Here is a 143,704-nt window from a genome sequence, read left to right on the forward strand (position 1 = left end):
GAGAAAGCTGCTTTTCGAAGTAGAAAAGCTAAAATACAAGCAGACTTCCGAACGAAAATGGGACTGATAGTTGACCCACCAAGATGTGGAGGAAGTGGGAATTAGGAATTCCAAAAAAACTTCAAAATTCGAAAGATGTTTTTTATACCCTTGCAGAGGGTATTATAAAATTGGTCAGATGTTTGTAACGCACAGAAGGAGACGTATCCGACCTCTTAAAGTATATACAGGGGTGGTCAACATTTATTTTCTAAGTTATTTTGTTGTTGTAGGTAAACTACAACAAGAAAACATTCTAAGCTTTGAAGCTTGATTATTCAAGAATACAAAAAAAAAAAAGAAAAATGAAAAAATAACGGTATGTAGAGCAAGTCAAAAGCAAATGAACGAATGATATACAGTTGTCAAAAGTATTTACACAGTTATTGTTTGCGACAAAAGTATTTTCATAATAAAAATGTACTCTTATTCCTTGACTTCAGTTTCTAAAAATAAGTTGGTTTTGCTTTCATTGGGACTAAAAAAGCTTCAATTAAAATATTAAGATTGATAATATAACCAAATATTAAAATGGTGAAAACACGAGAGTTTAACATCGAAATACGCTCTGAGAGCAAAGATTAGAATGTTTTCTTGTTGTAATTTACTTACAACAACAACAAAATAACTTTGTAATTAAAGTTGCAGAGCAAAGTTCATTGTGTAAATACTTTTGACCACCCCTGTATATTATTGATCAGCATGAGAAGCTGAGTCGATATAGCCATGTCCGTCTGTCCATCCGTCGGTGCGTATGCGTTTTACTCAGCCATTTTAAGAGCTATCGCAATTTTCATAAAAATTGGAGTATCGCCATGAAATTTACTACGATGATAGTATTGGATATAAAAACTCAGATTCCAAGTTCAATCCGATCAGATAAATAGAACACAAGTTACAGTCAATATAAATCGGTTCTACTACGTCATCAACAGCGCACATGCATACACACACAGACGCAACGCTACATGAACTGTATGTGTATGCGTGCGTTGTTTTGCTTAGGGAATGAGGGAAGAAGAAAAAAAATTGTGGTCAAAAGAGTAAAATTGTTTTGTTTGTATATTGATGAATTGAGTTGCAGAAAACAAATTTTGAACATGTAAAATTATTATTGTCAGGGACTGTAAGGGTATAAAAACTTCGGCATAGCCGAATTTAACTTCTTGATATTTTTTGTTGCTCTTGTCATGCATTTAACGATTGTCATGTTTCTTTTATATTGTTTCTTGTTTCTTTAATTACATGAAAATCCCATAATGAGTGCAAACATATGTAGTTCATTGTGAGTATAAGCTTTTTCTTATTGACAGTAAATATATCTACATAATTTGGATTCTGATGATTTAAAAATTAAATTAAAAAACAATAAAAGGAGAATAATTTGTCAACAAAACAGACACCAAATACTATTTCTGGGGAAATTTATAAAGTGGTCATTGATATATTTTAGGAACACGATTTACTGGACATAAAGCAGTATATTGAGGATTCTGAATTAAGTGAAAGTAGCAAGAGTTCCGAGGGTTACGTTCCAAAACTTAAGGCGTCCAAGCAACGAGAGTACATTCCGCTGGATTACAAAGTCTCGGTAATTAACATGACCACATTGCACCCACCCATCGTGGAGTCTTGGAACTATTCAAAAGAGAGAAAGAAAGCCGTCTAAAACGAATGGCAGACTTATGTACATATATCGATGGGAAGAGGATGTGAAGAATGGTGGATCAGTTAATGACAAATATGATGTAATCAATAAGTGGACACTAAATCGGTTTAGAGAAGCCAGAGATCACCTTCAGCTAGTGACGTCAAGAAATTTGAATGAGTGGGGGTTGGCTGCCTCTAAGCAATTTGCCAATTTTCAGTTTAACGCTTCCATTTCTTGGCTGCACTGAACACTAAATTTTTTTTTCTTTTTTTTTTTTTTTTTTTTTTTGTTTTTTTGCTTAAATTGTGTTTTGTGTTAAAAACATTCCCATATTGCATATTGATACCTCTCATACTTTTGTGTAATTGAATTTTTTGTAAACCTTTGCAAAACGACACCTGAGACTATATGGTTTCCTTAAGGTAGCAAATCGCATTCGGCAAAGAAAAATAGCAAGATTGGTGTCGGCAAAAGAGACTTCTTCGATGGACGATATTTTGGCATCGGCGAATAATTTTCGGAATTAATGCCGTGAACTTATCAGCAATTATTCAAAAGAAATGGTCTTGAATACTGACCAAACCGAATGCAGCTATCAGTCGATATATAATAGAAGTTTGGCTAAAAAAAGGTACGAAAGCAGAATGAACAAAGTGACATATTTTAACTGCACAATATGCGATGACATTAGACGGAAGCTTAAGCTGCAGGAGCCAAATAATGCTATCGGCCCTAACGTCCACTGCAAATAAACCGCTTCAAAGAAAAATATTCCAATGTTATTGTGTCATGCTCGATGTCTGGAAAATTGACCACGGATATTTTAAGACATTCTTAAAAGATGCGTTTTGCCTCACGTGTAGAAGGAAAAGTTTCTTTTAAATATTGATTCCTGGGGAGGCCAAACCAATTTGTCAATATGTGATGAATTTTTCGTAGACACAAACGATTTGCCAACTTGTGCACTTAAGGTAATACCCCCAAATGCACGCCTTTGTGTCAACCATGCGACGGTTATTTTTTTATAAAAGTTAAAAAAACAAATGAAAAAAGCGGTTCTAAAATTCCACAACGCTGATAGAAGAAAAACGAAAAATTTCAAGAGGAGACTGCATAAAAAATGCAATCCCTTGTACATTTCCAGTTGTCGTCCCCGATTTTTCGGAGTATGCATGGTTTGAATCAAAGTTGACTGACGAGAGAGAGGTTTTCAAAAATGTTAATTTTATTTGTTTCTCTCAAATTGATTTAAAGGCGTAAAGGCATGTATTTGCACAAAAGCATCTTTATTAACATGTTCATTGTGTAGGAAAAATTTACATATGTATGTATGTTTTGTAACGCACAGAAAGAGACGTTTCCGACCCCATAAACTTAATGTAACCAACGAAATGTGGGACGGCGAGGCACATCGTACTCGTTGATACCAAATGTTTCCACCTTTTTTTCAATAATTTTTTTTCTGCGACCACCGCCTGACGCTTTTTTATTCTAACATTTTATTATATTTTATGCCCTGAAAAAGGGCGCTTGAGCTTTGTCTTTTAAATGCTTTGTTTTAGTTGCGGCGGTAGAGATTTTCCTTGTACACTTGTGACCTTTTGAGCAAAATAACCACGTGCATTACAGATGGAAAGTATCGATAGTGCCGACCATCGATGGTTTATCCTATCGATAATTTTAACTACCGATAGGTAGGTCGAAACTTTTAACCAGTCATCGATAGTGCCCACCATCGATTGTTTCTCCTATCGATTGTTTTAACTACCGATAGGTAGGTCGAAACTTTTTAACAATACAATCGATTTGTAAAAACTGTATGTAGGGGCAATTGTTGTGGATGTTCAGTTTGGTTTTTTATTAAAGGAATGTGCCCCTCGCAGGCTATAAATTAAATGACAAGGAATAAAGCCAACCACGAAAATAAATATCGTGCTTGCCAGCTGCCATTTTGTTTGTATACACATACATATGTATGTGTCGGGGCGTAGCCTGTTTTATTTAAATCACTCAATGTCTTTTTCACTTTTTTACTTGTATGTTGAATTGTAGGGCTAGTTCCCGGGGAGGTTGTACATTGAGCACTCTAGCCCGAGGCCCTCTTTATATAGAACCTGACCTGAAGACAGCTCTCAACATTAGTTGCTAAGGTTGCTTAGATGCTCAACCAGGGCTACAACTGACGCACCTGTCAATACATTGGAACTAACTAATAGGCTTTGACTTACATATTAGTCAGGTGTCAGTCTGCAAACGCTGCACGGCAGTGTTGTAAACTACACAATGCGGTGACACCTGACAATTCTCAAAGCACCATAGTAGGCTTTGATTCATTGACACCTGATAAAACAACATAGTAGGCTTTGATTCATTCTCCGACATATGTATGTACATATATAACAGCTTTTTTTTGACTAGACCTGGAATATCCATCGATGGCGATTTGTTTAAAAAAAATTTTTCAATGGATTGAAGAACAGTTTGGATGTATTTTATTTGCGTGGTTCAACAATTTTTGCACCGAATAAGGCCCGATTCCACTAGGTGTGTGTACATATACATAGACATACATACATAGTATGTACAGTGGCTCACAGCTTATTGCATGTGTCATAACTCAAAAGCCTTAAAGAATATCGAAAATCTTTATATGCCACATTAAAGAGGACAACTTCAAGTTTTCAAAAACAAAAACATTTAATTCAAAATATAGCTGTTCAACAGCAAAAACAAAACCAAGCAAAATAACTCCAAAACTTTGCTCACAGCTTATTTGATACAGTGTTAGTAAAATGCTTAAATTTAATGTTAGTGCTTATTTTAATATTTGGTGTATGTATGCATGTGTGTACATATATGGGCATGGGCCTACCAGATAAATGTATCGGCGTGGCTTATTAAAAGTCTTCAAATATGCAAAATTATATAAATTACTAGCTTAAATATAAAATATTGTTTTTTTTTAAGTTACAACAGTTGCAGAAATCATAAAAATTTAATTCTACACTTTGCCTATGGCAGGTGTTAAGAGATGGTGCTGCTGTTTCACATCCACCTTGATTCCCAAGCATTCCTCAGAGATGGATCGAGTGGGAATCGGGGCTAACCGTTTAAATTTCCGATGGAGTTATCGATAGTGTAATCGGTAATCGATATTTTATCTATACAAAATCTATCGAGTGGAGAGACTATCGATGGACTCCCAGCTCTAAAGGTGACTAGTCATGTCCCACTTGTTACAGAATTTTCGTACAGTCAACATATCAAATTTATCCGCCACCTTGATTTTTTTTTTTTTTTTTTTTTGTATGTTTTAGGTTTACATTGCATTAATCCCCCGTACTATTAGCCAGGCAACTTAAAAACAAATAAAACTTTTGTAGTTCAAATGAATGAATAATGATGGATGGTGGCAGTGGGAATCGGACTTAAAGCGTTTAATTCACATTTAAATTAAGGATTAAACGAATTGCAGTCACCGCTGCCCACATGCTTTTTAATCCAAGCGGACATCTAGCAAGGCTGCAGTTACAACCGCTGACATTCTCTTAAAGCAAGAAATGTTTATATACTTATAGTCTTGCAAAGAAATGTATGGATGGGGTTGTGTTAATTAAAATATAATTTTTTTTAACTTCACGTTCATTTTGCACAGATTATTAATTGTTAACAATTAATAAGACTTATGTAGGCTTAAATGTGCCAGTATTTGTTGGCTTCACAACAGCTACTTGAATATTTTTTCACACATTTTACCTTACTTTTACTTTGATTAGTTTATTAGTTGTTAACAAATAATGTCTTAAATACCCAATTGTATCGATAGTATTGAATTTCTCGCACTTCGAAATTGTGCCAGGATCTGGTGGCTAATTCAAAATACAGTTGAAGCCACGTCACTTAAGAAATGGTCTTTTAGCCTCGTCCGTTTCGTTAAAAGAAATTGAAGGCTGGGCATGGTATAGTGATTCTAGTTCCATGTCAGCTTCAACTCCAGTTCTTCCGGGCTACATTGTCGCGACCAAGTACGTCACTAGGCTTGCAAGTATGTCAGGCCGCTCAATGTCTCCATGATCTTTTTGTTCGCCATGTTGCGGAATTCATCTCCTTAAACCTTAACACAAGAATCTGCAAGTTTGCCAATAAGAAAGGCATTCACATTTTACTATAACCAAGACGGAGCCTCTTTAAGGAAATTTTGCTGTGTCAAACTTTTTGTTTTACCACAAACTTTGCACTTGTGACCCTTTATCTAGTCAAAGTCCTGTTACTATTAATAATAGATGAAAAATTTATTTAATTATTTACATTTTTAACACGGCAAATTACCATACAAATTAGTGGCACATAATTCCATTCGATGCCATTGCCCAAACCTTGTAAAACAAAAATTTTTATTAGTAATATTTAAATTTAAAAAAAATAAGAAAATCTCGAAAAGATCCATATTACAAGCAAACTAATACTCGTTTAGTAAACTACAATTATTTTACAATGTTCCGTTTTGTTTGATTTGTTGATTTGAAATGAGATTACAAATCTATCCTACTCCTGACATTGACTTTTGTTTTGTTGGCTTCAGTCGTGTTAGGATTCGGGTTTCCTTCTACTACAGCTTCTGATTTTATAGCAATAATGCCTCGCTATTATTATACATTGTTGTTCAATGGAATCTTGCTGTCACACCTCGGGTCAGGTTGTATCAGAGCATAATGCTATCTCATTTGCTCTCAGTGAGTCATTAATACACAGACAACAATCTTAACAGGCGTAACTTCTTTCCTTTGACCTCAGTCAAACTTGGTACAGTCATGTACGCCACTTAGAACCTATCCTAACATTTGAATGGTCACTTTGACTTTTCACTCTGTTGAAGTCGTCCATAACTCAAACCCGACAAATACATACATAGATAATACATATTTCTAATTGTTTTTTTTCCAATGGGGTTCTTCTATTTGCAATCTTTCCGGGGCAATCAGCAATTTATACAAATGTAAATCATGGAGAATTGTTGGGAGCGTGTTTTTTTTCCACCTTTCTCAAAAACATTGGCATTTGATAACGGGAAATGTTAAGGGCCAATTAATGTTAGAAAAACAACAAATTATTTATTGGTAAGGGGGGGAGAGGTTTGTTCATTAGTCGACTCCGTGCGGCAGGTCGGGAACGTGGTGTCTTCTTAGGCGCCTAGTGGGTACGCTATTGTCCAGCAGGTTGAAGTCCAGTGGATTTAAATGACTGCCGAGACAAACTGATGACCTCAGCCTGGATATTTTTTGTCCGATACCCATGGAGAAGGATTTCAACATTTGACGCCAGGATATTAGCGTCGGAAATGACTCTTAGGGCCTTGTTCTTGAACCTTTTCTGTCAACAGAGAACAATATTCTGTTGCTATGCAGCGTCAGCACTTATTTGTCGTTTGGGTTTAATTAATTGTTAATGTTTGTCTAGACTTCATAGGCAGCACATAAGGTGAGCATCTGTATAGCTATTTCAAGGATTTCATAATTTATATAACATTTTGGGCACACGACAACAATATCAAAAATTAATAAAGGCCTTTTATTATTTAATGCAGAATCTTCAGTAACTTAACAACCTGTCTAACCATATTCATCTCAAAACCCTTGCAGGGGGTGTTATAAAATTGGTCGGAGAAGGAGAGCTTTCCGACCCCATTAAGTATACATATATGAATGTTCTTGATCAGCATGAGAAGTTGAGTCCGTGCGTATGCGTTTTACTCAGCCATCTTAAAAGCTACATATTTAACGTATGAAAAGTATTGTTGGAGTATTGCTATGAAATTGACTTATGTGATAATATTGGATATAAAACCTCAGATCCCAAAAATTTGAATCCGATCAGATAAATAGAACACAAGTTACAGTCAATATAAATCGGCTCTGCTCCCAGCTCTCCTGGCAGCGCTGCCTGCTGCATACTACGTCATCAAATCAACAGAGCACATGCATACACACACAGACGCAACGTCACATAAATTGTATATGTATGCGTGCGTTGCTTTGCTTAGGGACAGTGATGTAATTAAATTTTTTTTGAGCAAAAAAAGCTGGAACAGCGAAAAAAAAAGCTGAAAAAAGCTGCTTTCAAGAAAAAAAAGTTGAAAAAAAAGCGGATTTAATTTTATATACATATACCATACATTCGGTATGTTTATTAAACATAAATGATATTGTTTTTTACATTATATTAAGCAAATCGTCAATGGACTCCTCTTCCACATTGTTTGGGTAGAAATCCCTTACTTTTAATGATGTAAGGCAGCTACTTGGTAGCTCATAGCCGAAGCAGCACTTATTGTTTCGGTGCAGTCCATATCTAAAATGGAAAAAACTGGCTGAAACCCCGCTCCACTTCGGCATTGGACCGAGGCAGTGAAAGCATTTTAAGCGCAACCGCAGACAATTCATGAAACTGATAGTTTCCGCCTGAATCTCGATATTTTAACACTTCACTCCAAAATTTGGACGTATCATCCGAATTTTCCCATTTTACTAGTGAAATGCGATTGTATTGCCTTTTAATTGGCGTTTTGTGATCACGACGGTCTAGCTCACTTCACAAATTCTGGATGCGGTTGAGTTCCGGTGATTGGGGCATTAATTGCTGGATTTTCTGTCCTTTCAAAGATTTAAGACATTTGTATTGGCTTTCACGAAAAGAAATTTTAAATTTTCACATCAATTGATTCCTTCGGAACTACCATTTGGGCACTTAAGAAGTTTTCATAATTATTGTCTTTTAAGTCCGTCTCTAGTGAGTTTTTTAAAGTTCTTGAATGTTGTGTCCGTGAGTTGTAATTTGTACCCACAATGTCTCCAAAAAATGTATGGTTTTTCTTTTGTTTAAGTTCAATTAAATTATGAAATCTTGGGTCCAAGTAAAGGCAAGCGACAAAGCCCACGGTCTTGGTACTTGCATTAATAAATTCATTCAGCTTCTTTACAATAACATAAATAATTGAATCTTTATTCCCAGAATAAGTTGTCAAAATATGGTTAGTGGCTGGTTTGCATATAAGCCATAAAACTGTTCTTCTTGGAATTGTACTGTAATTTTTTGTAGTGGATCGATACACGTTATATAGGACTCTATAAAGTCTCACAAAGCGTCATTTGCCTCAAAATAGTCCTTTGTTTTGTCTTTTATCGTTTTAACAAGACTCAAAATACATTTAGCTCTATTTAGTTGGTCAATCATTTTATATGTTGATCCCCATCTTGTAGGACAATGCAATTGGCAACGTTCATTATTCGAACAAATCTCGATTACCGTTTGAAGGTATCTTTTATTTACATGTTTTTCTAGGTCAAAAGTACAAAGCTGCGCAAATACATGTAGTGGCTGAGTGCATTGAACCAAAATAAATATTCTTGTCACCGCTTCACTTTAAAGTATCTTCGATTTTCATATTTACTTATTAACAAAAGAAAAGAACCGATTTTAACAACTTACTTTTAGAAAGACCAACACAACCTTTTCGTCCAGCAACTCACCATTGTTCACCTATCGATGTAACTATTTAAAACGAATACCGGCATTCTTTTTTCATTAGGGGTTCTCTCGAAATCTTACATACATATTTTCTATATTTTCAATGTGGTCAATTTAAATAACATTGAGTAGTTCTTTTGTTTAATACCCGCTTCGACAAAATTGTTATCGCATTTGTACATTTGTGATAAAATCTTTGAAGCTTTTATCATATTGGCATTATTATCAGAATTTCTTTAGCGAGATTTTTAGATTTGCTGGACTCAGCACCTTTAACTTCCACCATTCCAAAAACTCGCGATTCATTTTTGAAGATTGCAGTAGATTTTTGGTTTTATCTTTTATGTCCGCTACGAGTTTCAGCACTTTCTTGCACTTATTTCCGTTCAATGAAAAGCCGCTTCAACATTTTTCTTGTATGCCTTCACAAATAGGGCGCATATTGGCCAACTTTAGCACATGGAAAGGGACGTTATCATCAGTTACTAGGCCAAAATAACACCTAATCAAAATGTTTATATTAATTTTAACCTTAATGCGTTTCTGCCTAATAGTTTTTGAAGCTAGATGGCAAAAGTTATCATTTTCCTTGTTAGTTGAATGCTTCATTAAGTACATTTTACGCACTTTACGTGGTTTTCATCACTTACTTGGACAAAATAGACAACTTTCGCATCTTACTTTAGTTCCTAGAAGCCCATTGTTTCTATGATTTAATTAACTGATGAGATTTATATACCCAGAATAAATAAGTAAAATGCAATTCTTTATTTATCACCATCCCATAACTGACCTCTATCTGGTGTCTTTTGGTTCATAGACAGTACACATGCGAAAGGAACTTCGTTTCTAACGCCTGTCCGAAGACATACTTCCTTTTTTTGCGGGCAATAAAGTATTGTTTACAAAGCATTTCAGTATTATTAAAGATGAGCGAAAAAAGTGTACTGTAAACAATGGAGAGAACACATAAAGCAAGATCCACCAATATTAGAAAGCCACAAATTAAAAAACAAGGAAGAATGCCGCAAGCTAGACATACCAGGATTAATAGAAGAGATGCAAAACTGGTCGAAGCATCGGTCACTCTACAACTGCTTGCAAAACTTGGCCAAAACGGTTTCACCTTAGCATTGTCAAAAGCTTCTTGACCTACTGTTAAAATAATTATACATAAGCAGATTAAAACGTTTGTTTAATAAGCCTAAATTTTGCGAAAGAACGGCCTACAATCTTAGCATAGGAAATAACTAAGATATTGATCAAAGTCACTGTTTTCCACCGATCGTTCCTATGGGAGCTTTATGATATAGTCACCCGGTCATCATCAAATTTGGCACAGTCGTTTGTAGGCATAATAAGCTCTCTAATATTAAGTTTCACGACAATAAAATAACGAAGTTGTTGAGAAAAGTCACTGTTCGTGCCGTTGACGTTTGTATGGCAGCTATATGATATAGTGGTCCGATCCGGCTGAATCCGAGATATACAGCTGTGTTCACGAAAATAGCAGTGCAGTACATGCTAAGAAAGATTTCAAAATTTTTCACATTTTCCCTTTCAAAGTTTCAGTTTTTTGACTTTGTTCTTGTTAAATGGAATATAGAGATGAAAAACACAAAAAAGTGTCATGAATTGCACTATTTTTAGTGCATTTTACGTGGTTTTGCGATGTTGCACACTAATTTCCCTGTTCACTAAAATAGCAGTGTCACGTTTAGTTGCGGAAAAAGTCTAGTTCCATACTTATGAAAAGTTTCTAAATTCGTCAATAGTAAGTTTAATTTATTAGATAATTAATCTTAAATGTTATTTGCATTAGTATACACTAATTTAATGCTATAATTTTCATGTTAGTGGGTAGAGGCACGCATTGCTCTAGTGAGAAGAGGGAGTGGATCCAAAACCTTAGGAAACAAGGTAAAACCTATAAAGAAATCCAAAATTCAGTTGGATGTTCAGCAAAGATGATCTCTAATGCCCTAAACTACCAATTGAAACCCGAAAATCGCGGAGGGAAACGTGCAACAACGTCCTCAGATGATCGGCGCATTGCTCGATACAGCAGATGCAATCCGTTTGCATCGTCTAAACCTATCAGTAAGCCATGTCACTGTTCGGCGTAGACTCATGGAGCAAAAGTTAACCGCGCGAAGTCCAAGAAAAGTCCCACTGTTGACTTCCAAGCATGTCAAAGCACGTCTGGATTTCGCCAAAACCCATATAAATTGGCCCATTACAAAGTGGCGTAATATTCTATGGACAGATGAGACAGATGATAAAATAGTCCTGTTTGGTGGAGCAGGGTCTAGACAGTATGTACGTCTCCCCGAAAATACGGAATACCACCCAAACCATACGTTAAGCATGGTGGCTTAAAAATCATGATTTGGGCCTGTTTTTTATATAGCGGAGTTGGTCCAATCCATAAGATTGATGGCATTATGGATATGCCTATTATATGGACGTACCAGCAAGATAACGATCCAAAACACACGAGCAAGCTCGCTAAGGACTGGTTTCAATCAGAAGGGGTCGACGTAATGCCATGGCCAGCTCAGTCGCCGGACTTGAACCCAATTGAAAACTTGTGGGGAGACATTAAGCGAAGTGTCGCAAAAAAAAAAACCGTCCAATGCAGCTCAACTTTGGGAAGTTATTCAGGAAGCATGGCAGCACATCCCAGTTAAGCGTTGTCAAGACTTGGTGGAATCGATGCCGCGCCGGTGCCAAGCCGTTATGGCCAATAAGGGATTTACAACTAAGTATTAGTTCCATACTTATGAAAAATTTGCCAAGCTTGAAGTTTTACATAATTTGGAATGGACATATTTTAATGCTTAATTGACACTGCTATTTTTATGAACAGTACAAAAAGTTCCTTTTTCACTTCCTTGCTAATTTTTGAAAATGCGGGAGTTCTTTTTCAACCCAAAATGGTATTAATTTTGTGATACATAAATATAAATTGTAAATTTATAAAAGAATGGTGCATTTACGATCTTTTTAATATGATTGATCAACTTTGAAGTCAAAGCTAAAGGGCACTGCTATTTTCGTGAACACAGCTGTACAATCTGTGCAGTATATACAAGCCCACATTCAAAATTTCTGTGTAGCTCTTACGGTCTAGGAGGAGTTTGCGTTGATCCAGACGGACATGGCTATTTCAACTCGTCTCGTCGTGCTGATCAAGAATATATATACTTTATATGGTCGGAGATGCTTCCTTCTATGCGTTGCTTCTGACCAAAATTAATATATTCTTTTTGCAAGGGTATAACAATAGCACACAATATGTAAGTATTGGTAAGATGTTAGTGACGCATACTTGGGTAAGATAAAGTATGATAGTCGTCCGGATCGGACGATTATATCATTTAGCCTATATGAAAATCGGTGAAGGAGTCGGATTACCAGTATGAAATTTACTTATGTGATCCAAACAAGATCAGATACATCTAATATAAATCGGCTCTGCTTAAACGATGTGAGGAGCTTACCACGTCATCGCTCGAAATCAGAAGAGCACAGACACACACACACATACAGGTTCACATACAAAGGGGATGGGGGAAGAGCAGAAAAGAAATAAAAAGGGACAAAGTAAAAGCTAAAAGCTTTGTCCGTTCATTGATGAATTGAGTTAAAGAAAAAGAATTTGGATCTAAACTGCAAGGTTAAAATACTTCGGCTAGCTTCTATGATAATTTTATACCGGGCACCCACAAGTTGAAATTGAAAATTACAGTCCCCCGATGCTTGTAACAGACAGGGAGAAGCTTTTCCGACCCCATAAAGTAAATGTGTACATATGTATGTATGTATATTCTTGACCAGCATTAACAGCCGAGTCAATCTAGCCATGTCCGTCTGTATGAACACCTAGATCTCGGAGACCATTAGACCAAATATAGGATGGAGACTCGTAAAGTATATACAATAATCACTTCCACCCCGAAAATTAGATAAAACAGATGTTCTCAAAGACTATTCTAGTTAGAGCCATTGAATTTGGTACTAAAACGCGCGCATATTCTGGTTATGAAAATAAGATGGTGGATGGTGTCCGGAAATCTACCAAATCTATGCCCCATAAGTGTTCATACAAACTATCATATTAGTGATTTTACCCAGGGTTTTTTACTAGTTTACCAAAATTTCAAGCTGATCCGATAAATAAAACACAAGTTACAGTATATATATGTATGTAAATCTGTTCTGCTCAAACGCTGCTAGCAGCCTTCTTCGACATCGCTCGACACCAACAGAACAGACACACATACAGACGCAACGTTACCCTCAAGTACCAAATGTCCCCGGTCGACAATGTCGCCGCATCGTCGACTATACCGAAGTCGGCAGAATTAAATTCTGCCGGCGTCGACATGCAAAGACCAGCCGACGGTGCCCGAACTATCCAATGTCGTCATCGAAACACTTCGGCTACCGAAAAGAATTGAGCAAACAAAATTTTTTGAAAAAAATTGCCACAAAAAAAAAAGGCAAGAATAGGAAAAATGCAGCATAAAATAATATTTATTTTCATGACGTCTTTTCCATACCCTTGTTACTTATGGATGAGGGAAAAATTTGAACATTTTTACCATATACATATTATTTTTATATATACATAATTTGTCAATAACTTGTTACTTATACATAAATTGATCATTAAATAAGCATGTTTTTTTGATGTGAAACATATGTAAATTTCACATAATTTTACATGCATCGTCGGTTATGGCCAAGCATACTCTGTGTTTTCGGCACGCGACAAAAAGGAAGACAAAAAGAACAAAGTTCAAACGGGACATTGCATTGTTGTTTTTATTTACCATTTCGGCACGCGTCGCTTTGTAATTTTCGTTTCTTTTTGCATTTGATTTAAATTTGCGTACAAGATAGTTGTCAAAGATTCCAGTGTGAAAGATTACAGTGAAAATATTAAAATTATTAAAAATTTATAAAGGTAAGTTTGCATGCATTTCAAAATAATTCAAATAAAGTTTCTAAATTTTAAAAATAGAAGTGACAAATTTTAATTTTTTATGTTGCAGATGTCTCAAGGAGTACAGCCGGCGGCATTAGAAAATACATAATTTATTGTTTATGTTTATTGTTACATAAATAAAAATTTAATAAATGAATAAATTAATAAAAAGAAAATTTTGTATTTTGTATTTTATTTTTGTATTTTAATTTTGTATTAAAATGAAGCGACTCGTCGACTTGGGTATACCATACACCTCGTGAAACAAATATTTCAAATTTCGAAGACCAAATGTATGTCTATTAAATTGTTTTTACATGTCTTATACTATGTGCTATCTCGCTCACTCTACAAACACACGAGCACACTAGCGCCGCTACTAGCCAACGTCCAATTCTGGCCTTGTGGACCGCGTAGTAAAATACGTTCATACGCATATTTTTCATGTTTCTAGTCCGATTTCAATAAAATTTGGTAGTTTTGTAGAAATAGATAAGATTAATTAGTGTGCCGAATTTGAATGCAATAGTCAAAAAAATACAGGAGGAAATCGGTTTTTTCTAAATTATGGAGGCGGAAGTGGGCGTGGCAAAATGTGAAAATATCTAAATTCTCCGCACATACTATGCAAGTATACATACTAAATTTGGTGACTTTAGCTTTGTTAGTTTTTGATAAAATCAGTTCTGTTTAAATGTTTAAATAGCCAATATCTGCGCGTCTATTAAGCTAGTCTACATACCAAATTTAATGTCGGTAGCTATCATAGTTTTTAAGGAAATCAGTTTTATGTAAATTCCGGGGGCGGAAGGGGGCGTGGCAAAAAGTTTGAACAGTTAATTTCTGCGCACTAACTAATCGGGTATACAAACTAAATTTGATGTCTCTAGCTGTCATACTTTTTAAGAAAAACAGTTTAATGTGATTCCTGGCGGCGTAAGGGGACGTGGCCGAAATTCCAATTAACTCTAAACATGTGCATTCTACACGAGTATACATACCAAATTTGGTGGCTCTAGCTCTTATAGTCTCCGAGATCTGCGTGTTCATACAGACGGACGGACAGACGGACATGGCTAGATCTACTCGGCTGTTGATCCTGATCAAGAATATATATACTTTATAGGGTCGGAGAAGCTTCCTTCTGCCTGTTACATACATTTTGGCGACTTTAATATACCATTTCACCCTATGGGTGTATGGTATAAAAAGTACCACCGACCAACGGTCGACATTTAACGCAATTGTCGATGGAACGTCCTCTGACGCGCATGCAAAGAAGATCCGTCGATCAACAGTCGACATTCAAAGCAAATGTCGATGAAATGTCCTCTGACACGAACGCAAAGAAGACCTGCCGACATACCGTCGACGTTCAGAGGAAATTTCTTTGCAAATGTCCCTCAATACATTTTCGAAAAACCATCCGCGGACATACCGTCGACTATGTCGCTCAGTTGTCCCGATTGTCCTTATTGCTAGGCCATCTAATGTTAAATGTCGCCGCAACTTAAATGAGCGTGTCGCCGCTATGTCCCCCAAGACAGCGGACATGTCCCCGGAAACTCGACGGAGAGTCTCCGCAGACACGTACTGCAGGGTACCTAAACTGTATGTGAATGCGTGTAACCATCCAACGAGCTTGCAACGGCGATTGGAAAGGGCGGGTATAGCAAAATTTAAAGGGTTTGAGTGAGAGATTGAATTGCCTTGGAACACAGAAAGAGTTTAAAACGTTTAAAATATTTTTGCCAACGACTTCGATGGTATATTCACTTCGTCATTGTCTATGTTAGCTTCTTTAATATTTTTGTCTAGGGATACTCCAATTTCTTCATATATTTTTCTTATATAATTATATAATATAGTGTTTCGATCCCTACAATTATAATACTTTATCTGCTTCGGGCTATAAGTAGCTCAAATATTAAGTTTCATCCCGATAGCTTCTAAGATGGCAGCGTGAAGTTGATTTGCACAGACGGATGGACAGATTTACATGGCTTTATCGACTCAGCTTCGCGTGCTGATCAAGAATATGTATACTTTATGGGATCGGAAACGTCTCCTTCTGTGCGTTACAAAATCAGAACAATTTTATAATACCCTCTGCAGTAGAGGTGGAGAATAATCGACGGCAATATCGAGCCACAATCGATAGTGCCCCATCCACTATCGAAGGTGCCATCTACAGTAGGCGTCTCACATCGCTGATAAATTTGTTTTACTTTGGTGAATCATGGATCGTTTTTTAAAAATGAGTATGTTTAATGTATTATACATAAGTATTTGACAACATATATGTGGGAGCGTCCTACAAACCAAGCTGCAAATTCACGAGTGGATGCTTTTATAACGAAAAGGCAATATCTGTAGAGGACAATTGGCAACCAAGATACGGACCCTTTGTTATGGATAAAGGGATGCCAAAAAAATGTTATAAGTTCTATATAATTAAATATACTAATTTTTTTCCAAGTGAATTAAACTGATTTTCCCACCATCAAAAGCCTTTTCGGAAAGTACCTCTGCGTTCCCGCTACAATTCCCGCAAGCAATTCAGATAATTATTCGTTTTCGAACGTAAAACAAATATGTACATACATATAGTTTTTGTTTGAGAGTTCGGTGCCGTCAAAAGTGTCATACAAACTCGATTGGCACTGGTCGCCAGTGGGAATCGGCCCTAACGGTGGATGTGACATTGTGATTCCCACTAGCCCCATCTATTATTCCTATCTCAGGACATTTTTATCGATACAACAAAAATTTCAATAAACGGAGGATCTTAATCGAACTTCATCCTTGAGAATCAATTCGAAAGTCGAGAACATTTATTGTCTATATATATGTATCATATTTCATAAATTGTGATGAAATAGAGATAGATAGCGAAACGTTCAAATAATTTCTAATTGCTTATAAGAACATCCGCATCTGCAGATCGGATTTGCTCAGGAACACCATTAAGGACATCTTTTGGTGCCAGTTTTCATTAATTGCTTTGAAGTGGTCAAGAGCATTTTTCATAACACGCCCGGTTTTTAAGAGATGGTAATTAATAATTTCCTGTCATTGTGTTTGCCTGTTTGGCATTCGTAATGGTTGGACACAATTCCGACAATTGGTTTGTGTGTTCCCTATTTGGGAACAGTTCTTACTTTACTGGCTGTCATGCTCTTAATGTCCAGCTATTACCCGATGTGACACCCAAAAACAGCTTAACATTTGGAAATACTTCATCCTCAGGAATAAGTTTACAAAAAAGAATTCTCACTGGAAATGTCTGATACACTTCACAGTTTTTGAGCACAGGCAATATTGCGAATAAATTTACGTGTGAATTTAATGCTAGGTATGCTTTGGATAAAGATCCATTTCTACATAAAATGTACGTATCCATTCAAATAATGACACAAGTCGCACAGCGTACGAATACGACCCTTTTTTTTTTAATGATTTTAATCCAGCTGATGTACTCTTGAAATATAATGAAATAATTGAAATTGAATTGTGCTATTTGCAATGTAAAACACTTTTTGAGATTCCATATTGCATGGTACCAATGCTCAAGGTCTGCAGCACATATATAAATGTGTTTTTGAAATGCATATGAGACCATCTTTGAAAAGTATTGCTGGGCTCTCAAAAAAGAATAATTATTCCTCATTATTATGAGAAACCCATAATAGAGTCATGCATTTGGGGCTCTGTGGTAAAAAGGGTCCAAACCATGCAGAAAAAAGCACTTCCTCGCATTACAGAATCAGAATGATAGGTGGGAAATTCAATTCTCCAGCACGACCTTGGCCTACCCACGATAGCTGAACTATCCGAATCCCTTGGCCAATGGAAATACGTCGTTAGTCCGTTGCACTCCTGGATTAGGTTTATGGAAGGTTTTTAAACATGTCATGTCGAATTGACATTAAAACGTGGCATGTAGAATGCGAGAATAAAAATAAAATGTTATCGCGGAAGAAGGAAATTCAGCTAAGAATATGGAAGGAAATGGGCAACAATGAAAATACGGCGAGGCGAATCTTTGCAAATACTTATCATATTGTTTGATGAGGTTATATTAAATTAATTTCACCACATATTAATAGCAATTTCGTCTGAATTTGCCATCAACACAGACAAATTTCGATGTTTTTGCAACGACACGTTCTCATTGTATATGCAGGCGTATCCATGGTACCCAAGATCCCCAACAGTTCACAATTATTACAGATTATCTGTAGAAGTTTCAGCAGAGCATGGATTTGCTACATGCAGCCAGAAAACTACCCTTAAAGTTATGAGATGTACTACAAAGAAAGACTTACATCTTTTATTGGAAAACAGTTTAAAAAAGTGACAATAATTCAAATAAACATTCGACAATTAATTAAAAACTGCAATTGCGACAAGGGAAAATGTAGACCTAAAGAAATGTTTATCACAGTAATCCAAAAAAGTTACAGTTACTTCAAAACTCCTCTAGTATTTGATAAGCCCTCAAACATCAGTGAAATTGAAAAGATTAATATTTCTAATAATGTTTTTATTAGATTTGTGATCAAAGCCTGTAGTCATGTGACAAGCACAAGTCAGAATCAACAGTCCCGTCCGATTCAAATTTTTTTATAGTCATCGCACAAACTGCAGCAGTTTAAAGAACTTCGTGCTTACTTCATATTTTGAAAAAAAAGTATTGGAAACTTTATACGCAATAACTGAACAATGCTTGTAAAGTGAACTTAAACAGTTCTTTATTCAGGGTATTGGATTTAAAAGGTTTATTATTTATTTGATGACAAACATCAATAGGCTTTCCTTTACGTCTATCTTTCCAGCTCGTCTGTCTGACTCTGTTTTCTTGATTTCAGTGTTAGTTAACGCGCGCAATGCAAAACAGCGTAGACAATTTAAGGAGACTTATTTAAACTAGTAATCGCAGAATGCCCCAATTGAACAAGTAGGTACGCTTTCTTTTTATTTTTTGAGGGGGAAATGTAGTGAAGGAGTAGGAAGGAATAGTCCGCTAGCTAGTCTTCTACTGTCCTACGTTCCACCGTAACATGACAGCTCTTATTTACAAGCATTTATCGAGTGTAGAAAAATAAAAGCGGAGGAAAATGTTCATAAAAACGATGAAAATATAGATGTGATAACTGATGTCCATGAAATGTTTGTCAATTATATTTAATTTTATCTACGAAATTAGAGTTGCTTCTTTAATTTGTAATACACATTCATGCGAATGAAGGTGAATTCACCGGACCAAATCCACAGAAAAATTAAGAAATGATAACCATTTTATTGTTTCATATCTTAAGAATGCCTTAAATTTAACTCCAAATTGCAATTTAAAAATGTTCGATTTTTAAAACGTATTAGTTTAGGTGTGTTTTAAACGTTTGGTTTGGACTGGGTTTTACTGTTGAAGAATTGACGTCTGATCTCTGCCACGGTCTCTGCTTAAATAATTTTTAAAAGTTCGGTCCGCATTCCTTGAACTGTATTCAGTTCCGTTGCTCGACAATGCGTCGCTCTCTGTCGCTGCCAGCAGCGCTACCCGACTCTCTGTCTCTTTCTCTCTGTCACCTCATGCTGTTCTGCTGTCAGACTCTGCAGCGCATGCTCTGCCAGCACTCTGCCTTCGTTCGGTGGCTTTCATTAGCCAATCGTAGCTTCGGTCGATGCTCACCTTGCGACAGCGCATGGGCAGCGGAGCTCTTCTGCGAGTATGTACATATGTGACTCAGAGGCGGGGAATCATCGATGTTTGCCACTATCGATGTTTTCGATGTTTTGACAAAAAAACAAAAAAAAAAAAACATGAAATATGCTTACTTCGGCTGTGCCAAAGTTTATATACCCTTGCAGTCCTTGGTCAAAATATTTTTTAAATATACATATGTATATTAGAATTTCATAGGGATACTCCAATTTCTTCACCTATTTTTCTTCTATATCTATATGATAGAGTGGTCCGATCCTGACAACCGGGTTATAATTAGCTCAAATACCAAGTTATGTGGTCGGAAATGTCTCCTGTGTCTTCTGTGCGTTACAAACATCTGACCAATTAATTTTTTTTTATTATACGTAAAAGGGATTCATTGACATATAAAAGGAGCTAACATAGGCTATGCCGAAGTGAATATACGCTTTGCATTGACTTATTCGTGTGACGCTCTCAAATGAGTGTCGCGTAAAGAATAATACGATTTTTGGTCACACAAAGAGTCTCAACAAAAGACAGTTTGACTAAAAAACTCAACAAATCTTTGCCAATCGTGTGCATGTAAATACATACATACATACATACTAGAGAGCTGCATGAATGTCAAAAAAGGCACATTCGAATTAACAACGCTCAAAATGAGTTGAATTGAATTGAATGCGAAACGTCATGAATTTGAGTGAGTAAAAGCGCTCGCGAAAGACTCGGTCGCACGACATTTAACTGACAATAGGCGAATTGAATGAGTGAGAATGCCGAAAAATTTTCAACGCCAAATGAATTCATTCGAATGCCAACAACATTTTTTTTTTGACTTTATCATGCTTGAAGCAAAAGAAGAAGGGAAAATGCAAAACAAAATTTATGTTTTTATATTTATTATTTTATTATATATATACATTATATTCTAATTATAATTAAATTAATGAATGTTAGAGTGTAAGAACATAATCTTATTAATGTTTTCTGGATTTGTGGTGATTAGTGAACGTTTATCTGTAATTAAATTTCTAGCTGCAGAAAATGCACGCTCAGATGCAGCGCTACTTGCTGGAATGCAAAATATTTTGCAGCTAGCCTTAAATAACAAAGGGAAAAATTGTTGGTTCGTAATACGAAATAGAATAATTCGAGTGTGTTCGGCATTTCCAAAGTTTTCACTCGGCTTTACGCTTCATTCTATCGAATTCACTCGAGTGAGTGACTTTGGTTATGAGTTCCAGCACACAACAACATTCATGCACATTTAATTCATTGTGTGCGCCTCACTCACTCAATTCAATTCAATTCGAATGAATTCATTTCAGCGTACGTTGTGAGTGAAGCCATGCAGCTCTTTAATACATATGTATGTACATATACATAAATGTAAATAAGAACGCATCAATCGTGTGTGTTTACCCATGCATACGCAAAAGACAATTTTCTTCATTTAACTCAAGCAAATGACTGTCTCGATCAGAGCGCGAGCGAGCTAAGTCAGTCGCGACAAGAACAGTTTCTGTCTGAGTCTTTATTATAGTGTCAGTCAAAGACACTTATTTGCAGACAATGGAAAAGTGTCAACAGTTATTTGCGAGCTATGCTTTATACACAACCAAACATCCGCGACCCGGTGGAGGTGTTTTATTTGCACAAGGTGCCAGCTATGCCCCGATTCACAGCCAATGTGGTCAGGGATGAGTTGCAAGCAATCCAAGTCTCAATTATATATGATTGAAAAGTAAAACGCGAAGAGAAGTGACAGAAAGATGAGAAAAGATACGGTGAGAAAGGTTGTTAAAAGATTGGCAAAGAACACGAACAGCTTCGTGAAGAGAGTAGTTAGTCAGACTAATAAACAGCCCGGCGACCAGAGGGACAAATGTCGCTCAATGGTCTTGTGAACGGGACGATTGAGCGACAATTGTCCCTCTAGTCGCCGGTACTGTGAAATTTTTCGCTCTGGTCGCCGGCGACTGGAGAGACAATGTCGCTAGGTTGTCTTACGGACCACAGGGACAATATCGATAGATTGTCGTAGGAACAATATCGATAGTTTGACCTAGGGACTAGAAGGACAATTTCCATAGTTTGTCCTAGAGACCAGAGGGACAATTTCCATGGATTGTCCTAGGGACCAGAGGGACAATTTCCCAAGATTGTCGTAGGGACTAGAGGGACAATTTCGATAGTTTGTCGTAGAGACTAGAGGGACAAATTCCCAAGATTGTCGTAGGGACTAGAGGGACAAATTCCCAAGATTGTCGTAGGGACTAGAGGGACAATTTCGATAGTTTGTCGTAGAGACTAGAGGGACAAATTCCCAAGATTGTCGTAGGGACTAGAGGAACAATTTCTATGGATTGTCCTAGCGACCAGAGGGGCAATTTCCCAACATTGTCCCATGGACTGGAGGGACAAAATCGCTTCAAATTAAAATTAAAATCTACAATTTGATTTAATTATTTTTTTTTTTTACTTTTTTAATTTTTCTTTTTATATACATTTCTTTCTCTAATTTTTAAATATATCAAATATTGGCTCCTCCCTTAGCTTCCGGTTTTTCGCCTTGTTGGCCGTATTTTTTGCGCAAGCCAGTGCACTCCGAAGCGCTCCTTCCGCTGGCTGCCCCGGATGTATCGTTCGAACCGCCTCTGGAATAAAAAAATTGAAAATATTATTAGTAATGAAAAAAAAAAAACAATGTTTACAATTATTGTACGTACCCATTATCACATTCAAAAACTTCGGGTATGCCCGAAGGCTCAACTTCCCGTTCTTGCCGTCCATATTGTGGCTCTCAATGACACCTTCGGAAAATATTTTTTTTATAGATTTAGTCAAAGCCGCTTGGCCGAGGAGGGCAGACACTTGGGAGGTCTGTAAAAATAATATAAACATTAAAATTCACTACTTTCTTTTTAGTATCAATGTACTTACATAATCTTTGCTCCTCTCCGGCGTAATCTGCTCCTCCAAATCTACGATCTCCAAGACCGACTCCAACGGGAAGCAAACCCGGCGCACCTCGTTTTTTTTTCTTCCCATGGCCATATGCTTGTGCTTCTATGCTACCTATCATATCTCCTACAGTCGCCACAGTTTCTTCCTCCACTGACATAAATTCCCTGCCTTCTTGAAACTGGCCACTTTCTTCAGCACGTTCAACAGTCCCTGATTCTAAAGAGGCACTTCTAGAATTCAAAGCGTCTCTTTCCCTCTTAACTAACCTACGCATTTGCCTACTGCTTAAAACTTTTCCCGATTTATTCATTATTTGCAATTTAAAAAAAAGCGTTTGGCTGTAAAAAAAAAAATATTTAAATATATATAGAGATGATTATAATTACAGTTACAGTGTTGGAAGAAATAATAAAGACGCTCCGTATATTGTCCTTGAAAAGCATTTTAAGTCTCCTAGATGTAATTTTTTTTTTTAATAATTAAAATTAAATTAATTAAAAGAAGATAAATTAAATTGCAATTGCAGAGATTGCGAAATTAATGAATTGTTGAAAAGTGAAATTTTAGAAAAGCAAGGTCTGAAACGCATCGGTCGGAGCATCTTCAAAATTAGTTAAATGACATTCTATTTATCGGATTAGCGCCAAAAATTTCGTCTCCCGTTTATTATGGGAAATTAAAAAAAATTTTTTTCTTTGGAACAAAAATCAAAAATTTAAGCTCACTCGGAATTGGGCCCATGTGTGCACAAACTAATAAAGGGCAATCCACCCATTATTAGTTTGTTAAAAATATCAAGTATTTTAATTAGAAAAAAAAGTGCTACATTTCACTAATTGTAAGATATACCTATATTTTTTCACCTACACTCATGATGACAATAATAGGTACACCCCTTAACATTTAATGTTATTGCTATAGCTTGGTCAATTAAAGTGTACATATTATTTTCATCATGAGTGTATCTCCGATTGCGCTAACCTGATTAACGAATTTTCAATTCCTTTTTTTCATAGAAAAATTATAATAAATTAATTTCATGATTTCCAATATTCAAATTTGTCTTTTTTGAAGAGAATCCACTAAATTATTTTGCAATAAATTTGAGTCAATCATTCCAAAGGGTTTGGAAAATTTTACGGTGAGTGTAAGGGGGGCGCTAACATGCCGCGCAGTGTATATGCGCTGCACACTTCTGACCAAAATTAATAAAAATTACAATTTATACCCTTTTTCCAAGGATAAAAACATACCAAACATTATTTTTCTTATTCTATCATTTGGATAATAAATCATTCGCTTAAAAAAAAAGGATTTTTTCAATGACAGACACAAAAGAAAATAAATTCTATACCGTTTCTATTATTTCTTTCAACACTGTAAATTTTATGATATAATTATATGCAATAAAATTGTTCTTTTCTTTTCCCAAAAAAAAAAAAATGTTGCCTTAACTAATATATTTATAAGTGACAAGACTTAGAAGAAAAATGCGGAGTACGCAAGCAACTCGGTAGTCTAGGGGCAGTGGTCGTGCTTGAAGTTGACGAGAACCTGATTCATTCCCCGACCGAAACTTTTTTTCCATTTTTAATAATAATTATTTAATATTTTTCTTAAGAATATTATTTTTTGAAAAATATTAAATAATTATCTTAAGAAAATTATTTTTTGAAAAATATTAAATAATTATCTTAAGAAAATTATTTTTTGAAAAATATTAAATAGTTATCTTATCTTAAGAAAATTATTTTTTGAAAAATATTAAATAATTATCTTATCTTAAGAAAACTATTTTTTGCAAAAAATATTAAATAATTATCTTAAGAAAATTATTTTTTGAAAAATATTAAATAATTATCTTAAGAAAATTAATTTTTTGAAAAATATTAAATAGTTATCTTATCTTAAGAAAATTATTTTTTGAAAAATATTAAATAATTATCTTAAGAAAATTATTTTTTGAAAAATATTAAATAATTATCTTAAGAAAAATATTAAATAATTATTATTAAAAATGAAAAAAAAAAGTTTCGGCCGGCGGTTGACCCAGGTTCTCGTCAACTTTAAGCACAAAAAACAAATTAATTTATGAAAAAACCAGAGGGCCGGGGCTAACTTTGACCGCGTCAAAGTTTGTATACCCTTGCAACTTTTTTGGTAACTCTTTCCTTACCTATTAGCCATCAATGTGGAAGAACGTTTTATCTAAAAAGGCTTATGTTTGCGAAAGAATGGCCTACAATCATACGAAATAACAAAGACATTGACCAAAGTCATTGTTTTCCACCGATCGTTCCTATGGGAGCTATATGATATAGTCACCCGATCTTTATCAAATTCGGCACAGTCATTAACAGATATACTAAACTAACAAATGTTTAATTTAAAAGCAATCGCGGTAAAAGTAACGAAGTTATTTACAAAAGTCATTGTTTTCGCCCGATCGTTCCTATGGGAGCTATATGATATAGTCACCCGATCTTTATCAAATTCGGCACAGTCATTAACAGATATACTAAACTAACAAATGTTTAATTTAAAAGCAATCGCGGTAAAAGTAACGAAATTATTTACAAAAGTCACTGTTTTCGACCGATCGTTCCTATGGGAGCTATATGATATAGTCATCCGATCTTGATCAAATTTGGCACAGTCGTTTATAAGCGTAATAAACTCTCTAATATTAAGTTTTACGATAATAACATAGAAAATAACGAAGTTATTAAGAAAAAAGTCACTGTTCGTGACTTTGGGGTTTGTATGGGAGCTATATGATATAGTGGTCCGATCCGGCTGAATCCGAGATATACAACGCCTGCAGTATATACAAGCCTAGGTGCAAAATTTGCTCTGTAGCTCTTACGGTCTAGGAGGAGTTTGCGTTGATCCAGACGGACGGACGGACGGACGGACGGACATGGCTATTTGAACTCGTCTCGTCGTGCTGATCAAGAATATATGTATATACTTTGTATGGTCGGAGATGCTTCGTTCTATGCGTTGTACACTTCTGACCAAAATTAATATACCCTTTTTGCAAGGGTATAAAAATTTTTTTATTGCATTGGCACGGCCCGGGATCGAACCTGGTACGTCTATGTGATTAATTTTATTGGTAAAATTAGTTTTTTGTTCCTTTAATGTTCTGGAACATTCCACTTACATACATACAAATGTATGTATGTTTTTTCTCACTGTTTTTTGTTTTTCTTTTTGCAATTATTACTCTTAATTTTTATGCAACTATAAATTACACTATTCATGTTATTTATTTTTTTTTTATATAAAGAAAAATACAAAATGTAGAAAAACAAATTTTGCCAACAAAATTCCTTTTTTATATATTTAAAATTATTTATATTTAAATAACACTTACCTTTATTTTATTTTGAAAACACAATTGATTTATTTATTTTTAATTACAACAGCAAAGCTAAGATACATCGAGGTACTGCATTTTTTCCATATTTCCCTCTACGAAAACTAAATTTTCGACTCCCGCTGCGGACATACAAGCCCAAACCATCACGTGGCCACCTCTATGTTTCACTGTAGCTTTTATGTTCTCCATTTGAAGCTCAGCGTTCGGCTTTCTCCACACATAAGTCATCCCGTCCGAGCCAAATATATTAAATTTGGACTCGTCCGAGAAAAATTACTGTGTTCCAAAATGAGCAATCCTTCAAAATCATCTCCTTGGCAAAAGAGAGTCGGCTTTGGACATTTTTTTTTTAAATGAATGGCTTCTTTCGAGTTACTCGACCGTTAAAATCATGGTCGCGCAGCACACGTCGCACAGTTTCTGCGCTCGACGCCTTGCCCAGTTCATCCTCCACCTCTGCAGCCAACTTTGGAGCGGATAGCTTGGGGTTAGCCCTTATTTTCCGGACTATATAGCGCTCGTCGGACTCATTAAAAATTTTATTTGGCGCTTTTCTGCCCTTGTTTTCGATCCGATTTTCGTGTTTGAAGCGCTCTATTATATGTTGGACTGTAGAGGCACTTAAGTCCACCAGCTCAGCAGTTTTCCGGACGCTCTCTCCTTTCTTAAAGTGATGGATGACCAGCTCACGCTTCTCGATAGTTGTTCGTTGGACCATTGTTAATCTCGTAGGTGAATTTTTTCCAAATCGCCAAAAAAAACTTTTTCTATATTGACTAAACATAGCAAAATGCTACTTAGATTGAAAAAACCTCAAATTTGTTAATTTTACTTACATCAAAGTGGCTGTATCAAATAAGCTGAGAGCACTAAATTTCACGTCTACCCGTAATTGTTGCCTTCCTCGCCAAAAACAGAAATTCCCGGGAAACCCATTACTTAGAAATAGTATTTTAAATACATACCTAGTCGAGTGCATTCTCAATTTATCGATAAACCTGCTACTTTCGATATTAAAGAGGTGTAAAGACAAAAAATTGCCCTGTATCAAATAAGCTGTGAGCCACTGTACCTGCTCGCACGAGAATTAATAGCAAATGCACAGAGAAACGAAAAAAGCAAAGCGGCGCGAGCATAAATCCGAAAGGGAAACAACAACAACAAAGCACAGATTTACGAAAATTCCGCTTAGCAACAACAACAATGTTGTGTTACTTTGTCGGTTGTTGCTTTCCGTTTTCCGCTTTGTCGCGTGCCGAAAACGCAGAGTATAAATGGGCACAACCGGTAATGGAAACCTGTTTGCCAACATAATATGAAATGTATCTATAAAAGGTACCAATTCATTGATTAAATAATCAATGTGTAATTAAAAAATGAATTATCTTAGAATATAAATTTTTTGTGTATAAAGAATTCAAGCGCCATCACGTTTATTTTCATTCATAGGTAAATAGGGTATACAAAAATCATCGAAACAAAAAATATTCTTGTCGATTGAGAAAATTTTTTTTCCAAACTTTTTTTCGGCAGCCGATTGGGTTTGGAGAAACGAAGTTATTTCGTTCGGGTGCCGTTGGCTAGCCTCAGTATAAAAAACGCCGGCAGAACTTTTCTCTGCCGACGTAGTTCGCTCGGACAATGCGTCGACATTGTCGGCGGCGACAATCTGGTACTGAAGGGTTGCTGCTGGCAGCGTTTGAGCAGAACTATTTATATTGACCATAACATGTGTTCAATTTTTAGGATACTTCCACTCCTTCATCGACATTTCGTTAGGCGCTTTATGATTTAGTGCTCCAATCAGGATGATTTTCATACTTTATCTGACTTGCGTACATTTAATTTTTAAAATGGCACATAATTGTTTTTCTTTTCTAGCAAAAAGCTTTTTAATAGGATTGAGATGCCGACTCCGTGTTGATCAATCACTTTGTGCAGTTTTACAACAGCCTAGTGCGAGACAAAAGCAATCTATGCTTCGCTTGTTTGATACATACTTCCATCTTTAAAATGTCCAAATTATACCCATTGGTCATTTTATCGTTAAAAATGCGCAGATCTCGAAAACCATCGTTGTAGAACATCATGACTTTAGTTTTGTCGCAGAAGATAAAGTCGAGACAGCTCCATAAAGCAGGCCCGCAAATAACAATTACAATACCCCTGATATATTAGGGTTAAGTAATTTTGGTCAGAAGTGTGCAACCAATACAAGGTAGCATCTCCGACCATAAAAATAATATACATATACACATATTCTTGATCAGTACACTGAGACGAGTTCAAATAGCCATGGCCTTTCGTCTTTTCAAATCAAATGTATGTACATCTCTCTCACTCTTACAAGCACATGAGCACTCTAGCTCCGCCATCGGCCAACATCGCTACTACGGCTTACATAACACATACCAAATTTGATGTGTTTTAAGTGACTAAGTTTTTAAGCAAATTAGTCTTGTTTAAACATTGGGATGGGAAGGGGCATGGCGAAAATTTGATATAATACAAAGTCTACGTATCAAATTTCGTGTCTATAGCTTCTATAGTTTCATACGGACAGACAGACGGACGGACATGGCTTGATCGACTGGACTGTCTTCTCCCTGTTACACACCTTTTGTCTAGTAGTTCTTCGAAAAAGATAATTAGTTTTGAGTAATTTTATAAAAAAAAAATGCATAAAAAATCTTTTTTGACAAAAAAAAATATAAAGTTTTTAAAAGCGTGCCAAATATTTTTTGAAAATACTGTAAAAGGAATTAAAAAAACAATTCAAGTCGTATAGCGTACGAATATGACCCATTTTTAATCAATTAAAACACGTCAATATTTTTGGCACATCCTTGAAAAGGAATTTAAAGAACATATTGAATCAAAAACTAAAAAATTCAAGACTTCTTCACAGCTTCAAGACTAACATACATATGCTAAAAATAATCCAATGGAATTTAAAGGATATATAAATAACTATAACCAGTTGCAGATTCTTTTCAAAAACCATAATCCAAAAATCATATCCCTACAAGATGCCCATATATCTTTTTAAATAAGCACGAAATTTCGGAAAGCTCAAGTGTAATCGAGCATTTTGGATCGATAAAGGCCGACAGAAGAATATGAGTTTAAAAACTACGGGTAGACGTGAAATTTAGTGCTCTCAGCTTATTTGATACAGCCACTTTGATGTAAGTAAAATTAACAAATTTGAGGTTTTTTCAATCTAAGTAGCATTTTGCAATGTTTAGTCAATATGGAAGACGTTTTTTTGGCGATTTGGAAAAAATTCACTCAAGAGATTAACAATGGGCCGACGAACAACCATCGAGAAGCGTGAGCTGGCCGCAATCGTTCAAACGTGGCTAATTTGGAATTCCCCCCATGTTATGAAACCACCGGCACAGTCTCCTGACATGAACGAAAATCTATGGGCAAAATTAGATGCGGAAGTCAGGAAACATAAGATTTCCAATAAGGAAGTCTAAAAAAAGCCTTGCTGGAGGAATGGGCCAAAATTACTCCTAGGTTCACCCAAAAGTTGGTGGATTCGATGCCAAGTAGACTGCAGGCTCTTATTAAGGCTAAAGGGATGCACACCAAATATTAAAATAAGCACTAACATTAAATTTAAGCATTTTACTAACACTGTATAAAATAAGCTGTGAGCAAAGTTTTGGAGTTATTTGGCTTTGTTTTTGTTTTTGCTGTTGAACAGCTATATTTTGAATTAAATGTTTTTGTTTTTGAAAACTTGAAGTTGTCCTCTTTAATGTGGCATATAAAGATTTTCGATATTCTTTAAGGCTTTTGAGTTATGACACAAGCAATTTAAAAAATTGCCCTGTATCAAATAAGCTGTGAGCCACTGTATATTATTATTATACATATTATACATGTATATAATCACATTCATTGCATGAATCACCTATCAGCATTAAGGGATATTTCATTGCAACAAAATTGTTAAAATTTTTTAAAAATCCGCTCTAAATCCCCGGCTTAATGTAACGCTCAAAAATTTCTGCCAGAAATACAGTCTACTACAATCTTTCTTCAATAGCACGAAATTGGGATAACATCGCTAAAAGAAAAAAATTGATTTTTTCAGGGCTCAGTTTAGTAAAGAATTGTCCGCGGTTTTATCCGAATCGTGCCGTAAACCGAAGTGCTTCGAAAAGCGCATAAAACAGTTGTCGAAACGCAATTCAATTTGTGTTTTGTTTTGTCACCTCCAAAGAAATCTCCCGCGGCTAAGGAAACCGATAAGAATGTGGTGCTGCGAGCCATCAAATATGAAAATGCAATCCGTAAAAGTGCGAGAAAGCATGGTATAAACGACAGGACCTTATCGCGATACGTACAGAAAACGAAAGATAATTTTGAAGATATTTCGAAATTGAAAGATAAGGATTTGTTGGAATTCGTTCATGGTGCTGGCACAAGAACTCCATCAAACATGTTTTGCTGTCCCGCTGAAGAGAAAGATCTCGTTGGATACATCCTGAAGTGTGTCAGTCACTACCATGGTTTGAGCATCAATGATTTGAAAGAGCTGGCGTACCAGTTAGCCAGGAAGCTGTCTATCTCACCTTAATGGAATAAGGATTGTAAAGCGCATCAGGATCAAACATCCATGAACCGAGTCAAAGCTTACTGCAAACAGATTTTTGCATCATTTGCCTAAAGCTGCTGCCGCAGAAATTGACCGCTGCCAACTCGATCGAATGTAATATATGCAAGCGTCCAGTTCATTAAAAATCGTTGTCATTGAAGGCCATTCTCTTTTATATTTTTAATTATTTTTGCCATTCATAATAAATAAATCATTAAATCACAACTATTGGTGTGACATTTCTTCGTATTCCCTGATTTTCAGTGAATTTCTTGAGGTGCGTCACAACAGGGCCACTTTTTTCAGCCTAACAAACATTATCCGGAATAAATTTGTTCCATAATTTTTTGAGTAACTCAAATAAACATATTTTCTTTGGAAAAAAATTGCGTTTGGTTAATATTTAAATGTTAAACTTCTTAATTTTTCACCGCAAATTTGTATGGCATGTCCCCTGAATGTCCGAGGCGACATCTGAGAAATCGCCTCGGACTTTCAGAGGAATTTGCGGCGACCGGTACTAAAGCGTCAGGTTAACTCGGCAGGTCTCAGTATATACATATGTATGTATTTTTCAAATGTAGTATACAGTTTACAAATTTGTACATGTATATTTGCATTTATTATGTTACACCTTGTTTTCCTTTCGTTTAGTCATTTCATTTTAACAACAAACTTAACATTTGTGCCATTTTTCCACCTTTGTTCTTTTTTTTCGTCTGCCGAATGGGTTTCAGTGCCGTCGGCTTACCTCAGCATGAAAAGCGCTGGCAGAATTTTTTTCTGCCGACGTCGGTGGCTCGGTCCATGGTGAAATAATAACTAGTGTTGCCAGACACTCCAGCCAACTTTTCGTGGCGTGAAAACGCTAAATCGGCCTTTGAAAAAAGCTAGAAATGTTTTTTTTCGTAGTGAGAAAAAAAAATTAGAATATACATACATTTTTTTTTTCAATATTTTGAATGTTTTTATTAATGACTTCATCTTTATCATCTTGGTTTATGTAGGTTTCATTGGTTGCTGATAATTTGTAATCATGGCAAATATGAAATATAATGTAATTAACAATTTTATAAAACAATGGCGTTAAAAGTTCTATTAGCCATACTACATATTTTTATTGCTTCGTTTTGACAATGTTCATTTTGCAAAAACACTCTTTTTACGTGTTGTGTCAAAATAGCACAATTTTCCCGCAATACCTTGTTGCAACCCACTAGATCTAGTGGGAAAAGAGCTAAATAGGCAGCACTGTTGCCAGTGTAGCAGTGTGAAATAAGTATAGGCTGGTCCCGTCGGCAGCAGCGCTGCTCACTGCGAGGCCTTATTTCACTTGTCGTTCGTCTTTGGACAAGTGAAGTTGTGAGCGCTTAAAGACCAAATGTTGTAAAGATACATAACCGCAAAAAATACTTAAAAACCGGCTTATTGGTGTGTTCTATAAAGACCCTTATCATTTATTGTTAGATGTAAATTATGTTGCATTATTAAATGATGTAGGGAAACTCATATGAAAAATCTCTATTTAATTGTGCAAAAGCATGAGACTTGATCATATAATCAAATAGTTTATCATAAATAATTTTATTTTAAGTAATTATTGTGTTACCGGTTCTAAAGCGTAATTCTTTAGTTCTATTCTATTGTTTTAATTTTTAAAATTTGTTAAAATTTTTATCACATTAAATTGAAAAAAAAAAAAAATCGTTGGTTGCAAGTCTTAAAGTTATTGTCATTAGATTTTGTTGAAGAGGTTTCAATATAATTGAAATTAAATAAAAATTATCTCTCCTTCCATTTACCATCTTCAAAAAATGTCAGACGATTTCAGGCACTTCCAACTCCTTCAATCCAAACTTTATTTAAAAAATTGTGTGTGTTTCTAGCAAACGGTATTTGTGCGAACGGCGTGAAACTGGAATTGATGGAAAGGATTTTTGATTTCTTCTTTAATTTTATGGGGTTCTAAATAGTCATGCATTTTTGTACGGCTCTCGCCGAGCTGGCTGTTCATTGCTGGTCCCGGTTTGATTCTCTTTACAGTTGGTGCATAGGACTTGCGTGCCTAGTTCTTCTTTAGCATGCGGAAGAGGACACTTTTTTCAAATCTGAAGAGGCTAAGTAGAGCCTACCTCCACTTTATAGTATAGATATGAAATTTCTGAGGGAAATAATACTCCCAAAATGTTTATTTTAACTGTGGACGTTAGTATAAAATTGATTTTTTGTCTCCAACGCACACACGAATAATTTCGTTATCGTTGAAGAGATACATACGCTTTAAGTTTAACGTTGGAGCATTTTGTGTTTGAATATCTTTAATTAGAGAAATTGTGGATTGGATTAAACTCAGCGAATTTCTTCACATATGCAAAAAGTGTCTTTTTTAACTGTTCCGTTCATTGCACCAAAAAAATTAAACTCTTGATGCTTGATGCAAGACATAGAATGCCGCTGTCATTTTTAAAGGCATTATTCGTCCGCGGAACAAAATTCCTTCTATCGAGGACTCTTCAAAAAAGAAATCGGGTTTGCGGTAGGCATGACAACGACAATGCGTTTGTTTCTATAACCATTTTCCTTCTGAAAACCTCAGATCCCAAAATGAATCTGATTGGATAAATAGAACACGAGTTACAGTCAATATAAATGCTGAAGATTAAACATTTAATTTTAAGAAATTTAACAAATTTCGCGCCACGCAAAACAGCTGTTCCGTTGGTTTCATTGGTGGTGGTTTTATAGTAGGCGACTCACATACGGCAATGGAAAGACAATCGACTAGATTTTTCCCACCACCATCAACCAAACAAAAACCAAACACACGCCTACACATAGAAAGTATTTTATTAGTTGCTAAAAAAAAAAAAAACATTTTTGAGAGAAAATGAATTCCAACATGAATATGATGTCCATGGGTGGGCCACCCATGATGCAAGTGATGCAATCATCTCCACAGCCAATGATGCCTTCGGGATCTGGTCCGGTCCCCGTCCAGCATCAGCAGCAGCAGCAGCAACAACAACAGGCTGAGAAACTTGACAACATATCAAAAGTTAAAAGTCTGTTAGCTCCCTTGCGGGAGTCGATGTTCTTGACAATTCGTTCAAGTGCCTTTAATCTGCAACAAAATAATCTGGCCGATAATTTAAAACGGGATACGACAGCTCACGGCCATCATAACCCGCGGTTCGATAAGCATTTGGAGGATTTCTATGCCTGCTGCGATCAGATTGAGTTGCACCTAAAAACGGCGATGCAATGCATGCAACAACAGAACTCTTCTAATCACTATCTACCTGGAATTGTGACACCTTTGCGCATCGAGAGCTTCATTACAGACAACGCCGGACCTATTCCTTATCCTACGTACTTGAACACGGTGCGAGTGCATGTTCAGTCAGCCAAGGATATACATGATACTCTAATAAGTGCAGCTCAAAATATTTCACAAGCTGATTGATAATGGCCCATTATCTAAGTTTAGGTTTCGTAATTAAAATTGTATTATAAATATTTGCATGCATAAAAAATTGTCAAATATGTTTTTAATACTACTTCCAAACTCCCAATAGGGATGGACAAAAAGTCGACGGCATACAACTGATATTTATCTTAATATTAAAAAAAAAAAACATGTAAAGTTAAAAGAATAAAGTATTGTTTATACATATATGGAATAAAATCTCATTTATTGGATTATATTTAAGAACATTTGAAACAGTTTTATAAACTCGAACACGTTGCGAGTGCATGTTCAGTCAGCTTTATAAACTGAACGAAAGAAAAAAACTATCGCAAGTGTATATCGATGTATAATTTTTATCGGGTGAAGGAGTTGTGCAACACTGTCTGCTTATTAAATTAGCAAACACTAGTTAAAACAAAAGGGAAAATGCGTAAACAAACAAAATAAATAAAAACAATTTGTCATTTACAAAAAATAAAACACAGCGCTTTTCCAAAAGGCGTCATTCAATGGAGGACAGAATTGAGCAAGGGTAAACTGAGATAATCATGCCATACCTATTATTCTATTATTGTATTCCTCTCTTCTATAGAGCTCCTGATTCTCGTTTAGCGTCGAAAACTTTAAAACCTCCTGTGTCTTTTGCCTTGTTTAGTAAATCAATTAGAAATCTACCCGATATAGCCTTTCAAATACAGTGCCAGGAGCTCCAGAAAGGAGTAACCAAATCGCTTGATGATTGCGCCAAATGGTATTACCGCGAGTTCTATTTTAATCCAGCCGTTCGCCAGGAATATGATTTTAAGCTAAACTCCATACCTTTAAATGTAAAGAACAAAATACTTTGTTCAGTAAAGAAACCAGACCAAAAAGTGGACAAGAAAAAGGAGCAACCGATTAACGAAGTTGATATAAACACGGAGACCTTTGGGTGAGTTTTTATATTCTGCTTTAAGATTGAAGACATTAAGGCTACAGAACCCTTTCTTATTCTTAATGATAAACAATACAAATCTCGGCATATCCATAAATAATTGAGAAATGTAAATGAAGTAACTGAGAGTTACGGTAGTTTCTTTATATACCTTACGTCATTTTTCGTTTTCTCCTGTAACTGTAAAAAGCAAATTTTTTAAACAGTGAGCTATAACTGTTGTGATAAATAGTTTTTAAATCAAATAGAAAACAGAAAGGTTTAACAAAATTATTCGCACTAAAAATGTATGTGGGCATTTTCCGGAAAGAGGTCAACCACAAGATCAAAATATAAAGTACCAAAGATCTGTCTGTTTTTCATTATATTTCAAATGTACACAATATTTGTACGAAAAGTTGAGTTTTTAGTAATTTGCTACTTCTTTAAATTATTTACGGCCTTAGAGGTTTTGTTACTGTAAAGGTTCTGCTCTTAAATGAAACTTAGATACGTGAACTAACCGTAAAAAATATAAAGAAAGCCGTAGTAGAAGGAGTTTACTTGTCAATTCATCTTTCTTTGTCGTGTGAGTGACCAAAAAACAGTTTAAGTTTTCTTAGCACTTAACATTTTTCCAGAAGAATAGATGAAAATATTTTTTGCGTCAAATTGGTTAATCATAAAACAAAAAAAAAAATTATTCTGTCAAATCATTTGTTGTTTTATTAACTACGAAAGTTTATCGAGTGCAAACCCTTATATGTATATGTACATATATTTTTGTTTGCAAAGTTTAGAAATTTGGATGGAGAAAGAAAATATAAATAAAAGAAGTGAAAATCAAAGGCGGTATATGTCAAAAATAAAAAGAGACCCACTAAAACTTGCGGAATACAAAGAAAAACAAAGACAATTTAAAAGGCAAAGAACCCAATTGAAGTCGAAAGTAGGTTTTTTTAACCTAAGGGAATATGACACCAAAAAAGAAAATCAAAGTGGGCCGAACTTCCTATTCCCAAAAATCCTACATAAATTAATATATATTTCTTGGGCACAATTTGAAAATAAATTTTCTTTCTCTAACATTAAATGAATAGAGTATTTATTAGTCGGTAACAACTCATAAATAATACCTTTCTTATTTCGGTTTGTATTAATAGCTGAAATACTAATAAAAATAACTAAAATTTTCTATGAAAATGCATTGAAAACTGTACTGGAAAAAATGTCGTGTGAGTGATGTCGTCGGAAATACGGGGGAAATATGGAAAAATCATAAGTCTACAAATAAAGCATAACATTTCTAATATTTATATTAAATATATTCTGAAACACGAATCTCATTTTCTTTTCAGTGAGTCGTCGATTGTTAGCTTTGAGATCTTTGAGAAATATGTGAAAAATTTATATGAAATAGTTTGCAAACTCAAACTATTGGATCCAGATTATGCCTGCAAGGGATACGACGATTGTGCTGAAGCCTTTTACTACGACTTCTATTTAAATCCAGCGATTCGTGAAGAGTATCCCATAGAGCTGAAGAATTGCCCACTTTTATTGAGAGATAAAATATTTTACATGCCCAGCATAGAAGAGGCTAACGAACTACAAAAGCAACGTAATGGTGAGCAACCTATCACGAAAAATATTCAGGATATAAACAGTATAGCAACGGAGAATTTGGAGAGAAACGTAGGATCCAATTACTCGGTAGAACTAAATTTCGGCAAGTAAGTTATTTCAGGGGAATACGAAAAAGTGGTAACAGCCTATTTATTTGAATTTTAATTTATTTTTCCAGGCTTGGCCGTTTTCTATTCCCTGTGTCGATTGATGTATTTAAAAGTTTTATAAACTATGACGATATTATTGAACCTTTGCTAAGGTTAAAGGGCATCAACGACAACTGCCAAGTGTCTCGTTTGAAAGCAAACAATCAGGATCCAATTTGCCAGCAAACTTTCAAACTTTATTACCATTCCTTCTATTTGTACGCCGAAAGCCGAGAATTGGTTCCATACAAATTTCTAAATGCAAGTGAGAACATGATGAAAATATTGCTCAGCTATGGTCAACCTCTCGATGCAGCAGCAGAGACAACTATGAAGAATTCACACTTTGCTATGTCAGTGCCTACAAAGAATATCCTCTATCCAATCAGCTTCACACAGTTTCAAAAATTAATAAAAAATCTGAATGAAATTGTTCAGCAAATGATGCACTGTGAGGAGTACAATTACCTACCAGCATCCGAAGAGTGTTACAGAAAAGAATACTACAAACTGTTTTATGCTTCGCCAAAAATACGAGGGAGATTCGCATATGAACTGGCACCTTGTCCTGCGCTACTTAGAAAAAAATTGCTTCGAATACCAACTATTTCGAAAGAAGTGAAGGAAAATCAAAAGCCTATTGATAATAATCAAGAGGCTAATGCTAGAAATCAAAAGTCAGTTGAGAAGAACCCAGAGGTGGTTGCTAAGAATCAACAGCCTGCTGTTAAGACTACGGAGTCTGTTGTTAAAAATCAAGCATCTGTTGCTAAAACTAAGGAATCTGCTGATAAGAATCAAGAGTCTGGTACCAAGAATCAAGATCCTATTGTGAAGACCATCAATGGTAAGCTTTATGCATATCCTGTGTCAATGAAAACCTGGTGGCAGTACATTAACTCTGAAGAGCTCATTGTTCAGCTGAGAGACATCCATGAGAATTACAAACGTGAACATGGAGGACCAAGTTTTACGGATGAGCAATTAATTAGTAGATTTTATAATTACTTTTATTACAAGAATGATGTTAGAAAAACTGTGCAGTTCAATTTCGACAAAGCGCCAAGGGAAATGCAAGAAAAGTTATTGGCAACAGCCAAAGAAATTCCAGCTAAGCTAGCTCAACAAAAACTTGAAAAAGTATATAAGAATTCTTCTATAATTGAGGCTCCGAAATTGGTTCCAAATGTTTTGCCTAAGAAGGACCATATCAACGACAAAGTGGATTATGTAAATTCTTTTCCCGTAACATTTCAAACATTTCAAAGCTATATACAAAACCTGTCAGAAATCGCCAAGCAAATGCAACTCAGTGACAAGTACAGAGATAAAACTGAAAAGGAGTGCTGTCTCGAATACTACAAAGAATTCTATTCATCGGCCGACATAAGAAAGAAATTTCGTTATAAACTAAAGCCCTGTCCATCAATGATGAAGCAGAAGATTCTTTCCATCATACCCTCAATGCTAAGAGAGTAAGTTATCTGTTTTAAATGTTCGTTAAAATCATAACTTGTCATCATTATTTACAGCAAGAACGTAAAATTGGATAGGTGTGAGAAGGATTTAAAAAAGAAAAGTCGCGAGTGAGTAAATTTGTTTATTCTAATCCATACGATTATAATTTTAATCGCCTTTCCGTGTCTCCGAAGGCTTGGACATTTCAAATGGCCCGTTTCTTTCGAAACTTTTAGGAAATACATTAATTATGCCGAGATATATCGTCCCGCTCTGTCACATATAATTACTGATGAATCTGTGCTAGCCAATCCCGAAAATCCGGAATGCCTCAAATTGTTTCGTCGGTATTATAACTCATTTTATATACATCCTCACATACGAAAGAAATACCCATACAAATTTAATTGTCCGGATGATGAACTACTACAAAAACTATTAAGCTATGCTGAGCCTTTGGACGATAAAGCCAAACAAACTGTAGCGAAGGGAATCTGTCAAGCGAAGGAAGCGACAAAGGCGCAACCATTACATGAAGCGTCCTCCAATACTCCAAATGCTGGCATAGGACTAGAGAGTAGAGAAGAAGTTGTACCTAATATCCAAATATTAGATCAGTTAAATGATAAACACCTGGATCCTTCTTTGCATAATAAGGGAACACAAAATCCTCAACCGCCAGTATCATTCAAGATATTTTCCAGATTACTACATCTTGACGAGGTGGTTGACCAAATGAAAAAATGAGCCCATTTATGCGCAAATGAGTCCTGAGGATTGTAAAATGACATTTTACTACGCTTTCTATAGGATACCCAGTATACGCGATAAATATACTTTCCAAATGAAACCATGTCCTGGTGCATTGAAATCTAAATTGCTATCTATACCTGAAACGAAAAGTACAGCGGAAAAGGAGACTTCTATAGATGAACGCAACACGCTGCAAAATACGGAAAGTGTAGCTGAGTTGTATGCAAAAAGAAAATTACATCTTGCTAGGTAAATGCAATAATTTAATCTTTATTTATTGTCCGTTCTTATGATCTATGAAATATGCTCATTTTTCTTTAGCAAGACGAAAATCAATTTGGTTATTTATCATCTATTACGTCCAAAATCTCGAAGAGATATTTTATCAGTTACTGAAGCGATACCCGGTCAATCGAGTACGGCATCAAACGAAGCTGAAAACATGAGCAATGTAACTGAAGAATCGGCGAACATATCAAATGTAAACGACGTGGTAATTCCAAGTGGTACAAGTAATTCACAACTACAAGATGAGAGTATATTCAGTTCGGAATCGACAACAGGAAGTTTAATTGTCGCGGGCAGTTCCAGAGAAGTTGCTTCTGTTCAACAAGATTGCGCCACACCTGCCCCGATTGTCGCCAGCGACACTCAAGCAATAACTCCATCATTACCCCTAGGTCAAGTGTCCACAGGGGTATCAAATGCAAACGACGTGGTAATTCCATGTGCTACAAGTAATTCACAACTACAAGATGAGAGTATATTCAGTTCGGAATCGACAACAGGAAGTTTAATTGTCGCGGGCAGTTCCAGAGAAGTTGCTTCTGTTCAACAAGATTGCGCCACACCTGCCCCGATTGTCGCCAGCGACACTCAAGCAACAACTCCATCATTACCCCTAGGTCAAGTGTCCACAGGGGTATCAAATGCAAACGACGTGGTAATTCCATGTGCTACAAGTAATTCACAACTACAAGATGAGAGTATATTCAGTTCGGAATCGACAACAGGAAGTTTAATTGTCGCGGGCAGTCCCAGAGAAGTTGCTTCTGTTCAACAAGATTGCACCACACCTGCCCCGATTGTCGCCAGCGACACTCAAGCAACAACTCCATCGTTACCCCTAGGTCAAGTGTCCACAGGGGTATCAGATGCAAACGACGTGGTAATTCCATGTGCTACAAGTAATTCACAACTACAAGATGAGAGTATATTCAGTTCGGAATCGACAACAGGAAGTTTAATTGTCGCGGGCAGTTCCAGAGAAGTTGCTTCTGTTCAACAAGGTTGCGCCACACCTGCCCCGATTGTCGCCAGCGACACTCAAGCAACAACTCCATCATTACCCCTAGGTCAAGTGTCCACAGGGGTATCAAATGCAAACGACGTGGTAATTCCATGTGCTACAATTAATTCACAACTACAAGATGAGAGTATATTCAGTTCGGAATCGACAACAGGAAGTTTAATTGTCGCGGGCAGTCCCAGAGAAGTTGCTTCTGTTCAACAAGGTTGCACCACACCTGCCCCGATTGTCGCCAGCGACACTCAAGCAACAACTCCATCGTTACCCCTAGGTCAAGTGTCTACAGCGGTACTAATTGAAACAAACCAGGGGAAGACATCGTTAGACGAAGAAACGGAAAAGATATTTTTCTCTCAAAGAGACAATGTAATATAAGCAAAGAATGCAAGTTGTTGTTCTTAATACTAATTATTCTATTTCTCCATTAAGGAACACAATTTGAAGTATCTTCTATGCAACGCTCACGGGCTACAGAAAACCATTTGGCGAATACTCTCCCAGTTGACACTTTTGGAATTCAAGACTTACACCAGCATCCACAATGGCCAGTCCTTTTATGAGAACGAAACGATGTTGTCGCGATGCTATGATCATGTGATAAGCAACGGAAATTGGCCTCCGAATTTGTCTGTCAAGTTTTCAATGCTGCACGATCTCTTGCTGAAGAAAGGTGTCCAGGGTATAGATTTTAAACTCGATGAGCTTTCGCCGAAAATCTTGCACTGGAATGATTTGTCCATATTTACGAATTTCGATGAAATCGTAGAACTAATGTATTTGAAACGTACCACAAACAAAATTGATGACTTTGTGACATTGTTCGATGAGCGTCTGCTATTACATGAAATGTGCTGGCGGCATAATCGTTGGGTTCTGAAAGTTCCCGATATAACAAATCTGGAGCATAATGAAAATCTCTCTGAAAATAGAATTCCCTCATTCGAAGTGGAGCCTTACAGATGTAAGCGTTTTCTTTTTTGTTATCGAATTATTCTAAATCTAAAATTGTTTTAGTTCCACCGTGCATGGAAAAGCACAGGGAACAACAACAAGAGGCACTACGCCCTACTGTTGCAGAGGTTAACTCAAATGAGCAAAGCCTTTTAACATGTCCACCCACTCAACTAGGCACTAATGGTGACTCGGATCAGCAGAGCCTTTCAACATGCCCTCCAACTCAACTAGACATTAACCTCATTGAAGACTTAGAAACTCAAAATGATTCGCTGCCCAGAGAAACAGTAGAAAGCGAGATCTCGCCATCCGAAGCAGAGCCTTATAGAGGTAAGATATTAAAATGGTTCCTGTTGTTGCATCATACTAAACTTGAAGTTGTTTCAGATTCACTTTGTCTAGTGGGTAACACGGAGACATTAAGCGGACCCCTTGTGGATGTCGACTCCGAGCAGCAGAATCTTTCTGAGTGCCCACTTACTCAGCTAAACATAAGTAATTTTGTGGATGTGGGCTTAGAGATTCCTTCCAGTCAAGCTTTAGAAACTCAAAATGATCCACTGCTTGAAACGAGTATTGCAATACCAACTGGGGCCACAAATTTGGATTTACATGCAATCGTTAAGGAGGAACCTGTTAAATTTTTGGACCATTTACGTTTTATATGCAATAGCAACAGCAATGAAGACTTCCGATGTGAAACCATATCAGCAGATGAGAATATCATAGTGATAGATGATGATAACGACATGGCAACAATGGAAAAACTAAAATGCTTCAATCAGCGGCAAGGGGAAGACAAACCTACGTCATCATCCCAACTGCAACCAAGTGAGTCCTTTGCAAACCCAACATCAGAAACTTCGATGCCGAATGCGTCTATAATAGATCTGTGTGAAACTCAAATAAAGGAAACCCCCACAGTAAGAGAACAGGCTACCACAGAAAAGTCAAATAACGCCGAAGGCGGTTTTTTGCCTACATCAACTGCTGGTCCAGAGAAACGAGTAGCCTGCAAACGAAAGCCCATAGGAAAGGATACCGCAACCAGTAAAAAGCCACGAGGAGCGTCTGATTTTGTGCCTCAACTTAAACATGCGTTTCGTCCTTTGCCCCTCAATGCTATGGTGCGCATTGAAACGAACTCTGTAGCCTGTGTAGGTGAAGAAATTCAAGGAATCCCACAGCAGCAGTCCCAACCTCAGACCGACGCCCAACTGACGGCCTCACAAGCCTTTGCCATCGATGATACACTTCTCAAATCCTCGCAATTGCAGGATCTTTTGGAAGGCCCGAATGTAGCTGGTAGCAAGGTAAATGAAGAAGAGTCTAGTGTTAATCGAGCTGCTTCGCACCAGCCACCAATCACACTAAGCACCACAGTGGTTTATCGCCAATTGAAGTCATACATATTTATTCGTTCGATGACCATGGCCCAGACCAGAGAGTACTGTATTGATAGTGTGGCTGTGGGGCAACCCTATCAGCAGGCTACGATACAAGTAATGAAAAGGATATGCCATCTCAAAGGTCCCTTGCTCCAAGCCCTTTTTCCTCACATTAGTCCCACATTGCTGGTCGACTTAAAATTTTTACTCTGCTCTGTGGAGAAATTAAACTGGGACACACGTAACCGGGTTCTTGGAAAGAATCTTGACTTGCGTTTGCGAGTGCTCTCCGTGTTCATCGATGTTGCTCCTCGATTCGGACATTTTCGTTTAAAATACGACAACGACTTATTTAATTGGGCTGGTTGCAGTTTGGTTTCTGCCCAGGATCAAGAGATTGGGAAACGGCAGCCCGTTTTTGATATGATCAAGACCATCAAACCTCGAATACTGGACAACATGAGACAGTTTTCTGAAGACAATAATAAAAAATAACGCCTACTACACTTAAATATATATCTACGATTTTCTTTAACTTCTCATGTTGTCTTTTTATGCTTGTTTCATTTCAGAAACCGGATCCAGCTAAAAAGAACAATTAATGAAAGATTCTCTCATTATATGATTTTTTTCTTGCGTTAGCGAGTTAAACCCAGTGTTGTTGGGAGACCACGAAAAAAAAAAAAAAATAATTAACTCATTACTTAAGTTTTGCATGACTATATTAATAAATCATTTCAAGTTTTTACGCGTGTCGCATTGATTGCTTGAACAATTTTTGTAATCTTATTTTAAAAGAGACGATAGCCTTAAATTGTGTTAACTTTCTTTTTTGGCTCCTAAAGCTTCAAAATTGAATGTTTTTTTTTATTAATAAAAGAGTGGATAGTTAAACAAGTTATAAAACTATGCCAAATTTTACGGATGTTATTTACGAATCATCATGAAAATATATTTTTATGGGCCAAATGTGGTTAGCTGATTGAATCGAAGCTGAAAGCGATAGCCCGCTCATCTACTTGGTATCAGAAATAAACAAAAGTATAAAATGTTTCAAAGGAAGATGTATTCAAATTATTAATTAATTTATTTATTACAAATTTACATCTATTTCACAAATGAAATTCCGCTTCAAATGGCATACATCATCATTCATACTCTGGTCGTTTTCCAACATACGCAGCTCAACACAATGTTCCTCAGACTCGTTATTATTGGGCTCTCCAGAACTCCATTGCAAAAATGATGCTCGCATTCCAGAGGTCTCCGACAAATAGTCCCCCTCGCTGCTCAAGTCGTTGATGTCTATCCAGTAAGACATACCGTACTGTAATCTTTTTTGACCTCATTTAGCTCCTCTTCGTTTTGGAAACTAGCCAGGTGCCCACCCATTCGACGACAGGTGTGTAAAGCGGCAAACCAGTTAACTATATGGAATTTCTCTATATAATAATACTTGGAGCCAAGTTTCTCAAAGTTTTTCAGTATCTCCTTCGTTGGCTTTCGGGTTAGAGTGCTACATTCCTGATCGGTTGACCCTGTGGCATTTGTTGCAACTTTTTGCTGCTGCTCCTTCAATTGCGTCTCCAATTTATCCAGACGAGCCTGGATGTCTGTCAGTTTGGTTGAATCGCATGTATTCCAACGTTCCTGATTGGCGGCTATGTGGTCCAAGATGGGTTTCAGGGCATCAAAGCAGAAAGCATCACATTGGGATCGAAGTTCCTATTGCAAGGTAAAATGTTAGCTTTAAATAACTCCCAGGATTCCAGTAGAACAGACCAACTTACCAGTGAATGGGAAACTACTCCCCAAGCATTTCGACAGCTCACTAGCAAAAGTGCCAGCACATACAACTTCGGAGACATTTTCCGCAATCGTCAATAACTTCCAGCCAGTACAAAATCTTTCAGCGCATTGAGAGTTAAATTGGAGATTATACTTATAATAATACACATTAACTAAACTATAGTGGGCTCTAAAAGTACAGACTCTTAAATAACTAAAAAGCTCACCAATATATTTTGAGTTGACCTTTTATCGAACAAAAGTATCATGAATTGTTTCAAATTTTTGGAAGGAATCAACTATGTCTTTATATGGGTTAATATGGTCACACAGGACTACTCTATAATGTATATTCGGGGTTCCCCCTGTTTTTTTTGCCACCTTTTTTGTTGGTCGTCAGTCGAAACTTTTTTTTTCCAACGAAATGTGTTCTTCATGCGAAATGTTTGTTATCCGAGGATCCACTGTATTTGAAGTCCCTATCGACTACATACATACGTTTGTTTGTATGTATATCCATTTAAGTATTTGAGATAATTTATTTAGCGTTTGTACCCCTTAGTTATAGAGAAGTCGGTTGTACCATTCTGGAACTTTATCAAAAAGAAGAATAGGATTTAGGAATTTATATATACATATGTACATACATACATATGTATGCATAAATAAAGCATTCAAATTTATGTATGATAAAAGTTTAATATTTTATATTATGTATGTACATATGTATGTATGTATATATAAATTCCTGACTCATATTCTTGTTTTTGATAAAGTTCCAGAAATTCTTTTACAAAGAATTTCTTACAAATGACAAATTGAAATATTATTTTCACATAGAAAATGTTTTATTAGATTATCAAAAATTTTTGGTTTTTAGAAATGTCTCTATTAAAGAGAAATATTCGCTATATTCCAGTGACCGACACAAATTCTGAGCCCTGTCAAAGAATCAAGGGAAAGAAAGGAAAGAAAGAGCCATTAGGAATGGATTCAAGAAGGGAATTTGTATAGAATCCATTAAGAAAGTTTCAAATTGATAAATGAATAAGCTCTTTATTCCGACCCAGCATTCAGGAGAAGTTGTGATCGAAAACGAATCTTGTTCAAATCCCCTGTCTGATAAATATCTTATCTAATTTCCTTTTCCCTAGCTACGACTCCTCTTAATGAGTTGCTTCTAACACTTTATAAAATCAGTATTTATTCTTTTTGGACTCATTTTTGCAATCTTTTATCATTTTGGAATTATATTTTGTATAATAAGCGAATCATTTTAGAATTACATTTTGAATCACGCCCGATTCGTTTTAGAGTTATATTTAAATCCAAAAGTATTCCTTTTGCAAGTCGTATTTCCATCAAGTAAGAAATTAAAACTATTTCAATCAACATCAGGGCTTAATATGGCACTAATATTAGTTATTAACATCCTTGGCATAGCAATTTCCTTTAGGAAGTCGAATTGTCAGCATGTTCAATCAAGCCTGTTCGCTTTTTTGATGCCTGAGAAGAAATATTTCTTTAATGCTGATTATAGAATCTATCTATATAGATCAGAGCCAGGCACTCATATCCCCCGGGGGACGAACACGTTCGGCTCGTCGTATGCGTGTAACCGAACGGCTGCCGAAGTCCTCACACAAAAAAATCAAGATGGATTTAGTTTTCCTCAGCATTTCGACGCAAGCAGGTCTATGTCGCTTTGTTGAGAGAAAAGACATGAAAAAATTGATCGCTACTTTGTTTTTCTATCTTTCTCTTGCATCAGTTTAGCTGCTGTACTCGTTTTTTTTGATTTGAGGCAAAATTTTGTCAACTTTCATTTTGCGCAGTGCAAAGCAACACACGCAGACAATCAAGACACATACAACTACATTTTTCTAGCGCTCTCTTTGTGCCGGGCCCTGCTTTAAAGCAAAGAATGATCTTTCTAACCCCTTTTTCAATGATTCCGTCAGATCTTTTTTGCCGATCTTAAGTCTTTATCTAACTATGTGGGAAATACTTTCACTTTCCTTAGTAATTGAGGATGGCAGAGTAAAGTTTTCCTTAGTTTGGCCTACAATTTTAGCGGCAATAAAGATTTTGGAACGAAAATGCACCTGAAAATCGGCTAAAGTGGAGCGTTAAAATTTATGATCTGTCTTTTTAAAACCATGACCAACAAATTTAAAAGGAATTAAAGTGCAAGGAGAGTATCAAAATGCCAAATCGTTGACTGACATTGAAATCGTAGGCGACCCTTCCCACTAAGCGCTGCTCACCTTTGACCAAAAGTAATATTCCTTTTTTAAGAAAGCATTAAAAAGATAAGTGGCAGATTATAATTTAGTATGCGCCATTTGGGTAGAAAATTAGCTGCCATCATCATATTTATAAGGTTATAATATTTACTTAATGCATTGTGACACTTTGTCATAATCAATAGAATCAAAAGGACACTTTGTCATAATCAATACAAATATTCGTATGTATAAATACCCAAACGATCTACCGCTTATATACAAGGCGATCACAGCTCATGGGAAATACGCGCACAGTGGTCAAACTATACATAACTTATAAGTAGATAAAGGATCACCACGACTAGACTTTAGACAAATGAATAAAGTCAGTTCCAAACCCACAGCCAACATGAGCAGAAGGACGCAAATATAAATATTGCAATATGTTTGTAATGTCAAGTCCTTTTCATTCTTGCCTTTCTGCCTCATAGAATAGACTTCAATGACTATCTACCCAATGCATGGGGGGTGAAACGCAGACAGATTTCAATGTCGACAATTGATAAGAAGCGTATCAAGGTAAGCGAAACTTGGGCACAGTGAGAAGAACAAGCTAAAGTTGCAAATGCCAGCAAAAGGTTTCTCCAGGGAAAACAATTGGCCGTAGTTATTATTATTATTGAAAAGAGCTAATTATGCGCAAATAATATAGCATACTTAGCAGCTGGCACACACACACACACAATCCCACACACGCACACGCATAAGTGGAAAGTGCAAGCGTGGCACAAAAAGGTAAAAGTTTCAGCAAAATAACAGAACAAGATGGAAGTTACATGTGGCCAAGATTGTGTGGAATGAATATGTGAAATTCGTTTCTTTTTTGGCTTAATTATGAAGTAAGAAACTGTTGGAGCACAGAAAGGGGAAATTGTTGCTGATGTTGCCAATGGAAGTGCAAGTAAATTCGTCAAAAAAAAGAGCAAGAGGACCAACAAGAAACCCGAAAGAAAAAAAAAAACAGTCAAATGTCACTTTCAGCCCCGTCCAGTGTCACGTGCATATGAAATTGTTACGCTGGGCGCTTTATGAATGAAACATTTACTATTGCATGGCATAGCCCAACTCCCAATTTTCCATAGCCCGAACCCTGAACCCTACCACCCTACCCTGCACACCTGCCAGCTGGCAGTTGCTAGAGGGCCGGCATGTGTCTCCTTGTTGTCCTCCCACCTCCCGGCATCTCCAGTTCCACCTCCATTTCCACCCACAGCCCAACTTGGCTGCCCGCCGCAAGACACATGCGCAGCGACTCCATTCGCATTCACATTCACATTCGCCTGGCAGCAGAGCAGCATTTGAATTTTGAATATGAATTTTGACACTTGATTATCAGCGCGCCACGTTCGCAGTTCGCGGCCAGTTTCACATCGGTTCAGACGTCCTTCTTCCTTTTCCACAGGGCCCTTTCGCAAAGGAAGACGAAAACGAAGCGAAAAGCGGCACCCAAACGAGAGAAAAGAGAAACTTTTCACAGTCAAAAGCTAAATAACATAAATCCGCGTTAGTGCAAACGGAAATTCTTCGACTAGCTCAGTGAAAGCAAAAGAAACTTTCACACGTTCCCCTCCCCCCCCCATTTTCCCCTCCGATGCAGTTAATGTTCAAGTCAGTGCTCGAAGTGTGTCTTGAGAAGAATATGAGGAAAGCCTTTTTTCTCCATATTCCTCTGATTCTAGTGCAATGTGTGTGGCCGGGAGGGGCTAGTTTTGCGGAATTAAACAATTGTAAGTGCCAAGAATATTCGAAAAACTATTTTCCACTTTGGACTCCATCTACAATATGTAATCAAAATAATATGAAAATAAAAAGTTCCTAATTTTTGGAATTTCCCTTAAAATTCAAAGTCAACTTTTGTGAAATTTTTAAAGGATCAAGTTTAAAATATCTCTATACATCTCTTCAACCTAAAATAAACTATTTATTTTTAAAGAATTATATTTGAGATTCTATTTATGTTAATCAGAAGCCGACTAATCCAAAAGAACTAAACTATGATTGAAATGTGAGGCGCTATTTTGGAAAGTGTTTCCCCTCCTAGGGAGACAATCGAACAATCAAATGCCATTTCAGTTAGTTCATAATTTAAAACTGTCTTTGGAACATGGAACAGCAGGTTGCCTTGGCGCAGTGTCTCCCTTTCTGGATGAACTTGAAACGGAAAGTGAATGTCCTGTCTGTCGGTTAGTCACTCCAACTTCAACTCCAACTCTTGCAGTCGGCATTGGTCTGTCTGTCTGTCTGTCTGCAATTTTGGGCAAATGCAATGTGAAGCGAAACATTTCAACACGCAATGTCTGACGAAGAGGGAAAAAATTAAACGAACCCCTGCAGTTGTTGGCCCCTCACCATCAATTGGATGGCATCTACGCAAAGTGCAATAGGATGTCGTTGGAAAAACAACAGTGAATGAAAAAATGTCTCCCTGCCGCTTTTGTCCTTCTGACTGCGGGGGACTCTTATCTCCCGCCACCCCCTCTGCAGTATGCAGTCTCTTACCAACTTCTTATCGCCAACTGCTGCGAGCCTGCCAATATATTTGTTTACTTTTTCTTGCATTTGGCACATTTGATTTAAGTAACGACTTTTGATACATTTATCAGACATTTTTGCCAGTAAAAATTATTATTTTGGTTCGTGTTGTTGTTTTTTTTTCCATTCTCGCTTTTTTGACGGCGGGTTTCACTTCCCCCTAGCCAGCCAGCGGAAGTTGTCCGTCGTTGTCGGTTCAGTTCTATTCTACAGAGGTTCCTTTTTGTCGTTTTTTCCTTTTTGTTTGGCTCCATCCTCGAGCGGCCGTTCTTATGTTGTTGGCCGCAGTTTATTCACTTAGACACTCGTTGGACTTCCGCTTGTTAACGCCGTTTATTTTTGTTTTTGGTGTTTTTGGCGCTTTTGGTGGATATTTTTGCACGTTAAATGTAGTCAATTAGCTGAACGCTTTAGTAACATGTTTTACGGGCTGATTTTTTGCATGTTTCAGGGCGATGCGATTAAAGTTACAAGAGCAGAAATATTTTCCATTTGTCGATCGTATAAGTCATTGGAAACTCGAACTAGGTAGAAAGGTCGTCCATTCAAAATTGGTCGAAAAGGAAACCAAAACCAAATTGTTATCATTTAAAGCAGTTTTTTCTCTGTTTATTGTAAATATTTGTAAGTAATTAACTAAAAGTTTAATGACAAGAAAGTGCACCTTTTGGAGTTGGTGAGTTTCCTTAACTTTCGATAAAATCCTTTTCGGAAGGTCTTTTAGTTATACTTTTCTTTAATACTTTCAACTTTATGGTTCCTTAAACATCAGAGGTCACAAAGAAATATGAAAATACGTGTCGTCTTTTTTTTGAAATAGGTAAAAATTATTACTCAGTTTTCTTTAGTATGTGTATTGAGATTGGAAGAGTCGTTTGTCCCATCGCTTCACGGATTAAGAAGACCTTCGATTCGATTTGCATTCGATGGAGGAAAAGTTAAGCAATTCGCGTTTTCATTTTCAATCTTTTTGAAAAACCTCATACAAAGAAATTAATATATTTCGCAAAGTTTCAAATATTTTTTTCCGATGTGGCTCGATGTGAACTAAATATTCTGCTTATTGAAGTCGTTAGTAAATGTGTTGGAATTTAGTGACAAAGATAAGGACAAATGTGAAGATTGTTCTCAATTGAATTCGATTAAGGACGTTAAGGACTATTATATTAAAAAGATAAACATTGCAATGAAGGTTATCCATGTGGATTAAAAAGAGGGACCAACAGTTTTCAGACGAGTAAAAATGAACATTTCTAGCGGTGCAGATGGAAGAATGGTTCAATTGCCGAATTGGCTTTCAAACCACAGGTAATGTCAGGAACTCGCCTTTTTCATATTGTACTGCAATTAATTTTGGATCTGAGCCAATCGCGTTCAAGTCAATAGATAAACAAATTTGTCAAAATCATCAGAAAAAATGACTCTTCCTTCGTCTCTTCGTAGAGACGACAACATATTCGAATGGAAATCGAACACAAAACTCCCGACTTACAAGAGAGTGCCCCTTGATTGGTTTGAAATAGGTAGAATGATATTGAAATCCCTGAGAACGGCAGATCAAAGTTGGGTGTGACCTGTAAAATAACAAATACATTATACATACATTGCTGCTGTAATTCCCAACTAGTTTCAGCATACGAAACGTAATAATTGGTGGTTGTAAAAATGCTAAATTTTAAAATTGAGCTTGAAAGCCTTAGTATCATACACTTAATGTGTTACTTGGGAAATATGTTCGCTTTCAACTTCCATCACCATGAGTGATTGAACCAAATTGAACAACTGTCTTTCATGATTGAGTGAACACGTTCAGTTTACATGTAACTCACTTGTTCCATGACTTACTAGTTCAGTTCACTTTTAATAACATTAAGATAAGTATGTACATTAACTGACCACTTATACTCATCATTTTTCCTGAGTTTTTCTGAAAAAGCAAAATAAGCTGAAAACTATTTCTAATTAATTGATTTCTTAAATTCATTGGATTGACAATTTAAATTCGTAAGCTCTGTGAATAGTCGGAGATGCTTTAATCGTTGCAAATTTTCGACTACCGTTGCTTCAGTCTTTTAACAAGAGTAATCGAATTGATCAGAGATATTAGAAAACAGTTTATGTCAGTACTGACTGAACGAATGGCACCAAGTGAGTGAGCTACTGAGTGATTTAGTATATGAACTTGTTCACTCTTGAAGATAATATCGTCAATGGTATGACTAAAGTGGGGGATTCAAAAGACGTACCATTTCTTTATGTAGTCTCTTCTTCTGCAAATCTTAGTATTATTTCCAATCTAGTATTAAGTTGATCTGATTAAACACTGTATAGACTCTCCATAAACATGAAAGCAGGAAGTTGACTTAGTCTTCTTTGTTGAAATACAAACAATTGAAACCGGACTGTACATTTTGGGTCCATACTTATGTAAGAGTATTCAGATAACATAGATATATATATATAAAAACTACTTTAAATTAAATTGAATTTGAACAAGACGTAGACATAGACATAGGACAGATATCAGCAAAATTATTTATCTTTTCAATATTGAAATAAAAAACAAGTAATTTTGGTGGAGTTAAGGACTAAAAGCTGAAAGATGAGACTAACAACTTGAAACTCAAAAATAAAAAATCAATAATTAACGTTAACTCCCTTTTAAAGTCCATATATGTACATATTTAGCCATTTTTGCTACTTCTCTTTTAAAGGTCTTTTGAAACTCGAATCGGACTACACTACTTTTCTCTAGCTACTTACTCTATGTTGCAAAAGTACATTGACTAGATATTGGGACCTTTAACACCAAAAGTATCTGCAATAACCTGAAGATGAGGAACTCGATGGCGAGATCAGTTTATTCTTCCCAAGAACAGATAAGATATTTGGAAAAAGTTCGATTTTAGGCACATGACTCAAGTATTCTTACAAAAAGTACTTCAATTCTGCAGAAGGATTTCATTCCAAATGTGGGCAAAAGTAATTTTTGTTCACTCTAGTCTTTGGAACATCTGCGTGATAAATGACCAAAGGGATGGATTTGTTCCAATCAGAAAAAAGCTTGATTTCAAAACTAAAAACTGTTCTTCTTAAAATTAATGAAACTAAACCGATTAGGACTATTTTCATCTACTTACTTCATATGGGTTCCGAATGAATATTGTCATCTCCAAAGCTTCAATTCTTTTCGGGAATAAAAAAAAATTGAAATGGATTAAATCGTCCTTTTCTTATACTAAAGTAAACCCCAGTCGAACCGGCAAAACATTTATTGGCCAATCAAGCGACAACTAAAAGGCAGCCACAAACAAAGGTTAACCGCGAATTTTGCATAACTTGCCAGACACACACGATACCTGAAACGGTATACATATATATGTACATATATGTATGTATGTGGGTATTATTCATTCTACTTATGGTCGTATGAGACTGTTGGGTAAATAGAAAAATACATTTCGAAAAACTTGTCCCTTTTTTGTTTGGAATGTTTCAATATGCAAACATGCAATAGCCAAATTGCAATAGCAACAGACCAAAGACGAGGAGCCCGGGCAAAGAGGATGGGGAATGGAGAATGGGAGAAAAGTACCAGAACCCAAACATAATCGCAAATTACAGGCTATATGGCAGGGCATCGTCATAGGTTCCCCCGACCCACTATTTGGATGCCGCATAGCAATCAACGAGACGGCCAAACAACAAAAAGCAGCTGGGAGTGACCCTGCCTACTTTTCTTTTGCAATTTTCCAGGTATTAGGCCCTCGCCCCGACCGTCCCGATAGCTGTCTTTCACGCTTTCCCTCTCTATTAGAATTTGCATTTGCATTTTTTGTCGGTTTATTATTTGGTCATAATTGTAATTTACGTATTTGCTGTGTGAGGCGTCGGCAAGCCGCAAAATCATACTACTTGTTAGGCATGTGATGTGATTTCCTTCAATGGTTTTTCATTTCTTTTTTTTTTTCTTCTTTCTTTGCTCGGTTTTAAGTGAGGTCTGTGTGCGGTTGTTTTCGCTCTTTCGGTGGTTAGTTTTGCCTTGGCGAAGTGTCGAACACCAAAAGAAGGACAAGGAGCAAAAGTGCTTTGTGGTCGAGCCTTTGTAACGAGTTCCAGTCAATTTTCCAGCAAACTAAAATTATCAGTTTGCCTTCCGAGGTAGATGAACCTTACCAAACCAAAGCGGAATATGAACATTTTCCAAGAAGTTCGAATGGGCATTTTTCCGACCTTTTCCTTATCAGTTTTCCCCTCACGCCAAAGAGTTTTCATCTGTCCCATTCGCTGGCATTCGGTTGGAGCTGTTCATTTTCATAATTGTTGGATTATTTGCTACTTAATGTTCACACCACGAAATTTATGAGCCTTACGAATATCTTCTAAACAGCTTTTCGGGCTTGTAATTTATATAATTTTTAAGAGGCATCTGGCGTTTGGTAGGCCGTTGACATTTTGCAGACGACAGAGTAAAGAGAAAAAACACAATTATGATTATTCTTATAATTGTGGATTAGAAAATTGAAATGAAAGCAGAAAAAACGGAAACAAGCAATGCGAACTTAAAAATAAAATTTAATTTAATTAATTCCCCCAAGAGTGTGAAACAAATGCCAGCATCTAGCATTTGCCAGAGCCACACAGACCGAATGACCCTCTAACCCCTAAACCGAACCCTCACACACCTCATTCATTCGCTCACTCTCCATTTAACACTCTAATGATGGCAGCTGCAAATGTCACTTTCCGTCTCGCTTCCAGCGGATCCCAAATTCAGTGGCCCCATCAACAATGTTACGATTCCTGTGGGACGCGACGCTCTGCTCACTTGTCTCGTCCATGACCTCGTTAGCTTCAAGGTGGCCTGGCTGCGGGTGGATACCCAGACGATTCTGAGCATACACAACCATGTCATCACCAAAAATCATCGCATCGGCATCTCCCATACGGAACACCGGATATGGCAGCTTCGAATTCGGGATGTACAGGAATCGGATCGTGGATGGTTAGTATCCCCGACCTCAAGTATGTAGCATGTATTATAGTGTCGAGTCAGAAAAGGTCACTAATCCAATGTCCTAAAGTTTAAAATGACGAAAAGACGAATTGGAATGAATATGATTTATTGCCGTGCTTTATTCGAACTAGACTAAAATTAAGTATTTTCAAAATATGGGTAAGTTGACTCCCTATTAAAATATATAGGGCCTAACGTGGCTTCCATATCTGCTAAAGTTATTTGTAAACCAGTCTCTCTCTCTCTGGCCGGCCGAATATGTTTCCTTCATTGAAAAAGGCCTCCGTTCGAGGAGCGATCGGTCGAAATCAATGACTTTTCCTCCACTTCTATAGAAATTTTCAGCATTTGTCAGTTTAATAATGACTTTGGCATCTGTGCCAAATTGATCAGGGACGGATCTAGGCACATAGTACAAATTCGGTTCTTGAGCCACCTGAATAAAGTCAGAAGTTTCAAAATTCTGCGAAGTCCGGACAACCATGGCATGAAGTTATCTAAATACTGGAATGCTGAGCGTGACCGTGTCCGGCACTGGGATCGTCTGCCTACGGAAACGTACTTTGTATGAAAATCATAAAATTCGGCCTCCTGCGGGAGTTGTTCCCGGTTACAGCGTTCACAGTACATTCAAGTTTAGCTTAAATCGAATGACTACCCACGTATGGACCATAGACAGATATGGGGCTATATACGGCATCCAAAACTACAAAATATGAACCGTATTACTCCGACTGAAATTTGGCCTTGTGCCACATCTTGCACATGGCCAAAATCGGCTATCTGGGCCCTCTGTTTGCATTTATGAAAAAAAAAACTTCACTTTGGGACCAATTTGTTGTTATGCGTAGATAAAAGCAAAAGCTAAACTTATTATTGTCAAAACTTGATCTACAATGTTCTTAACAGTCACTTAAATCCAAATTCATTGGGCCCGGCTGAAAAGCCATTTATCTAGAGAGATTAATTCCTGCCAACATTAAAAATTTTGTTAGCCAAAACCAAAATAATCACTTTTACGGTTCATAGTCTGAATACAATTACCAACAAAATACTGGAAAAATATTCTTCATTGAGTTACTTGGGAGCCGAAATAACGAGAACTAAAGAACCGACAATCACAACGTCATAAATTTGTGGTATCCACCCTACATACTTTGATCCGAAAATTTTGAACACAATAAACCTTTAAAACTCAATCAGTTAATTGATCTTTCTGGAATCTCAAAAGTGTGTACAGGTATTTCAACTGATGCTAAGCTTCATTCGGACTTTGTCTTTGACTTGGGCTTAATCCCTTTTTTGATCAAGTTTTGTTAATCATAAATTTTTAGTGCAAATGAAAGTAGATTTGTTGTCGTTCTTATTGTAGGTACATGTGCCAAATCAATACGGATCCAATGAAGAGTCAAATGGGCTATTTAGATGTTGTTGTACCACCTGACATTGTGGACTACCAAACCAGCCAAGATGTGGTTCGGGCCACCGGACAAAACGTTACTTTAACCTGCTCAGCCACGGGCGTTCCCGTGCCCACCATCACCTGGCGACGCGAAGAGAACGCTCCACTCTGGCTGGTCCAGGAGAGCACCCAGGAACGCCAAGTCTATAGCATAGAGGGACAGAACTTAACCCTATGGCAGCTCACACGTGCCCATATGGGAGCGTATCTCTGCATTGCCTCCAATGGAGTACCGCCGACAGTGAGCAAACGGGTCATGTTGGTTGTGAACTGTAAGTAAAACGGCATTAAGCGGAAGGAAAACTGTGAATCCTAAGTGTATATTTAACTTGTAACCAGTCAAACCCACTATCTGGACTCGATACGATACCATCTATGTGGGCTTGGGCCAAAAACTGATCCTTGAGTGCATAACAGAGGCTCAACCGGCCTCTGTAAACTTTTGGATTAAGGACAAGGAACTGATACAGGGCGGTTCCTACGAGTCAGTTAGTGTGGATCATGTCTATCGCATTATAATGCGGATAACTTTGCGTCCCGTCACCAAGCACGATTTCGGCGAATACAAATGTATATCGAAAAATGCTTTAGGCGAAAGTGAACGCACCATAACAGTACATCGTAAGTAAAAGCAATTCAAATTGAATATACTAAATAATTATTAAAACATAACAATCATCTCACCCGTAGACAAGGCCAAAAAGCATGTCCAGCATTCGCATCAGACTTCCTCCTCGCGCGACAATCAATTTATCGTCATTGAAGGTATGTTTAATCCAACTTTCTATATGCATTCGATTGAGTATTGTATAATCATTTGATATCTTTCCCAGAGTATATATCGAGTACAGCTGGATTGACGTTTCATTATAATTGTGTGCTAATTCTTTGTTTGGTCAATAAAGTTTTATGTTTTTGAACAAGTGAATGAACTAATTGCATTAAAAGGCCTTTTTTGTTGTCTTTTTTATATATATATCATTATATGTATATGTATGTATATATGACCTAATTTACACCAGTTTGAATTAAGAGAAATTAGAAACATTTTCACTATTACAACAATGTTTGTTTTGCAATCTAAAATAAAATTGTTCTAATTATAGGACAAGATTTACAACAATTAAAATTAACTACATTTGTTACACCTTTTTGTTTGTTTGTTGTTTTGTTTTTTGTTTACGTCGTGTTTCGTTTATGTACAATTGATAAATTTGTTGAAATTTGAATTTAGCTACTTTTTGCTTAACTAAGGAGACAAGTATTTAAAGTTAAAAGTTTCCAAATAAATTAAAATGATAAATGTTAGTAGATCTAACTATGAGCGTGTGTCGAGGTAGGCTTAACAATCTGTTAGTTGCTTGTGGCTTATAAATTAAGAGTGTGTTTGTGTGTGTGTGTGTGTTTTATGGGTCTGCGTCTACGTGAAGATGTGTCCGTGTTTTAACCTAGAACTTTTAGCTTAGCGTTTGTATAATCTATGCTCAACTCGAGCTGGTGCCATTGATCAACTTTGTCGTCGTCTCCATGCTGGGCACTTCAATCGAGGGCGGTGGAGTTGCTCCCTTGGCCTTGGCCAACACATCGCGCTGCTCATAGATTTCGTTAACCAGTTTCTTAACAAACGGATGATTGAATTTCCCCTCCGTTGAATCGAAGAACTCCTGATGCTTCAGCAGGCAATTGTCTCGTTTCTCATACTCAAATGCCTGCATAACCATATCCAAACGATCCAGATCTTTAACAAATTTTGATTCAGCGCTCTGTCCATGCTCGTATTCCTGCAAAAAAGCAAAATTTTAAACATTTATCTATATATTTGTAAACCGCGATTGACTTACCTCGAATAGCTCCATTATTCGCTTGCCACGCGGCTCGATCAACTTGCATATGTCCTCCATGGCTTTGAACTCCATGGCTCGCTTTTCATCTTTGGATACTCCACAGAAAGGAGTTATATCGCCCACCAGACTCTCGGCCAGATCGTGAACCAGGGCCAGTTCCATGCAGCGTATCTGGTTCAATCCCTCGCTGCCATCCAGAAGAAAAGTGAGCATGCTCATGCGATACATGTGACCAGAGATCGATTCGCAATCACTTACATCACGTAATACCCAGCCCGTGCGTTTGGTGTGCTGAAAGAAAGAAATTTAATTCTAATTAGTTAATGTATCTTTGTGACACTGCTGAGATGTAAACGAGTACGACATTACATCGTAAAGCGTCCTGGAGGAGCATTATAAGGGACTCAAGAAGGTAGTATAAGAAAAACGGAACCGAAACGGCATATAAATCTGTGTAGAACATGTATTTCCTTCTTTCCTTTCTTCCTAACATAGTGAAATCGTTGACGACGTGTCGCCCCGGTTATTGTCAGTCCGGAGCGCATTCATAGACAAACTGTACATGTCTATATATATGTACATAGGTACATATGCCTTTTATCAAGGCCTTAGGCCTTGGACCTTCAACTTAAACCCAACCCAACGAGGTCATTGTAGTTCGCGGTTTGCTTCTTACGTTATTTGATCAATAACTAATGTTATTTATAGACAGAGACGACTTTCCAACCTTCTTCTGTTTTGTTTCCTATTCAAATCATTGCAGTATTCTTTAGTTGGCTTTAATTAAATTGCAAATGTGTGGGTGGGATGTGCACGAGTGAGATAATTATCACATGTGCCTTATCTCATTCAGCTGAAATAGAATAAACAAACCAAAAAAGAAAAGTCACGTATTAATCATGGAGTTTAGCCTTATCGCCCCATGTATTCTAGTCAACAGAAGAGAACTACCCAAAACAAAGCAAACAAAAATAACCATAATGATATGTCTAATTATAGTAATAAAATGTCTTTATAGGGAGTAGCCACAAATGAGATAAATATACAACTAAATTATTGATTCATAATAATATCATTTGGTCTAATTAAGCCATTCTTTATTACTACAGTGTCGACTGTTTATTCTAGTTAAATTTCCAGAGAATTGCATCGAATCAAACACGTAACCGCAATCGATATATGTACTTATATAGGGATTATTTCTAGCTATATTCGCTGTAGTGGTTCGTCAACTTTTGTTTATTGAAATCAAAATCAATAATTACCAATAATCTTGACAAATCGTTTTCAAGTTTTAATGGGTTTTAAGTCAATCAAAAGGTAGATGTTAATAAAAATGCGATTGAACGGATCGAGATTCAAGATTGTATATCATTCAAATGATTTTGCTTAGATCACTAACGAATTTTCTGTCTTTTTTGAAGGCCAAGATCAAAGTCACGAGTGGCAATTTGCCTGACATGCTCTATATGTTAAGGTATATCTATAACCCTATACTATATACCATAAATGTTTATATATTGTTTTCTAGCATCGTTTGCCAAAACGGCCATTGTGCAAATATTTTGTGGATTCGAGAACTCTGCCGTCAATGCTGACGGTTGCAAATGTTTTGGGAGAATTGTTTCACCCCGTAAACGTTCGATGAAGGAAGGGTATATTAGGATAAAGGTCTGCAGTTTGCTAATGTCTTTTAGTTTGGGGAAATATTTGTATTTATATGGGTAACAATATTCAATCTTCCAATGGTTTAAGAAAGTTCAATTGCTAAAAAACTGCAGGGCATCATGCAGTCGAGGCCCTAATTGGGCTTGATTTCCTTTCCATTTCACGTGAGACTTATAGAACTTTGCTTTCATTGTTGTTATCTTTAAGCAAAAAGTCAATCGATTATACAACTCAAAAAACAAACATGAAAAAAAAATGAGCTCAACGTTCAATTGAAATTGCAGTTCGCTTTCAAATGCTCAAATTACCTACAACTTGTGTTACGATAAGGCAGGCAACGGGTTCCTTTGTCCCAAGTTCCGAGTCCCGAGTATTAGTGTCTTAAAGACCTCCCCTTGCCGCATTCCCCCTCCTCAATACAACGTCATTTCCAATTATGCTGATTAGATAGGAAATTGAATACAAACATTTGCACGAGTGGGGAAAGTGCTGGAAAAATTAATTTTCTACTGTTTGCCTACCCAGTAATTGTTGTTTATTTAAACTTTGTCCTCGAAGCAAATAAATATTCAAAATTTAAAGAAGCATTTGCTAATTTAAATCCGTATTCTGTATATGTTGAAAAGGCTAATAAATAAATAAACACAGTGGGTATATAAAAACAAATTCAAATAAAAAGCGAAACAAATCTGCATTGTATTTTTGGCATCGGTCTCTATACACATATCAGAAAGAGAGCAAGCGAGGTTGTGCCTCAGCAAAGTATTATACAATATTTATACATATGTAAAAATAGAGATAAACAAAAAGAGAGGCAACGATATATATTTTATATATGTATCAAATTCTATGCTTTCTATATCTATGAGAAATATGTTTAACATTTGCATTTGTTATAACTTTCAGTTTTTGTTTATTTTTTCATTGTTGTCTTCTGTCAAGGGCAAACTGAATTTGACAAAATTTCGACGTATTGTCCAGGTGAGAGGGCTATCCCAGAAGTTTCATTGAAATCAAATTGTTTCTCTATAGTCAATTATATTTTAAGCCTATTCAAGGTGACTTTCAACAAACTTTAAAACTAGTTAAATGTATCGCTTAAGAAATTTCAATTGCAGTGATTAATCACACTCATTATCAAAAACAGTCTTTGTTCCCAACTGCGCTATTTAGAACTTAACAAACGTCAATAAGTTATCACCGATTTGAATTAGAAACAATAGAAAAAATGTCAATCCTTCATCATGACGGTAAGAAATGTCTCGAACCATCTAAACAATTTGTTTCTGAGGCCAAAGAACATATTTTGAATTGGATTTCTGGATAAAAGAAAAGGCTTTTGAGAAAACTCTCTTTCTTGCGAGTACATGCGAAAGCAATGTGTGAACTAATAAGTTGAATAATGCATTGCATAATTTCAATATTTCCATACGTGAGAAAGCCGCACTCATTAGTCTATTTTCCATTTGACTGATTTTTCGCACATATTCACCAAACTGGCAGACTTATGGCCAAGGCCAAGGCAAACGAAATACCTATCAAAAGAGCGAAATCGCTTAATGCCTAGATACTAGGCAAGTCTATAAAATATGACTTCAGCAATTTATAATCTGAATGTCACGCGATGTCGCGCCAATAAATGAATCATGGAAATCAAAACACTAAACACTCGTACTCCAAGGCATTCGTTGGGGTTGCTTTTCGGTTGGAAAATCGATGCCAGTTAGAGACTGGGAGGGCAGAGCGTAATGGCTGGGGGAACTGGTTTTGTTATGTGTATGTACTCGTACCTTTAAATTCCCGATGAGCTCCATGAATTGTACAATCTCGGCTAGTCCTGTATTGAAACACGGTTTTTTGCCAGTGCCAGTTGAGGAAGCCTCAGCCGTAGATACCTCATGACAAGAGGCCACAGCGTCGCCATTGCCAGTGCCATTGGCCTTTCCGTCAACTCCAACTTCATCAGACTTGATGGCCTGCAGGGGCTCCGCTGCTAGTGAGGACATGGCGAATTTTGTGGATGTATGTGGCTGTGGCTGTTGCTGCTGCTGACTCGGAGACGATTTTGCCAGATGATGGACTTGAGTATGTATAAAACGCCTTATAAATTTCACGCTATGCGCCGACTCCGACTCGACTAATGTGCCGCAACCGTTCCCACACAAAGTCAAATTGTGACTGACGGCGCTGTCGCTGAAGTTTGGCTCGCTCACCGCTGCCGCTTGACTTGATGATGATGATGATGACGTCAGGCTCTTACTGATTTGCCTGAGGAACTTGTAGAGATCGCCGCTGGTTGCGCTGCCTTTGCTGGCGCTGCTGCTACCCACGCCACTGGCAGACGCTTTGATCAGTTGCTGCAATGAGTACATAGCCGGGAGAGAGTGAGTGAGAGAGAGAGAGGGAGCGAGAGATCTTTTTGGTGCCTGTCTCGGGTAGAGCTACAAATTGTAGCGGCCAGTTGTTAAACACGTGACGCGTGTGTGTTGACCAGCTGTCTGTGTGTACGAGAGAGAGAAAGAAAGTATATGTTATTCATTTTGATACCCTATAAACGTGGAACGTGGTGCATATTATGGCTATGAAAATGTACATTCATATATTTTTATGTGTGGTAGGGGTAGAGGCAAAAAGGCCCCATCCACTTATGAGGATTAAAGAGGACAACAATTAGGATTTTTATCTATATTTAATTAAAACTTCATTCGGAGTTTTGGGTATGTTTCATAATTTGTGTAATTGCTTTTATCGCGTACAATCTAATTCATTCATTATTGAGAGTGTTCCGTGGGTTTGAAAGCCATTGTCAGGGTATTTAAAACGGTGTTCTTAGTTGACTCAACTTGTAAGGTAAGATATTAATTAGCAAGTCTAACGGAATTAACACCTTTTCACTTCCTCTTTCCGACGTTCGCAGTTTGGCATGCACTGTCGGGATTTATTTTACGCAATGTTTTTTATATACAAATTGATTTAAAATTGTATTATTGCTTAATTGATTGTTCAAAGTGCACAAGCAATTATAAAATTAACAACAAATTCTTATCAGTTGTCGTCGCGCTTCCCAGACATTTGTTTATATAGCCCACATATAATTCGTCCATAATACATACATACACACAAATGGTATGTGTACACACACACACACGTACATAGTTCTGGCGTTGAACTCGGGGCTAAGACTACCTTGACACAACTCGATTTTCGAATAGTTCCGTTATTTGTAGGAAGTCGGTCGATGCCGATTCATTTGGACACCTCAAGGTGCTAGCGGACTGTGGTTTGTGCTGGGAGGCGCGGGGTGATGGCAGGTAGACACCGTTAGTTCGCTTGGGACGAGTACGATAAATGCGACTGCTAAACAGAAACTAAAAAATTTGACAATGGCCCACACGAAAGATTGTAATTAAAAATACCACCTAAGCTAATATAGACACCCACACTTATACACACACATATACACACACAGACAAATACACTTACAGCACACGCGCCACCAACAACAACGGCGAAAAGAAACAAATGAGAAATTGTTAAAATTTTAACATTTTTTTGCTGTTTCTATGCACTTGCGTCTGTCTATTTGCGTTAGTTTAAATTTAGGAATTACATTTAAATTTCATTGAATTTTCCGTTTATTGCCGCCTGCCCCGCGCAGCAACAATGTTGCCCGCCTAATTGTTATTAACTATTTATTCCACAATTGCACAACAAAAGTAAGTCGAGTTAATATAATAAAAAACATATGTTTTCTCCCACTGCAAAATTCGCCCGACCTTTCATTTCGCCTTAAAAATTTGATACTTCGCCTTAAAAAAATTGATGAGAGATTAGAGCTGGGAAATCCATCGATGGCTTCATCGATAGTATCGAGTGGTGAGACTATCGCATGGTGGCGCCATGAACTAATGAAATTTGGAGAACAATTTGAGTTTTGCCGACATGTATTATATCTGAAGTTAGACAGTATTTTTTTTTAAACGGATTACAAAGCCTTTATCCTTACAAATCAAGCAAAATTTTAAGGTACTTTTTTCGAATAAGTAGACGACTCGCCGTCATTTTCGAAAGCAAATCTATTATGAAAATATAAGATGTACTATATTTATTTATGAGAACTAAATGATATATTCCTCCGATCCAGTGGGGCAGAAATGGCATTACTCTGTCAGTTAAAAGCTATTAAAATAAAACGTGAATATCTTTATCTTTGCTAATGAGATAGTTTTGAGTATCAGACATCTTATTACAAAATTTTAATAAGATCTTATAAACACTTGTCACAAAATATTGCAGACACTTTACTATATCTTTATACATTAACATCTTGGCATATCTTTGAAAAAACTGTCTGCATTGTAACAGACAATACAAGCTCAATGCTGAAAGCATGTGAAATTTTAAAAATCCAAAGTCGGCAAATTGAAAATCTTTTATCTCAGTTGGCAACTGCGGTAAGCAAGTCTATGAAAGATGCTACGTTGGAGTTGATTAATAAACGACTATCTATATACATATGAGCTACGAACGGTAACAAGGATGGGTACAATTTAGGATCCACGCTTCTAAACAGATGGGTTTTAATCCAACGTAAATGCTGAACAAGCTGCAATTATCTTGGAAAATGAGTTGGTCAATTTGGCCAATTTGACTCATGTTGAAGACCCTGTCAGTCCGGAAGCAAGCACGAACACTACGGACCCAAGTTTGATTTTTTGAACCAACGATGGGCTACTAAAAAGATTAATGTTCGATCTGATGCACTCATTATTAAAATGAAGTATCTGGAGAGAGACATAGCCCCACAGGAAATGGATTCTCTTTTAATAAATCAATCTTCAATACATAAAACTAAGTTTTGTTAATAAATTTGATTGCAGGTCAAGCATTTTCCTTTCTTAAAATTACTGATGTATAAATATTTATGCAACGTCTGTGGAGTCGGAAAGAGCTTTCAGAAATGTTGGAAACATTTTTTCTGATAGGCTAACACGGCTTTAAGAAGAAAATGTGAACGTTTTGTTGTTTTTAAACAAAAATCTTTCGCTATAATAAATAAATCATATTATAGTTTTCAAGTTTTAACTTTTAAGTCTTTTAAAAGGCTTTTGTATTTTCAGCTTTTCTCTTAAAATGTAATTTCAGAAAACGTAAGTAATGTTCCTTAAACTTATAAGTTCAATATTTTGTACTATTTTAAATACTTACATTTTTCATAATTAAAGCCAATTGGCTAATTTTGTGTTGGTTCTCAGTCATCTATAAAAAAATGTTAATTAATTTTCATTTCATGCTTACGTTCCTTTTGTTGGGCAACTTTAAATGAGTTGCAAGTTTCGACTTTTAAATAATTTCATTAAATTCATTTATTTATTTTGAGCGAATAAATTATTCTTTAATGCCAAAACATATAAAATTCTAATACCCCATCTAAAACTAAATTATGTATAATTATAAATAAAAATACTAATTTACCAAACCCTTCCAATTTATTATTTGAAATGTTGCACAAAAATATGCAACTACTATTGCCCAAGGATCCAAACTTAACATTTCCAGTATGAATCCTTTGCACAACAGTTTTCAAAGATTGATGTCCATCTTTGATTGTAATCTCAAAGAAATGGGACTTTTTCCTCATTTATAGCTAGGAAATTCCCTTCCGAAGTTGCCACTTCGCTGCACTTTCTTTCCACATAATTTTTATGATAACCTACCTACCTTCAATTTTAAGTTTGTTTCAAATAAATAATTAAATAAACTATTCACTAAAAATATTAAAATATTGTCTAATTTCTTTTTAGTTCAAATTAGGCGTCTTTCAAATCAGCTGTTAGTTGCCCATATTTTATTGAGAGAACTCCCATCCCTATTCCTCAGCACATGGGCACAATTCACAGATGTTTTTGTTTTGCTCGCAATCAGATTGCAATGTTGGCGCCAATTAAGCATTTATTAAGTAACTACCGAATAGTTCTGGCCAGTGGGTCACCCCGTCGCCAGGAGTTGGTGCAAATGCTGGGACTCAATGCGGAACTATGTCCTTCCACATTCGAAGAGAACTTGAATTTGTCAGACTTCGGAGAATTTTCGGCGTACATTGAAGCCACTGCGTTAGGAAAGGCTGAGGAAGTTTTCAGCAGATTACAACATGGATCAACTGGAGATGAAAAGCAATTGATCGTCATAGCAGCCGATACTATGGTCACTCTGGGTGACGAAATCTACGGAAAGCCCAAAGATTCATCTGATGCTGTTAGAATGCTGACCAAGTAAGAGGTTACATTATACACACATACATACATATGTAACTACTTTTGGATGTACATACATACATATATGATAATGAAAAGATAATTACTCTCAATTTATAGCCTTTCTGGAACATGTAATCGAGTTTTCACCGGAGTTGTACTCAAACACTCGAAAGGAGTACGCAAATTTACGGATACAGCCGACGTTCACTTTGGACATTTGACGCAGGAGCAAATCAAAAGCTATGTGGATTCCGGCGATCCCTTGTAAGTGTATAAAAAAGATGGCAATGAGAGGTCGAAGTAAAGAAACTTCTAATATCCTTTCAATATTTACTGAACCAAAAAACTTTGCTTTTCCATTAAGATATGAATCTTTCCTTATAAAAGCCCAGCATTGAGAACCGGATCATTGTACAAAAAGGCTAAAAAATATTTTAATAGTGTTAGTTATGTGGTCAGACTATATGACCCTTCCGACAAAAGTTAACAAACTTGCGCTAAGGTTTTGCTGATTCTTAGGGCGTGGCACGAAATATTTTTGAAGCAACCTAAACTTCCCAAAAAATATTTATTTACAAATGATTTAATTATATTTAACGAAAACCATTTGATATAGTTCGGCTATGTTTTAGTCTTATAGTCATTTGAGAATTTGAAATTAATTCTTTTGTTCGCCTCTTTTTCCAGAGATAAAGCTGGAGCCTACGGTGTTCAAGGACCCGGTGGAGCGTTGATTCCTCGCATTGATGGTGATTTCTATTGTGTAATGGGCCTGCCGCTTCATCGGTTGTGCTGTGAATTGAATAAGCTCCTTCTCGAGGAACTTGCCAAATAAACTTAATGCTCTGCTCCTGTCATCGTAAAGAGAGAGAGAGAGAGGACCTAAGACACTGGCAAGAGCATGTGTCCTGCAATTTTGGTCAATAAGCAGCTGTCTTTAAAATTAACTTTAAAACGTTGTCGCCGCGAACACGAATTAGGAAACTTGTTAATTTCGAAAGCTTTAGAAGCTATAAAAATATTTGACTTATATGAACACATAAGCAATGTTATTAATATAGTTATATCTTGACTTAATTTAATAATTATTTCATTGAAAGCAAGGTGTATATTAATTCTTAAATGGATCAATTTAATATTTCGTAAGGTGACATTCACCCAAATGTGTTCTATGATTGCGAATACTGGAATAGTAACCACTTTCTGAGAGTCCATTCACCATTTCGCGACCTTTATATCACACCGACTACCTGGAGAAGAAGGAAAGGCACAACTGATTGTACTATGTCAGAATCTAGGGAAGATTGGATAAGGAATGGCCAAGGATGGCAAAAAATTACAACAAGCCAGGAAAATAGTTAATTTTAAACGGGCTAAAGATGTCGCAGTTTTACTATACTAAGTATTTACCGGAGCTCCCTTGTAATGTGATTGGAGAGAACTTCAGATGGAGTAGTAATGGATTTTTACAAGGACTTTGGCGGACAGTCCTTTGAACTCGGGACTGACGAACTTTTATTTTTGGGAACGCCTCGTCATAAGACGAATCGTTTGACTTTGGTTTAGTTAACAATAATTGAAAATCATTTATGTATATTAGTATTTATATAGTATGTAGAATGTATTATCGATCTGACCATCCACTAGTTGACACTGGGGCTTTGTGGCGTGTAGGTGTAGGGATCAGTAGTGCCCTGCTCGCTGTTGTCCAATTGCTGGTAGCCCGTCACCGCTGAATTCTGGGGGGGCACCATCTTTCCGCCAGAGATCAGGACTCCCAGGCTCTGCTGTAGCTGCCAGCGACGAGCCTCGCGGATGGACTTGTTCCGGCGCAGTGTTTTGGCCAACATAAAGGCGCAGAGGACGCCCAAGAGCTGGACAAACGCCACAGTTGTAGCTCCCGTGGCAATCAGCATGGCGCTCTGTGAAATGATAAAGTTCATTTTGCGGAAGCACCCATACTCAAAGGGCTGCAAGCACTTCAGTTCGTTCTCGTTCTCGAAATCCTCCGACAGACTGCCGCAGCAGGAAGTGGGCACCACGACATCATCCGAATCGGATGTTATATTCAAGTTGGGGCTATAGTACAGCTTCCAATCGTCGGGACTGCCAACACCGCAGCACTCCAACTGTGAGTGGAAACAATGCATCAATTAAATTGTCAAGATCTAAATTCGTCTCTCCATATGAAAACTTACACCAGATTGCATAAAGTCGACTCCAGTTGCCACATAGCTGTCTTTCTCATATTCCGACAAGGCCTGGTGCATGGTACGCATCAGCATTCCCTTCACCTGCGTCTGCATCACGAAAGCAGCAATTGCAGCTGAGACTTCCAAGATGAAGACTATGAACAGGCACACGCCGTACTGGAGTAGCAAAACACATTAAACACATCTGCCATCTCCTGGCCGATTCGTTCAAGGACTCACCAAATTAATAAGCATTACACTCTCCTTGATAGCTCCGTAAGCTCCCAAAACGGCCACTGCAATCAATATAAAACCAATGGCTATCACCAAAGCTGGCGGAGATGAGAAGTGGCCATCAATAAAAAGGCTAAAGTCTCCGAAAATGGTTTGAATGGTGGTTCCGACCATGATCAGCAAGATGGCTGTCAGCTGAAAATAAAACATTCATCAATCAAAATCATATTGGAAACATTTACTGAGATGTCTCTTGATAATCAGTTCCCTACTAAGATCAAGTGAGAAAGATACACACAAAGAACATAATCGAGTTGCCTATTGTTGTGAGCGAGATGGACTTTGATTGCCACAACAGTGTAAAAGATACAGATAATTTTTGGAGTCTTATGTCGCATTTATGGAGCAATGGATATATCCAAACTCCGATGTAGTTTAGCATTTTCAATCACTGGGCGCGGATCCATGGGGATGGTTCAAACGGTCCTGACCCCGGTGCAAACAAGGCCTTTTAAAACAAATCGTAAACCTGACAAGTTTGTATAGTTTTATCATTTGTAATTTTTCACACTAAAATGGCTTAATATGATCTTGTATTGTTAGCCACTTCTCGACGGAACTTTATCCAACATTTATATCCTATCTTAAGATATTCAGGTTATTTAAGATTCCTATTGCAAGCCTAGTTATATGGAAGGAAAATGTCATAGATTCAACTCGCTGGATAAAAGAAATCTTTCTAATTTGGCTCTGTTTGGATTCTGATTTCAATTTTCCTGTACAAACTATGAAATATAGGAATTTTGTTTCTTGTGAGTAGGTTTTGGATATTGTAAGTGTTATCTTATCCATGTGCGTCATACCTAGATAAAATATATAGTGACAGGGCTAGAAAAGTAGAGAACGGAATAGCAAAGTGAAAACAGAAGTGTGAGATATCGGGAATATACCCTATTTCCAGAGGTATTTAGCTCATTTAGATGTGGTTATAATATAGGATAGAAAATTCAGACTTGGGTCATGCCAGTTCTCTCGATTTGTCGACAACGACGACGAAATTCTTAATTATCTCAAGTGTTCTAGCTAAAGTTTATTTGTTTTTAAACGCAAACAAGACTAGAAAATATAGAAAATTGGGTTTGTTTCTTTATCATTGCTCTTGACACGATTCATTCTCTCCCTATGACGCTCTCTTGTTTGCAATTCTCTTAAATTCTGCATCTATGTACATATGTGAATCACATAGAACAGAAAGGAAAACTGATAATGAAACTGATAAGACGAACTGAAAACTGTTATAAAATCCAAAATGGCGATCTTTTGTGATTCATAGATGAGCAGGAGCTTTGCATTACTTTCAATAGTGGAAACGTTTTCAAAAACTCATTAGAAACTTACCGCAAACATAAAGCTCACTATGATGAGCATATATTTGGCACATCGCATGCCGGAATTCAGTTGTAAATCCCGATTAGCCATATTTCGTTTTCTAATACTTTGTTGTTCTCTGTCTGCCTGCAATTTGTAAGAGTTAATAACAGTTTGTATGAGCCAAGTACATATACAGTATATAGTATTTTTTTTTATCGTCACCGTCACAACTGTGAAACGTACTTTAACTTTTGCTAGTCACACGTACACTGAGCGGCCAAAACTCAAAATGTGGGCCGAAGCAAAGTGGTTAATGAAATCGGCTCTCGGCCAATATTGAGTCTCCATCTCCCTCTCTTTGTTGTACTCTGACTACGGACGGTTTCTCTCTGCAATTCCTATATTCGCCTTGGGCAATGTTTCAAGTAGCGCTTATCAGGGCGCATTCGTTTATTATTTCCAGCTAGATAAGATATATTGATAAGATTACCCGGGAGAATGAGAGAGAGAGAGAGACAGTGAACGGTTTACAATTTCATTAGATTTAGCAATAAAAATGCTATAATTGATACATATTCGAATATTTATTGAGATTCGGATAGAGTACTGGGAATTATCCTCTTAATTATAGCTTCACATATTTCCAACTGCCTCATTGCCTTACACTTTTCAAGTTCAAATTCAAGGCTATTCATTCTAGTACATTATCGATTTCAAACCACTTTTAAGTGAGTCAGACAGAAAGTTTTATCGATTTTATAATCGCACTGCATATACTCACACCCACACCCAGTGAATAGTTTAAATTATTCATAGGCAAACACATGAGCTAGGGCTATTTGAGTAGTTAGTTGGCCGACTGCCCTGCTCTTTAGTATGTCATCAAATCGGATAGAACGTATGTCTATATGAATGTGTCATTTCAAATGCAATTGAATTGGACTTAATGATTCTGTTTTAGTAAGACTTATTTATAATTAAGATTATAATTTATCAGTAAATAGAACCCTTATGCTTAGAAACTCATATTTTTGTGGTTTTAGATCTAAAATTTCTTTATTAAATAAATATTATTTGATATTTTTGGTATACAGGTGTAATTAAGCCAAAAGGAAGCTACAAGCAAAGCGAATCGAAATCTAAGCGTTGACCTTATAAACAGCCGAAACTAATGGCTTTTAAAGCATTTGATCCGTAACCCCATGCAAGAGGAGAAATCTCTCTTATTCTGTCTTTAGTTAGTTGTTTAGATCGTTGATGCAGCTCCCCCTCTATGGGAATCCTGTGATGCCATTGCGGATCTTGATCTCACGTGCCACCCAGCAGGCAAAGATGACGCCAAAGAACTGTTGTCACAAAAACAAAAGGTGTCAGAAAACGTTGAAAAATCAAAAGACAGAATATACTCTCACCTGGAGCACAGCAATTACAACGCCAGCGGCTCCCAGGCTCACTGCGTGGGCTGCAATGTAGTTGGAGAAGCCGGTTAGGCAGCCATCTGAATGGCGATCGATGATACTTTCAGTGGTGTTTAGACAGGAGAAGGTGCCAATGGCTCCGACTGGCACATTGCAGCAGGACAGGGGCAATGATGTGTTGTCAAATAGATTGGACCAATCAGAAAAGTTTGTTACACCGCAGCAGTCAAAGTTCCGCTGTACATCGTCCCATAACTTTGTGGTGGGATTCTGATTCAATTCGTTGTATTCACTTAGCGAATTTGTGAGCGACGTTTTAATCAAGTTCTCGGCATCGTTTCGCAAGACATAACCGCTAATGCCGGCGGCCAGTTCCAAGATGAAAATGATTGCCAGCATCACCGAGAAACTGAGGACCAGGCAATAGTTCTCCTTCAGAGCACCCCAGCAGCCAAAGAATGTGATCACAATGATGAAGGAACCGATCACAATCAGGAATGTGGGTATGGAGAAGAATTTGCCGGCCAAAAAGAGCTCATAGCCGGTGTAAACGGATCCCACACCGGCACCCACAGCTATCAATATAATTCCAGTAATCTGTTGAATCGGAAACACAAAAATGTTATATATGTACATAAATAGCCTTCGCAATGTTTATCAATTTTATATATAATCTAGCATAAAGACCTGCCCTTCAAAGGGTTTTGATTAATTATATATAAGTATTCGGACAAAACCTACTCCATTATATCAATTTCCAGACTATTGTGACAGCATTTCCTTTTGCCCGATAAGATATAGATAGAAATGTCAAAGGTGGGTAAAAAGAATGTTAACTCATGTTTGTATTCCCTTTCGTGGGGTATATAGATATTTGCGACATGAAGAATATTTATATTCTTGATCAATATCCCTAGCCGATTCCGTATGGATCAGAGTGTCATTCTCCGTCAGTGTAAAAGCTTTTAATATAGAACTTGGTAGTTAAGTTTCTAATAAGAGTTTATAAGATTTTCCAATCCCAACACTAAAAACATATAGAGGAATAGGAACGATCGGTCGTAAAATCCGGGGATACAACTTTTTTGCTTCTTAATTTTAAAGACCTTAGAACTTTTAAAAAAGTTTTATATCAGGGTGAGAAAAGCTTTCATTCATTAGAACAGAATGAGGTATAACTCTTGATGACTTTAAGGGTATACAAATTCGGCATAAATAACCGTTAAAGCTACAGAAAATTTGGAGGTCCTGTATGTATGGATCGTCGATGGATCGAACCAGTTTATCATTTAGCTTCGATGGATTCATAGATCAATAACTCGGTTGCTCAGTAACAAGATCCTTTGACCAACTTGGTTGTTTTCGAAATGATTATCATTACTACTACTATAGCTACTATATAATATAACTAACTACTATAACTAATATAACTATATAATATAATAATCTCTAATTCGGAGAATTTGTTCAATTTTAGCGCTTTTTATACTTCTTGATCAAATGATTCTACTTTCTCCAGATGTACTCTAAAAAGGAATTCGACTTTGATTTGGGAGTTTTATGATAGTTTTGTCTGAACATTTGTATCTTCCCATATGATTGTAACGTCTTTCATTTGAAAGGATAAAGGTTTTTATTTTGAAGCCAACTTAATTTGAAATATTCTTTGTAGTATGTCGAATATATTTTCTTTCTGTTTTCAATAAATGTGTTTGACAATTGGACTGTGATTCCCCTAGCCATTTAATCTGGTTTATCTTATCGGAACATAAGTCTCTAGTCCCGATCAATCTAACCCAAAACCACTTGACTAACTTTCCCCACCACTAATGCATCGATGAGTCACCTCTCCATCAGTTAATGGCTCTTTCGTGTTACTTACCAGAAATATTAAATTAAATCCAAATAGCGTGTATCTAACCGCATTGGCGCTGCCCGTTAGTAGCGACATGTTTTGTGTTTGAAGTTATATCTGCGGATCGAGAGAAGCACAACATATAGTAAATGAAATGGAGTTGGAATAATGAACTGTTCGTTGCTCTCCTACCAACTTGTTGGGTATTTGTTTTATATTCGGAGAGGCACAACCGCTGCGAATTAATTTCAAAGCTATACTAATATAAAAATCGTTGCAGAGGAGGCCGAAACACACCAATATAATTCCGCCTTTTGTGTTTTTGGTGCGTTTCTAATCAAGGAATCTTATCGGCAACCAAATGATATGGCAAAGTGGTTCGGCCTTTTGTCTAAGCCAAATGTGGTCAGCCACCTAGCAGTCAGTGTTGCTGTTGTTGTCCGCCATTTTAGACAAGATAAACGCATTTTAGCCGAGATAAGATAAAGAGCGAACCAAACCAAAGCCAAGTAATTTATTTGGCCAAGAAAAATATTTTGTTATTGATGTATTTATTATATATAGAAAACATACCTACTGTAGCACATTTCGACACTAATTGAAACTAGAACTTTAATCGAACCTATTTGGTTTACAAACTCGACTTGGGTTCATATAGAGGCTCTAATCTCACAGATTTAACCTTATTTCTCAGAATGGAAACATTCGAATTTCACCTCTTTCCTACGAGAGTCACTCTGTAATTAGCCTATTGCAAAAATGATGCTCAATTAGCAATATGATTATGATGTACACATACATATACATACATATACTCGAGATGATATTACATCAATAATCTGATACGTAAAATAAATGGCTTTTCATTTAGTTCTTATCTGGGACACTTGAATCCATTTGGGGCATAATGTGACAGGTTTCACCCGCCCTTTGGCTGACAGCTATTGAAATTATGTCAAAATTGTTTTACAAATTGAGTGATAAGAAAGTGAACCGATCTTTTGGCTGGCACAAAAGCTGCGTAATTATTTCCCAATGTGAATCATTTTGGGGCCAACTACGCAAATGTTTTGCCTTATCATAAATGCAATATGAGTCTAAACACCTGTACATGATCGTAGATTCTAAAAGACCTCCTCGGCTTATCAGATATACAAACGTATGTCTTAGGATGACTCATATGACTCCGACCGCTTGTCTCTGTGTGTGTCACAACAACTTTGAGTAATGATTTCAATACCAATAATGATTAATGACACTTTCAACTTTAATACGTATTTTCAGTGTTTTCATTCGTTGAATATACTTGATATTCACTATCCGATTACCAACTGGAGCATCCGAAAGTTGCCCTTTATCTACTCACATCTCACAAGGTGGACAGTAAATAATTGTAGACTCGCGTTGGTAACGATGGTTGGACAACAACTGAGCCTCGTTGACGTTGCCCGTTCTCACTATCTACTCGAACACACGGACCTACCTACATATACATATGAAAACTTCCACATATATACTACTCGCCACACACAGATACTAGCACATACTATTTGCGAGTGGGTCGATGTGTGAGTGTGCGATAAAAGATACTTGCACGATTCGTTGAAAATTTACCACTTGCTCGATATAACCTATGCGAAATAGTTTAAAAGCTGCAAAAAGCTTCAACTATCAACTAGATGGAATGACAATGGGGTCACCATTGGCAAATGCATTTCAAAAACTTCATTTTTTATTAAATAAAAATTGTTTAAAATCCGAATACAGTGCAAAATACATACAAAAACTTCGTATATATGTAGTTGTTTCAACTTCTTTTAACTAAATGCTAATCGAGAATATATATGAGTATCATTTGTTATTACAAAAACATTTTTAGTACATTTTTGGGGGCGTGTAGGTTTGTGTGTGTGTGTTGTGGTATCATATTTAGTTATAATACTTGAAATTTTGAAAATGAATGGAAATATGAAGAGAGGAACTGCCATTGAGAACGCACGCAATTAAGGAAATATATGTATAATAATAGTAGATAATAAAATATTAAATAAGCAGTGTTAGTAAGTCATGTGAGACATTCATTTTTCTTCAACTTAAGTAATTTTTGGCAACATTTCAAAAATTACCAAAGTCCCGCATTTGAATGTACACAAGTGTTTAAAAGGGAGAGGGGACGAATTCGTAAATATGTATTAGTAGGCAATAATATTATTTCTTAATGTTATGTTTCAGTAGTTTCGTTGATTCGTCTTTCACATTATTTCCTATCCTTGCCATGCCGATCGCGTTGCTGTTTGCTGGCCGCTATGGTCGTCGTGGTCAGACTATGGACATGGTGATGCTGATGCTCCGGATGATGACTCTGGCCTGCATGGCCGGTGCGATGTTTGCTGCTGCTCTGCTGCTGATGATGCGGATGATGGTGATGTCCATTCAGTGTGCTTTTACCGTGTCTGCAGGGGTGAGTAAAATGAAAAACAATGTTATTAACAAGACAGGGGGAATCCTTTTTCACATTCGAGTTATTCTCTAGTTTTTCTTTTTTGTTGTTGTTTAATTCCTTAGGATATCTATATATGTATACCACACACAATTGCTACTACTTGCAACACTACGTTGTATCAATATGTCTACGAGGAGTACGAGTACGGCTTTTAGTGTGTATCTGGGTTCATACGGAAAATAGAAAATAGAGGCGATGTTGATGTTGATGTTGAATTTCAATTTCAATGATGATTTTTTGTTTGCTTCTTGATTTCTCAGCAACATGTTCATAGTCAGTGTTTAAGAGTTCACAGAAATTACAATCAAAGGTCCCTTTTAATAGAGCCAGAGTGCAAAGTACATGAGATTAGTGAGAGGAATTTCAGCATTGTTATCGTTTAATATTTAATCATGCAAGGAATTGGTTAAATAAACTGTTAATTTTCATCCAAGGCCACCTCACTCAAGTTAATATTAACATTAATTTGTTAATTTCAAACTTTTAATTTCACAATTTTGGTTTTTTAGTTTCTTCAAGGTAAGGACAGGACTAATCTAGTTATGGTAAGATTTAGTCTACTTAAGTGTTTGAAGGGAAAGAAATTAGTTTTGTATAGTTAGAAATTTGTTTTCCCTTATCCAGATGTCATGCAAAATACGTGGTGTTTATAAAAATTTGGATAAAGTTCGCTTACGCTGTCGAAAGTAAAAACAGAACCACAAACAATTTCAAGAAGTTCATTCTTTTGTGTGTATAAGTTTTGCCTTGGCCGAGTAAATGTGCTCCAAGAAATCAACAACCAAAACATAGTTGGATAAAATAATAAGTATCTCTTAAATCGGGATTAGTAATAGGCAAATGGTGAAGGAACACAACCCTTAGGGGTTAGCAAACGGTTCGTTGTGCATCGTTTTGGTGTCGTTTTTCGATGGGGTCGAAAAGGTTTGATTGGCGGTGAAATGGGTGGGGGTTTGGGTAAGTGAAATATTTTGCGTGCATAGTAAACTAGTGTGAGATCTTTGCCATCGGTTCTTAAACTTGTATTTGGTTTCTAAGTGTGCGGGACTCCAGCGCTGACTATGAACATGTGCAGATGCCAAAGGGCTGATGGGTGGAGACAGTGCTGCGCACTTGCCGCATACGCAGACGCTTGGGCCACCGCCTCCCGGGGACCACTGTTTTGGGGCCGCCAAATAGTTGAGCATGCTCGTTGCTGAGATTGTTCTGATATGGCCGGAGCTTTGATATGGATAGCTTTTTGCCTGCAGTTGCCGGAGTGGCCAAAGTGGAATATAGCAAGTAATTGTCATAGACATGACTAACGCTGGAATTGCGCTTGGCTGGCAGATATGGTAGGAAGGCAAAACTTGAACTGGTCGACTGGGTGGCCTTTAGAGAGGGCTTTCGCCGGGCCAAGCTGCGACAGCGCAAAGTGGATTGATTCGAATAACTGGGTGGGATCATTTCAAGCTTTGTGCGATGCTCGTAGGCTTGGGGGGGGGGTGGTTTGGAAGCTGTCACAGGCAACTGCAGGGGAGTGACTCTTTGTATGGGCAGTGGGATTAGAGAAGCATTTTTGCGTTTGCGGCGTGGCGGCGGTTGCGGTATTTCCTCGTACACGCAGTCGGCTTCGGCATCGATCTCGTTCTCCTTCTCGGTGGTTTGTGTATTGGCTAAATTCGTTACGTATACGTACGTCAGTTCGTTGTGCGCTGTTGGTGCTGTTGTTGTTGTAGTTGTTGGTGTCGATGATACTTTGTGCGATGTGGATTTCGAGTTCGATGTGGTGGACTTTTTGTGTGCCGAAGATGTTGTTGTTGTTGTTGTGTCGTGGCTGCCGCGACTCGATCTACTCTTAATTGGCCTGCTGGCGCTTTCGCGTTTCGTTAACTGCTCCTCAGTGTGCCTAGAGCGACTGGAGTGACCTGCAGATGGAACGTGAATCGCATAAGTTTCAATCTATATAGGCATAATTCAATGTTAACAAAAAAAACTATCAATTTATGACGTAAGACATCTGTTAGCTATCGATATTTAGTTCAACTATGTGAGAAGTGCTCAAGGAGTAAAGTGTAATGGGGAATGAAACTTGTTTTGCTTAAAGCCGGGAGTAGACCAGAGGCCAGACCAAACATATTATTCGCATTTACTAAGCTGATCGTTGCCTTGTCGATCTATAAGTAATTTTATAGAAATAGTATATCTTATAAATTCTATCTAGAACTGTGTGATGAACTAGATTTTAATACAAATTTCATTCCCCTATCAATATTTATTGGGAACAATTATGTTTCTCGTGAGTTTGTGTGTGTGAAATTGGAACAGTTCGTGTGCCTAAGCAGACTGTGTAATCGATCATAGGATCTATCACGGTATCTACTCGATAAAGTGCAGTTTAGTTCATTGGACTCTGATAACTTTTGCTCTACCGAACCTAAAGCGTTTATGTAGTCTGTGGGGCTGTGTGGCACCCATTAAGAGTAAGCCCAAAACAAGTAATTCTGCAAGAAGATTTGATTAAAAACCATCCATCTTAGCAATTCTTCTGTTTTCTACAATGTCAAATAATTAGGATCTCATGGAATACTTACCACGCGATCGCGTCAATTCCTCTCGATGCTTTTCGCTAGAGACTCGTGTGCGTTCACGTTCACGTTCCCGATCACTGATTCGCTGGCTACTCGAGCGCAGACGATGTTCATCAGAAACACGTGAAGAACGCATTAGACGGACGGATGAGCTGTTCTTACCCTCACCGGAATGTTCTTGCTCTCCGCTGCGGTGTCGACTATGATGATGAATTCGCCTTGTCGATTCTGGAAGTGCGCTGGCACTAGATTTCTGCTTACTACTGTGTCTAGATCGATTCTCCGTGACATGATCGTGTCGCGATTTCTCACGCTTTGGGGTGCGCATGCGCAAACGCTCTACCCGCTGCTTGCTTGATTGATCATCCGAGGAAGCACCGCCCTGAGTCATGGACTCTCGAGAACTCGAGCGGGACCGGGCACGGGGACAGCACTCAATTGAGGATTGGGAGGAGCTGCGTGCTCGTGGTGTAGGCGAGGGTGTGGATTGCCGTGAATTACGACGTGCCTCCGAGGCGAAGGTGCCACGAGTTACACTTGAGGAATGTTGTCGCTCTGAATTATAGATTTTTACCTTTTCGTCGATGGTTTCGAGGGGCTTGCCTTGACGACGCTGCAAGGAGCAGGATCGTCGCCGTCGCTGATCCTTGATGGCAGCCTCGTCAGAAAGGGCCTATAAGAAGAGTGATTTAAAAGTTCCCTCCGATAAAGCATAAATGATATAACTTACCTTCATAGTTTGATCAGCGTTGTGTGTCATTTCACTAAGGATTTGGGCATCACGCTGCAAGTCAGACTTGCGCTCATAGCTGTTACTAGGCGACGCAGGCTTTACCCTAAAAGTAGTGGTCAATTCGTTCGCAATGTTCTCATAACAATGCTCTTGTTCTCCATCATTTTCGTCGTCATCATCTAGAATGTTACTATCGTGATTGTCGTTATCGTTGGCCCCCTGTGGGCTATGTCTTAATAAATCGGGTCGGTCGTTCAGCAACTGCCACTTTGTTGTGGTCGTAGTGGAGACGTCGTCACTTTGGCTCACTCTGCTCCGCGAGGGCAACGATCTTCTGGGATTCGTGTGGGCACTGGAAGTTGAAAGCACTTTCTGTTGCTGTTGTTGCTGAACTCCAAAATAGGAGAGCTCGTGTTCCCGCAGCTTGCGGGCCCCTCTTGCCTCTTTGACAATCTTGAGGGACTCACTGCCGGACTCGTCGTTATTTTCGGTTGTCTGGGAATGATTTTGAGTTTGAGGTTGTGGCTGAGGTTGAATGAACAGGGTCCGCGGCTTGGCCACAGGCACCAGTTGGCCTATGCGTAGTGTAGGCGGAGTGACCTTGGGCATCTCCACTCGTGGCGAGTGCAGAGCAATGTTCATAACATTGGACTTGGGAAGATCTGCAAGTGATAGAAATCGAGGAAAAATTGTTAAAGTAAGTAGTCAACTTTTGTTGGTTTGCCTGCCTCATTGATAAACTCCTCTACATTAACCCCCATCCCTCCTTTTGAAAATCCTGTTATTGTGTTACCTGCTCGCTGAAGCATTTGACCTTGAGCCTCTACTTTCCAAACGGTTCGTTTGGCTTTCAACCGACTCCAGCTGTTCGAATACTCTGTGCCATTAATGAGATTGACGTCCTCGCTGTGATATGGCGGAGGTGGTTCTGGCGATGAACTCGACTGGGTACCACCGCCACTGTCGATATCGCGAAAGTATCGCTTTACTTCCTCATCCGCGCTATCCTCGTCCTGTTGGTCGGCTGCATCATAGAGTCGCCGCAGCTGCGTTAGCTGCTGACTGACAGGTATTTGAGTATTGCCTAGGAGCTTTAGACGCGGCGGTGTCAATGGAGTTCGTGGCAGTGAATCATACAAAGCGCTGCCAAACAAATCACTGCTGGCTATGGAGGTAGTCGATGTTCGCCGGGATGATAATGATGAAGTTGTTCTAGTATCCTCCTGATAACTGTGCGAGCGAATCATTGGCCGAGGCACTAGTATCGTGGGTTGAATCAATGCGGACTCGATTGAGGCTATGCTCAGACGACGCATGGCCTCATCGAATTCGCTTGCTGATCGCATGGTTTTCATTATCAATGATGTGGACTTCAAGCCCTCGTCCAGTATGCGCTGATGGGTGCGTAAATCTTCAAGCATTAGATCCTGGACACTGGGCCGGCGACGATGGGCCTCTTGTCGATGTCCTGTGAGAGGGGTAAATGTGCGGAAATTGTTTGGTGTTGGTGTTTGTTGAATGGATTGCATTTGGATTTAGTGGCCGGTTAGAAAGTGATCAGAGTTAGGTGTACATATAGTTAGTAATCGAGAGTAGAAGCAGCAGCACAGCAGCAAATTGATCATGCGCATACAATTGAGCAGAGAGTTCAAGTCAAAGTAGAGGAGTCTAAATAAGTCTACAGGCATACCCACAACTAAGTCAAACTAATAGATATTAATATACCCTCATTGGGTATAATTAGAAAAAAACGACATTAACCAACCTGAATCGTTTTGGCAGTTGTCTTCTGCGCCCAAGCTGACATTTATCTTGGTAGAGTATCCATTGCCAGCTGGTGAGCTCTGCTGTTGATCGTGTTGCCGCTGTTCCACTATGCGTATACGTTCAGCCACCGATTTGGTTGTAATTGGCGATTCGCCAACTGTTGCTATAAATCAAACAAAGAAAATAAAAACTCTTTTCAGATCTTTTCTACAGCGGAAGACAATGATGCTTACAAATATTCATAATTTGTATTATTCATTTCATGAAAATGAAACTTACTATTGAAAATAAAACTCATTTTATTTATCCTTGTATCCTTATGATCCTTCTTTGTTTTATTGCATATTCCTGAAGAAGGTTGATAAAGATACAGGGACATGTTTTTAAAAATTCTAACTCAAAATGTTTTCTGATTCCCTGGTTTGGATTACTTTGATACAAAATTAACAATCTTCATTAGAGAAGACTGGATTTTGGCGTGGATCTTGTAAAGGATTTTCTATCGCTTGTTCTTCTTAGAGAATCATTCTGTCGTACACTCACCACTTTCCTTGCCTGCGGGACTTTCTCGGTCACTTTTAATCGATGGTGGAACACTCCAAAGAACATCCGCACTTTCAATATTTTCCCCCAAATGATAGGGTCTCGGTTTAACTGGCTTATTCTTTAAAATTCCACGTATATTGGCCAACTCATCGGTTTCGTTGTCCGTGGTGTCCACTCCACTGGTCGAGGTGTAACTATTTCTTGAGGTGGACTCCATTTGACTAAAGCGCCCCGTCTCCAACGCAATCGGTTTCGGTATAGTCACAGTGACTTGTGTGCTATTGTTACTCGGTTGGTTGCTAACTACCTCTGGTGGTTCCATTAAGGTAGCTCTGTAAGCCACAGTGCTAGTGACTATTGTCTTGCGACGCTGTGAATCATCACCAAAGTGGGTAACTACATCGGTGCCGCTTGTGTTGCTTGGACTGGCACTGGCTGCCTTCACCAGACTCTGTAGTGGACCACTCGCAGTGCGTCGACGTCGGCGAAAGTTTTGTGTTGGCGGTGGTTTACCATCTGTTTCCACTATATTCACTCGTCCCGATTCGGCCGCGAAATGCACTTCAGTCTTGCAGAATTCCACACGCTTTTGCGCACTGTTGCGCTGAAGATGACTGGTAGAGGAGGTGCTGCTACTTGTGATATTCTCACCGTTTACATGGACCTGTGAGGTTTTGCGAATATCCCGCCAAGTTTCCTCGACGGCAATTGAATGGCGTTTGCTTAGTTCGCCTTCACTCGACTGGGGGCTCCCTGGTTTCAATTGGCGACTAAAATGTATAATGGTGCCACTGCTGTTACCATTGTTAACGGCAGAAGCAGCACGCTCTCGCTCCCTCTCAGTGGGCGACCAGTTGCCCAGTTGTTCACCTGAGCGGCCTAGCCCGGAATCTGTGGACGCATCCACACGGAAAATGCTTTTATCCTCTGGCGGTGCCATCTTCTCAAAACCATATGATTTCCGACGCAAATGCCATTCACTCGAATTGGTGTCTTTTTGACGCTGTCGTGACTCCAAACTATGTGTGTTATGTGCGACCGGGCGGAAAGCGGATGATTGCGGTTGTATATCCTCTTTCGATTGCTTCCTGGCCTGATATGCTAGGAAGTCCTCTTTGTACAAACTCTCGTCCGAGAGCTTCTTAAGCTTGCCGCGAATTTCTTGAAGAGATTCGGCTGTCAGAAATGTGTTTCTCTTGGCAACTGTTGGCTTTGGAGTGGCACTGTTCAAAATAGTGTCCAGGGCAGCTAGATCCACGTGATTGTTTCGCATGGCCGTGTGCAGGCGTCGTCTGTTCTCCAATTCTGCCCGCATGCGTGCCACACTTACCGAATTGCTGGGCAAGTCCAAGGGCCGCGACCTCACGGCTGGTGTTGGGGTCTTATAGTGGTCCTGCGATTGAAACGATCGCCGCAGCTTACTCACACGACGCCACTCTCCGGGATGTTCCTCGTTTTCGATGTCGTTGTCGTTGTTGCTGCGACGGTCCCACTCGTTGCTGAGATCATCTGTGGAAATGGAACGAGAACGCTGGAGCGATGTTGCGATCGGTGTCAATGGTGGGGCATAGACAGACTGTGACACCTGCTGGCGACGCTGGTGTCTCGCACTGAGCCTGCAGCAAATTGAAACGAAGTGTCGCCGTTAGCCAAATAATTGAAATGAAATATTTTGCCGAATTTCAATTTGCTCACTTACCGCAAATCATCGTCTGCCTCGTTGCCGTTCTCATGCCGGAAACTTTCCAAATCACGACGACGTTGCGTTGGCGTGCCAACAACTACGTCAGCTCCAGCTTCAGCTGCTGGAACACCCACACGCCTGTTGCTCTGACCATATAAGTCAGCTTGCTTGGGCCAAGCCGATGATGATGCTGATGCTGATGCCGGTTCAACAATTGCATGTAGGCTTATTTTACCCGCACTTCTGTGGGTGTTGGCCGCCGTCGTCAACATCGTTGCTGCTGTTGCTGTTGCAGTTGTTAAATTTGAATTGTTGCTGCTTTGACTGGAAATACTCGAACTGCTTTTCTGTAAATGGCAAACAAAACAGACAAAAATGAGCGCCTTATAGCCAGTGATCGTGAGTGAGGGTGTTTTTATTCTGATTGTTGGTACATTTATAGTGGGTGCTTGACAGGAACTGCTTAAGGAAGTCAACACTGGAGCAAAGTCGACTATAAGTTCAAGAGGAAAATATCAACTTAAGCCTAATGGATTTCCGCATTATAAGCGAATAATTGTCGCTCCTTAAATCTAGTTATTTTAAACAAAAACAAACATATATGTAAAACATATTGCTTTATGGATAAATCATTATTATTATAAAAGTCTAATCAAAGTAGCCTTAATTTAATTTATTAAAATATTGATATTTCATTTTGTTCGTTGAGTATTTGAGTTAAAACTCTTGATTAGGATTCAATCTACTTTCCCGCAGGGAGATTTAAATCATAAATCACTAGCTCTGATTTGAAATGGGTTCGAAAATAACAAGGTACTGTTCGAATTATGGGTTCTTGAATCATTTTGGGTGTTTCCCAGTGCTTAAATGAATCATTTTTTTTGAAGTGCTAAACAAATTCATTTTCTGCGCTCGCAAAAAAAAAAGAAAAGAAAATACGAACAAAAACATACCAAAACTTAAAGAAATTTTTGAATTTAAGATTGATGGACAACGAGCAGCAGTTGTTTGCTAGTGGGCGTTGAGGTTGTCTCTTTTCTGTTCCTTTCACACCAACTCCCAGACCGACACCTCCACTTCCATCCTCATCTCACCTCCGCCTCACTTCCCTCTACTTTTCAGTCAGCTCCCTTGGCCGTTCCCCAAACGATTATAATTATAGACTTTTACTTCTGCCTTGGCATGGGTGGCATGCCAAAAATTTCCTTTTGTTGTCATAATGACCCAAATGTCTGTATGGCCAATATGGCTCGTCTGCCATATATATGTACCCACTGGTATCTATATATATATATATTTACTACAATATATAGGTAAAAAGATTTTATGGCTTAAGTGTTAGTCGCTTAATTGAGTTTGGCTATTATTATCGATTCTCTCGGTGTGAGATTTTATTAGAATCCAGACTGAGCGTGGTCGTATGGTTATTTCTTGCTTTTGATGTATGGCATTTGGCCAATTGTAGATAAGTTGTGAGTTATGTTCTTCTATTCTGGTAGCCCAATCTCGATAGTCTCTTATGATAAAGTCTATTCATTTGGCTAAACTCCAAGAATTAAGCCAATTCATAGTGTGGGATGCAAAAAGTTGGAATTGTGTAAATTTATTATAACAGTCCGCTTTAATGGCATTACGTATTATTAGTATTGATCGATTCCCTTCCCAGGTCAGAAGGAGCATCGCATGAAAAGAACTTTCTTCTTTTATATATTTCTTAAAGAAAATGCTTTCATTTTGGTACCTGCAGAAGAGTATACACATTTTGACGAGGTCTTAATAGGTATCTGATAACCTAAAGTACTTTCATTTCCATATGTATCTACTATATATTGGAGCACAGGAGAGAACATTAATTTTGAGAAAGACAGTTACATAATTGCTAATCGTTTTTGGAACACAACATACATTTTCAACAGTCATTACAACAACTGATGGTCATGATTTTCCAAATATTTGATCATTTCCCAGCAATAATAGGCGCCAACCAGTTAACAACACTGACCATTTTCGGTCATTGCCATGGTCGAGACCAGCCGTCAGAGTCCGAGTCCGAGTTGGAGTTGTAAGTTGTTAGGTAGTTGGTTACCCAAAGAAACATGACAAAAAACTCAACAAGGAAAAACTAACATTGGCGCATGCTAATGAGCCGCCCAGCCAAAAGCAATGCGCATGAAAAATAGCAACCTAGAGTAGAGCTGCAACTACCGGACAGCAGGGACAGGCTTGGGGCATAACTTACCATTAGATTGCTCAATTTCAAGCTTGGAGCCGTATCGGGTAACAAATTGTGGCCAAGTTTGTGCAAATGAGCAACGTCGTCAGTGACGCCGTCATCGTCTTGATCGCTCGACTGGCCATTAATCACAACAAAATCAACATGATCGTCAACCAACTCCTTCTTGTGGTCATGCCTCAGCGTGGATGTGGATTCGCTGCCACTAAGACTACTGCCAGCGGCATCGGCATCATCATCATAATCGTCATCTCCATCGCCATCGCTAAGCTCACAAATGTCAACGCTTTGGCTCGGCCTGGACTTTAGCTTGAACTGGCCCCAGCCATTGCTGCTGGAGTTTGCTGTGCGAGTGGTTGTGGAGGTGGATGTGGAGGACCAGCGCGATGTGGATGATGTCTTTTGTACTGTCTGTGTGCGTATTACTTGCATGGCGCCGTTGGCGGTGCGTGCCTGCAGCACCTCCAACTGTTTGCGCTGTGTGTGCTGTGTGCCGTTTGGCTGTGAGATGTTTTGGGAATCGGATATCTGGGGGAAGAAGACGAGACACGGGATCAGATGAGGGATCAGTGAGGAAATGAGGATCAATTAAAGAGTACATTTGTGAGATTTACTTGAGCCGATGTAAATTTTGTCTTGTTAGTGGGAAAAAGGAATGCTGATATCTTATACTAATGATTCAAAGTGTGTCACCCGAGTGGAGAAATGTCGTAGATTTTTAATAAACCACACAAATATTACCTATATTTCGTTAACTTTGTTTAGTGGGTGTGTTCGCATAGGGTGGGGGATTAGTTGACATGGCACTTGGGGGCGTCCGAGCATAAGTGTGGTTTGTTCTCCGTACCTCTTTTAACCGTCAAGTGTTTGGCGGCTTTCTTATCTTGCGACAGCTGGGCGTGCACAGTTCGGCGCACGTGACCACAAAACGCCAGCCACAAATCAAAAAGTCTCAAGTGTTCAAACAACTGGAACTGCACCCCTTTGCCGATGTTTGAAGCCACATTTGCATGCAGTGGAACAATTAGCAGATTTACTTTGGATCGTGCCATGACACACCATGGCAACTCAAGTCCATGTGCTCTGTACACATTCAAACAACCGAGCAATCGATTTGGCCAATCGATTGCACCTATGATTTATTGCGCATAATGGAAAATGCAAACTGCAATTCGGTCAGTTCTTTCGTTTCGTCGATCGTGTCAATGACCAAGTCAAAGTGCAGCCATATAAACTATTTCATAAAATTTGAATGTTCTTCAATTTGCATGCAACTGGGTCTTACGGTTGAGTCATGGGGTTTCTTTGTGTTCGCTCGCCTTCGGTTTCTCCCTAGCTCGATTGTTTGATTGGAGTGACCTTGCAGGCAGTTGCCCGGGAAACCATCGCGAAATCAACTCACATTTTTAGTACCTACTATACTAAATGAATTAGTCACTGGATAGGGACAGCCGATTGTTAGTTTAACAAAAAAAACGTCTGCGTAACTCCTCCTGGACTCCTCCTCCTGCAACTCGCCAATGCAAATCGTGACTGGAATTCTTCCAACCCCGGAAGATTACATTCGTTTTTTGTTGATGAAACACAAATAAGACATTAACCAAGACCTCAGCAAGAGTCCATCAACAATATATCATTTGAAATTTGCATTAAATTGGAATTATTCTTAGAGTATTTGAGAATTTAAAATGATCAGATATGAGGTATCAGATCAAAATTTATGATTGACCCTTTCAACTAAGCCTTTGGGCAATTCATTCAGTCTCACTCACTTTCAGAACACACTTATCCTTGAGTCCGATCCCTGACAAAAGACCCAAATTGGACCAAGGGCAGTAAATTTGTATTGCAGACATAAATTATAAGCCAAGTTTCGAACCCTTGGGTCATGCACGTTCTGTGGTTCTTAGCTGCTTCGGTCCTCATTTTGTTCAACGTTTGGCCGAGAGTTTCTCACGGCAGGCGAAGTCTGAAAAACTCCTATATATTTGCCATGTTATGTATTACATTTTTTAGTGGCTGTTTTAGTATGTGAATTGATGACCTCTTTTCCTTCATAGCCAGAATGCTGCCTAGCTGTGTGCCATTTTCTTTCAAATGGCATGTGTAGGCTGGCATTGGCTGTCCATGTCCAAGTCCAAGTCAGGCCAGTTTTCAGCTGGCTGACTTGGCCTGGTTCAGTCACCGTCTCTCGTTCAGTCTAGGCATAAGCTAATTAAGCTGTGCCAATCTGCATGTTGGGAACTCTCACACCCCTCAGGGCGCTCCAATCAAAGCAGCTGGCGAAAAGAAAGCCAACTGTAAACGAAATATCTTTACAGCCAAAAAAGAAAAGAGTGATCAGAGATCAGTGTCATGATCTCGAACTTGAGGCCCCATGCAGCTGATAAGACAAAGAGGAAAACTGAGATAAAGATACACCGAGGAGCAATGAGAGGGTTATTCAACAAGTTCAAGTACGAAGTTACTTGCAATATCCAATAAATAGTCTTATATTGTAGTTTTCTAACACCACAAAAAAAGTCCTAGCATTAACTTTGATGTTGGGCAGGAATTTCCATTTCGCTAATAAATAATATTTCAATATTTTTTGTTTGACGTTCGTTTGAAGCAAGAGTCTTGAGGAAACTCTTTAACAGCCCTCGTAACCACGAAACCAAATTGAAAATGCTGAAATGCCAAAGTCAAGTTGAAGGTTCAATGAAATGCAGTCGAGACTTCAGCCATTTCGCATATATTACAACAAGCCCAAAGTCGTGATGATGCAGACGTTGTTGGTAGCTTTAACTTTGCCTTTGGACTATGCCAAAAATCGTCTTTTCTCCGCTGGGTCCGTGTGCGAGCGCGAGATGCTTTAAACGAATTTAATGATGCTACAACATCGTCGTTGTCTTCCCCATCCCTTATCGTCTACCTCATCCTACTCCCCATCCACTACGCCTTCGCCTTTGCCTTGGTCGTGTCGGTCTGTCTCTGGCCATAAGATTGACTGTCTATCTCCTGCCTGATTCTCTGACTTGGCCAACTTTGCCATATGCTGCTGCCTTTATGTCTTACGTCTTATGTCTCTATGTCTACTGCTGCGGCATGCATGTCGCCTTTTTCTGGCCGCCAGCCTCACAGAGATTGGCACGGCCATAGACATGCTAAAGCGTTGACTCTTTTTATTTTTAGCTGGCACTGACTTTGCTTGGACCTTTTTTTAGTGCCCATAACATGAGAAGATGTGCACAGTGGGTTATGACCAATTCAAATTAGACACTTAACATTTTCAAATTGGGAAATCCGACTAAAATATTTTGCACAAACCTTTCAGGAAGATTGGGCAGCAACTAACCCGTGTGTAGAAGAAAGTTTAACCTTTGAACCTGACAAATGAATAAAAAATAAAAAAGGGTGTTAAAAATCGAACTAAACTCGCTTATACCTTACAATAACTGACTTCAAAATTGGTTTCAAAGGCTCAAGGAATAGAGAGACATGAAGAACAAATTTACCTCTAAGTATGTCTTGAGATTGTCTCTGTTAAAGTCTAAAAAAAAGGACCTTATAGTTTATCCTATCTATTCTTTTTAAGTTCATATGTCCATTGATTTGAGGGGTAAAATTACAAGTCAATAGATAGATATTACAATGACATAGGAAATAGATAAAAATGCAGTTTACAAACCACTGTGCAATATTGCATTTTAAATTGGTTTCTGCGCTTTCCGGCCCTCGCAATAGCCATTTTGTTACCTAGGCTGTTATGTTGCTGCTAGCCTTTTTTCGCTCTCTTGATTTTTGTATTTTGTAAACTATAATAATATACATTTTTATATGCATTATTTCTGTCACGATCTCGTTGGGTTTATATCTCTATACAGAGGAGAAATGGCCGCCTACTTGCAGGCAAGTAACTCATATGGAAGCGAACTTGGTCCGCCATGGCCAGCCTTGGCTTGGACTTCATTAGCGGCCAGAGGAAGCACTTAATAGAGGCAAGACACGTCAGTTGACATCCTCAATTAGTTGCATGTAATTTACGCAAGTGGCCCAAACCAACCTGACTTGACCAAGTTAATCTCTTGTCGGTGATTCTTTCTCTGGCATCGGCTGAAGATGTTGCATCTTCCACTTGCATCTCATGTGTGTGTGTGTGTGTGAGTGTGAGTGTGTTTCCTTTTTTCTGGTTATACTTGTGGTAACCCAGTGACCCACAAAGTTGGATCTTGCCAGTGGCTTTTTACCGTTAGACTGCAACATTGTTTTGCTTGCCCCGCAGTGCTTGCGGCGCTGAACACGGCGACGACTTCGACTGCAGCTTCAACCAAATAATTCAAATGCTGAGCTTGAATGTTGCATGTCGCAAATGTTGCAAAATGTAAATTTTGCCGTTGTTGTTTTGTTTTTACTTTGTGCAACAATCCATAATGTTAATGAAGATGCCCGAATCAGATTCAGACTCAGAGTTAGATTTAGAGCCAGTTCTTGCCTAACGGTGCTTGGGGAGTGGTTAATGATCATAATAATGACGAGGACTTGACTCCCCTCCCCCTCCCCCCAACCACAAAACCCTACATCAAGAACGTGGCATTGTGCCGCTTTCAAATTGATTTCTGATCGGCAGCATCAGCATCAAAGTCGGTACTTTTCCCTTTGACTTTGTCGGCAAACAGACACAGCGGGCGACATCGACATGGCATCTCAGCCAAGATGAGATCAGCAACAGCAACAGGCGCAGATCATTTGCTAGTCGCTATAAACTAGAAACTAGGATTACTAGTAGTTCTTCTGTTTTATTTGATTCGCTATTGATTACTGGCTCTCTGCCACTCTCTTTCTCTCTCTCTCTCGCTCTCTCTCTCACTCTTTAGATTAATCGGCAGCCGTGGCAACAAAGTTCAATCGCGATAGCCAACAACTTTTTGATACCCTGCAGCGGCTTATACAAAATGCCAGGAAAGGGCTCATGACTTTTCAGTGAGTGAATGTAACAAACAGGCAGGAAATGAAGTAACAGTACAGTCATTAGGTGCGAATCGAATTGATAAATGGCCCCAAGATGTCAGTCCAAATGTCATCGGTAAATGTGACCAGAGGAATAGTAGTCCACTCACTCGTGGTGCAACATCATTGAGTTATTATTGATACTATGGATTACTATCGTCCGATCATGGTAGTCGAACCAAGGAGGGAAGATTTCCACTGGCTTATGGCTGTTTTAATGAGTCCCTCCAATAGTAAATACAAACTTTAGTATTGTCAGTTAGATATCTATAACTGCCCATTCTATCTTGAGTAACACAAAGTCTGGTGGTAATCGTGGAATGTTTTGTTCTGATTAGCTTGTTATGTCCTTTCTAAACGCATTTGACATTTGAGAACTGTTTGAGTCGGACACCGATGTGATGATAAGTCGTTTGTGGGTCAACAGTAACCTGTCTTTGATCATAGATAATATAGAGAGAACCATAAACTTGGTGATGGCAATTGACTGTTTTTACCCAACCGTAATTAACAGGTCACACGCACATGCGATAAGTTGAATAAGAATTGGAATCGCAGAGCCATGGTCCAACTCGTTATCTTATTCGGTTTAGGTTGGCTGAGTAAACGAGCCACGCACATGCTGTGCCACTTATTAATCGATTTTGCCAGTTTCGAGTTATAAACGAATGAATCTTTCGCTTTAATTGCCGTGGTGTCGGGCCCGTCAAGTGCTGTGGCTGTGCTGATTTCTGAAAGATTTTACCTTTTCCTTTCCACACACAAAGCACAGACACACGATGGTAATTAATTCAAAACTCTTCAGATTTCACTTGTCTTTGGGCTATATACCATTGATTGCTCTAGAATTTGTTGGGTAATTATGAATGCGGCACTGGCCAAGTATTTCGAGGCTCTACAGATATTTTTTGTGTCCGTTCATCATCATCATCATCATCCACAACCCAATCATTATCATCGTAGTCATGGAGTGTGTGTGGTCAAGTCAAGTAACCAGCCTCAAGTGCTGGCATCAGTTCAGGCAAAAAACGAGTAAGAAACTTCATCTCCGTAGAATTTGGTGCGTAGCAAAAAACTTGAAACATTGGATGTTTTTATATGTATATTTTTTTTAAGATTGATGCCAATGTAATGACATCATCAGAAGTTGAATAAAACAATTCAAGCTAAAGTTTAAATAAAACATATTTGTACATAAAAATTAGAATTGAAATTGGTCTTTTTAGGGTTTTATAGTATTAACGAAGTTTACCCTTCCAGGATTAGTGTTAAATTTCGAATGATTTGTGTGAGTTTAATTGGCACTTTGGTATCTGCGCTTTTAGACTCTTATAGACCCACTTGAAGCCAGGCCTAATAGCTAAATAAACTATTAACTGATTAAAATCGAAACACAAGGAAACCCAAACCCGCAATCAAGCCCAATTGCCTTTTGGCTCAAACTAAATTAGTGAACGCCTCTCCATTTAGAGGAAGGCTTTCAATTTCATTTCATTTCATTTCACAAAAAAAAAAAAAGAGAAGCTGTGGACGATAGGCAAACAAAGAGCCAGCCAGAGGAGCAATTAGGCCTAGACTCACCTCTGCCATCAATCAGAGAGGTAACGTATTGTAGTTGTTTTTCTTTGGTTCTTAAACTTACCTTGCCATAGCTATTCAGTGGTCCATTTATCCAGCGATCTGCCTCCAATCGTCCACTAAAAAGAGCCCCAGTTTGGGGATCGATGCGTTGCCATTCACGCACCTCGCGCTGGAATGGCGAACGTGAGCCGCTGCTGCCAACTCCACCTCCTCCATCTGCCTGGAGATGATGACTGTGATTGTTTGTGGTTGCCACTTCCATGTTGCTTGTGTTGTTGCTCTCGCTCTCCTCGAGAGGAGCTACTGTGTGCGCTTTTAATTTGCACGCTCGACGGGCTCGAGCTGCTGCTTTTGGTCTTGGTCTTTGCCTTGGTCTTCGTCTTTACTCTGCTGCACTGCTCTTTTTTCTCTCTTCTGATTTCTTGTTTAGGTTCGCTCGCCTATTTCAAATTATTATTTATTGTTATTATGCTGTCCTCCGTCTTCCCGTCGCCCTTGCCCCTGTCTGCCTGTACGTCGACTCTGGCAACGTTTTTCGTTTGCTAAATTAATGGCAACTTTAATTTATTATCATAATAATAATTTTCTAGCTATTCTAGGCTGGCTACTGTGTGCACACGCTTCTACCATCCCCCCACACCCCTCACCGAGTACCCCTATCAATTTTTTGCTTCTGTCGGTCTGAAAATAATTTTCTTGGCTTTTCCTTTTGCACGCTTTGTTGCCTCGCTCTTTGCTTTCACAGTCCAATTTGAGTCTTTTCGCTTGGTGTGTACGCACGAGTGTGTGTGTTTGAGAGTGTGTGTGTGTGTGATCTTAGCTGAAATGACAAGAACAGAGTTGAAAGAAATTTTGTGTTAGTTAATTATGTTTCAAAGTGTGAAAATGTTTTTTTCCGTTTTGTTTTCCTTTCTTCCCAACATTCTGACGGAAGCAAAAGTGCTTTGAACTGACTTTGGATGTGAATGGGATTGGTGAAGTCAGAGACGTGCAGGTTTCTAATTAAATTTGCGGCCAATGTCCAACCGGAATATGCCAAGAGCAAAAAAGAGAAAAAAGGGGCTCAGCACTTGGCGGGCTCAAATTGGACGGATGTCACAGTCTACTTCCGCCATGGACAGCTCTTGGCTCAAAGACGAGCCAAGATTTTCAGTGTCTTGAATCGAAAGATGGCCTTACATATGAATATTTCCATCATTAATTATTGTCATTTAGAAAAATCTCATTTATTTTAGTATTAGGAACTTTAAATACTTCAAATTTGTCTTTAAACGATTAATTTTAAATTGAAAATGATCATTGAAAGCAAAAGTTGACTTGACTTTAGAAAATTAAATACTGAAATCTTCATATTTGTTAATCCATATTTAATAATACGATTTAATGAACTTTTAATTTAGCCTAGTTAAGCCCAAAATGTTCTTCAAATCGCTTAATCTATTGCTTGAAAGATGCCATTACCGATTGGAGTTGGCCAAGAGAATTTTTCAATTTTAACAATATATGATTTGGCCAGTCTCCTTTCCTCTCCTCACTGGATAGTAAATCAATAGAGCCCCTTAAAAAAAAAAGAAGAAAAAAAAGCAAAAACAGCTGTCAGAGTGAGGCGTGCACCAAGAAAACTGAATTTGGCACAAATTGTGGTCGAAAGCCGCGGCAGCCGTTGGCGCGAATGCAATTTCAGGGGAAAAGCAATTTTAGTACATTTTTTTTATGCACCAAAGCCATGCCGGTCCGCTAAATAGTAACTGTTATTTAGTTTTCCTCACTGCTCAGGCATTAACTTCCTCATATAGAAAATAGAAAACCATAAAACAAGCCAACGGAAACGTGTTTTCGCCGTTGAACTTGCACTCGTTTTTGGTTTTGGCTGCGTCTTTAACACTTTGGCTAGAAATAAAATTTACTTGTTTGTTGTTGTTGCTTATGTTGTTGTTGGAGCACGCAACTTGGCCAAATCAGAAGAGACTTGAGCATTTTCTTTGGGTACCCCCAACATTTTGTACTCCACATTTATTTGGTCTGCCATCGTCGTTGGACACGTTTAGCCAGTTTTTTTTTTTTTTCGTTTTTTCATTTTTGTTTGACTCTTTTTGGACTTTGTCTCTGTATGTGTGTGCCTGTGTGTGAGCTACTTGATTGTGTTAATTAAATTTTAATTAAACGTAATTAAGTATAATTAGGCTCTGGCATAAATAAATGCTTCTACATGCCGGAGTTGCGATTGGTTTATGCTCTTTGCTTATCTCTTGCTGACTGTTTGGCGGGATCCACAGACAAATTGAATGCATTAGTCGAGGGAACATTAATTAATGCTAGTTCGTTTCCTAAGTCTTTCGTTTTCGCGCCTTACGATGATAAGCTTTAAGAATGTTCACTCAACTGCAATATAAGCCAACCGCAAACAACTAACAATCCCAAGTGGTAGTTCGTTCAAGTCCGCTTGTTAGCCATACCGAAGGTCAGTACATAAGTTTACAGTTGCCTTTTTGGATGCCTTTTCCTGGCCCCCACTCCCTTCTCCCTTCGCCAAACCGCATACAGCAAGGAAATACAATGGAAATGAGAAAAACAAAAAGTGTGTCTGTTTATTTTCTACAATAATTGGCAAAACGAAAGTCGAGTTGTGGTTGAACTTGATCCCACATACAATATTGAATTTGAAACAGATTTTTATGTAGGTTAATCCCCGCATTTTTGGTTTCGTGTTACATGCGAATATACGCTATACCTACATATACTTATACATACTTATACAAATTGATTGATTTATTTTGTTTAAAAATAGTTCCAAGTGTGGGTTCAACTCTACTTATTTATATATAGACACACAGGCCGAAGCTGTGAGGGTGTCAAAATGGCATTGAAAATGCGTAACCCAAAGAAAACCAAATAAGCAGTGAAACAACAAAAACTACAACCAGACGAAAGAGAAAAACGCGAAGCAGAAACTGACAATAAAGAAGGAATTTGTTTCACAATTACTTATTTTCAACGCGTGCACAACGAAAATCGTGCTACAATTGACCGATATGCAAATGGTCTCGGTTATTTCGGTTTTTATTTGTGGATATTTGCATAATTGGCGTGTTTTTCGTGTGTTCTAATTTGAATGTGAACAAAACCAAATTGCTGGCAAGTGTGAAAACTTGATTAATTGACATATTGGCCAGACCAATTGGGAATGGCGATTGAATGAATGAAAAGCAGCCAAAAAACGTCTCAGAACATGAGCGACTGTGGAAAACTGAAAATATATTTCAAGTAGTATTTCACCCAATGTGTGGTGACTCTGTAATAAACTTTGCTATTATCAATCCAAGAGAGATTCTGAGAAATGGTTGAAAAAATATAGAAAAGTAGATTGGCAAGGAGACAATTTTAAACAATTATTCATCCATCTATTTTAATAGAATCTTGTCGACGTTTTGTCACTTGGTACAAAATCAAACCCGCCAGATTTCGAAAGTTTTAGGAGTTCATCTACAAATATCCTTTTGGCAGATTCTATATCACTGCAAAATTTAGACTTCCGATTGCCCTGACCAATTCTATTCTACGATTTTACAACTTGAAAGTAAATCATCTAGACTGAAATTTGCCCATTCTTTATACTTTTAACTAGACCAACAGAAGAGACAAACAAAACAACTTTACTGTGTTAAGTTGCCAGAATGATCACCTAATAAACTGAGATTAGAGATTTTAACAACATCTCGTAAGTCTCCAAAGTGGATTTGGTTTAGGCGTGAATAGTCTCTGAAACTTTGGCACCGACTAACTTTTCCTGATTCGCTTCTGTCGTTTGCTAAGTAAACTGACTGTCAAATAAACAAAACGTAGTTCACACATTTCTATCAGGTCGATTTTGTCATCTGCATGTATCGAATATTTTCTTGTATGTCGCTAAACAAAATGGCAAATATTTAGCCAACTAATAAGGCCAAGTGCAAGTGCTAAAAGTAGCGGTGGTATTAAGAATTAAAGTGATTCACAAGTGAGCTGGTGGATGGGTCTGTGTCCCACTTTCGCAGGCAACAGTTTTTATGGCCATTACGCAAAGTTGGGTTCGAGAGTTGCCATGCACCCCTCTGTGGGCTTGTATCAAATTTCACGAGACTTGATTACGCATATCGTGAAATTGGGGAAAGAAATTGCGCATACGCCGCGAGGTTCAGGCTAGCGGAAAATCGGAGTGAGATAGATTTTGTGGGCGTTGCAGGAAATCGTAAAATAAAATGTTCATTAGACGGAAGATATATGCAAATTATGTACTTATACACAAACATGAGTTTTTTTTCTGTTATGTCTGTTTGTCGCAACGGCAAGAATTACCTGTTTTCTCTTCTCTCTATTGATATTGTGGGTAGAGTGCGAACTGATCTCTCTCTCTCTCTCTCTCTCGCCATCTATGTGTGTTGGCACTTGCAATTATATAATTTTGTAAAGCAAAAGATATGACATACGACAAATGCCAGTTAAAGTTGTGACAAACAAATTACATGCCATAAATTTCGATTCTTTATACATGTCACTTAATTAAACTCAATTGACTCATTTGCTTAATTAAACAATGGCAAGAACTCGACGCCTACGGCTAAACAAGGGCGGGTGCTCTAACCATTACGATAATTACCCGATTTACGCTGCGCATTTGCCTATTCTATCTTATTCCACATTTCAGTTGCTTAGACTTCTTTCCATAAATACGGAAGTCTCCCTCCTCAGCGGATGGCAAAATATAATATTGCGTGTGTCTAATAACAGTTGTTAAACGAAAGCATTGTCCGATCTGGGCCCCCCTCCTCTCGGTCGCAGAAGTAAAGAATTAAACAAAACAAAAATTAGATTAAAAACGAATTATTTTTCCAATAGCCGCAAAATAAAAAAACACGAGAAAACAAAAACATCTTAATAGAAATAATAATAAAATAATAAACAGCAAACCAAGCCTGTATGAAATGACGGAAGCTTGTGGTTTCAATCATATGTATGTAGATAGAGCTAAGATATATCACTACATCTCTGGGGCGTTGCTAGAGCACTTTATACAAAGGCAACAGCAACAACAGCAACAACAATTATTTTTGTATATTTTGTTGATTACTTTTTTTTTCTTTGCCATAATTGAATTGTAGCAAAAGAGTAATGTTGAAAGATTAAGTCAGACATCAAAGAGATTTTCGATATGTAAAAAATTGAGACAAAACTGTCCAATGCTTAAGGTTAAAGACTTATGTTGAGTGGCGAAACAAAGGAATCAAATTCTTGTATCGGTTTCTTTTGATTCTATATAATTCTGATTTAAGGGTTTTCTTCGATTACTCAATCTAAGTAGTTAAGTGATTGATCTTTTGAAAGTTGGATATTCCAGGGAAAAGGCATTCGCACTAGCCGTGAAAAGTGGGAAAGATTGTGTCGAACCGTTATTAACAGACTCCTATCTCATTATTCCAATCTGAAGTCAGTTGATCAAGTCAAATTATTCAGGCAAATCCATCTTGATTAAGCCACAAAGTTCGCACACGACTTAAGCTTAAACTTTCATGCAAATTCATATGTAAATTTTGATCAAATTTTTTTGGCATTGTTTTTCTATATGGCTGGACAAAAGACAAAAGGCGACAAACTTTTGTTTCAAGGCTAGCTCAATCGAAAATCAATCAACAAGCACTTTTTGCCAAACTATTATGTAAATTATAATTTTCTTATTGCAAACATTTGTTGCGGTTGTTAATGACCGGCATGCCAAAAAGTAAAAGTGTTAAATTGATCAACATGGCTGGAATTATGTTTTACCCCACACAGACGCACACTCACACACACACACACACACAGAGAGAGAGACCAACCGAGCAGATATTTCAGCTCATATTTCACATTGAAAAAAGTTGAAGAGTTTCTTTCCTTGACTCTTTTCGTTGAAGTCATTTCCCTTGTAGGCGTCACTTGTAATTAACTTTTTAGCCCTAAAGGTTCCCCCCTACCTCATCCCACTTCCAGGCCATGGACCCTCAATTCATGCTGTGTGGTAACCCCTTCCCATTTGGTTTTTTCCTGTTGTCGTTTTTCTTTCGTTACGCTTCATTTAGTATGCAGTTCCTGGAGGTTTTTGCTTTTTTTTCTTTGGCATTTTATTTATGTCTTTTGCTGGCTGTCTGCTTGCATTGGCAAACGGCTCATTTATTTTGTCACATGTGGGAGGAAAAGCGGGGAGTTTGTGGCACGGGTGGAGTTGGGGTGAATGTTGAATATTTGGAGACCAGATTTTTCAAATCTGATAAAGCGTTGTTTGTTTATGACTTCATTTCGGTTGTCTACCAGAATAAGACAAAACTCAGTCAATTTCTATTTGAATCTCCCACCATATACGCAAACAAACCTCGAAACGAAACCTTATTCTGACGTCTGTTGGACCAACCAACCGCCCACTCAACGACAATTACAAGAAAGTATATTAATGTACATATCGCTTTAAAGTGCCTTAACTACTTGCTTCAAATATAACGACAACTTTCACCCAAGCATCAGCAACTGTTGCAGCTGTGAGAAATCTCAGGCAATTTGTTGTATTTCTTTTTGCACCACTTTACGACACATTCTTTCTCGACGTCTCTTTCCGTCAATTGTCAAAGCCAGAGCAGCAACTTTTCCATCAGAAAGTATTAAGAAAAAGTACAAAAGTAAGGGGGGGGCTCGAGGCTAATTATACAACTGATGAGAGAAAGAAAGTCGAGAGGCGAAATTACGAATTTCGCACATTATTCAAGTGTTCTGGAAAGTGGAATAAGGGTTTCGATAAATTACTTATTAATATCTAATTTATACAACAGAAGCAGTTATGGCCTATTAGATATGCAAATTGGACACGATTCGCAATCAGCCTTATCACATAAATTACTTAACAAGTTTTATTTGTTGTTTGTGTTATTTTGCTTTGCTTAGTTTGGCTTGGCTTGATTTGGCTTCGATTTGTTTTGTTTTGGTGAGCTGAGCTGTGCTGTGCTGTGCTTTTGCTTTGTCATTGAACAAGTTATCTTATCTTGGCTCGAACCTTTTTTGAGTACTTCCAAGCAAGCAGCGATCGACCAGCTAAGCAGCGAGTACGTCATTGAACTTGACTTTGAAGGCGTTCCACTCTTAGTTTAGATCTTTGGGGCTCCATCGTCTTTAACTCCATCTGCTCGATCTCACAGAGTTATGACACTTGATGTCAGTTGAAAACGCATTCGAAATTCGAATAGATGCAGCAGGGGCACATGAATACCAAAGTGAAAACCAGTTATTAAAGTCTAACTCAGACTCTCAGACCATGATGGTCATTTATTTAATTATGCCCATACATATACAAAAATACTTCGTTATACTGCATTCTAAAGGTAATTGTAATTTTCAGACATTTGAGAAAAGTAGCTGAAACTGGAAACAGTTCTGTTAACTGATGATGTTTCAAAACATTTTGTGGCTGCTATATGGGAAAAAGACCAGTCGAATCTATATAGACAGAAAGTATAACTTGAATGCATGACTGACTATGTGACGTGGGTGTCTTTTGGTTGGGGGCCAAAGTCACATCAATATGCTAATTAAAACTGGAAATTGTATAATGAAATTCCCCCGCTGATTCATTAAAATTGAAAACCATTTTTGCTTCTTCTTGTTCTACATAAGCGTTTACAACTGTTTTCTTGTGCTCATTTAAACAAGTTTGTTGCCTAAGTCTTTCGATTCGAGTATGTTTCTTAAGTCTTTTGTTACTCATCTTCAGAACGTACTTATTTACCACTTTCCACTTAATTTCTCTGGGATTCTTGTTTTGTTTTAATCTCCGCCGAAAATAAGGCGCAATGACTGGTTAAAACGATTTGCCGTTAGCCCTGTTTTTTGGTGAGACAAAACAAAAAATTACACAACTTAACGGTTAATTTAATTTTGCGTAATTTTCGTTGTTTTTATTTTCCTTTCCGTACAAAACGAAACAAAGCGCACCTAATGAAAGGGACAGAGAGAGAGTGACGCAGAATGAAAGAGAATGAGACGCAAAATATTTTAGCGGCAGAGCAATTCGTCAGTCTGACAGCTTTTTGACAGCTCGAACTTTAAGGGAATTTTCGAATTTTTTGTTGTTGTTCAGTTCAGCCAAGTTCAGGCTTTTGTTCGTTCTGTTTGTACCGTTTTCGATTTTACCTTTTTCTTTTCAGTTTTCAATTTTAATTTTTTCTCCCATTTGGTACGCTTTTCAAGTGTTTTTTTCACAGTTGCATGCGGAAATAATTGGAGAAAACAAAAACAAAGGCTGACGAATTCGTTCGGATCATTCAAAGATATGCAAATACCAAAGGTCATATCTCCTAAAAAGAACTGCACAATGATTAGCTACAAACTATATCTCTGATAAGTATAAACGATAATAAGCTTAGCTCAGTTGATTTAAACTTGGATTATAATGTAAAATCTGTTTCAGAATCCAATGAAATCAATGTGCAATGCAGATTTTTTTCTTCCCATGGAATTTTGACAAATTTAATAACTAATTTAGTTTGGTTCCTGCTCATTAAACAAACTCATGTGATACTATTCTCCAATGTTTTGTTTTTTGCTTGGCCGTCTTAATTTCCATATCGATTGCGATTTTGCCGTTAAATTCAAGAAACGTTGACCCGTAGAACTTGATTTCATTTTTTTGTCTCTTTATTGTTCTTTCTTGGAGTGTTTTTGTTCTTTCATTCCCATCAATTTCGACTGATCAGCGATTGAGTAAGGTTAGGTTAGGAGGGAGAGGTGAATTCGCAAACTGATGACCAATTTTGATGAATGCCAGTCAATGGGGTATGGGGCAGGGAAAGGGGAAGTTGAAGCTAAAGCTCAGATTTCCGAGCGCTGAGTTCTAATCCTCAAATTCAAAATCTTGGCGTGGGCGGCATTTCGATGACAAAATAATAACAATAAAAAGCAACTACAATTTATTTCGGGCACACGTGTGCAAAAGATCAAAAGCGTATTGCGTCATTTTTTGTCTTTTGGTCATTTGATCCATTCCATATGGGCCGTCGCACGTTGGCCATAAAGCTGCAGTTTATGGTTCATACACTTATTGGAACGGTTAACTGTCAAAGCAGCAACAGTTTTTAGCCTTAAAGATTTCAATCGGCTGCTAGTGCATAGAATCTTTTTGGGTCTCGGTTTTTGGAGGGGAGTTTTGTGGTTCTATGACCTTTTGGGAACAATACAAAAAAGTAGATGCTGATTCAACCATTTGATTAGCGCTGGCTCTGGTTCTGGTTGCGGTTGGGGCTGACACTTTGCCCATAAATAACCCAAGTAAAACATGTGCCCCGGGAGCCTGTCGAACGCGCCGCCCCACGACACGCAAAAGTACTTAACAATGACCAAAGTGTACTTAACTGGCTAAAAATGGTCAATACGACAAACTCGAAATGGCAGACGAACCAGCCAGCCATCCAGCGAGCCTAACAAGCTGGTCCCAGAACGCAAAAGACAGCCAGGATGAAGATGGGAAGAGCGGGCGAGGGACTTCAGCTGCTGCCAGCTGCTGCTTAGAATTTTCTTCAGGAAATAAGCAACCATTGCTGTGGCAGCTCCTTTTAAAGCTAAACCAAGGCCTTAAACAAACAGCCCATGGGGACCAGGGACCCAAGTAAACGGGGCTCAAAGCACAGAGCCAAGTTCAAGTGGATGCAGGAGAATCCTCCTAAGTGAAGCAGCTTGTTAGGACTTGCTCTCGCTCAGTCCGCATTTCTCGCTGTGTGAGAAATCGGTATGTGGTGTCTGTTTGGACACCCTGTAATGCTGGATCCATGGAAGGGTAGGGAATTTTCATATCATGTTCACTTTAATTAGAAACACAGGGTAGCCGATCAGTCTATTCCTCATCGATCGTAAGTGTTTCCTTCCCATTTGGCTTTGCTACTTTGTTCGTTCCTTTGTAGCTGTCTTTAAAAATAGTTTATCGCCCGATCGCGCATTTATTTCGTTTGTCTCTGTCGAAGTGTTTGCCGCACTCCAATCCCTTGCCCTATCCCCCTCCGCCGATAACCACTGGGCAAAGTTAATGCTGTCAAGATAGCAAAAAGGAAATCAATGCACAGCTTGTTGGAGCTGCTTTAAGGGCTTTGTGTGAGTTACATGATAAATGCAATGCAATGCAATAACAACAGGCAAAAACCAACTCAACAGCTGGTCCAACAAATGTTTCTTTCTCCCGTCCAGCAGCAGCCGCCGCACCAACAGGAAATGAACGTGGCCTCCTCTATTTGGTTTAGAGACTTTTTGTTTGCCTTCGAGTCTGGGCAAAAATATTCTAAATTGCTGATTAACACGCTGTTGCCCCGCTGCTGCAGGCTGGCGGGGCCAGAACTGACATGGCTTAGTCATGCCAACTCTTTGGGGAGTTGCAAAACTGCATATGGACATAATGAGATGGCAAACATTTTGTTAAGCCCACCTCATTATGCAAATTGGGGAAGGCGATGACTCTGCCCTTTTCGGTGGTGATTTATATTGTGATTGGACAGCAATCAGTTAAGACATTTCTTTATATTTTCAAAATATGGCATTAAATGAGTAATTCTCTTCAAAACCAAATCAGCTACTAAATTATGAAAGAATCTAATACTATTTTGAAGTTTCCATAACAGATTGAATTGTTATCATGTCGTTTAACCATCTGATCTGCTCTCTTTTTAATGTTATTGTTTAGTTAATTGATTCGATTTGATCAGGCCTTTGCCATGGCTAAAAATGTACACCTACGTGAATACGTCAACTTGTAGTTGACTTGCGCTTTCGCCATGCTCCATTTATTATTATTATCACATGGTCCATAGAAGAAATAACACTCAATCATTCTCTTTCACTCATCTTTCACTCTGCCAACTTAAGTAGAGCGATAATAAAACTGCAATCTACTACAATATTTTATCTGTCGACAATATCTGAGTCACTGGACCAGCTCTCATGGCAATTAATACCTTTTAATGGTTGACTCTCTGTTGTTTTTCAAATTCAATAATAAAAAAAGACTAGCGCAGAAAATAATAATAATAATAATTATGACAAATGGCTAAGCGAAAACTTTTCATTTCGCTCAGACAGATAGACAACAATCAATACTGAAAACATAAAAAATCAGTTGATGGCAGAAAAAGTGAAAGCCACTCAATATAACACCGAGGCAGAATGAAAATGAAACGACAAAATGTAAAAACCAAATGGAAAATGTTTAAGGAAATTATGTTTATTGTTTTACAGACAGATGTGTGTGTGTGTGTGTGTGTGTGAAAGAGGTGCAACCGCAACATTCATATATGAAAATTATACTGCAGTTCCGCATTTTGATATTAAGTAACCAAAATGAGCTTATGAAAGCTGCTTCGGTCCGGGCCAATCCCCCCCAAAAAATAAAAACTAAACACACTCCGAGTTTCAACCTGCATTGAACCTGCTTTATTTCTTGGGGTAGCTCATTAAAAACCCGAACAAAGTCATAAATAATGTGAATAGACTTATACTCCCTGCATGAAGTCAATTAAATTTGAAGGTCAGGGCAGGTCTATTAAGTGCCCAAAATTGTTTACTTCCTCACCCAGTTTTTGCACCTCCATAGATAATAACACACACACACACACACACATGTCGGTGCGCGTATGTGTAATTCTAGGTCAGACTTCACGTGTGCCAACGGCACCGACGCCGCCAATTTTGGAAATTTGCATAAGACTCTCTTATATAATACACTCAATTAGCCCGTATTATTAAATTTCAACTTGAACTTGTCTAGGTAAAAATTTGATTAAAACGCCAAAACGCCACAAAGTCGATTTGCAGTCGACTTCAATGCGTTTTCTTGTAAGTAGAAACCGAAAATTGTTCAAGCGTTTTCTTTGCGCGTGTTTGGGGGCAATTTGTTAATTAATCATTGATTTTATAATAGAAATTAAGCAAATTAATTATTAGTTGTTGATCATTTTATGGCATGGCTACTCGTTTTGCTGGTAATTGAGTGTTAGGCAAATGTTAATTAATAAATCAAAGTAAACCAAATTAAACTAGTTTTGTTTGTGTATCAGACCTATCAGACCTCTTGAAATTCATTTCAATGAATTGCCCAACACTTTTTAAGTGTTACTTATGGTCATATCAATCAGTCTGCTCACTTGTGATTAGTGAAAAGGACTTCTGTATAACCACTGGAACTATTGAGTAAGAAGAAGTATTCACACCATTTGTTCAGGAATCTCGTCTAGAAATGCATTTCAATGAATTGCTCAACACTTTTTATGTGTTACTTATGGTCATATCATTCGACAGACTTGCTCACTTGTGATTAGTGAAAAGGACTTCTATTGAGTAAGGAGAAGTATTCACACCATTTGTTCAGGAATCTCGTCTTCAGGGTCATCGCATTACTAATTTTTCATTACCGATTTGCAAGCCAATCAACTCAAGAGCGTGAAATGTACACAAAAAAACAGAAACCTTTACATTTTCAGAGCAAAAATTATAATTGCTCACCTTCTTTTGGCAGAAACAACAACATGAAACAAATTAAAAGCATGAAAAACAAGTCATAAACCAAAATAATAGCAACAACAACAGCAACAACAAGAGCAAGAAACAAAAATGTTACAAATTTCTAGTTGCTAATATTATTATTATTTTTCTCGTATTTCGTTTTCGTCTTGCTTTGTTTTTACCTTTGCTGATGTTGCGCAGTCAAAGACCTTCATGCTGGTAATTGGCACCGCACCAAGCAAAAGAAAACAAGAGGCGATTTCCCTGAATCACTCGGAAAAAAAAACAACAAAAATGAGAAGAAGAAGAAGAAACAGATACAACAATAACAAAACAAGACAAAATTCAAACAGCTAGCAGCAGAATTTTAGTTAAACAAAATTTATACCAAATAATAATCAACTGGCAGCAGTTAAAACGAGACTTAACCTCTGCCCAATCATGGCAAATGGGGCAAATGTTTTTTGGTCGGGGACTGCAAAGTATCCACAGTAAGAAGAAGACAACTTGGACAAGACAATGGGGACCAATGGATATGTTAAACTTCACTTGAAGTTTGCAAATTCAAGCTTAATGGATATTGAAATTTAACATCGAATATTTGACTTTTGGACAATATTTAAACCCCAGAGATTTCTCCCATTTAGTAGTTCGTTTTAGCCAATTTTGATATACTAATCTATCATTCATGTATTTTATTTCAATTTAAAGACAGATTAGGTCTAATATCAGAACTGGCAGGATGGCCCAGTCATTGAGCCTGTTTATGCATTAATTATTTTATATTGACTTGTGAGATTCCCGATCGTCGACTTTAACCAAAAAAGACTTTATTGAACCTCTTTCTGGGACTGGCCTCTTAATTGCCTTGGTTGCTTGTTTGCAATTATTTCAGTTCGCAAGGGGATTTTGGCCACGGCTCAGCAGGGTGGAGGATTTTCTCCACTTAAAAACATTTTTTTCTTTTCAGTTTTTTTTTTGGTTTGTTTTGTTTTGTACTTCTTTTTTCCTTTTGCTTTTGCCGGTTTGTTAATTTCATGAAAAAAGTGACGTCAATGAACACATTTTGGCTTTTTGCCTGCTGTCAGCTTGGCTCTGGTTTTAGTTTATAGTATTTCTGTATTTTGTTGATTTTTTTTTTCCTTCTTTTTTATGCCACTCGCTGATAATTGCCATTTGGCATTACTTTGGCTTGTCATCAATCCTGAGCTGTGTCGTTGTCAACTATAAACTATTATTTTTGTGTGTGTTTAAGCGGCTTTGATTTGTTGGTTCAATGACACAACACACACACACACACACACACATAGACAACCCCAGACTTGGGTGCCAATTTGATAGCTCATTTAAATCGGACTAGTGAAGACTGACAAACGACAACGTTTTGATATTTAGACAATTGCAGCAGACGAACGAAAAACTAAAGTCAAATTGATAAAAACTTTCACTTGTAAAGCAAATTATTTTAATTCAAGTTTGTGCCTTAAGTCATTCGTAGTGTACGGTAAAAAAAAAATTGAATGAAATGGAAACTGGCAATGAAAAAAGCTACTTAAATGAAGAGGCGATTACCCACAGAATTAAAATTCGTTGAATCTATATCCAACATAACTCCATATTACCACCTTATCCTCTTAACTCAAGCCCTGCCATGTTTCTATAATCAATTTAACTTAACAATTTGGTTAGTTTGTTGCTTTATTTTCTATCCAATTGTCTTTAATTCAATTAAAATTTAGGGCTCAGTCTTTTGGCTAGAATTTATGTTATCGTTTTTGTATGACAAACATTTCCGCAGCTCGTTCTGTGATCCCTGCCAATAATTTAGGATATTTCTATGATTTATAGAATGCTTTTAGAGTCTTTTGATGACTCAAACTAATTTGCATGTTTGTTGTTTTTGTTTTCTTTTTGTTATGCGCCAACTCCCACAACCATAACATTGGATACGAGCCCAGCCTCCTCGGGGGGCTCAGACCATGACTTCTCTCTGCTCCTGCTCACTGTGAAGTCATCTATCTGACTATTATGCATATCGAATGAAGCTATAAAATATTTAATTGCTCGCTCAAAAGCATGGGTCCAAGAGCGGGGAGGGCGGTCGATTTCGTGGCCATAAAAGATACATATGCATGCATGAGTTTCTCAAGAGCCGGGACCCCAATCTCGATACAAATTGTTTGGAATTTTCATTTGCATTTTGCATTTGAATTAAACCTTTAGTGTTTATTTGCTTTACATGGCTTTAAAATCGAACAAAAACTCTAATTGAAGGTAATTTAAATTGATTAACCTAAACAAAACCAAACCAAATAAACGAAAAAAGAGACAATAAAATTTGTCATAACTTGGTCTTTTGTTATACCCTCCCATCAGGGTATACAGATTTGAGACACTAGCCATGATCCATTGATTTGTCTATCACTGAAGCCTCAATTTTGTATATACGCTTTATAGGGCATATTCAATTCGGCATATTTCTGAGGGTAAAACGATTGGCGCTGTTTTTTGGACTGCAGTTTTCGGTTTTTGACTTTTAGCTTTGCTTTGGCATTGTCTTGAAAAAATTGAAAAATTAACCAATGGGAAACTGTGTGTGGGTTGACTTTTTGTTTTTCTGCTTTTGTGGCTGTGTTTTCGATTTTGTCATATGGGTGGCGGCTTGATATGTGTTGAATAAGGTAGCGTGTTTTGAGGTGTTTATGGTTTAATTAACCATGATGAAAAATGAGTGGCCCCAGAGACAATGTCGTCTGTGACTTTGCTACATAAAACACCAAGCAAGACCAAAAGCATGCCAAACCCGCAATTAAAGTGTTCAAAGGAAATGATTTAATTAGGCCCAGGGCAAAGCCTTGAGGACTAGCCTAGAAATACCCTAGAGAGGAATACATATATTATACATACAGATAATTCTCTGAAAACAATTTCGTTATTTTCGTCATTTATTCGCGATGACCGATTTTTAATCCGAATGCAAACAAATTGCAAAAAGTTCATTGGAAACGCAGCTAGAGAATAAATTATTAAGAATTTTAACGTGATTATTTTGTGTTTTTTTGTATTTGATTCTTTTTGGGTCTTTGCATTTTCTCATTCTCATTTTCTTTGTGATCAGCCACAAAAGGCAATGCTAATAATTATGACTTTGAATATGTCAAATTTTGCATTGAATCGGTCTTTTTCCTTTTGTTGTTTTTTATTTTGGATCGCAACAAAAATATTTTGACAAAATAATAGACATAAATTAAAAGCTATGCATTGTAAATAACGTCAAAAATACCATTAAAAATTATTGCGAAAAATGATTAAACAAAAAAGTATAAAAATTATATGCGCCTTTTTCAATTTTGGTCAGTTACCTTCTAGGGCTACGTGTCAAAATTGAAGTAACTGGCTTGATAAGTCAAAGATTTGCGGGGGACATTCCACGAAATGATTGTTAAGTATTCAATATAATATTTGTATATATATATATAATTAGTTTTATAGTCTTTGATTCCCCAAGTTCAGAATTCCAAAAGTCTGCTAAATAATTATCAAAAACTTTATTTGCAATTCCACAGCCATTTCAAATAGAATACACAAAATTAAAATACAGGATAATAGAAATGAGGATTTCGATAGAAACTCGTGATAACTTACTCCCTCCATGCACTGAGTAGCATGGACAGCAAAAATGTGTTAAAGTGGGCTTAATGTCAACGTGAAACGCCCCAATCGAGCGACAGTTCTTAACTTGTTGACATTCAGCTCGGCCGATGGAGTCGAGAAAATGGCGCGTGGCCGTAAATATGACTGAGAAGGTAATGCAATATCAAATCAACTTCAAATTCCGCACCCAAATGTTCGATATCTTTAGTTTTCGTGTCTGATGTTGTGAGGTGACAATTGGGGGCCAAACACCTTTGGTAATTTGGCACTAATGTGCACCACGAGTTCTATTCTCTGACATTTGAGGCATGCAAAGTAGACATAAATCTAGAATACACATACGAAGATATGCCTAGGCAGATAAATGCCTATAAAGTAATTGTTCTGAGAAATAAATACAAAAGTCGCCTATCTCCGTATGGGCTGAACAACCCAGAAACTACATATGACTAATTGGGCCAAAAATATTGTAAACTCATGCAAAGGCAGCTGGAAGAATCATTGAACTTTCATTAGGGAATTAGTAATTGTCAATGATTCATTGGGATTATTTGACTTCACAACTAGAAAAATGTTGTATCTCTTTAAGCTTATAACAGAATTCATCTCAGAATTATCAAGTTCGTTGCTTGGGTCTTTTGATTTTCCAGCAATTCAAAGTTAAGTGGATTGTTTTATTCTCTTCGACTTACCTGTTTGTTATTAAAAGTCGGTTGCTAATATCTCTCTTTCGATTTTCAACTTGATGTCCACTGTGGAGGCGTTTTATATTGACTTTTCTTGTGTGGTAATTTTTCTGGCTCTTGTTCGATACAAAAGCGGTCAGCATCAAAACCAAAATGCACTGGCAATTGCCATCAATGTCGTTAGTCCGCTTTTTAAATACACACACACGCATACACAATATGCATGTATATGTATGCTGATTATATCCACACACTCACACAAACACTCACACACATACACACACGCATGGAAAGAGGCTCAGGCTTGGGCTGAATCAATGAATGGCAAGGCACACGAGAATGGCTAGCAAACTAAAAACAAAAAAAGCGCGTGGTCAGCTTCAAAATAATAAAAAATGTTGTTGAAAAGCAATTTTCAATGACTCTTAATGAAGGAAACACGAGTGCATAAATAAAATTGAAACAGCTGTTGCCTGCTGCTGGAACTGAAAAAAGACTTCTCCGGCCTGCACTTGAACAGAGTCAGGGCAAGGCACAAGCCAAGAGTACTTGCCCCCGAAAAGTCAAAGTAAGCCAAACGAGAAGCCTTTCCCTTTTGTTGCTCTCGTCTTTCACTTTCTTGCACAATTGTTTCTATGAACTTTTGCTGCTTAGTCTTAACAACTAAAACAAGGCACTTGGCATAACGTTTTAAATTCGCTTGTTTTGCGTTTCACACTCAACGCTTGGTTGGCTACACTTCAATTCGCGCCGAGTCTGACTGACATCAGCGACGTTCGCAGATGTAGATCTGCAATCGCTGAATGTTTACTTCGGCTTTGTTTCATATTCATTTGGATTTGCGTATCGCACAAGTGAGTACTTTTGTTTTCACAGTTGTCTTTTTTAGATCCCCGCCTGCGCTAAAAATATTCATATATCAACTTTTTCGTTTTTCAAGTACTTGGAGTTGGTATCTTTTCTTGTTTCTTTCTTTAATTTTGTATTTTTTCTCGTTTTGCTTGTTTTTTGTTTTTTACACGGTGCGCTCTAAAAATACCGAACCGTCTGTCTGGCACGCCAACGCTATACTAAAAGAGTTTTGTGCTTGAAACGCGCATTAAATAAGCCGCCGTCTGACAGCCAGCAGCTGGGCCAACTTGGCTTGGTCTGTGATGATGTCAGCTTTTCTGGCCCGAAGAGAGTGAGAGCGATCGACTGAAACAGAGAGGTAGAGAGCGATTGTCGCTCATTCTGCACCAACTTATCGAAGAGCATTCTTCCTCTCTTAACCTGTCTCTATTGTGTCTAGACTCTAGACTGAAAGAGTTTGTTGTTGGTAATTGGCTTTTCCTATACCTACACCGATCGATTGTAATACATTTTTTGATTTATTGTGTCTTTCTTTAAAAGGCATCTTTAAGTGCAAAACGTTTGTCGCACCACGAACAGATGAATCTATCTATATGGAGTGGGTAACCGTATGATATCATCACTCATTGTATACATCCTCCAAGTGAACCTCAAATGCACTACACAACCCACCGTGTTTGAGAAAAATATTATCTTCATTTCGAATGGGTAATAATTGAAAAACAAAAGGGTTTCTTAAGTTAGGTGATAGGTATTCCTATTCCCTTTCGCCTTCTCCATTTCTCAGGCAAGAAACTCGACAACCCTGTCAGGTTCTCTTAAGAGCTTAGATCAATAAGCTCTCACCCGGCTTTTTCCCCGCAAAATGGATTTGCGCTGCTGCTCAGCACAGAGGCAACACCAACAAACCGGCATTTTAAGACGTAACAACGCATCAAGCCACGTAACTTAACGTAAGTCGAGTCACGTAGCAATAAGTCTACTAACTAAACTTTCAAGTAATTTAATTTTGTAATTCGAATTTAAAAATTTTCGTAGTTCATTACAAAAGGTACATCATTTATGACGTCTCTGAAGAACTTGGAATTTATGGGATTTTTATTCGCTGTTGGTTTTTGTCATTTACTTAATTAAGCTTTTAATTAGAACATACCTCAATGCCGAACGTAGGCCGATTCCCAATGCAGTTTACATTTGCCAAGTCTAGACTGGTGAGCAGGGTGAAGCCATGAAGCCATCAACCTACCGGCCTACCTACTACCACTTAACTACACGCACAAAGTAGTTGGAGCAGGGAGAGCGAGAGGTACTGAAAGATAGATTGATAGCAGATACATTTGTTCATATAAACAAATGCATGTCAAGTTCAGCTCCAAAGTAAGGTCTGCCGGAGCACTCGGGCGTGAAGATCGAACGCGAATACGATCTTTGGAAACTCAGCTTACAATTAGCCTGGCTTGTTGTATACCCGAAAAAATAGCGAAATTCTATTGTGATCAGACCTCTCAGTCTTACTGAAGTCTTGGCCATTGGCTGTGTCATAATCTGCCAAAGCCTTAGCTTATTGCGCTACACGCGCCGCTTGACCCCTCGGGTTCAAAAACGTGGCTCTTGGCTGCCGATTGGCTCCGCCAATGCTCGTTGCAGCCATTGAAGCATGGCCAAAACTAAAGTAAGTAAAAAATATTATTGTCACGCTGTCCAACATTCACTATTCCTTTGCATACCCTGCAAGAGAGGTCTATGGGGCAAAACTATGACAAATTATCAAGAATTAATTTAATTTACTTTTGCACCAAACTCACCCTTTCCGTAGTTTTAAAACGTAGTCTTTTTGGGGTATTGTTTGAACTACGAGTAATCCATAAAAGTCACATAGAGTTACCTAATAATGCAACTTGTAATTAGCATTCAGTTGTCTTTGCCCTTTGACAGGGTGTATCATCTTCGACGTGAAATGAAGAAATTTACGATCTTTTCTGTTAGCTACTTTCGTTTGGTGCAGAAAAACAAATTACCGGCATTTGACATTTGATTATGGAAATTTTGTAAGATTGTTAGTTAGTTGTCTTAAAGAATCACTTATGAGAAACTTTGTTGAATTTTCGTGGACAACTCTGTTTTTGAATTACCCAAATCGAACCCATATAGAATATAGTGAGTATATATAGACATGCAGTCCTCAGTAGATGAGTTGTCTAATTGTAAGTGGCCTAGTCATTTAGTCAATTGAACAACGAGGAATCCCAGGCTAGTGTATAGTTTCCGACTAAGCCGAAGGCCTTAGTTGTTGCCACTATATCCCATATTAAGAAAGTCATTTTTGAAGGAATTCTTTGTTCATGTAGCTTCATGTTGGGAGAGAGTTTAAAATATAGCAAGCTTTAATATTCAATAGCTGCCAAGGGTATATAACATTTACCATAGACAAAACTGTATAAACTCAGAATTACTTGAAGATTTGATTAAGGCAGAAAGTTTATTTCACAAATGTCAATTTTTCTTATTAAGCTCAAACTTTAAGAGTCTAAGTTTTATAGCTCCATCCTGTCATCCTCATTAAGTGACTCACAACAGCTGCTCGTCTCACTAATTCAATGTAGTAACAAAAAAATTAAGTTTCCTGACTCTACTTAATGTACAATGCAGTATATGTACATATATTAAGAAGTCTAAACAAAAAATGTTCGAAAAAGGAAATGCAATGAAACAATTTAAATCAGAGTCTTTGTTATCGGGAAACTTAAAGTAAAAACCAAAGGGCAGGTGCTAACTTCGACCACGTCAAAGTATTTTGTTACTCCTTCCTTACCTACCTAAAAAGTCTAATGTTTGAGAATGAACGGCCCACAATCTTAGCATTGTAAATAACGAAGTTATTGACAAAAGTCTCTGTTTTCCACCGATCGTTCCTATGGGAGCTATGTATATAGTCACACGATCTTTATCAAACTCGGAACATTCATTAACAGACATATTAAACCAACAAATATTTAATTTGAAAGCAATCACGTCAAAAGTAACGAAGTTATTAAGAAAAGTCACTGTTCGTGACAGTATATACAAGCCTACATGCACCTCTAGGAGGAGTTTGCGTTGATCCAGAGGAACGGACGGACATGACCTCGTCTCGTCGTCCTGATTAAGAATATGTACTTTATATGGTCGAAAATGCTTACTTCAATGCGTTGCATACTACTGACCAAAATTAATATACTCTTTTTGCAAAAGTATATAAAAAATAAAGTAGTTCGCCATCGGATACCAGGATCAATTTCGCTTACTCTTACAAGCACTAACATTCTAGCGAACACTCTTACATCGTTTATATACATAACTTGGCTATGTTCATTCCGATTTTAACACATTTTGGTGTAAGCAATGTGATCTCTCTGCGTACTACACGAGTCTTCATAACAAATCTGCTGACTCTAGCCTTTATAGTTTTCGAGAACAAGGTGTTCATACGGACGGACTCAAGAATATATGTATTTTATCGGTTTGGCGCCTTCTGCTTTCACCCGATTGGTGCATGGTATAAAAAGTAATGTGGTTGTAGGTCAATTGTGTAATGTGTGTTATGTTTATCAAAGAAATATATCCAGCTTAAGATTTAGCAGTAATTCCATTTAGATGAAATGTTTGATTCCCTTTAGATGGGGTAGGAACAACAGAAACACTAACAAGGTTATGCGAACTTTAGGTTAACCCGGCTTTTGTTTTTTGGCTTTTGGATATGAGTGTAGTCTCTTTACTCTTAAATTTTATGGCAACTATGCAACTCGCCTTTTTTTTTTAGTGCGTCGCCTACTTTTTGAGAAAACAGATTAAAACTGGAGGTCCCATGCAAATCTACAAGGAATTCTTGACGTAATAAGGCGGTTCGGTTTTGCGATACCATTCGCATATATGAATATAAAAAGGTTTATTTACAACAGACAATTTTGGCGAATGATGGGCGATTCAATATCCACTCTTTTCGAAATTAGGGACAGAGATAGTTAAAAATAGTTCGGGTTGTAGTACGTGTTGTTTTAGTTGACAAATTTCAGTCAAGCCTTTTAGTTTATTTCGTGTTGGTAGTCAAAATCAAATTTCTTTTTGTTTTTCCTCAAGTTTGTAAAATGTGTTTGGTCCAAAAATGTTGTTGCACATGCGAGCTGAAGACAGGTTGCAAGGCTCTAGCTGGCTTGCAAATCTCTTGGGGCATTTTTCAGATGCTTGCGGCGATATGTAGTAAGTGGAAGTTTTTGGTTCATTTTTGCAAAGTACAAATGGAGTATGCCCTATAACAGTTAAACAATCCGACGATTCTGCCCAAAATAATTCTGACAATTGGATCTTTTGCTATCCCAAGTGGAAAGTCAGCGTTACAATAATACTGTCCATACTGTCAATTATTGGCGGGGTATTAATAATAATTGCTTTATCGAGGGTGAGAAGACAAGTTCTCAACAAATGTAACCTCTTCATTACTGATATATGTACAGGGTATGCGGTGGCCACTTTCATTCGGTGCGACTCTGGGATACCCTTTGGCAATACTAAATTTAATTCCATTGTGTAAGTAATAACTTTGTTCCTTAATTTTGAAATTAAGTTTAATCGACTCCTGGGTGTTGCTCAGAACTTGTTCGATTGTTAACTTAAAAGTTTCGGGTTTGTTTTTAAATACTTCAATTCCAATTCTTACCCATGGCTGGGAAACTTGTTGACCAAGCAAAACAAATTATTTGTCCTTCGTAGAAACATGTCGATAAAGAAATGTTATTTGCATTTTTATAGGATTTTTGAATATAGATTCAAGAGTCTTGGGAAAAAGCCCTCAAGTATGTTGATCCATTTAAATAAAGTGAAATCAATAGATCTAAATTAGAGATGAAAACCGCGTCCCTTTGTCCACTTAAACATCCATCTGTCGTGACTGTTTGTATGTCTCCTAGACTGTTTAGTATTTTTGAGACATTTGGAGGAAATGTCCAATGTTTATAATAAGCCAGTTCTTAACCGATTCGCAAAATTAAACCATGCATAATTTCCTTAATAACATTTTGTCATTGATTTTCCTTTAAATGAAGCAATTTTTGAATGAAAAGGCAGAGAAACACGAGTTTTATTCGTTTTCTTGTCGATTCGTTGATTTGGCTTTTTAAAGAGTTTACGAAGCCAGAATACAAGACCCTCGTGGGGTAACACAGGGTGAGCTTTTTCAAATTATAATTGATTTGAAGATTATGTAAAAAAGTTCATAGTTTGTTTAAAGATTTTGTATAACTAAAGGATTTGTTTTTGCAATAGCAAAAAAAAAAAAAGTGGAATTTTTAAAATTTTTTTTTGAAATTCATTTATATAGGTCCAAGGAGATATCTAGTAAATGACCGCCTCTGGCCTTGAACGCAAAATGTGCCCTTTTTTCGAAATGGCCAAAAATGAACGTGGCTTTTGTCAAAAAATCATAATGTCTGATAAGGCGCATTTGAGAACCCTCAACTCATCGAAACGCAACCCCTTTTCGACTGTGCGGTGTGGCATTCATGCCGATAAAGTCATCGGCCCGTACTTCTTTGAAAACGAAAATAGAGCAACGGTAACCGTGAATGGGAAGCGTTATCGGACAATGATAACCGATATTTTATTGCCGTTTGTTCGTGAAAATGAATTGGATAATTACTGGTTCCAGCAGGACGGCGCTACATGCCTTACAGCGCATGCCACGACCAATTTATTCCGCGAAATGTTCCCCGGAAGATTAATATCGAAAAACGGCGATTATGACTGGACACCGAGATCACCTGATTTGACGCCTCCTGACTTTTTTATGGGGATATTTAAAATCCAAGGTATACACTGGTAAACCAAGGACCCTGGCTGCGCTGAAAAACAATATCCGACAAGAAATTGCTGCCACATCGGACGAAACATTGTGCAAAGTGATGCGAAATGCCGAAAAAAGGCCACATTTGCTTCAAGGCCAGAGGCGGTCATTTACTAGATATCATATTCAAAAAGTAGTTAGAACAAATCTCCTTGGACCTAAATAAATGAATTTCAAAAAAATGTTTGAAAATTCTCCTTTTTTTCTTTGCTATTGCAAAAACAAATCCTTACACTTTAAATGGCCCACCCTGTACTAACAATTATGGATGGCAGAAATGGTTTCATTTATGGCAGATTGAGATGTTCCTTATATAAAACAAATCCATTTTCTCCTTCCTATGGTACACGGTGTTTTTAGTCAGTGTGTTTTGACTCCATGACAAGGACCTTAATATGTATGAATTTTCGCGTAATTTTGTGTTCTTTCTTCTAGGCTGGCAAATATATCTTACAATCGTCCTTTATTCCTATTTGCATGAAACTGCATAAGTATAAATGAATTGGATTTGATGCCTCACCGATTAATAGAATTACCTCTCGCATGTAACCTGTAACCTGTCAAGTTGGCTTGTTGAATAAATTCATTGTCTGTAAATAGTAAATGGTTTTCTTAATTTTAAAACAAGGTCAAATGGGACACTCTTTGAGTAACAACAGCCTATCGTGTATGAGAGAAAAACTGATGCGTTTTGTCAATGTGTCAGATTCAATTGATTGTGAGACGACATTACCAGTAAATTGGGTGTTCTACGTCAAAATCACGACCAATATACATACATGTGTTTGAGGTTTGTACTAAGGTTTCACGTTTAACCGCTTAAACTTTAGCCTTAGACTAATCAGTGTGCATCTCCCGGGACACCGAAATGTGTGGCATGACGCCAAAATGGCAGCCGACTTGGGAAAGCTCAAGCGGCGGCACCTACCTACATGCTTTATAAATACTTGGTTACTTCCAAGTTGGTTACTTAGCTGCTTGCATACATAATAACACTTTGTGTTGACCCAATTCGAGCCTCGAGTGTGCGCTTAGTTGCAACCTTTTAAAGAGCTATTACATGTTTGAGACCAAAAACAAAACCAAGACCAAAACCAGGGCAGCCGAGCAGGCGGGCAGGCAACGAGCAAGTAGCGAATTTTTGTGATGCCTTGTCTGGCTGACAACCAACGCAACTTTTCTGTTAATGAAAGGCTATTGCACAATTCAACCATCTATATGAATGCTGGACTGGAAAGGCATGGACCAAATGAGAACAAACTGAGTCTGCGAATGAGGACTAATTGACCACATTTAGTTCCACTTTCATTAAAATTAGCCAATCCAATGCTTGTGCATTAAATAAAGGCTCTGACTCCATATAAACACAGGCCACATTGATTTACTTAATAAATATATTTATCTCATTTAGCCAGATCACTTAGTACCATAGGAGAATGATCCATCATATCAGGACTACATGTGGGTAACGAAAAAGTATTGTAATGTCATGACTTTTTGATTCTCAACCTTTTGATCAATGTCAAAATACTCTCGGGAAATTAATGTAAAAAAAAAAAACAAGAAAAATACATTTGTGATAAAGTAAAACAATTTAAAGTATTTCCTTTAGCTGATCGTTTTTTTACAACCATTTTTGTCGGCTTAATAAATAAGTAGCCAGCCAATAGTTGGCCAACTGACAACATCAACGTAAGCGTAAAAGCCTAAAATAAAACCAAAACCTTTAGCTAATATTGGCTCTAAAATGTCGATGCCGATCATTGGATTCTATAGCTCTGTAAGTATCGTTTTTTGAGTTATGTCATAACAGGTTGCCAGAGAGCGGTTGGTAAATCAGTCGAAAATGAAAGTTTTCAACATGAAGCAAAGATAAAAAGAGTTTTTCACACTCCTTCATATTCGAAATCTAATGTATGATTAAATGTAGGTAAAGACTAGGCAAGACTAGTTATTTATTTAATTGAATACCTGTTCAATTTGTTTCTAAGACACTTATTAGCCACTAATTGATAGTGGTTGCAGCTCACACAACAATAAAAAGGTAGAGCTGAGAGTCAAATATACAGCGATGTCCTCTCGATGTAGTTACAATTAGTCCTTAGTAAAGGACTATGCACTTTTATTGACAATTAGGTAGCTCATCGCTGCATAGTCCACTTTAATGCTATATACATACGTCTCTTTTATTAACCCAAACTTGGCACTTTTCAGGTGTTGAAGACTCCTCGGCAAAAATTTAAACATTTTAAACCATCAAAACACCTATTTCAGACGGGAAAAAAATTTGTAAACCAAACGGTTTTGTTGCGTCAAGTAAGGACCTCTATATCATCTAGTCCGTCTTTAACTTACAATTTTATAACTTCATGAAAATCGTGTGCAAACATATAATCTAGTAATTCTAGTAAAATTAAATTTGATTAAAGTTACTCCAAAAGAATGAATTCAATAAGAATTATGCCTTTATCATTCGTCAAAGGTTTGAAAACATTGTGAGTTACACTCGGCTCGTTTTCAGCTAAATAATTTGGGTGGAGGATGCCAAGAATCGGGTGGGGTGGGGGGGTCAAGAAAGAAGCCAATAAAAGGGCATCCCCACAATGGGAAGACAAGCACAATTCGAGAACCATAACAAACCATTTGTAAATGGCACGCGTGGGTCGTCCGACTTATTGTCAGACAGATGCAAATTTAAATTTGAATTCAAATTCAATGAATTGAAATTGAAATTCACTTTTGCCACATGGTCCAGTTGCCTTATATGTGCGTAAGAACGTCGAATCGCCGGGCTGACTGACAGCGCTTTACGAAAACTTGAACTTGTCTAAACTTTGTTTTGGGCTGATTTATTTGAGTTTTATTTATGAAACAGTGGGAAAGCCGCATGCGAAGCCGTTTACAAGCTATGTAAATGGGCTTCGGATCTCTGTGTTCGGACGAGGCATTTGTTTGAAATTATTTATTTATAATTAAATTGTTTATTTACTTGCTGCGATGTGGTTTTGACCACATTTGGCGATTGTTAAACAGGAAGCTAATTAGTTTGGCTTTATATGGCCTAAACTATTTAATGGCAACTCGTCGATGTTGGTGGAGGCTGGTAGCAGCATCTCTGGACAATTTGCATGCCCCAATTGGCCGCATCATCGAATGTTTACCGGGCAGGAAAGGAAATGACGAATTCCAAAGACTTCAAATTAATTAAGTGCTCAACGATGAAGTAGGAAACACATGAACTTGACCAAGTTTATAGGAAAGGAAGAGTCTGTTAAATGGGCAAACGACTTTCAATTTACCTCCACATATCATATAGAATCGACGCTAGTCCATTCACTTGTATGGAGATCGGAACCACACCTTAATCAGAAACGTGTTTTATTTCGATATTGACATGGCAACGTCCCCTGCCCGCAGTGGGCGTGGCCTTTCGGGTGTTAAGTCACTTGTTTAGGATCACTAGTAAGTTCCAGACTAAAGTATTAATATGAGTAACAAGACCAATTTTTAATTGCATCATATTCGAAACTCAATTTATCGCACCTTGTTAATCAATAATTAGTTCAACAAAACTTGAAGTAAAGATATGTTTTATGCTAGTGACAGTTCTGTTTATGAAGAAGCGTTTAGAATCTAATATGATAGTTTATGATGCTCTAAAACTCTGTGCCTATTGAAGATGCCAAATATTTATCTTAGACTTAGGACTAATTAAAATTAGTCAGAAATGAATCACTGAAGCGCTAGCTGCTTGGGCCTTCTGCTTGACTTGTGTGTGTTTACATATTTACAGATAAACATACTTATAAATTAACATAGTTTTACATTTAGTGTTGTATTATCTAAATTTGTTATTAACAATAATATGTTATTGTTATTGTTATTATAAGTATAGGATATAGTTGAATTGTGAACCATCAACCTAACCATATTTTACAAGCACTGGCAACTAAGGCCTTCGGTTTAGATGAAATCTACATACATACACTAGCCTGGGATTCGAACCCGGATCCTCGTTGTTCAGTTGCCCAAATGACTGGGCCATTTAGACAACTCATCTACCGAGGACTGCGTTCTAAATTTCAATCCTTAGGATGTGGTAGTAGTTAGTTTTTTTGAGGTAGTCGATTATCGGGGAAAGCTTAGTTGGAGTTGGGTTTGCCAGGGTTGCTATTGGGCATAATTTTTTAAGGACTTCATCCCTGATGTGGGTTGCAGGGCAGTTTTTCATGTGTAGCTCAAGTGTTGAGTTGCAGGTTGAGCAGGGTGTTATGTCGTTCGGGTTAATGTAGTGTTGTTGAGTGAGTCTTGTGTGACCTAATCCAAGTCGTAGAATTTTTATTTGGTCTATCCGTGTTATGTCTTTTTGCTTAATGTTTTTGAGATAGTGTCCTGTGTGTGTTAGATTGCTGTTTAGCTGTTGGTACCATGGCAAATAATAATTGGCAGTTGCATAAGGTAAAGAGGTCCAGTTTAATTTAGCTTAAGTCACATCCGATGGATTTTTGAATAATTATTCTACGACTCAAAGCACTCCCAGAAGTTGTATAGAAGAGTAATTCCCATGCAATAATCATTGCAACTTTTGGCATTTGCCAAATAGATGCAATCAATCAAATTAGCATCTTTTGAAAATTAATTCTCGTTTTTATTAGATGCTGCAATAGCAGCAGCCATAACACTAACAACAACAACAGCAGCAACATCGAAAATGAAAACGAAAACGCCAACGCCATCAATTGCTGCCATTATGTCTGGCATATGCTTGTGGCACATGTGTGGCACGCATTCAATTAACATAAAATGGAATAAATAATTAAATAAAAAAGTGCAAACGAAAGACTTAAGCGACGAACTCTTTTTGAGGGAGCAGCAGCAGCAGCATCAGCAGCAACTTCCCACCAGCCAAAATAAAATTACAAAAGCTGCTGAAATGATGCCATCAACAACAGCAAAGACTGACAGAGACAGTCTAAGAAAGTGCGATAGAGATGGTAAGATCTGTTGAGATGAGCTGAGGTTGAGGCTGTGACTGGGGCTGGGGCTGGGGCGTGTGGGCCCATAAAGAAATCTAATAAATGAAGACACTCAGACAAAAGCCCGGGGACCCGAGCTCGAGTATTTCCCAATGATCCGCCAACTTCATGTTGCAGCTCTTGAACGCAATCGCCAGCCCATTCATTGGGCATAATGTGCGCATAATTAACCATGGCCTGGGGAATGGGGGCTGAACAGGGTATACATAGATCTTCATCTCCCTCTCCCCCTCTCACTCTCAGCTCTTTTTCATCTTCTTCGGGTGACAGACAATTAGAGGCGACTGCCACGACCCGTGGCACAATTGTTGGTTTTGAAGTGCGCAATTGTAGCACTCGGACTCGTGCATTGGGCAACAACAACAAACAATAAACAAGAAACAACAAAAACCATAAAAATGAAATAGAGACAGAGAGCCAAAATTAATAATTAAAGTGCCCACGCCTACTTGGCCCCCTGAAACAGTTGATTGTAGGCCATAAACAATGTGTAAAGCAAACTGCTTAGCTAAGGCTCATTTAATGTGACTTATTCTGTAATTTTTCCATTGGCAAGCAATTGCTTAATGGAAAACCTTAAATATTAAATTATATTGAATTTAAGAATCGAAAGATTATATAATAGATGAAACCGTTAAATTAAGTATTGAAGCAACTTTAAAAGAGTATTGTGCGATTGTTTTCAATCAGATCAGTTTTACGAGAGTTTCTTTTACTTTTGACCCATTTTGTTGGTAGACTTCCATATGTTTGGTCATTCAGTATATGGAAATGAATCTCAAGATATTAATTTTGAAATAAAATCAATCTGAATCACAAACACATTTTAAATTGCATCGGCGGCGCCTCTAACTAAACTCGAATACAAAGAAAACCATTCAACGATTATGGCCGAACAATGATTTTGTGGCCAAGGTGAGTATTTTCTATCTCTCTTTTTCTTTGCTTAGGTCAAGTGTGTGTTGTGGACTGTGTTCGCATTCGTAAAGTACAATTAAATAGCCGTTTATGCACAAATTAAAGGTTAAGTAATAAATTTTCAAATTAAGCTGCAATGTGCCAGAAATTTCGCGAGTACAATCCAATTGGCCAGTGAGTCGCTGAGTCGGTCAGTCAGGGTCAGGCAAATGTTAATTTGGTAAATCTTGCAGATAAACATTTTGATAAATGGCTAGTTAAACATTCTGTTGTTGCTTTTATCGCTTTTTTTTTTTGTTGGTTTTTTGTTCTTTTTTGTGGTTGACAAATTTGGTAAGAACAAGATAATTGACATAAAGCAACTGAAATTAAGAAGAGAACTTTGACAAATAGATGCAAATAAATTAGGATTGGCTAAATTAAAAATGTCAAATCAGTTGGCAACAAGAATCAATGTGGGTGTAAAAACGATATGTATTTACGATTTCAGTTCAACTTTCTCTTTCCAAAAACAAAAGTACATTAGATAAAATGCAAAGTTTTGCAGCATCTCCATCCATGATCCATCTCTGCACTTATCCGTGGGCGTATGATTGATGTGAAATAAAGAGATGTCCACTAAGGTGAAAAAGCAGCAACACCTATCATTATTTTAGCCCCTTTTATATGGACTGATTGCAGATCAAACAGCTTTGCAAATAATCATCAGGGTCGGAGTAAGAGATCTTGTCCATTGTGATCATTAAACATTGGACTCAAACTATGCACTTTTCTTCGGTTGGGGCTATCGAACTAGGATCACCGTATCTTGGTAATCTTTTGCACCAAACAATTATGTTCACAACACCTTTTTGAGTAAGTTTCTGGGACATCTAAAGAGTTGGCTTAAACCATCTTAAGACAAATTAAATTCCCCACCAACTTGAGTCCTCTTAACAAAGATATATAAATGAGATAATAAACCTTCTTTAACGTCCTATTACCCATAGAAAATAGAAAAATGACCAAAGAGGGGAAAAGCCGCCAATGGAAGAAAAAAGAGGCAGAGAATGTCAAGCTTATTCCCTGAATACGGACACGATCCGGGCCTGGCTGTAACCATTAATCATCATCAATCCCGAGACAAACTGGTGCCAATCAACACAATTTCGTTTACAATTTCCACCGAAAAAGAAATCATCATAAAATTCTAATCTTTATATGGGGACACAACAAAGCGACCGACTTGGATCGAGATTTGTGAATTTAATGGCAATTGGCTTTTTAGGGCGACAGCTTTGAACTTTGGTGGGTGTTTCCACCAAAATTTGATTTACTCTCCTTGATTTTGATTTTATTATTATTGGAACTAATTTTGCAATAACCAAAATATTTTGTGTTTTCTTCTATGAGCTACATTCAAGGTTTACTGCGGACCTTTGCTTTCTATGTCTCAGAGTGTGTAAGCTATTAAATCTTGGATTATGTTGTTAAAGATCATCAAAAGGCTGGAGTGTAGAGGAATGGAAGGTAAGGGGAATCCATTGCCAATCCATTGGAGTGACAAGCTGAATGGCATTGGAGAGGGATTTCTGTTTATTCATTTTGACTAGGGTTGACGAAATAGAATTCCGAACATCCAGGAAATGTTTGCTTATTTGACAGCTAAGAATTGATTAGTAATTTTTTTTCCTATTCTTTCTTAGAAGATAAATTGATTTTATCTAAGACTTTTCCTATTGCTGTTAGCTTCAGCATTAATAATTCGGAAATTTGCAAGCTGGAAGTGGATCCTTGAAACTAATCATAAAGGGAGAATGAGAGAAGTTAAGGTGGTTTAGAGTATAAGAAACTATCTTGATGTGGCATTTTCCTAATATATTTTTAGAATCAACCATGCATATAACTTTTATTTAAATAGAATGTTTTAATATTCACTTTGCAGTTGGTTTTAATGTCATAATGTTGCCATAAAACGTACTTCTTGGCTTACCCACTTAAACTATTAATTAATCAATTAATTTGCCCATAATTTGTATTCCATGTTCTTCCTAGCCGTAAACATTTGCAAGTCTTTTGCATTGTGTTCAGTTGTTAATCTGGCCAAGTTGGTTTCTTGTTTCATTGTTTGGTTGTTTTGTTGTCTCTGAGTATTTCTGCAACTCACGGAACAACACCTTAAATCTCTGGTCTCTGGGCTCTAGTCGAGTCGAGTCGAGTCTGAAGCTGGGCTACCCATTTGGCCCATTGGTTGTCGCTTTAAAAGCACATTTATTTGCATGATTTGACAGTTCTTTAAGGCGATTGACTGACTGTATCGTTGGATCGTAAAACCCGCTCATAAAACCGAACGCACACAGCGCACAGCCCCACGAAGAAATTCAAAACACACACGATTGTTTAGCCAACATTTGAATTGTTTAAAAAAATATTACTTCATAATAATTGTCGGACATGAGGGGCAACCCGAATGAGGCGAGGCAAACGAGGAGGCCCCAGAAGTCTTCTTGAGGAAGTCTTTGCAATTTTTAATTATGATATTATGAGGCAGCTACAGCGAAATGAAACAGAAACAAACCGAAAGAGAAACTTAAACATAATTATCTTATCGTGCGACTTCATTAAGACTCTGAGAGCTGCCACCAGGCAGCCAAGTGTCGTCATCATCTGTCTCCGTTGTAGTCGCTGGCGCCGTACCCGTCATCCCACCCTCACCAGGAAGGCAAACCGGAGACGGACGACAATGTGGTTGATGAAAATGATGATGATGCTCCAAAGGGCCTTCAACTTGACACTTTAGCACTTGAGTGTGGCCGGTCACGTTTTCTCATTTAGCTGTATAAATATTGTTGGTCAGTGATCGCAGATCGCTAGTGATCGATCAGAAGTGCTTATGTGTTTATGTTTTAGGGCTCCATCATATTATTCTTCGTCAAAATCAAGTCAGACTGACGGCTGGTCCCAAACTCTCGTATGATGACTTGAGAACTTACTTCCTCGTGGCCATCGGATGGAACGTTCGATGCGATCGATGTGTGGGCGGCTGAGGTCGTAAATAATCGAATAATTGTAAAATTACAAAAGAACTGCTTTGATTGGATTTTGCTTTGTTGGTTTTTTATTGTTAATTTGTGTTGTGGACAGGACGTGATTGGAAATTGACATGAGGAAATTAGCTGCCTACAATGATGAATGATATTGATACTGAGCTTTATCTATTTGAAATATCATTTAGTTTGAAACAAATAGGTAAATTGTCGTATCCCATAAAAATTGCGATCTAAACAGCCAGAAGCAATCCATCATTGGCAGATTGTTCACATTCCCACATTTTGGAGATAGTCTTTCTTTGCTTTCTGTCACATATGCCATGATATATCTTACACCCAGAGTATCTGGCCTAAGTATTGACAGCAATTTTTTGCTTAATGCCTTTAAAACTTTGTCTTTCAAGAATGCGGATGACAACTTGTATTGATCCTTGTCGAAGTAATTTTTCCTCGTTGTCGACCCTTGCCAAATTTTTGTTCTTTTATGTAATCAAGTGGACTTAATTACAAACTTGTTTTTTGATGGAACGTAATCTACTGATGAGTTTTCGATAATTGTTTATCTTCTTGTCTTGGCTTAAAGTGTTTTGTAGCAAAATTAAATGAATGCTAATTCGGCATACTCATTGTTATGTGGTAAGACATCTAGCACTTGTTTTATGCTAAGATACAAAACGTGTTAGCCCAAAGGGTAGGGAAGATTTTGTTAACTCTTTGCCGATAGCGCGAAAAGTTTACCGTCTTCCTACGAGCAGTCCAAAACTGTGCTAAAGGTGCTATTCTGATATCATATTGATCAGAAAAAGAACAAAACTCGTCATTGACAAAGTTTCAAACGACGACAAAGTGGTGATGGCAGTTTGTTTGGGCTCAGATTCACGCAGGCTTCCACTTGCACATTCGAGTACTTGTTGAGGCAATGGTTGGCCAAAAGTGGGGCAAACATTTCTGGACATTCAATTCCAAGTTTCTTGGCCAGCAAGCAAACAGATTTAATTGCGAGTCGGGGACCGAGTGGTTGTCCTGATGATAGTCCTTTTTGTTGTACAATTTCAAATGTGGCCATTCATTCTAGAATTCATGATTCAAATCATGCACTGGTCCCTGGCGACTGACATTTAGAACCATATCTGCATCTTTCCCATATCCATGATCAGCGATCCAATATTCGGTTCGGGTTCCTGTGTACCGAGAGGCTGATTGCAAAGGCAAATCGCAATGGAACATGATCAAACACAAAGACAATGAGACTTATTTATCCACCTTAATAAATTGCTTAAATGGCAGATTTTGAAGGTATGCGTGTAAAATTGGTTAATGGAGAGAAAAAAGGCAATTGATTCTTGGTTCTTTTAAATCTCTATAACCAAGACCAACGTGCCCCATTCTGAAAGCTATGGAGCAATGAAGGCATTCAAATAAGACAAATATTTTGTTGTCGAGAACTTAAATTTTTTATTATTAAAGTATTCATTTATATTTATAAATACGACGTGTTTCGCCATGGACTGAGAAGCACGAATATGAAGTCAGTTTTTCAAAGCAAGGTTACCTAAAGCCTGTAGGTGACCCTCTATAAACGGACCTAGTGGTTGAGAGAAATGTGTACTACATTGGGGACATAAAGTGTATATATCAGGGGGTAAGATCGTCAATGTTTTAACTTTTCATCATTATCACTTTGCTCGCTCTTAGCAGCGTTCATTTGTCGAAACAAAATTATTCTAAAATCGTTGGTTGCCTCGACATTGAGGATCGAGAAATTTGCTTTTTTTTGTTTTCTGATTGTAGAGTGCAATTATCAATGGTTCAGTGCTTGGATCTGTTGTATGGAAAACCTTAATGCCTACATATACTTATTGATTTTAATCTGACAATAAAAAAAAACATTTTTGTGGTTAAGCCTCCACGACCTTCTACTATTCTTCGTCAAAATTATTTTTGAAAAAATCTAATCAATACACGAAGTGTATTTTGCATCAAAAAGTGATTTCTGTTTACTCTAGACTGAGAAATTTCACCCATTCTCTTTTTAGGTAAGAAATTCTATCCTTGTGAATGTCTGGGTCAATAAAATTCGAAATGAAAAAGCAATTTTTAACTACATTGTTGATTGTTAAACAAACTCCTGAGCTCGAGTCTTCAACAAACTATGCCTTGTATAACTTCGTCATTTTGTCAATAACTTCGTTAATTTAAACGGGACCGGGACTGTGCCGAATTCGATCAAAATTTTATCACGTTATTATATGGCTATCATTTACATATACGATAAAAAATAATACTCAGCATAGCCATATACATACATGAGCCATACATTTGACGGCTATAGGTAAGGGAAGAATATCAAAACAACTTACAAGGGTATACAAACTTCTGCGCAGCCGAAGTCTGCCTCTGCCCTATCGCTAAAAGTACAAAACATTCAGCCTAAAAGTATGCCAAAGGAAATTTCATGGTGTTGAAGATATATTTTATTGATGATCTTTCACACTGTTAGCAATTAAATCGTAGCTTATGCCAAAAATAAAAAACGAAATCTTTTCCAATGTTCAAAGCACTCTGGTCCAGATGTCGAAAATTTTGGCAGAAACTCATTTATTTTTGACGAGTTTGTCAGGGGCATCATAACAAATCAGAACAAAAATACCCTGAAAATTTACCAGGGCCTAAAGTTAGCTATTGGCTTCCGTCAACTTTCACTCTGTTCTATGTGGATAAAAAGTGTACTTAAAATTGCGAAATCTAAGGACTTACTTCAAATATTTAAGTAAATCAATATGGAAAATGATCTTGATGGTATCTAGTTTTAATTTGTTATATCGCAATTATTGATGTAGCTTTGTTTATTTGCGTTTTTGTGAGGTCATGTTTTTTGCAATTGTTATCTCAATTTTTTTTTTGTTTCTTGGAGTAAAAGCAGGAAGTGTTATTCGGTTTTTGTGGTAAAAAACTGCGCAGTCTTATTCGTCAATATGTATATTATGCGATGGTATTCATTTTTTTGGCTTTATGTACAATTTTGTGTAAATCTACTGTGTTCTGGGAACATAGAATAAAATCCTGCTTAAATCGCTTGAGTTTTAGCTGGAATTTTTTCAATTTCAATTTAGAATATACTAAAGAGTTTTAGTTAAAATCAATTAATTTTGGATCGTCTATTATCCATTTGATGCATCGTAAGTATAATGGTAAAATAAAATGGCTTATCCAACAATTTAAAAATGCCTAAAAGTATGCAATTTGGTGAAATTTTACATTTTTTGACAAATTACAAGAAATGAATGGTCAAATCGCTTAGAAATAAATTTAAATTGTTAAAATTACAATTACATTAAAGAAATTTAATTACTAGCAAACCCGGAGAACTTCGTTTCGCCACCTTTCTTAAAAGATGAAGAAATATTATTACTTTTTTTGTTTTACATTTGAAAAGTCAAACAACACACAATTTTCATTCATTTTCATTCTGTTCGAATATTTAAAGGTAGACTTCCTTTAATGTCCATTTCAAAATAAAATCCAAAAAGTAGCTTATGGTTATTTCGTTTATGTCGCCACTATTAAGTGACCAAGTGAGCCGGAAGTGTTTTTTTTTATACTAATTTAACTCTAAATTCCTGTAACTTATCTCTATTATGTATATTTTTACAAATATTACCATTAATGACCTAAAAGAAGCGTGGACGGACACGGACGCACAGACTGAAAAATTACAATTTTGTGGCTCAAAATCAACCGATTTGTTGATCATACACCTTTCGGAAACAATTGCCCCCAAATTCTGCTTTACATTTGGTGGCACTTCTTCCAGCATTGACACTATGCTTTCTGCTGTCTCCATCGAGTTGGTAAACTGCAATGAAAGATTCTTTAATTAGTGCTAATACACCCAGAGCAGTAAAGACATCTGCATACTTTTTTCGCCGATTTTTAGCCATGACCGATCCTGAGGGACTTCTTCAGGAGTTTTTGATTTGCCTTTACACGTATCACATGCAAGCCATAATTGGAATTTGCAATTGTGTATAAGTTTCGAGTTATTTTCAGATTGTTTCAATCTGTGGACAAGCATCCAATATAAACGACGGACGGATGTGTGTTCTAGACAATATTTATTTGGACTACAATAAACTAGCCCCAGATCGTTTATTCCGAGTAAAGGATTTGTGGGTGGCAGGAGTCATTTTACGCCACTAATTCATACTAAAGTATAACAACACTTGGACTACGATTGATAGTGAATTAAATTTTCCGTCGAATGAGATATTGTTCATCAAAATCGGATAAGACATGGATACACCTCGTTGCATTCGAAACATTTCATTTGTTTTTAAATTAACCGCTTACTCTCACCCTTAGGACTTTTACTCTCACCCTTAGGACTATTACTCTGCCTTAGCACTGTTACTCTCACCCTTAGGACTATTACTCTCATATAAAGCCATCTGCTGCCTAGTAGGTGAACTAAGGGAGTGCAACGGCGAGACGCAAAAACTCACGGCGAATGGGCAAAAAGTTACGGCGAATAGTCAATTTTTTTTACGGCGAAAATTCTTTACGTCGCGGGCGAACTCTGCACTGAGAGAAAACAATTGTTTATACATATTTAAACTTTAATAAATGGTATGTTGTTTCATATATTCAATTTATAATTAGATACCTATTATTATTTATATATTTCCATTAGAAATACAAAATGAAATTAGAACTGATTAGTTTAGATTAGATTAAGTAGATTTACTTATGTACAAATGTTATTAATAATACAAGTACTAAATTATTTAGAACTAATCTACTATATACAAATTTTGTTTAGGCCAATTACCGCCTCGTAAACCAAGAAGTGCCCATCTATGCCCATCTCGGCACATAGCTCCTTCTCTATGAAGGGAATCTGGGTGACTGCACTTTGTCCATATGCCTCCAATTCATCGTTTGAACGGTGCTCAACGGTGAAGCTGGATATGCTGCCATTAAAAGCGAACACCTTTTCTAGCATCTTTTCGTAGGTCGTGCATAATCCCCACAGTAACTCCAATTGGAGGCAAACTCCTCCAAACTCCTCCAGGTGCCTGGAATAAGTATGATACTCGCCGGTGAGAAGGGATCCTTTTCCCTACGGAACTTTGTGAGCGGATGAGTTGAGTCGAACACAACAGTAGGCGGACAATGCGACAAGGTTTTTGCAGCGTCTTCCAGAGCCCGCTTATTCCTAATTCTGTGAAAAACTCCATTTGAGGGAGCCACGCCCAAGAGTAGGCGTAGTCGTGATGCCTCTACAACCGGTTAAGCAGTTGCAGGGGAGGGATGGGGAACTACTCCTATACTCTACTCTCAGGTGTCAATGTACGTGTTGGGCAATTCTAATTAATTAATAAATTAAGAATGACAAATGATATCCAAATGCCTTAATTAATCATTTTTAACGACAGACAACGAACGTGAGTTGGACAGGTGACGCCAACTTCCATTATCTTTGCTATGCGTTGGAAATACTCGCTGATATTAGAGATATATATGTACATACAACAAGAAAAGCACAAAGAAAATGAAATTTTATATTACTTGGCTTAAAGAAGAAACCCCAATCGGGTCTAGGACCATGGTCATGAGTGCACGTGGTCCTTGTGCCATAAAGCATTTGAGTCTGCAGAGATAGGGGATCACAGACAACAGACCAACAGTCAGTTGGGGCTCTGCAGTTGTGGATACTTCCTTCTCTGGGCTTATTTTGAGTGATTTCTTTTTGTCGCCTTTCTCACTTCTCAGCTGATCACAATCTTTAGCCATCAGTCAGTTGGGTAAAGTTAATCGATTTGGTCAACCATTTAATTAGTTGACAATCGAACAGCACTCCCCCTCACCCCGCTTGCCTACTCTTCTACCCCAACCACACATTCATCGAATCGAAGTGCGCGACAATCAATATGTCAAACTTGGAATGCTGCGTAAATGTGGCGGCTAAACAGAAGAAGGCCGAAATTCGGAAATGATCGATGGCCCCTCGAAAGGTGGCACAGTTGACAATTGAACTTGGGGGCTAGGCCCTATTTCCATTTCAATATCTATTTCAGGCAATTACAAAGCGGTCCTCTAAACTATTTGACACTATGTATGTGTTTTGCCTCTTACCCCCGAGTTCTGACGCTGAATGTTTGATTAATTAGATTAGTGTAGAGATTAGCGCATCTCGTCAGACTGCCGATAGAGTGGATTGTAAAGGGGGCTCTGGGATCAGGAGGGGTTTGTGTGGGTCAACAGAGACTGGTGTGGGGGTGGGTGAGCAACAAAACACAAATATCACGCGTCGGCATAACCCATTTGATCCACAATGACTTGGAGATATATGTATATAGGTATGAGACAGAGAGAGAGAGAGAGAGTGAGAGAAAAATGTGCTGACTCTTTGTGTTTCGTATCGATCGCCAAACACTTTTTGGAGTAATTTCAATTTCTTAATTCGTTGCGCTAATCTCGTCTTTTCTCATGATCTGAGAGAGAGCTGAGTCAGTGCATCTCCACCGTCCCCGTCCCGGCCACCACCACCGCCACTGCCAGCTCCATCTTCAATGCCTCCCTCTACTCTACAGTCTGCAGTCTCTTTGACTTCTCCAATGCCAGAGATCCATTTCGAGCTACTTCGTTTTGTGCCGCATCATGCAAATGGATCCGTGTCCCTGATTGATACATAAACACGCGCAAAACTCCTTTGCATCTTTGGGCCCTTTGGCGGCATCTCTAATAGAAATGTGTATGCCATGCACTGGTTGGGGCTTAGCTTGGGGCAGAAGGAGTGGGATAGCACGCCAAATTGGCTATTGGCTCAGACTTTCGATTTCATATCCGGCGGTTCCCCCTCCTTTTTTGTTTTTTCCCTTTTTCTCCGAGGTGTCTCAGCCTTTCCGTTGGCCTTTATCAACAAGAGATAAGCTTTGGGCGGGACAACTCTGCTTCCTCCTCTTGACACCTTTTGTCATTGAATGTGGTAGAAACACATATGTGCATACATTGAATGAAGCAGCCTCAAATCAAGCTGAGAATATAAATTCTTTAAAAAGAATCATTTTTGGAGTAAAGAGAACATCTATATAAATATGGGAATCAGACTAAGGCCACTACGGCAAAGCGATGGGAATCTAAATGAGAAGAAAATGTTTCATCACCTATGTTCTGAAGATATTCCATCTCTTGGAGAACCCAATCTCATAGCATCAAACAGTTATATCACTTGGATTCCGTAGGATTTCTTGACTTCTGTACTTCTTGGGGCTGACGGCTGTGTCACACTGATTTTCATTTATGATTGGTATCGTATCACTTGAAGAAACGCATATTCTTAGTGTGATTTCGCCTTTTGGCTACGCCCCTGGCTCATGTAGAACTTTCTTTGCGGTTTTCGCTTGACTGGGAGCATTGGTTTTTGTCTCGTTGGGGCGTGGGTGGGTTTAAGAGGCATTACTCTACTCTTCTTCAGTGTTGGAGCTGCTCTAGCTGCGTGTTTTATATTTCCTTTTTTCCTTCGTTTTTCCTTTCCTTTTTCCCTCTTTTTTTTTTGCATACATGAATACATAATTGAATTTTGCGGCGTGTTGTCAATTTTGTTTTTCCCGCCTGCATTTCAGTTTCAATCTCACTCCCTCTTCCCATGTGTGGGTATGAGTGTGTCTAGGCTGTTGTGCTTTTGCTTTATACTTGTCAAGGATTTAGCCAAGCTAAGAAGGCCAACTTGGGATACTTGTTGCATCATAATCCTAAGAGATAGATGAAAGGAGGACGAGAGCTATTCTCTAGTTTTAATTTATGAAAAACTCCTGGAATCTGGCTTATTTGCTGGCTTCATTTTGTCTCGTCACTTGACTTAATTGCAATTGGCAATTGCAAACGGCTCGAATGAGAACTTCAGGTCTAATGCACTCGGCATATCAATTATCCACAGCATCAGCCTCGCCTTCACTCAGTCGTCTGTGACATGAAATTGAAATTACATTCGAGATATATACGCCGTCCATCTCTATATCCCATACACATGCATACGTACACACACACATACATACGTATGTGTATGTATGTCTAAATTTTTTCCATCTCCCTTTGGGGAGACTCAACACAACGTGCGCTGCGTGTTTAATTATTTAGCATGATATTCAAAAAAAAAAAAAAAATACTAAAAAATCTCTGAATAAGGGGTAAGAGAAAAAGAGTTAAAGATGAATATTTCGTATTTGTGATGGTCGTTTAATAAGAATCGAAATTAGCGGCGCATATGTGAGAGTCTTGGGATCTGCTGGACCGGGGCAGACACTTCGACGTCGGCTTGAAAAACATCTTTAGAGATTTCCTACATGCGATAAGTCGCCATTTAATTGCCGGCAAAGTGAGGTACATTTAAAGGTGATTGCATCTGCAGTTGGGAAATGACGAAGATGCCGGGTTGGGAGCGGTGTGGAGCAGAGGGAAGGGTTGTTGATTACGCATGCAATTAGACGAGCCGCACCATCACTCACCATTTTTTAACACTTTTTCGGTTGCAACTGACCCGAATGTTGGTGCCTAATGGCCAGATCATCAATCAGTTCTGTGGGCGCAAGGGATCCGTTTGTATGTACATCCAAACAATTCCATGTCTTTCGAAATACAACTAGGAAAATACTTTGGGAAGAAAGAGTCATTATTTCGGCATTTACTTGGCTCATTTATCAGTATTTTCAGTCTTCGCCCACGAGTTTCGGTTCTTTTTTAATCGGTTTCTTTTCTTTTTGGAAATTTTAGAGAAAAAAATTATTCTTCCATCTTGGCCATGGCATTGTAATTTAGACATTAATCTAAGTGTCTCTCACTTGACTTTATGTTTTCTCTTTCTTTCGTTTTATATAATAGCCAAGAAGCTCTAGGAAAGGTAGATCAGGTCTAATAAACTCAAAATGATTGCAGAAGACGATTCTGTTCTGTATAATTCTAGAATCCTGAAATCGGAGGTAGATATTCCAACAACAATAAGGTGATGTTAGGTCAGGTGAGTGTTAGTTCCTCCCTTCTTCTTTTGAAAGCATTTTTATTTTTGTCATCATTATTCCTTAGGTCATTCTACCTCTTTTGCTGGTGTGTATTATGTGTCAAATGATGTGCCAAATCCCATGATAAATTGTACCGAAAACCTATGAAAATCTGAACAGAATTACGCCACACATGTTCGAAATGAGGGTCTCTTTCCTTGTGAACTTTTATCAAGTAGACCGTAAAAAACGGTGTTATAGGACTTAAGCCCGAATTGAATCTGACACTAAAAATCAAGTGATATATCAATAAACCGGCCTTGAGGTCATTTAATGGCATTAGCTTTGCAGAAAATCTCCAACGAAATCCTCTCAAATTACCTCAGTCTGTTTTTTAACATCCCGACACAAAAAAATCCACAACAAGTGCATGGCCCACCACAACGAGCTAGAACCCAGATGAAGGGGTGCATAAATTTAGCTAAATGTATCGCAATTGTTTCTAACCCTCCTCTAATACCACTCCATAGCCATTTCCCACTCCCACAACAACAAGAGTTAGCTAGAGGGTGGTTATCCTTGAACTTGTTGGTGCATGTGTTCCATTGGCTTGACTTTTCATTTGATTCAATTTCCTACGCTTGCAAAAGCAGCAGCCACTGGGAAAGGGGAAATGTGATAGCTCCCCTCAAGCCACCCCACGTAACTGTGTGAGCTGCTAACTTTTCCACGTTCATTAGAATTAATAAAATCAAATGAAAATCCTTTACGCCTTCTTTGACATGGTTGTCCTCTGGCCAAAGGGGAGTGCTTTACGCATTGGAGTACCTGAATCCGTTAAGGTTTCTGTTCTCGTCCACCTTGATGAGAAGTTTTTGACAACTCTCAGCATTATGAGTTTTAAAATGAAATGGAATAAAGTTTATTACAGATTTGTGTCCAATGGAAGTGTTTGCCTCTCCCGTTTAGATCTTTATAAAAGTAAGCCCTCTCTTATATAAAGGCAGATTCTTCACTGCGATTCACTGTGATTTGAATGTGAACTTCTTATACTCCAACTGTAGAATTGAAAGTCTGAAGTATTAGCTTATATTAAAGATTTTACATTTTCCCGACAGAGGCAAGATAATTTTCACCCACTCACTGTCAGTGGGTAATGCTTGGGCCGTAGTTCAGAGGTTTTTCCTTCTAGACTTCTCGGCCGCATTTTGCAATCTGTTAGCCATTCAATAATCTCATGTGGTTGCAATTAGTTTTGAGCCAGTCTGCTGAAAAAAAAGGAGAAGGAGCAAACCAAACCACAAAAGCTGTTGTTGCCAAGCCAATTCATTTGTTCATAATTTGCGGTTACAGGCATCAGGCATCAGCCAGAGCACTTGTTGTCGTCCCCTCACCTCATAGATCCATCTACCAAAAAGGATCAGAGAAACGACACCGGCTTGAGTTGTTTTTTTCTGTGTGATTTAAAAGTCTAGACTAAGTCGCATTGTCATTGCAATTTGATTTGAGGCTGCCACCGGAGTTTATTCAAGTTTTTTGCGGTTGGCTGCGGTCTTTTTGGGCCGCGACAGATGCTTGAAGTCGAGATTTTTTGACTTTATCTGTTTGTTGTTGGAATGAGTTTCATGCCAATCACGCTAATAACTATGTCACTGGCATATTGGCACATTGCGGAGCATTTGCTAAGCTCCGTGAACAATGATAAAGACCTTGAAAGATGTCAGCACAGACAATTAGAGAGAGAGAGCCCAGAACAACTCAGGCCCCAGCACTGACTTGACTTACTTTCTCCGGGCAAAACCCTCGCACAATGGCGAATTGTGCGAAGTGGCCCTTCGCACAGCGTAAAACGTACGAGTTTTTTCTGCTAAGAGGCTTACGCCGATGCCTAGACTGTGATTGTAATTAACCGTTCGTCGAGATGAAGTTGTTCGGTTTTAATTACACACTCTCACACATGACTCAATAAAGTTCGCCGCCAGCGCAGATCGCACATTTGTTTCACAATGAAAAAACGAAAGACTTAAGCGACGAACTGGCCGTACATTCCCGTTGGATGTACTTGCAAATTGCTTTTGTTCCGATCGTTCCTTTTTTGAGATTTGATTAGTTATGCTCATCTGTAAACAAATGTAGTAGAAAAAGGTTGACTCAATTTCACTGATTCCTCCCTATTAAGTTTGGCTGAGAGATTTATGATGAATTGACTTAATGCAACTTCCTGCTTAGAGTCAAAGTGAACTTGGACCTATGTAAATTCTATATTCTATATGCACTTAATTGGCTCCCACCCAATTTGACTTGCTGTTTCTAAGAACTTCCCTCGCACATTTTACTCTTCGTCTCTTTCTCCCTTTTTCTGTCTGTCTGTCTCGTTCATTTATTCACTGACTCACTTGTTCACTTAATGATCTTCTCACAGACAGTCGCACAACCAGACGCAATTCCAAAATGATGTGTAAATCGATTTTTACGTTTGATGCTGGCGATCGCTGCCGATGCCGATGTTAATGTTGATGCTGATGCTGATGATGATGATGATTTGGTGATTTTCTTTATTATTATTACTGTTTTTAACCAACTTCTTATTACAACGAGTTTCATTTTGTTGTTGTTGTTGCTGTTGCTGCCGTTGCTGTTGTTTTTCTCCCTCTTGCGAGCTTGGAGCACTCGAAAAGGTGTTGAAGACTTGGCGGTGTCAGATAAAAGGCGCTACAGAAATTGCTTTCTACATGGCGCGCCCCATCGACCAGCAGAAAGAGAGATAGATAGAGCAGATAAAGAGGGAGAGAGATATGGAGAACTCATTTAACTGAAGACTTTATGTGGAATATTTAAAGAGACGAAAACATGGTAAGAAACTACCGTTCCGTAGGTAGTAAGAGTAAGGCGTTAATTGCTCATTATTGGGCACACTTCATGTCACACACATATACTCACCCATACAAATGCAGCGAAATTTATACGCTGATTGACTTGTGCAAGGCATTCTTTGACCATGTCTTCATCTTCTTCTCCATCATAGCCATCATCATCATCATCATCATCATAATCGTCATCATCGTCTTCGGTTTCTTGCACTTGAAGCCAAGTGCTAAATTACATAGTTTTTCAAGTGGAAAAACCTGAAGAAATGCTAGAGTTTAGGCTGCTGGCTTCGTTAATTGTAGGTTTGTAGCCGAAGCTGCTGCATTTTGGATGGACAGCCACATACGCAGCTTGGCCGGCTAGACACAGTGAAAAATCTAAGTCCGCTGACTTTGAGTTTGACTTTAATTGCTCTTGACAGTCATCACTGTCAGCGGCGGCACGGAGAACTGGAGAAGGAGGCAGGCCTCAGCTTTGCCAGCTTCGGTCTCCCCACGGTCCCTTTGCCACCGCAGATTCAGCTGGGGCTGTTTGCCAATCTTGCTGCTCCAATCAACATGCGCTTGTCGGCCAAAGCCGACTTGTTGTCGGTTCGGTTAACTTGGCTTGGCTTGTCTTGGGTTAGCCCGGGTTGGCTTTACTTGGACTGGGTTGGGTTTTGGTTAGACTGCCTGACTCTTGCCTAATATGGCCGCCATTTTGCAGCGTCATTTGTGTTAATGGCGGCATCGTCAGACGTTTCGATGTGTTTCTTTTTCCCCTCCCTTTGCCTGCTACTTGTAGGCGCTAACCAAGATATGTAATTAAATTTGAATTAATTTATGTGTTGGAAATTAATATTTGAGCGTTTTTCTATCTAAAAGCCAAAAAACTTAAATGTTTCAACACGAAATGCCTAAAGTTGGTCGAAAAGTCCCACAAGGACCTCGATTTGGGACAGAATCCTCATTTGGGTCAACTTGGCTTAACGTAAATCAACTCGAGTCCATTCAATATCGCATGTTGGTGAAGTAGCGGATTGGAGTTAGCAAATTTCGAAGGGAAGAATGAGCTAATCGAAGTGTGAAAATCACGGTTCCAAAGTGTAAATAACAGAATTGCAAAAATCACAAAAATAGCTTGAATATCGGAAATTTATTTGCCATTTAACAGTTAGCGAAAAAACATTTTGAATAGAGCCAATTAAATATAAAGCGCTACCACTTAAAAATTTACAAAATTGCCAAGTCGAATTTGTTATTCGCTGATTAATTGTAAATGTTTAAACTTAATTGAGAGATGAAGATAACAAACTAAAACTAAATAAATAAATATTATTATTTTGCCAGCGGCCGTGCTGTGAAACGGGTCTTTAAAAATATATTAATATTTACACGCTCACACAAATAAACAAATTTGTCATTGTTATTTTTTATTCATTTATTTATTTTCTCCAAATGCGAGCCAAATTTTTCTTTACTAAAAGACTGTAAAATTATTAAATGCTTACTAATTTGTCAAAATGCTTTGTTAGTTAATAGTAAATTCCATCTAAGAATAGACTTTATTCGTTCTATACGCTTGCTTATATGGGTATACCTACTATGATTAGTCATTGAACCAATTCCCAGATAAAACGAGTTTAGATATTTCATTAGTTTTTAATCATTTCATTGATAAGTTTGATAAAAGTCGATCAAAAATGTCACTCAACTTGTTTAAATGGGTTTCTCTCAAGGGTAATTGGAAGGGTATTTGGAAGGGTATTTGTAAATCAGATTCGATTCTCTCTATATATGTATAAGTTTGCATTTATGTTTTCCATTCTTGTTAATTGTCGCTTATTCTCAGGCGTAAAAAAATAAAAGAATTGTTTTGTTTAGTTTTTTTTTGTTGTGGTTTTAATGTAATTTATGCACAATTCTTTGATTTATGATGATTATTAATGGGAGCTTCACAAACCGTTACAGTTTTTTGTTTTAATAACGAAAATAATATTTTCCAATTGTTGTTGCTTTTCCTTTGACAATTATGCGGCTTAAAAAATTTTAGTTTTTGTTTGTAATTAATGTTCGCTCATTTGTTGTGGCCTAGCGCTTTTTACAACTGGCTTTAAACAAAAGCCAAAGCGCAAATACACACACACACACATCTGTATATTTACATATACATATATGTATATGTCCAATAAACAAACTCAGCGGCAAAGATAGTTTGGTGGGGTAAAAACTGAAAAAAATTATGATCGTTAAAATATGCTTTGATAGCCATCAGGCTGGCACTTTTATAGTCTCTTCTCTGGCCAGATTTGCATATTAGCCGCATTATCTGGATATGCTTAAACAGTTTCCTTTGTGATCTCTTCGCTATGGTGATGTCCATTCACTTGATCGGCTGACATTATTAGCACATTAGCAGACGACTACAGTGACACGGGCAACCATAAATTTGGCAATTGACAATTGGCTTATGCCAGGGTCTTACTTTGGCTGTCATTTGGTTTCACTTTGGAATCAATTTCAATTCAAATCCATCTCCACGTCACGACTAATTCATTGGCTTAAGCACGGAGTTTTTAAAATTAAAAGATTCCATTGGCAATTCATCAGGATTAGGTGTACTACGAAAGCTTATTCCAAAAAGAGATTTAAAATTGCTTGGGAGATCGAACTTTGAATCCGTCTTCGGGCTCAAATATGGCAGATATTTGCGTAAAGGATATTTTTTGAATCAAAGATCCGAAACTTATTAAGCTGTGGTATATCCTTTGCTGTTAAGATGTTGAATAAGAAAACCAAAGACAAGATGCTTTTTGGGTACTTATCCCTTCTTATGTTTATAGGTTTTTCCGAGTTGAAATTGGTTTCTAAATTAGTTTTTTCGTTCAGCTTGAATCGGCAAAGATATAGTAGGTACTAATTTTTGTTTTCGCTTAACTTTTAGTAAAACTCAGTAAAAAACCTTTGTACTTTTGGCATAGAGATGAGAATCTGTTGAATACGTTGGAGAATTCTCTCTTTTAAATTTGATTATGCAATTTTGTTTTGGTGTACTTTCATTGCGACTACTTTTGTAATTATTATTCGCAGTCGGTCATACCCTTGACCAAGACACTTGACTCGAATTTGGCTGCTTCCGTTTCTGGATGGTTGGATGGATGGCCAACACCTGTTCACGTCACGTAGCCCCAGTCGTCGCTCATAAACCGTTTCACGCCGCATTTAAAAGCAATTCAAATAAACCATAAATTGATGATTGTCCAGTGTGTTTGTGAGTGTGTGCTAACCTCCAAGTCCGAGTCAGCGAGCCACTTGGCGAGCGGTCCCAATCAAATATTCAAATTTTGGTGTTTTTTCAGTTTTTTTGTGAACGGCTTTCAACGTTCATAACTTCATCTTTGAAATTAATCGATGAAATATGTACGGCGACAGTTAGTGACTGTCTTTCGGCCGGTCTCCTCTCATATATTTGCTGGCCAACTTGTTGCTGTCAAAATAGTTGGGCGTCGCACCGGGCAAGCGGCTACCCCAAATGTCTCATAAATATGTGTAGCCAGAGTTTAGGCCAGCAGCCGCTTAACAAAATTGTCTTTTCAAAATGGAAATGGAAATGGATATCGATATGGATGTGGATGTGTACGTACGAACCCATACACGCGCGCCTCTAGGCCGATCAGTGAAACGCTCTAACTGGTTGGGGCCCCTGATACCCGACCCCGACCCCCGACCGCGTGCAATACGTGAGGAAAACCCATTGTCACTTAGGCCGACTGGCAGAGAAAGGAAGAGAACCAGAGTCGAAGTGGAGAAGTGCCATCATGATAACTTCATAACTTAGCGCATTTGAATAATTTCGTATGCGCATTTCAATTCATTTCTTTTCAATCGCAATGGGAACACGAAGGAGATCCACTGAGATTGCGGCCTGTTCAAAAATATTGACAGAGACTAATGTTTATAGTTATTTTTGTTTAATTTTTCTCATTTTTTAGAATCTGCACCCATAGGCTAAATGGATATATCGGAGACTAAAACAGATTGAGCATAATTTTTGACTGTTCGTTCCCCCATAAACTAAATGATATATAGTAGTTTGATCTAAATTGTATATACCATCTGACTTGTTTTAAGTTACTTCTCGCATATGTAGATAAAATTCGAAATGAAATTGCGAACAATTTGAACATTTTTTCAAATAAACAGGAACAATTTGCACTGGGGAACAAACACAATCTCTTAATATTAAGTCCCAACCAGAAGCAGGCCAAAGAGAACCAAGACTCATCGAAGCTGCCAAACCAACTGTCTCTCTGGCATCTCCGACAATCCAAAAGATATGTCGGGTTTGAATTATGTTGCAATCTGAGCTGAGGTGTCACAGAAAGGATCTATTGAACAGCAGTGTATAAAAAGGACGGCATTAATGCTGTGAAAGGCAGAATCAATTTAGTATAGAAAAAAAAAGCCAACAATGCACTCCTGACTATTCACCATACGCAATCACTCAACTTCATCAAGATCGGATGATTATACTATATAGTTGTTATATAAACATACGATGAAACAGCATGCTCAATTGCTCCAGGCAAAGTTTGCTTCTAGATGAAACGTTTTTCCTCTTTAGCTACGCAAAGATTACCAAAAAACTTGCAAGGGTATAAAAACGACAACTTATAAACCCGAAATCCCAATGATTATAAATCTGTGTCAAGGATTTGCCTCGCCTTAGCTACTGCAATCGATGGTAGAACTAAATGTTAGTTTGAGGCACTGATTTCTGTCAGTTTTGTAAGGACTGATGAAAATATAACTGCCCTGCCGTGAAAATTGTAAGTAATGGGTAAAAAGTTGTAATTGGAAATTAAAGTGGCATATCGGCAGCATTGGAATCGCTGATGGAAGTTTGTGGCTTCGACGTCATGTCTGCAATTTACAGAGACTTGGGATAGAATTCCGAATTTGCTAATGTATTTGATCCACTGTAGAACATTGATGTGGGTTTGAATTATATAGATGGCAACATTCTAGAGTTCCTTCTGTGAAAGTGATTATTGCTTACTTTTTCAGTTGATTTAAGTGCTTACATTTTTTAATAATTTCAATTAAAAGTAAGTGATGCTGTTTTAACATTACCGAAAGTGATTATGTTCTAGCTTACTTTTTCCAATTAGTAAGCAATTTTGTAATCGTGGATTACTTTTTTTTAAGTACAATAAAATTGTGGCTGGGATAATCTTAAGATTTTCAAGTGAATAATTACATTAGTTGCTATGAAAAATTTGTCATAAAATTTAACTTTCAGTAAACTGAATTAAATTTAAAAATATAAATTAATGTAATAGCAGTATATTAACATGATTCTTTATGATAGTTCCAATAGTTCGCCCAAACTATTGATCTTTTACTTTATTGTAGATGAAAAACTAATATTGGATTAGTCTTGTGTGACTGTGGCTAAGTATTTTGGGGTTTCCATCAACTCCTTCGAGATGAGCCACCATCGTTGTCTCATTGATCCGATATCTAAGGCTAACACGGTGAAACCTAAATATACCTGTAAGCCTAGACACATTTAATTAAAGTATTGAGACGCGGAATGGGGTAAAATCAAATAAATTGTATTTTCGTCACGTAATAATAATAAAGATGTCAGATTGTTTAAACTGTGAAATCAGGCTCAGTAAACTCCAGAGAGATATATTTGCATACGACAAAAGTATAATATAACTGTAAGACTATACTCAAAAAGGATATATCTAGTGATAAATGATGTTATGATGATCAATTGCCATTAACTTACTTATTGGAAATACGAATAGAGCCGTCACAAAAGCCAACGGAAATCCAAAACAAAGTCCAAGCACCATTGGCGTTGGTTTTCTCTGCGAAATGAAAAGTCTCTTGAACATTCAGAATATTGTATGTAACCGAACTTAATCCAAACCATGATCTTTCCAACTAGCAGACACATACCACCAGTTATCGATAAAAGAGAGCACAGAATATAAGCAGTTGTCGTAGCTTGGTCGTGTGGTTCGTCTGAAATTTTGCAAGACTATCTTACATTTGACTCAAATCGAAAATTATCAGTACTGATTCAATACCTAATACAAATACTTTCGTAGCAATAGCACCATATACTAGACCGAATGTCACATTCCAAAGGGACAGGAAATAGCACCCATACTTAAGATCAAGCCCACAACAATATTTATTGGCAACAGACATAATTTGGTAAGAACAAAAGGTGAACAAAACAAACTAAGATAACTTTCAGGTAAATATTATACCTACTAAAAATTGATAGACAACGAAAAACATATATGTACATATGGGGCTTAAAAAGCCAAAGCACATGTGATTTTCAGGATATGTCGGGATTACATTGAATTCACCTTGTTGCTATTAGCAATTGAGAAAATCTTTGGTTATAGCTAAGACCAGTCTAGGATTGATAGAATTGATGGTTCTATGACTGTTACCTGAATGAAGAGAGTCACGGGGGAGTTGAATGAATGATTACTCCTCCTTATCTTGTTTACTCAAATTCCCATTTAGATCTAGCTGAATTTACATGTCCCGATATCCGATAAGTGTTACTGTAGTCTATTAAGTTAGGATCAGTTGGATAATAAATAACATTTATGGTGCTTCTCTTATCAGATGCAGAAGAAACTCGGATATAAAAGCTAAAACAACTTAATTTTCTCGCCTCATCGTTGTCGTTGTAAAACACACACACAAGCACACAAAAATAAATCAATGCCAAGCCAATCATGATGAAAGGCAACCGGGCAGCCAGACATCACCATCAACATCACCATCACCTGGGTCAAAGGCAGCCCAGAGAGATCATAGCTAACGGTAACCTATAGTGAGCTGGAGATGGAGTAGATGAAGATTGCTTAATTTAAATTTACAAGGGGCAAGGAGAGACTCGAACAACAAAAAATTCCAATTCCAATTCCAAAACCAACCCGAATAACGAAAAGAGAAAAACTTCAACTACTTAACGCAGCCATTACACGATCTTTTTCCCCCTCGGGTTGGGGGTTTCATTTTTGGTTACTTCATTACCACTCTCGAGAGATCTCTCCAATTCCATCAACTACTACCACATAGTACTCCACTCAAAGTCAATTCAGTTGGACTCGTTTCGGGTTCGGTTTCGTTTCATTTTTACGCTCGCTTCGTTTCTTCGTGCCCTAATGACACTTTAATAAATCATTCGAAAGGTGAGACATCGAGTGCAAGTTAAAGTTGATGATGATGACGTGTAGGGGGACCCAAGACCGAAAGCCAGCCAAATGGGAAATGTGGTCGGCCTGGGTTGGCAGCAGAACAAATAGCTCCCATCCATGTATGATATTTCATGGATCATAAGTTATGTATGTAAATTTTGGGATAGACGCATTCATCACCTCAAAGCCCTGCCAACTGGAATGTGTTGAATATATGAATCGACAAAGGATAGCTCTCTATCTATGGAATGTGAAGAAAAAAACGCTCTTGCTAGATAGTAAAAATTGTCACCAAGTTTCGAGCCTCCTAGCCCAGGTCCTTTAGGCCAAACGGACTGAGGAATAACATTTTGAATTAAGCGCAAGATTAAGTTTCTAATTAATTTAATTTAAAATGCAGAAATCGATTCGAACAATATTTGGCTGGATCAGTTGTTGTGTAGTTGTTGCTTTAATTATGGATTTATGGGCAATCTTTTCGTACACTTTATGTGTATTTTTAATTTGTCGCTAATAATATTCCCATCAGACGGCCCTCTCTCCCTCTCGGCCATCCAGTTTGGTATTATGCATAAGTGTTTATTTGGTTTTCCTTTTCTCAGCTA

The 143,704-nt window shown here is 37.7% G+C and overlaps 10 protein-coding genes and 2 long non-coding RNA genes across 27 annotated transcripts; 5 read left to right on the top strand and 7 right to left on the bottom strand.

The window, feature by feature from the left end:
• Positions 1-22,450: 22,450 nt before the first annotated feature.
• LOC137587131 (uncharacterized) lies at positions 22,451-22,974 on the bottom strand. The gene is made up of 3 exons (XM_068303400.1): positions 22,861-22,974; positions 22,647-22,800; positions 22,451-22,572 (listed from the first exon to the last, which is right to left on the bottom strand). The coding sequence occupies exons 1-3, from the start codon at positions 22,972-22,974 to the stop codon at positions 22,451-22,453; spliced, it is 390 nt and encodes a 129-aa protein (XP_068159501.1).
• Positions 22,975-33,662: 10,688 nt separating this feature from the next.
• On the top strand, positions 33,663-34,554 carry ix (intersex). Its single transcript, XM_068300902.1, has one exon. The coding sequence runs from the start codon at positions 33,769-33,771 to the stop codon at positions 34,342-34,344; it is 576 nt and encodes a 191-aa protein (XP_068157003.1). The 5' UTR covers positions 33,663-33,768; the 3' UTR covers positions 34,345-34,554.
• A 195-nt stretch (positions 34,555-34,749) lies between these two features.
• tea (telomere ends associated) lies at positions 34,750-43,444 on the top strand. Its single transcript, XM_068297297.1, is given in 11 exon segments — positions 34,750-34,882; positions 34,943-35,281; positions 36,622-36,996; positions 37,068-38,513; positions 38,571-38,624; positions 38,691-39,241; positions 39,243-39,498; positions 39,571-40,924; positions 40,988-41,519; positions 41,573-41,842; positions 41,900-43,444. Coding segments are annotated over 11 exon segments (6,696 nt in total). The 5' UTR covers positions 34,750-34,859; the 3' UTR covers positions 43,396-43,444.
• A 761-nt stretch (positions 43,445-44,205) lies between these two features.
• Positions 44,206-44,768, bottom strand: LOC137587149 (accessory gland protein Acp29AB-like). The gene is made up of 2 exons (XM_068303423.1): positions 44,691-44,768; positions 44,206-44,625 (listed from the first exon to the last, which is right to left on the bottom strand). The coding sequence occupies exons 1-2, from the start codon at positions 44,766-44,768 to the stop codon at positions 44,206-44,208; spliced, it is 498 nt and encodes a 165-aa protein (XP_068159524.1).
• Positions 44,769-48,615: 3,847 nt separating this feature from the next.
• DIP-iota (Dpr-interacting protein iota) lies at positions 48,616-56,860 on the top strand. Its single transcript, XM_068303434.1, has 6 exons — positions 48,616-48,703; positions 54,270-54,513; positions 55,898-56,259; positions 56,327-56,608; positions 56,678-56,752; positions 56,823-56,860. The coding sequence occupies exons 1-6, from the start codon at positions 48,616-48,618 to the stop codon at positions 56,858-56,860; spliced, it is 1,089 nt and encodes a 362-aa protein (XP_068159535.1).
• LOC137586541 (uncharacterized) lies at positions 56,840-63,267 on the bottom strand. 3 transcript variants are annotated; one of them, XM_068302644.1, is made up of 4 exons: positions 63,110-63,267; positions 61,290-61,997; positions 57,829-58,122; positions 56,840-57,768 (listed from the first exon to the last, which is right to left on the bottom strand). In XM_068302644.1, exons 2-4 carry the CDS (start codon positions 61,869-61,871, stop codon positions 57,472-57,474), a joined length of 1,173 nt encoding a protein of 390 aa, XP_068158745.1. In that variant the 5' UTR covers positions 61,872-61,997; positions 63,110-63,267; the 3' UTR covers positions 56,840-57,471. The 3 variants fall into 3 exon arrangements, with proteins under 3 accessions (XP_068158745.1, XP_068158730.1, XP_068158738.1); XM_068302629.1 differs by having other exon boundaries at positions 62,983-63,265; XM_068302637.1 differs by lacking the exon at positions 63,110-63,267 and adding an exon at positions 62,686-62,834.
• Positions 63,268-65,384: 2,117 nt separating this feature from the next.
• LOC137586566 (dTTP/UTP pyrophosphatase) lies at positions 65,385-66,859 on the top strand. Its single transcript, XM_068302656.1, has 3 exons — positions 65,385-65,771; positions 65,874-66,020; positions 66,444-66,859. Exons 1-3 carry the CDS (start codon positions 65,431-65,433, stop codon positions 66,589-66,591), a joined length of 636 nt encoding a protein of 211 aa, XP_068158757.1. The 5' UTR covers positions 65,385-65,430; the 3' UTR covers positions 66,592-66,859.
• A 373-nt stretch (positions 66,860-67,232) lies between these two features.
• Tsp29Fb (Tetraspanin 29Fb) lies at positions 67,233-69,826 on the bottom strand. Its single transcript, XM_068302355.1, has 5 exons — positions 69,797-69,826; positions 69,581-69,697; positions 68,189-68,377; positions 67,955-68,125; positions 67,233-67,885 (listed from the first exon to the last, which is right to left on the bottom strand). The coding sequence occupies exons 2-5, from the start codon at positions 69,659-69,661 to the stop codon at positions 67,400-67,402; spliced, it is 927 nt and encodes a 308-aa protein (XP_068158456.1). The 5' UTR covers positions 69,662-69,697; positions 69,797-69,826; the 3' UTR covers positions 67,233-67,399.
• A 755-nt stretch (positions 69,827-70,581) lies between these two features.
• On the bottom strand, positions 70,582-74,263 carry Tsp29Fa (Tetraspanin 29Fa). Of its 2 annotated transcripts, none has more exons than XM_068292767.1 (4): positions 74,193-74,263; positions 72,854-72,943; positions 70,966-71,568; positions 70,582-70,899 (listed from the first exon to the last, which is right to left on the bottom strand). In XM_068292767.1, exons 2-4 carry the CDS (start codon positions 72,920-72,922, stop codon positions 70,825-70,827), a joined length of 747 nt encoding a protein of 248 aa, XP_068148868.1. In that variant the 5' UTR covers positions 72,923-72,943; positions 74,193-74,263; the 3' UTR covers positions 70,582-70,824. The 2 variants fall into 2 exon arrangements, with proteins under 2 accessions (XP_068148868.1, XP_068148943.1); XM_068292842.1 differs by lacking the exon at positions 74,193-74,263 and adding an exon at positions 73,019-73,164.
• A 273-nt stretch (positions 74,264-74,536) lies between these two features.
• Positions 74,537-109,363, bottom strand: LOC137579211 (serine-rich adhesin for platelets). 11 transcript variants are annotated; one of them, XM_068293320.1, is made up of 11 exons: positions 91,494-92,252; positions 84,869-85,390; positions 82,645-82,976; positions 80,943-82,561; positions 80,679-80,747; positions 80,398-80,562; positions 78,630-79,294; positions 77,903-78,572; positions 77,741-77,812; positions 77,008-77,236; positions 74,537-75,279 (listed from the first exon to the last, which is right to left on the bottom strand). In XM_068293320.1, the coding sequence occupies exons 1-11, from the start codon at positions 91,692-91,694 to the stop codon at positions 75,084-75,086; spliced, it is 4,740 nt and encodes a 1,579-aa protein (XP_068149421.1). In that variant the 5' UTR covers positions 91,695-92,252; the 3' UTR covers positions 74,537-75,083. The 11 variants fall into 11 exon arrangements, with proteins under 11 accessions (XP_068149421.1, XP_068149674.1, XP_068149454.1 ...); XM_068293573.1 differs by lacking the exon at positions 77,741-77,812 and adding an exon at positions 79,426-80,100; XM_068293031.1 differs by lacking the exon at positions 74,537-75,279 and adding an exon at positions 109,231-109,363 and having other exon boundaries at positions 75,287-77,236; positions 91,494-91,974.
• Positions 109,364-113,185: 3,822 nt separating this feature from the next.
• LOC137579958 (uncharacterized) lies at positions 113,186-115,603 on the top strand. 3 transcript variants are annotated; one of them, XR_011032919.1, is made up of 4 exons: positions 113,186-113,394; positions 113,454-113,593; positions 113,649-113,721; positions 115,469-115,603. It is a non-coding gene; the product is annotated as an uncharacterized lncRNA (long non-coding RNA). The 3 variants fall into 3 exon arrangements; XR_011032914.1 differs by having other exon boundaries at positions 113,454-113,721; XR_011032926.1 differs by lacking the exon at positions 115,469-115,603 and adding an exon at positions 114,512-115,213 and having other exon boundaries at positions 113,454-113,721.
• A 25,857-nt stretch (positions 115,604-141,460) lies between these two features.
• LOC137580091 (uncharacterized) lies at positions 141,461-142,117 on the bottom strand. Its single transcript, XR_011032946.1, has 4 exons — positions 141,963-142,117; positions 141,803-141,897; positions 141,659-141,740; positions 141,461-141,593 (listed from the first exon to the last, which is right to left on the bottom strand). It is a non-coding gene; the product is annotated as an uncharacterized lncRNA (long non-coding RNA).
• Positions 142,118-143,704: the final 1,587 nt, after the last annotated feature.

Source organism: Drosophila tropicalis, unplaced genomic scaffold (assembly GCF_018151085.1).
Source record: "Drosophila tropicalis isolate 14030-0801.00 unplaced genomic scaffold, ASM1815108v1 contig_1009, whole genome shotgun sequence".
In the NCBI taxonomy this organism is placed as follows: Eukaryota; Metazoa; Arthropoda; class Insecta; order Diptera; family Drosophilidae; genus Drosophila; species Drosophila tropicalis.

Bases quoted from the DNA above. Each gene is read 5' to 3' on its own strand.
- LOC137587131 (XM_068303400.1), bottom strand. From the start codon at position 22,974: ATGGCCATGGGAAGAAAAAAAAACGAGGTGCGCCGGGTTTGCTTCCCG. The intron at 22,801-22,860 runs GTAAGTACATTG...TTATTTTTACAG, and splicing joins CGGAGAGGAGCAAAGATTAT to ACCTCCCAAGTGTCTGCCCT. The intron at 22,573-22,646 runs GTACGTACAATA...TTTATTCCAGAG, and splicing joins GTTTTTGAATGTGATAATGG to GCGGTTCGAACGATACATCC.
- ix (XM_068300902.1), top strand. From the start codon at position 33,769: ATGAATTCCAACATGAATATGATGTCCATGGGTGGGCCACCCATGATG.
- LOC137587149 (XM_068303423.1), bottom strand. From the start codon at position 44,768: ATGTCTCCGAAGTTGTATGTGCTGGCACTTTTGCTAGTGAGCTGTCGA. The intron at 44,626-44,690 runs GTAAGTTGGTCT...ACCTTGCAATAG, and splicing joins GAGTAGTTTCCCATTCACTG to GAACTTCGATCCCAATGTGA.
- DIP-iota (XM_068303434.1), top strand. From the start codon at position 48,616: ATGAGGAAAGCCTTTTTTCTCCATATTCCTCTGATTCTAGTGCAATGT. The intron at 56,260-56,326 runs GTAAGTAAAACG...ACTTGTAACCAG, and splicing joins GGTCATGTTGGTTGTGAACT to TCAAACCCACTATCTGGACT. The intron at 56,753-56,822 runs GTATGTTTAATC...TCTTTCCCAGAG, and splicing joins TCAATTTATCGTCATTGAAG to TATATATCGAGTACAGCTGG.
- LOC137586541 (XM_068302644.1), bottom strand. From the start codon at position 61,871: ATGTACTCATTGCAGCAACTGATCAAAGCGTCTGCCAGTGGCGTGGGT. The intron at 58,123-61,289 runs GTACGAGTACAT...TCTTTCTTTCAG, and splicing joins AGCTCATCGGGAATTTAAAG to CACACCAAACGCACGGGCTG. The intron at 57,769-57,828 runs GTAAGTCAATCG...GCTTTTTTGCAG, and splicing joins GAATAATGGAGCTATTCGAG to GAATACGAGCATGGACAGAG.
- LOC137586566 (XM_068302656.1), top strand. From the start codon at position 65,431: ATGTTGGCGCCAATTAAGCATTTATTAAGTAACTACCGAATAGTTCTG. The intron at 65,772-65,873 runs GTAAGAGGTTAC...CTCAATTTATAG, and splicing joins GCTGTTAGAATGCTGACCAA to CCTTTCTGGAACATGTAATC. The intron at 66,021-66,443 runs GTAAGTGTATAA...CTCTTTTTCCAG, and splicing joins GTGGATTCCGGCGATCCCTT to AGATAAAGCTGGAGCCTACG.
- Tsp29Fb (XM_068302355.1), bottom strand. From the start codon at position 69,661: ATGGCTAATCGGGATTTACAACTGAATTCCGGCATGCGATGTGCCAAA. The intron at 68,378-69,580 runs GTAAGTTTCTAA...TTTTATTTTCAG, and splicing joins TAGTGAGCTTTATGTTTGCG to CTGACAGCCATCTTGCTGAT. The intron at 67,886-67,954 runs GTAAGTTTTCAT...TTCCACTCACAG, and splicing joins TCGACTTTATGCAATCTGGT to TTGGAGTGCTGCGGTGTTGG.
- Tsp29Fa (XM_068292767.1), bottom strand. From the start codon at position 72,922: ATGTCGCTACTAACGGGCAGCGCCAATGCGGTTAGATACACGCTATTT. The intron at 71,569-72,853 runs GTAAGTAACACG...CCGATTCAACAG, and splicing joins GATTTAATTTAATATTTCTG to ATTACTGGAATTATATTGAT. The intron at 70,900-70,965 runs GTGAGAGTATAT...TTGTGACAACAG, and splicing joins TTGTAATTGCTGTGCTCCAG to TTCTTTGGCGTCATCTTTGC.
- LOC137579211 (XM_068293573.1), bottom strand. From the start codon at position 91,694: ATGGAAGTGGCAACCACAAACAATCACAGTCATCATCTCCAGGCAGAT. The intron at 80,101-80,397 runs GTTGGTTAATGT...CCCCTCTCACAG, and splicing joins CAACTGCCAAAACGATTCAG to GACATCGACAAGAGGCCCAT. The intron at 79,295-79,425 runs GTAACACAATAA...TATCACTTGCAG, and splicing joins TCAAATGCTTCAGCGAGCAG to ATCTTCCCAAGTCCAATGTT.